Source organism: Parasteatoda tepidariorum, chromosome 11 (assembly GCF_982258835.1).
Source record: "Parasteatoda tepidariorum strain Cologne lab strain chromosome 11, Ptep-v5.0, whole genome shotgun sequence".
In the NCBI taxonomy this organism is placed as follows: Eukaryota; Metazoa; Arthropoda; class Arachnida; order Araneae; family Theridiidae; genus Parasteatoda; species Parasteatoda tepidariorum.
In genome coordinates, this window is record NC_141765.1 from 65,888,934 (window position 1) to 65,999,606 (window position 110,673).

Consider the following 110,673-nt stretch of genomic DNA (forward strand, 5'->3'; position numbering starts at 1 on the left):
AAAATTAAAAGTGATGCATGTTAAATATACTTATTTAGAATATTATACCTTTACTAAATAATAGTGACTATTTCTTATATTTAAATTCATTACATGCTGCACTTTTTAGTAATAAATTTTAAACTGCGAACTAAATAATTTTTAAACAAATAGAAAAGTGACATTTCTTTCAATAATAAATACTGAATTACTCTGATACTGTGCCTATATATACAATGTGCCTATATATACAATGTATGAAACAATAATAATCAAAATTATTGTTTGTTTATCGCCTGCAATAAAGCATTTGTGGAAGGAAAAAAGTTTAAATTAGTAAACTAACTTAGTAAAATAAGTAAGTCAAGCTGGTTTTAATTTTTATTTTCAATGTGCACTTTTGAAGTTTTTTCATAGGATAAATTTTAAAAAAATTTTGAAGAGAATAAAATTCTTTTTGTTTCTTATACACTAACTATCAAGCATCATACTCAAAACAAATTATTATGCCAATGAGTTAACTTAAATGAACATTATACAGTTAATTTTTGAATAATTGCAAATTTAGTATAGTAACTGCCATTAATAAATTGAGAACAAGAATTGTTTTATTCTTATTTTTTTGTACTTTATATGCTTGCTGCATTCTAAATTGCTATAATGGATAAATGAAGGACTGCTCAAAGAAATTTATGTAATGGTTAACTTTGAAAATTTTTAACGGTTAGTTAAATTTTTTCTCAAATTTAGCTTACCTCTTTCATTTATCACTTTTTAATTATACATGTATTCTTTTTATGAAGTTCTAAATTGTAGAACAAGTTGTGATGATCTTACATTACATTAAAATTTGTTTAATTGAAATATAAATTTAAAAGCTGTATGAAATCCAATGTTTTGAAAATTATAAGACCACTTGTTGCTTTACACAATTTTTATAAAAATATTGTTGATTGTTACACTTTATAATGACGTTGATTATTTTTTTCATCACAAAAAGTTTTTTTAAAGTGATTTTGAATTAAATTATCCTCACACAAGTTAATTTACTTTGTTTTATTGAATAAAGGAAAAAAGTTTTTTGTTTTTACATAGATTTAATCAGCAATTGTGCTTAACAAATTCACAATAACATTTTATATGAACTATCCATTTTTCTAATAAGTGATTCAGTTGCAAACTTCACTTTCGCAGAAAAAAATCAATAATATATCAATGTACAAAGTTTTTCTCATCTTCATCTACATTTTCTAATTACAATTTTTATTTGCATAATATTTAAGTGTTTTTTAAGTCACAATTAAAATACTTTATAACATGGTTTATTCTCACTTTTCCTTTTCTTCTCAATTTTTCTTTAAGAATCGCAGCAGATTTTGCAAATTCTGCGGATTTCTGGATTTATAACTGAAATCAATGGTTTACAATAAAATAGATATTATAGTTAATTTGTTATTGCCAAATAATCTATTATACTTTTAAAATACTTTTTCCTAAAATGTAAAATTTTTAACTCAGATTGTTGTTTTTGATGTTGATATATTTTAGTTTGTACATGTTAAATTTTTGAGTTGAAATTTAAGAACAAATGATTTGAAAATTTGTTGATTAAGAATATTATATTGTTGTAAACAATAATTTTTTGTTTCAATTTTTTGTAAAATGAAATTATTCTCAGCTATTACTCTGATCATTTTATTTTAAATAAAATATTAAATTTTAATTTTCTTCATTTGATTTTTCCCCTTGTAGTAACAAAAGCATTAACTTTTATGATTGATTGAATATTCTAATATTTAATATTTTGTTTATTTTCATATAAAAAAAAACTTAGATAAGCAAATAGTTATTATTTTTATCAAGTTGAAGTAACTTTTTTTTTTTAATTTAAACTTGCTTTCTCATCAGAAAATTTCCTTTTGTGTTTTTTTCATTTCTATTATTTCATTTCATTTCATTGACTATTGTGGTAAATAAAGGTAATGATAAAACAGGGACATTCTTATACTACTTTAACAAAATTTTAAATACATTTTTATGCACACTTTAAGAAAAGTTGAAAAAATATCCATATTTTTGTTTGACAAAAACACTTCTTACAAAATTATATATTAATCAATGTTGCTAGTAAAGAGAAATGTTTAAGTTCTGTTATGTCCTAATAAATATTTTGTTACATCATTGATATTTTATTTCGCAACAATTTTTGTTTGAGATGAATTCTTTGACTGAAATATTTTATAGAAGCTCCGTAAAATATGATTTATTATTTTATCCCATTTCTTGAAAAATAATAAATATTTCCAAAAGAATCTTTTTAGTATTTTTGTGCAGATCCAAAGTGTAGTTATTAAAAAATTATTATAAAAGCTCATGTTTTACTTTTGTTATTTTTTTAAGAATTTATTATATAATATTTAAATGTTATCATTGATTAATAATTTCTACTGAATATTTTGTTTTTCAATGAATTAGTGATTTCACATCCTGAGTTATTTATCTATTCTTTTTATTGCATTGTACAATGCCTGGTGAAAACTTAAGTAATTTTGATAATTTAATATAGTTCAATTTTTCTGAAAGATTATCAAGTTTTTCCATTAGAATTTGTTATTAGAATTCATGTGCTGATCTGAATATAAAAAATCTTTGTATTTTACTTTTTTATTTTGTGCCAAAAGTTTAAACAGGCTCTCTCTTAATTTAGTTTAGTGCCATTAATCTACTTAAAGAATATATTTGGATGTAATAATATTTCCTTCAAAATTAACATGATTTTCCTTTAAGCAGATACATTCTATTATATGAGGTTTCTTTCTCATACCACAACTATTCAAGTGAAATCTTTGTATTTATCAACTAAAATATTTTTTATTCTTTTGAAGTTTTTTTTTATGTTATTACCCATACTCCAAATATCATTGCTATAAATATTTTCATTGTTATAAATATTAGAAATCATATGCATTAAAAATGTGCCTATCTTTAACAAATATTTTTGCAAAAGCAAGTTGCATAAAAATTGAGTAATATAAGTGTTGTCAATCTCTTTCAAGTTAAACTTGAAAATTTTTGTAATTTTTTTTACTGCATTTTATGAATTTTTGTCTGAATGTTTAAAGAATTCATGAACTCTATCATGTTTTTGCAGTCTATCGGAGAAAGTTATAAATTCTAGCAAAATACAGTTGTTGCAAAATAAAATTGTGTTACAGTTTTTAATTTGCATTTAGCAGAACTAATATCTAATGTGTTTTTTTAATTATAATGGCCTCATGATTAAAAGGGTATTTTTACTGACTCTTATAAATCATCCATAGAAGAAAAATTTGGTACTCCAATAAAAACACCACATTAAATGCGTACACAAAAATCTTTTCAATTTGTGCCAGAATTTAGCACTCTCAGGATGTCTGCAAAAAAGAAGTACACATTCCTTATACTTACATTTTTTTCTTGATTGTTGCATTCCTGTTTGAAGATGAGCAACGTATTATTTTATATTCTAAATTAGAAATATGTTACTTAAAATTGCATATTTCATTGCAATAGTATTTTAATGTGTATTTATCCTTATAAAAATAGTAAAAAATGTTTATATTTCTTGTTTAGTGATCTATATGTGCAGTATTCAAAAAGTTATTGTTTTTAAGACTTCACTTTGAGTTGAATGTAAGAAAAGTATGCAAGGAATATGTAAAAGTTGCCTTTAATTTCTAAAATTATAACATTCCAGCTTATTAGATTTAAAATGTGATATTTTATGCTCATATTTGTAAGTGTCATTATATTATATGACTTGTAAATTTCATAATTTTGCTATTCCATATGATCATGTAAAATAAAATTTATTATTAAAAGATATATTTTTTAAGTGTTGTTTTTTTATTAATTTTTATGATTCTTATTTTTTAAGGTACTGAGTGAAAGTTATTTTTGTTATTGCTATAATTTTCAGCAAAACCAGCTTATTTTTCCCTAACTTACATATTTTTACATACTTGGAACTTTAAATTAGAGTTGTGTTATCTTAGCTGTAAGAAAGTATTAATGAGGAGTCAATAATATTGTACTTGTGTCAATGTTTGAGACTTAAAAGCATCACATGTCCTCCTGAAAGTCAATATTTTGCTGATGGCATAGTTTGTTCAAAAATTAATTATCTGGTAAGAGTAAATCAATTCAAGAAAACTTTTTTTTAAATAAAATAATTCAATATTTTCCTACAAAAATGGGTAACAAGTAAAATACATTATAAAAAAAGTCTATTTATTCCTATTCGATTATTTCATATGAGCATGTAACAAAAATGATCAGACAGTATAAATGAAGTGATCCATCTTATTTCCTAAAATTGAGTTGATTTTTTTCTATTTATTTATTTAGCATTTCTTTTTCTGACTTCAAAACTTAGATTTTGAGGAATTACGGATTACATAGAAAATTATTCCCAATTGTTTTGTAAAATGCACAGTGCCACACTTGTCACTATATCATACTTGTCAAGAAACCAAAAAAAAGTGTTATATTTCAAAATGCAATTATATAAGAGTTATTCAAAATAGCAAAATTTAGAAATGATAACAACGTGCACTTACTTTTTCTTCTATAGTTATTTTCACCTGCAATCTTTTGAGAATAAAAATTACTCTTTCCTAGGTAGTATAGGAGTAATCTCAATCCGGAAATTAATCTTCAGTTCAGGTGTCCTAATATGAAAATAATTTTTGCACCTTTACTTTGAATGAATTTCCAGAAAACACTATTCATTTGTTTTTAACTATAAAAAAAAAAACTAATGCTTTTCAGGAATTCTAAAGAATAGAAAAATTTTACTTGGTTAATTTAAATTTTCTGGAAGGATGAAAAAAAGGGGATATATCTGATAGAACATGTAGCTATAAAATTTCAATATTGTTTCATGTGTACTAAAACATTCATTGTGATGCATGGACTCTGGTGCTCTTCCAATATGCCTTTTGTTTAATCATGAACGAATTTTCTTTTGTATGTAGTTATTTTATTTAGTATAATTCTTTATGATATTGAAATCGACTGTGCATCAAATTTTTTGAATCGAAACATCTTTTTATTCACAGATTTTTAAATAGTGGCTATTTTTGAGAATGAGGAATTTTTTTTCTACATGTATTTAGAGATCTTATAATATATAAAAACGAATTTATTTTGACAATATGCATTTATTTTAATATTATTCAATATTTTTTAACCAAATTTAAATTACTAGTTAATTATATAAATTATTCAAAACAAAATGCTAGTACAGCAAATTATGGTTACTCTATTTTTTAGGTATTTGATCATGGCAGAATGATAACAAGCGTTAATGTAGTTTTTGTTGCATGTAGAGTCTTATTTTTAATCTTTTTATTATCTTTTATTAATATTTATCTTCTATTTAACATTTACTTAATTAAAAACTATGATTGTATTAACTAGAATACTATATAAAACAATTAATGCATGCAAAAAATCTTACAATTTGCTGAAAAATTACCAACTTATCCATTACCATTTGCAAAAACACAGTTTATATTTTATTTACATTTTTTTGTCAACTTTTATGATAATGTATGTATATATGCTTATTATTAATTTACGTAAAAATCAAAAATAATATTGTTATTCTAAAGTGTTATAAGTAAACTGGTCTATACATTGCAAGAAGAAAAATTTTAAATTTTTAACCTAATGGCTTGATCCCAGATAGGAAATAGAAAATTTTAAGATTTAAAACTTTAAGCTTTTTACAAGAGTTACAAATAATTTGTAACCCTTTATTTATTTTTTCGTTCTTAAATAACATCTACCCTGATTAAGTACAATTTTTTTTTCATTTGTAATAATTATTTCTATCTGCTATATTGAATTTATTTAGAGTAATAAACTGAACACTATTATTAGGTTAAATAAAATTGCAAGATGCATTTCTCAAAATAAAAAGGACACAATTTTTTTAAAAATATTAAATAAAACTATAAAATACAAGAACAAATTGTTTTTCTTTTTGTTTATACCTTATGTAGTTTAAGAATTTAAAGTGTGGCATAAATAAAGTCCAATACTTAAAGAATATAAATGCAATATGATCTTTAAATTTTTCTTTTTTGAAATTTAAATAATGCTAAAATAGCAAATTTTGATTTAAAATTTGCTGATTTAGTAACAATAAATAAATTATAGACAGTGATTTTTAAAAATTACTAAGAAAAATTTTAAACATGAATTCTAGGAAGATTATTTCTAACAAGTTTACGTCTCCGTTCTACTCGAAATTGTTTAAATATGTAATCTTTTTATTGATTCCAAATTTATTCTAGATATATTTTGGGATATTCTTTAGGCGAACTTCGCCAGAGTTCATTTTATCAATAAATTAAAGGAATAAGTTTAAATAATAGTTTAATTGCTCCTCTTTTTTAGCAATCAAGCAATAAAATGTTTCATTCAAACATATTTTAATTGGGGGAATAACAGAATTAGAGGTTGGTCATTAGAGCATTAGCATTCCTGTCTTCTTATAATAAAATGTAAGAAAAATATGCATTCATTATTTCTGTAAAAATTATGTTAACCCTCTGGTTGCGTAACTTTTTTTAAAAAAATTTTTATTAGAAATTTTATGTTTTTTAATTACATATTTCAAATATACAAATATTTTAGAGTTAAAATATTGAAAAAAAATTTCTGTAAAAAAAAAATTTTTTTTTCTTCAAAATATAGATTGTTGTTATAAAAATTACAAATGCTGAAGATGGAAAATGAAAAATGATCAAATAAAAGCAAAATTTTGAAAATTAATTTTCGTTAAATTAGGATTTATTATAAGAAATACAAAGGTAAAACTTATATACCGTCATTCGGGGCTACTTTGTGCAAATTCGAATTTGGCATTTTTCAAGTGCTGCTACTCAGTATTGTGTGTATTTCACATTAAAAATTTGTGGAATTTGAAGATAGAAGTCTCTTCTATAACTACAAACATTTTTTCGAATTTTAAAACAATCTCAGAGTGTGTTTCGTTCATCCAATGTCAACAACTTTCCGAGGACGTCGGATGTCGTAAAGTGTGCGTGGAAACTTTAGCTGTGAAATGCAAAGACGTTGATAAAACAATTGTCGTAAGTGCAAATTTTTTTATTTATATATTAATAAATAATTATATCATGTTAGCGTTAAAAAAATTTGAAAATTAATAAAAAGTAAACGGAAAATGAAAAAAAATGCACTTTGGGGCTACTTTGTGCAAAGTTTCATTCGTTTTTTTTTTCGACAGAAAAATGGTCAGACGTTATAAAAAAATACCTGGACCGAGAAACTACAGTGATTACACTTTAGAAAAGCTGCATTAATGTTTGCAAGCAGTTGCTGGTGGTATGTCGATTGCAGAAGCTTCTCGGAAGTACAAAATCCACAGAAATACTATCTCTAATAAAATTCACAAGAAACACGTGAAACTTCCTGGTAAACTATTATTTTTCTTCTACGAAGATTTTTCTAATGAATTAATCAAACGATTTGACACATAAAAATATATTTTATGGGACATCAGGTGATTTTGACAAAAACTGAAGAGCAAGTTCTGTCATGTTCATTCAAGGATGTTATGATCAAATTTAACAATATTATAAATGCTAATGAATATGTAATAATTATTATTTTTAAAATTTCACCCATTTTAATGTTTAAAAATATATATGGTTTCCTTTTGTTTAAACTCAAATGTTTTGAAATAAACATTCTTTTTAAGAAAAAATTCTTCAAAAAAAATGTTTTTTTAACGCTGAAAATTATTTTCAAACTAATATCTTTACATATCTTGATGTTTTTGTCTTTAAAAATGCCAACAATTAACTTTTTTAACAATTTTATATCAATATTTTACTAAAAACATGATTATTAAACTGAATTCGTATCGCTGCACAAAGTAGCCCCATTTGGGGGCTACTTTGTGCAAGGTATGTTTTGACTTATTATTCGTAAATATTACATACAAATAATGCCAATATTGATCAAATTCACTCGTCTGAGTCCAGTTATGAATATAATATCGATAAATTTTACTAAAGTTTGAATTAACATAGTTTTTTTACATGTCAAAGTTCAAAAACTGCGAAATCCTGCACAAAGTAGCCCCGAATGACGGTACTAATAAAAATAAGCAAAATACTTAAAAAACATCGATTACAAATAAAGGTTAGTGTGATAAACTTCGAAAAAGGCTTGAGACAAAGTCCTACCTTGCAATATTTGCGTCAAATGTGCATTTCTTGGCAAAGCAACAGCACGCTTCGCTTTGAAAAAGTGTGTAAAATATTGTTGTTCATTTACGTCACACTAGAGCTTAATATATCTTATTTTAGTCATAAATGAAGAAAACGAAAGTTAGAAAAAGAACAATTTTTGAGATGACGATTCTAAAATGATCACGCTACGGAATATATTTACAATTTTCTATTCTTGGTACTTGGTGTTTACAATATGAGGATCTTGGGACATTTTCTTGATAACAAATTATATTACAATAATATCCTGTGAATTGCGCTGAAGTTTGAATAATTTTTTAATAACTTTTTAGGTACATTTTTTCAATATCATCATCTTTTTTCAAAAGAGCAATTTTCTTAAAATTAGCAGTGGAATAAGTTTGAATATCAAAATGAAATTATAGTTCGGATTCATTCATTTGAAAATCAAAATAAACTGTAATAGTTTTTAGAGTAATACTTATATGTATTTTTAGTGACTCAAATAAATAAGAAACAATACAAGAATAAATAAATTATATGCTTGTTCATTCTTAGAAAAAAGAGTGAAATTTATGCCTCATAATTCAACATTTTTTAGTCCACTATTAAATTAAATAATAATAGAAAATAATTAAAAATTATTTGCATCAAATTATTTTTGAGTTAACAAGTTTCAACAGTGAGTGCATTTTTTTAAAAAATTACTCAATTAGTCTTTAAGATGTGACCAAAAACGCTTCTCCAGACTTTACTATAAGGGCCACAGTTTCTAGATTGCGAACACCCTATATATTTCAACGATCAAATATCTGAATATGTAAAAAAAATCATGTTTATTCGGAGAAAGTACCTTTCTGTGTCTGATTTCGTAACTTAATTAATAGTTGGAACTAATTAATTAGCATATTTGAAGTCAAATGTCAGGAATTATTAAGATTGACGCTAATTTCGAGAAAATCCGATCATTAGACCGAAAGTCATTCAGGGTTATATTCATTAATTTGCTTATTCATTTATTTTAATTCAATAAGTACCGCCCTAACTTTTGATTTAATGATTAGATTTTCTCATTCTATTATTAAATCTTAGTGGTTTAGAAAGTAAAATTTAAATTTCCTTTATGCAAACGGGACTTAAGTTAACGAACTCATCGGAACAGAGCTTTTTATTCGTCAAATTCAAATCAAATTATATTCGTTAAAGCTTAATAAATAGTTCAAATTTGTTTGCACTTTTCTTACAGAGTACTCAATGAGAAACTACACAAGTGTATCAACGATTAAAAATTTTATACCTTTATTAAGTAGCTAAAAATGCTGCTGATAATCACACTCTAGTTAATTTTAAAATTAAAAGTTCATTATTAGTACAGAATTACTTTAAAGTTAATTAGTAATTAATAAAGAAAAATTTGTTAAGTAGGGGTTTGTTAAATCAGGATCCGATTGTTCTGAGTTCTAACTTATGAATTAATTTACAAACTCAGACCTAAAATTGTGCACTTTTTATCAACTAATTTTTTTTATTAACGATTTTTTAATTAACGAATTCCAATTTTCAACCCTCAAAATCAAAAGAACACCCAAGAAATAGGAAATATGATCGCCTATAATTTAGTTAGGTGGAGGAGGGGATAAAAAGTTTGGATTTCTTAATGTTTTCTTATAATTTTTACTTACTTTACCATATGTCTGAAGCAGTTTACGCAAATCAAATTTTTACATACAATTGTAAATTTGTCTGTTCGTGGATAATTCCACGTGATAAAAAAATTGATAATTATTTTTTTTATTATTATTCCATTTAATAGTGACTGAAAAACAATGAACAGTAAATTATAAAATTTTTATACGTTATCTTAGTTAATGGGATTTGAAATCACAAAATTGGATGAAAAGTTCGCGAGAAATTAAGAATTCGAACGCATGACTCTTATTAAATTCTATTGCTCAATAACTGCTACTGATTTCATTCAAGTTATCATATTAGTCATTTGAAATTTCAGTTTTTGAGGATTTGAAAACTTATGAAACTTACATAACTTTAGACAAACAAGTTTTATAACTAAATTCAATATTTTTTTTATTCTGATCGTTATCATTATTTACAGATATAATTAATATAAAGAGATCTGATTTTTAAACCGGTCTTTTGACTAAACTATATAGATTATTAACTATTTGAAACCATCTAGGATAGTTGCTACCCCTATGCTTTCATCTTTGATCGTGAAACATTGATTCTTTCAAAAGAAAAAAGTATGTTTATTCAGAGAAAGTTGGCTTTTCTGTCCTTCGCATCTTGTCACTGATTTATTATATTTAAATTCCTACCTTCAAATCATTAAGAATGAATCTTATTGGGGAAAATTCTATGATTAAAGCAAAAAATATTGTATATTAGAGATTTTCTTGGCTCTCTGTACTTGTAGTTAAGTTGATTCATAGTAATTGAATTGGTTAAGTTTTGGTTAGTAGTTGAATTAAGTTACTCTAGTCTTATATATATACAGTGAAACCTGCGTATAACGATACTGTCTATAACGATAAACCTGTCTATAGCGATATTTCCTTGAGGTCCCGATAAAATTCCTATTTACTCAATGTATTTTTAACCTGTTTATAGCGATAACCACTTTTCAGTTAAACATGTCTACAACGATAATTTTTCCTCTTTTGATAGTTGATAGTTCTATTCCGATTTTTCTACCGTTGGAAAACGACTCGCCATCGAGCCTAAATGTGAGATAACAAAATGTTTTTTTTTTTTTTCCATCTCCTTTGTATGTAATATTCTTTCGTTGTTTCTGAGAAAAAAAGCCATTTTTAGGGGAAATTAGAGCAGTAGAAATGGGTGAAGGGGTATTGTAGGAGAGAGAGCATGTGTGGCAGGCTTAAATTCGATTGTCAGTGATTTCCAAAGATCATCTAATACATAATTTCTATTTAACGCAGATGAATTTTTAAATTTAGATAATGATGTGTTGGTTTTCAGTGGTGCAAGTGATGAAGAGATTTTAGCAGAAGTTATCCCGGGTGATCAAAGTGATGAGGAAGAAGCAGCTGACTGTTCTCAAAACAGGACTCAAATTTCACCCGAGAATGCCATATTGCTAATTAACACTTTGCAAGATTTTGTTGCAACATTACCAAATGTAACTGATGTTCATTTGAATTCATTAGATGGACTGAAATCTATGTGCATGGAAATGGCAATTGCTTCCAAAAATAAGCAAACAAAACTAACCGATTATTTTTCTAAATAATTTCTGTTTTGATTCATAAAATTGTAAGCAAATTTTTCTTGTGTGCTGTTTCATAATTCTAAATAAAATTTTCATTTCGAGCCTATAAAAGAAGTTTAATTTATCATTAGTTTTAAACGTATACTTTTAAATTTCAAACCTGTCTATAACGATAACCTGCCTATAGCAATATTTTATTTAGGTCCCTACAGTATCGTTATAGACAGGTTTTACTGTATATATATATATATATATATATATATATATATATATATATATATATATATATATATATATATATATATATATATATATATATATATATATATATATATATATATATATATATATATATATATAACATTTCTAGCAAAAGAGTTAGAGAGACGAAACATTTAAAACAAAGATTAATCTATCAATGTGACAAAAACCTTAACATATGAGGTGTTCTGTAATGATCTCTCTCAATGTGTATTTTTAGAATGGGTGTCAAAAAGGAATTTAAAAAGCAAAGGTTCTCTAATTAACATTTAAATTAAGGAAATAGTAATCGACATCTAACGACTTGTATCTATAGGGAGAAAGTGAAACATCAAAAGATAAAATGAGATTGCCGGAGAAGAGTTGAGAGGCAATTATTAGAGACACCTCCAAATTTTATCAGGCAATCATACTGGTTTTAATATCTTCACTACCGCTTTTCTTACAAGTGCTTCAAATGTGTTTTTATTTCTTCCTTGTATAAATATTTTATTTGCGATTCCAAATGTGAATACTTTTTTTCTTTATTTTTGTCAAGGATTCTAAAAACATATATGGGTTATTCTCACAAAAAGATGATTTTTTAAGTCCCTTAGTAATAAATATTAGGAAATACAGCAGATTTCTTAATATTTTTCTTCATCATTTTTCGTGAAGTTCTAACTAACAAATCATATGCATTTCTGCTAAATGTATTTAATATTTCACTCGTATTTTTTAATAAACATAACTTCAAAATCCCCTCCTTGGACGTCCCTACGTCTGTGACACAAAATAATTTTTAATGGCTGTTAAACAATTTAAATGTTATTTTAATGATTTTTGTAGTTTTAACTAGTTAAATGTTTATAGTAACTTTTTATTTAATATTCAATAACAAGAAGAAAGGAGAAAAAACAAAAACGTTATTTGTTGTTGTTGTTGTTCATTTACGTCACACTAGAGCTGCACAATGGGCTATTGGCGACGGTCTGGGAAACATCCCTGAGGATGATCCGAAGACATGCCATCAGAATTTTGATCCTCTGCAGAGGGGATGGCACCCCTGCTTCGGTAGCCCAACGACCTGCACGCGAAGGATTATTTGGATGACAGTATGTTTAACTTGCATAAAATGTTCATAAAAGAATACCCTCAACACTCAACTTTCATGTGGAGTCTGAATTTTTATTTCAATAATCTTTACATTTTAATTTATTAATATTCAGTAAGAGTTACTTAAAAAATTGTACACCTAGGTTAAAAATGGATGTTTCCTTTCATAGCAGCATGATTAATCGGAAGTAGCTCTATCTCTAATAATGAAATATTTTATCATTTACTTATTAATGTTAAACTCATATCAGTTGTACCCAATAATTAATGAATTAGTCTTCATTGACATTTTATATTTTATAACATGAAATGTCTCCTCCGTTGACTATTACATCTCCTCCGTGGACAAGGCAGAATTTAAAATATTTTAAATCTTGTAAAAAATAAAATAGAAAATTTGACCATTATTATAAGGACATATAACAAAAATAAATAAAGGCATTTATGTAATTTTTATCACTTTTTAATTACTTTAATTTAAGAAACTTTTTTAGTCTATTTATACCTTTTCAGTGAGAATGACCCATATCAAGGGTGGTAATTACAAAATACTCTGTAAGTACAAACAAAAAGATAAACAAATTTATATAAATTGGTAATAAAATTTTTATCTTTTCGGTATTTACCTTGAATTATGAAGACAATTATATCCATAATACAGGATGTTTCGTAAGTTGCATACATTATATGCGGAATACTTTGTGTAAGTATACAGAAAAATATACACATTGGGGTCTCAAATCAATATTCAACCTTGGAAAATACAAAAACGCTGTCAAAATCTAAAAAATTACAATGGAAAAAGGCAAAATGTAATAAACATTGGAGATTGAACTTGAAGGTGTTCCCAATAATCATCTTTCCTTCTCTGTTTCCTACCGTAATCAAACTTGCTTCATTGTTTATTAAATTCACTTTCGTGTACTGTGATTTGTCAGATTTCGGTAGCGCTTTTGTTGTTTCCTCTGTTAGATATTAATTTTCGACCCTCCCCCAATGTACAATTTGTTTCGTTTTCATTTTTGAATAGGATTCTAAAAATACACATCAATTGTGGTTCTTAAGAAATACCAAGCATATTTTATTCAAAACTCTTTATTTGAACTTAATGTACTGCAGCAATGATTTTTGTTTAAAACTGAAGTTATAAGAAATAGAAGAAATTATCTACATAATTTAACATAAAGGTAAAACCTCTTTTCTTTTAAGACATTTTTCTCATTTCTGAAAAACATAAAGCTGGGAATAAATTGGTTAAATAGTTTATTAAGTATTTATAATTTTTATTTTATACCATAAAGCACTTGGAATTATATTTCAGAGTTATAACTTGCTACCGCACGTGTATAGTTTGATACGTGTGTAGTTTGATAATTTGATACAAGTTTACTATTTTTGCAAAAGTATATTATTTGCATTTACAATTTCATTCATGACTTTCTCCATGGTTCTCCATTCCCCCCCCCCCCCCACACTTTTATTTTGAGCTAGATTATATTTACACTTACTTAAAAAATGTAATATCATTTACATTAGGCAAAGAATGACTCATATGGCCGATCTTTTGCCATTAAACTCTACTCTGAACTTAACTATGATTATATTTTTCTCTAATAAAATTTTCTCGCTATTCAATATATAGCATATTTGATGCAAAATCATTTATAAAAAAAGCACTGATACTTGTTTTATTTGAATAAGAAAGAATTTTATTGAATAAGGAATTTGAATATTAGAAGACAATAGCATCAATATTATGTCAAATTTCAATGATGACAGCCTTCAATTCGGCCAGAGACTGAAGCTGCTTCTTTTTTATCGATGCAGCCTTACTGAGGATAGCCTTTCACGTTATCTAGGGGATTAAGGTCATGAGAAAGCGCAGGCTATTCATGTCTTGCAACCTATTATCGAAAAACCATTACTTTGAAGATTTTGCAGGGTAAATGAAGGCATTCTCTTGTAGAAAATTGTGACTTGGGTCGACAATTCCCCCTTCAAAACCTGTAAATGAGACTGTAGCATTTTTTGGTAATCGGTAGCCTTTCTGTCGCCAAAGGGAAAGGCTACGTTAAGTTTACTGGAATAATCGAAGCCTTTCCATAGCATTTAAGATCCGCTACATTACTGTTCGTTTGGAGAATTTCACGTTTCGTTTTATATATACTACAAGAAATTTGAGATGGAAAAAAATTAGCAGCAGCTCATGTTGAAAGCTATCCCAAGCAAAGAAGAGTAGAAAATAAAAGAATTAAGATGACAGTTTTGTGTGTTTTTACACGGTAAAAGAAGTTTCTTCTTTGTTATTCAGCAAGATGGAGAATTGTGTGGGAAGGTTTTGGATATAGCCTCTCACTCAGGTTGTATGGAGGCGCCGATGGTCAAAAAATTCTAAAAATATATTTATCGCGATTTGCCGAGAAAATAGGAGTCTCAAGTCAGATTTTCGAACAGAGGAATGCCTCCATTTACATTGCAAATTCTTCAGGGTGTTGGTTTTTAGATAATAGGGTGCATGCCATGAATGGTCTGCCCTTTTACCTGATCTACATTCCTAAGAAAACGTGAGGGTTATCCTCAGAAGGACTAGATATACCAAAAAGTGAAAGTTTCCGTTTGCAGCAGAACAGAAGGCTGACATCATTGAAACCAGAGATAATATTGATGCTAATGTCCTCCAGCGTTTAGTAAATGGTACGCAACATCATATATTTCAAATCATATATAAATAAAACGAATATATTAGCTATAAATAGATGTGCCTTTATTTCAATGAGGCACTTTTATCCCTCTTTTTTTTACTTATTTGCTGTTGTTTTTTTCCTGTCTCCAAGTGAAGCGGAGAGGGAGTCACTCCTAGTAAATATATGTTTCGATATAGAATTTCTTAATATATATGTTTCGTTTGCATTCGTTTTCTTCACTTCTAGTAATGGCAAAAAAAATCAAGGAGGTTCTATTTAGTTGGGACACACTGTAACAGTAAGAACATCAAAAAGGATATTTAAATTTTTTTATTTTAATTCACCATTTATAGACAATATGGCCATTATGAAGAACATCTGTATGAACGAGACTAAATCTTTTTAATACATTTAATTGAATATTTAATAATTAGATTTGTAACGTGATTCAGATTGGAAGCAAGCAATATTTTTGGAGCATCACCAGTTCTTTTTAACTTGAGTTTGACCTGAAATACAAAAATATAATTTAACGCAAAATGGTTTGAAATGTTGTAAATCATTGAATAATAAAATTTTTAATTAAAATGCACAGGATACATTTATTCATTGATTTGCACTTCGACTATATTCACCAAGTTTCGTTTTTTTTAGAATATTTTTAACTCTGTAATTTTATGACGAAATTCAAATGGATCAAATAGTTGCTGAACAATTAAGTCTTTTTTAAATTTTTATTTCATAAATAGAACTATTCGATCGAGTGCATTCAAATTTTGCATGTACTGTGTTCAAAATAGTAACGATAACAATAATAATATTATAATAACATTAGTAATAATTATAATACAGGGTTGTTCATAATTCCCTCCTGGATTTCGAAGCATTATAGTAAAAAAACGGAGACGAATATGGCAAAAAAGAACATATGAAATTATTCCGAAAGTATTCAAGTTTTAATTTAAGCAGTTGTCGGTAGATGGCAGTAGCATGTACCACTGAAGCTAGTTGTAGTAAAGAAAAATGGCGTTTACAGGCGGAGGGAATTATGAATAACCCTGCATTACAGAATTCTTTCATAGCTTCAATGATGACGCACAAACCATCAAATGATCCGATTTCTACATATTACCTTAATGGTTCAAAGACTTTAACATTATTAACTGATAGCTTAATCAGCTAATCAATTTCTGCGCAAATTTTTCCGAAATTGAACACAAAAGCGTACCTTTCCTAAAAAGTCTTTTTTTTCCGACGGATGTGAACTCTGGATCGTCAAAATAGGAAGGGAGGTTGCCACAATCTACAAAATATCTTTTGATAGTTTAAATGCGAGAGATGTTGAAAGTTAAGTGCTAACTTCAACTTAACGTTAAATTCACTTTTTGCATAATTTCGTAGATTCATGAATGTTTTGACTCCTTAGTGATTAATTTGAAGGATATCGATCAAAACGTTTCTGAGCGATCAAATTTCAAAAAAGTCGTTGGCTTAATTTTTGATATCTAGGGAGGTTTTGGGACAAATTTCGTTAAAATTGCAGATTTTGTTATTTAACCTTTGAATATTGGTCTCACAGTTTGAAAATTTCGCACCATATTTTTTTATTATTCTAAGAAAATGCCATGCAAACTGTAATTTTGTAAGATTATTTATTATATGTTATTTAATTGTTGCAAACTTTTTGAACTGTAAAGTACACATTTTTATTTTATCTGATTTTAAGAGAAAAGTATAAAATTTGAACAAAACCTTCTGAAATTACAGAAAAAAATATAATAATACATATTTTTAAAAATTTTTTAAGACCAATCCTGTTCAAATGTTGGATTTCTTTTCATTTAAAACTACGGTTTAAAAATGAAATAAAAATTTGTGTACTTCAAAATGATTGCATTTCAAAATGATTTCGACCATCATTAAATTGAAAAAAGAATAATAATTAAAATATATTATTTAAACTGGACTATAATATAAAATGTTACAAATTGTACAACAATTGTGAGCAAAAATGTTTTGATTCGTTTAAATAAATCCAGAGATATGATGAAATACACTAAAAGTTAAATTTTAATTAAAAAAATTCAACATTTCGACCGCTTTTCTAAATAAACTATTGCGACTATATTTCCTAGATTGTAACTTTTCTCCCTTATTTTGAGGTTTTTGTGACTGATTTTACAACTTAAAATATCATTTAGTGCTATTAGATAGTTTTTTCGAATTATAAAATATCCTAATATTATTTTTTCGATATGACTTGCATTTTTCGAGATATTTCTATTTTAAACGATCTGTACCCAATTTTCATTTTGCAATTACAGCACTATCGGTAAACCAAAACGTAAAAACTTATAAGTTATATTGAGACATATTTTCTGGAGAATCCAAATTTGCAATTAAAACTTGGGTTCCTTTATATGATTTTTCTGTTTCTCCCGATCTATCTTCAGAGAGTGGGAGGTTGAGGGTCGAGTTTGGTATCATTAGACATCAAATCTTTAGAAAATATTTCACACGTGTATTTTCATATTTTTAAACCAATGCGTATTTTTCAAGAACAAATATTTTAGTGGGGGAAAAAGTTAAATAAAAATGTCAACACATTTTTTAATGAGTATAAAGTAAAATAAAACATCCAATTTTTTTTTTTCAGTTTAACTCAATTGAAATTTCCATCTAGATAAGTAAGTTATTAAATTCTATGTATTTTTTTTTAATCTAAATCGAATGAAATCAAAACAAAATCAATAGCGCTAATAGTAAAAGTTATCAAAGTTATTCATAAAAAGTACGATTTTGTTATACACCTGCTTCACGAACTACACTGCTATATCGACAAGTGAAGTATTGAATCCTAAACATTTTTAATCCTAAGCTAAGTTGAATAACACCAAAATCAAGTAGATAGGACTAATAATTTAATAGCTTTAAAAGTTTCATGCATAAAAAGTAAAATTTTTTTATTTATGCAAGCTAATGAGGCTGGCATTGCTAGCTAGACAAATAAGCCACCAGTTAAACAACTTCTTTACATTTAATTAAATAAAGTAGCAAAAAGTTGATAGAGCTAATAGCCTCAAATTCATAAGGGTTTAATGCGTAAAAACATCTTAGTGAAATACTATAATTTCAATACTTGAAACTCTCATAACTTCTAAACTATTAGTCCTATTTTTTTCACTGGAGCATGTAATCAACTCCTGACTTGGTTTTTGTCTTATTCTATTTGAAGTGCAACGCATAGGATCCAGTACGAACGGCAATACATAGGATCCCATATTCCTTTTTCTATATAATAACATAAGACACGTATGTAAGGATCAGTACAAAACTATACTTTTACATATGAAAACTTTACTAACTTTCGAACTAAAAATCCCATTAATTTTGCTTTGTGTCATTCAATTATGTATAAAATGAATAGAAAATAATATTTTACTAGTTAAAAAAGGAATTTAAATAACGTTAATAGATCAAATCAAAAATTGTACTTTTTTATACTTCATGATTATTAAATTCCTTATAAATCCTAGACTATTAATCCTGTCGACTTGATATTGGTGTCATTCAATTTCTGGTAAAAATACTTAGCAAAAACACCTAAGTTATTTCGATAATAATATTTAACTTTTCCACTTTTTCTCCCATCCCCCCAGTAAATTTTAGATGATGACTATAAAACTTATCCAGGTATCTATATTGGGCCAAAACTATAACTTTCAAAACAATTTCTACCCTTTCCTTTATTACGTCAGCATTTATTAACTTAGGAACTGGCTTAATAGTCGTTTCATAAGCATATTTGGTATTTTTATTTCTCTTACAATGCACTTTGGCTTGAATACATAGTAGAGGAAGAAAAATTCTACTTTCTAATAATACTTCGGATAAACGCGGATCAGAGATTCTATAGCCAAAGTCTTACCAAAAGATAAAAATCTGCAGGACAAGATATTAGTAATTCTTCTAGAACTTCAGCAAGCATCATTAATTTGTTAGCCCAGAAACATTTTTCAAAGGAATTACAAGCAATTGCTAAGCAGCGGTTAGGAAGAAATTTGCTACAAAGTTGCAAATGTGTTGCTGCGGAGTTCAGTCAAGCTACCTTATCGTATTAAAATAAGGAAATAAAATGTTAATGAAGGTGAACTCGCAAAGCATTTTTGAACCCAACATTTTCTACTTTTATTGTTAAATTTTTGTTGAAGTTTGTTCATGAAAATCCAAAGTTTGTCAGTTTATATAATTCCAAACGTTTCTTTAATGCTTTTGTTTAATGAAAATCTTTTAATTATTTGAACTTGGAAACAAAGTTTAATCATCTCATACAATTGTTTTGCACTTTAACTCCTTACTAAATTTCTTACAAGTAAATAAATAAATATATTTGTTCATTTAATGATAAGTAATTTTAGTATCTTTCAGCGGGATTCATTTTCTTGTATTGATTCTTATTGTTTCAATGAAGTAAAATCTGTCATTAAAAATCATAAATTTGGTATTTAAAAAAATAAAATGAAAATAAAGTGCTATAATCTATTTATTCAAACATCCATATTTTAGGAAATTTAATCAGTAAAATATTTGATTAAAAAACAAAAAAATACATACTCAGTTATTATTTTAAATTTATAACATTTAATACGTTAATTATGCAGAAGGTAAAACTTGCTTTTTTTTATTTTTTAAATATCGATTGCTCCCGTATTTGTGTAGAAAAGCAACTGATTTTAAGCTAAAGTAATTCAAATATAATTATGACAAATTTATTAGAAAAATAAAATTTTAAAAACTGCAAAGAATAAAAAATTAAAATTACTAAATTTCTTATCAATAAAACTTATAAACTGAAAAGTTATCGAAGAATTTAAATCAATGGCCAATTGAAAATATTTTTTAATGGAGTTGTTTTAATATTTATAACGATACTTTCAACTACAGATCTTAAATGAGTTACCTGATTCGTTAAATTCCCAATAATAATAATAAATATATAAATAATAAATATATAAATAATAAATATATAAATAAAAATCAAAAGTTGAGATTTCTGTACTACTATTACACAGGTAGGATAGAAGATGTTGGAGAAGACAATGGTGTTCAGTAATATAAATTTTTATAATCCTTGTTAAAAACCAGTTAGAAGACCCAATGAAATTTGTAAGACTTTCTCCTTCTCTCTATCTCCTCCAGTAATCAAACAAGTTAAGATGTTTTAAATCCTATCTTCCTCAGAAGTGATTCTTTAGATTTAGATAGCGTCTTAGCTTCTTCCTCGCTTACACATTAATTGGGGACCCTAAAGATGCATACTTTTTGACCTCATTTATGACAAGGATTATAAAATATATAATGAGAGTGATCATTATGGAATACCCTGCATACTAGCTCGGAAATCTCAACTTTCGATTTTTTTTAATTTTAAGTGTTTTGTTATCAGGTGACTCATCGAAGATCTGTGGTTGAAATCTGCAGTAATCAAACGGAAAATCAGAAGATCTGCAGCAATTAAACAGGTTAAGATGCTATAAATCCTATCTTCCTCAGCAGTGATTCCTTAGATTTAGGTAGCGTCTTAGCTTCTTCCTCGCTAACACATTAATTGCGGACCCTAAAGATGTACTTTCTGACCTCATTTATGACAAGGATTATTAAATATATAATGAGAGTGATCATTCTGGAACACCCTGCATACTGGCTCGGAAATCTCAACTTTCGATTTTTTTGAATTTTAATTGTTTTTTTTAATCAGGTGACTCATAGAAGATCTGCAGTTGAAATTTAGGTCATAAAACTAAGCAGCGTTGGCTCAATAGGTAATGAACTTTCATAGAGAAGAACTGACGTTCTATCTCCGGTGGCGAGCAAATCTTGACAGTAAAAGTGACTTGAGTGCAAGCTGTGCACATCGCTAACATCATGCTGTTAGTCACGAAATAGTGGGGTTTTAAGTTCCATGAACTCCATAGCAATATGTTGTTGCAGGTTGTTGCTTTAATTTTGTGATTTACTATTATAATAAGGAATTGTCATAACTGATCATCTTTTATTCACTTTATCTACTTTTATGGCACCATGAACTAGCAGTCGAAAAGCATTTTAAACTTCTGCAAGTCTCCAACGGTAAATGCTGCATTACTCATTAAATCTTTCTCTTTTTTTTTAAACATTAACAAATACTAATGTCGCTATATTTTCATTTTCATTGCTGCTTTTTTTCTACTTTTTTAATTTGCTTTCAGTGTCAGTATGTAAATTTAAATTATATATTTATTTTTCATTTTTTATTTTATTATAAATAACAGTTTGTTATTTTAATTTTGTCAGATAAACGCGAGTTAGGGAATAATGTTTCACTTCAAAATGTTACCAGTTAAAATTCATGACTGTAAAATTAAATTTGATGTATCTGTATAAACCAATTATTCAACTACAAGTTCATGATCATTTTTAAATTTGTTTATTTACGTATTTTTTTAATTAAATTAAATTAAATTAAATTAAATTAAATAACACTTTATTTTATTCATATTGATTTCTTCAAACATAAGTTATTTATGTATTTAAATAATAAATAAAATCAATAAATTTAAATTTCAATGATAATTTAGTTTAAACGTTTGTGATTTTAAGTCCTTTACACCCCCAAAACGCAATACATAATTTGCAAACTTAGTACTTGCAATAAATGTGGATTTTTCTTCTATAACTTAAAATAGTTACTATTTTGCATCTTAAATATAAAAACATCTATATAACAACACAGCGTTTTAAAGTTCCTATAACCTTGAAAAAAGTATTTCAAATTAATGGCATTCTGAAATTAATAAAAAAAAATTAGATAGTACGAAATACTTTGAGACTATTCTCTAAATTGTTAGAAAATATGTACAATGGAGCCTTGCTATTCCAACTATTGACTGTTCACGTTACAGAATATTTATAGATTATCCAAAATTCGGAAAGTGATAGATTTTTACGCAATTTTTTCTTTATATTCAAAAGTAAAACTTGTGCTTTTCAATACGTTAATCACGTTGTATCGAGATTTGGGTGATCATTTAAAAAGAAAAAAATCCATGAGATGAACAAATTTTAATTTAATTACAATATAACTGGCGGTGAACAGCCCACACTATTCTAAATTCACGTTTATAAATGTTCAACTCCGTTGCCTTGTAATTTTGAGCCCAACCATGAATACAAAGGAACTCCTGGATCAAGCATTGGGACAAACTAGAATTCATGGGGGACTTTTTGATAAAACTAAACCGTATTTGCGTTACATGGAGGAGAAAACCGCAAAACTTCTCATGAATTATAGTATATAGCAGATATATTATAATTCATGAGATGTACTCCAGATGCATTAATTTCGATAATATATAGCACCGCAAATCTGTGTAAATCTATATCACGCTTTTACGATTTTTAAACCATACATTTGAACATCTCAAGTACTCAAGGATATTATGTGAATTTATTTTATCGTCGGATTTTACATGATCCTCGCCTTATTTAAAATCTAAATTTTGCTTCATTTTGAATTATTCCCTGAATATTTCTTCTTGTAGTTCCTTTAGAATTTTTTTGCAAAAATGCTTTTCATTTATAATTTTTGAGAAATGATACAAATTTGAATTATCAGATAAATTTGAATTATATATCAGATATTTTGGAATACCGGGGTTTATAATACAATGTTATACTATAATAAACTAATTCCACACTAAAATACTTCGATTTTGTTTTATTTTTAACAAAATCTAGTGATTTAAAGTAGGATCTACCAACGATCTTTTACTAAATAAGCGATTTATAAATATACATATAATTTCTAGAGCTCTTACTAAACCTTTAATATCATCTTTGAAAGATTTAAATTTAAAAAAAAAGTCGTTTTATTGCCATGATAAAAAAATAAATCAGACAAACGATTTATAAACACAAAAATATTATTTATAGCTTTTAATAAATCTCGAATAATAATATTTTCCACAGATTTAAATTTTAAAAACTAATATTAAAGTCGCGTTCTTTAAATTTTAACTGAGTAGAAATGGACCATTAAGAACTTGGAAATATGTAGTTATAAAAAAAAAAGTTTTCTCTCCTTGCATCATTAATTTACGATAAGCAGCAGATTTTTTGTCCCTCTGAATAAATTAAAATATTAAAAAATATTACGGAATTCTCAGTTTTTTTTTGTTTTTATATTTAAAATACCATTTCCAAAATCATCTAATTTATCATCCAATGAGAATCCTCTCTTTTTTCGATCAACGAATAGCAACGAAGATCAATGGGACTGCAGTTGACGTCATCGCTGCGTCACAGCTGCAGCTCTGACGCCATCATCCGATTTCTAGCAGGAAAAATTGACACCCCCTCTTTAAAGTTTAAAAGTCGTCACAAGCAACGTAATTCTGATGCTATAAATCTTTTTTTTCCCCATCTATTCTTTAGTATAAATTTTCTGGAAGAAGACCTTCTGTGATCTATGAGGCACGTTGCTCCAAGCACTCACTTTCTTGGTTCAACAAAAGAACGAAATATGAGAAATATGAACAGGCAAAAACATACAAATAATAAACCTTGCGATGTTTATTCTACGAAAGATTAACGAACGCTGCAGGCTTTTAATCATAATTAGGAAAATGTAAGAGTAACTATAGCTCTCGAGGGATTTAACCTAATACTTAAGAACGCAGCTTCAAACTTTCGTGAATTGAATAGTTTTAAGTTTGTGTTGTCAAGATTAATTTGTAGAGAAATTTACATTAAGTGCTTAAAATAAATATTTTTATAGTTGGCTGGAAATTTGGCATATTATATTTGATATAAGATAAAATAACGCCAAGGGGCCGTTCAAATGTTACATAAGAACATAATAAAGGGAGAGAGTTTGTGAATTGGTTATTTTTGCTGACAAAGGGGGAGGAGAGGTATATGCAATGCTTACGTAAGATTACACCCCTCAATTTTCAAACTTTAAAAGCAAAACATGCAACAAAAAATTTGGTAAAAATTGAAATCGGAACGCTTTTAAATAAAAGTTAGTTTTGGGAAAAGAAAAAATTGGATAAAAATTTCTTCAACGAGTTTTTCAGAATGAATGGAAACATAAGTTTTGTTTCATGCGAAGTCACATCATTTATTTGAATTTAATCCTGAAATTCTCGAAATTAGATCACGGAGGAAGAAATTTTGGTAGAACTGCCGGTACTGTTTTTCAATGACATTTCTAGTAATAAAAAAAATTAATAATACTGAAATATATGATGCTTAAACCATTCATTTGATATTTTTTCTATTCATGTGGTAGCAGTTTGCCGGAAATCCTGGTTTTCAAAATTATAGTTCTTATTACCACATATTTTCCAAAAAATGCAGACCTGAAAAGTAAATTTAACTGAATAAATAGTTTTAATGCCATGTTCTAAGGTATCATAATAAAATATCCAAATTTTAGAACACATTGTTAAACCCTATTTTATTGTTAATTTTACCAAAATCATTACCACAGCGCTTAGGTAAAAATTACTGAGTTTTTTGATGTTCCCATAGAGCATGAAACACGAAAACTTCACCGTATTCTAAAAAATTTGATCTTACTCTTTTTCTCCGTGATTTTATTATTTTTGATGACAAGGGAGGCATCCAAAATGACCAAAAATGTGCTTACGTGATGTTTGAACGTCGCTTAAGGAGCATTTATGAGGATAAATATTTAAATGAATGAATTATATAATTGAAAAGATTAGTGAGAAAGTTAACAAATGACTTTAAAAGAAAGAGAAAATTTTTATTAAAAAAATGACGTTAAAAAAAAGTTTTTAATGCTGTGTATCTTCTAAATTTCTAATTTCTAAATTAAATAGTTTCTAAATTTACTTTAAATGTCGCTCAGAACCTTCTTCCATTAAGCTTCTCAAAGATTAATAATTTTTTATTCATTTAAAAGTAAATGTTTCAAAGCAGTCTTTTTCTTTAGGAAAAATTAGTTCTTTATAATAATCAAAAATAAAAACTTACTAGTTAAGAGTATAATGCAGACTTACAATTAAATTTAACCGTATAAGAATTTTACCGTTTTTTTTTTTAAATTTCGCGAAGATGATGAAAGAAATAATGAAGAGTTAATTTAATTTAATTTTTTTTGTATAAGTGTTTCAATGTTTAAAAGAAAAGTTCCTTGTGTTATTTATTAATCTAATTAAAACTCTTTGTTCATAAACAAATTAGTGACCTTTTGATTATTTTTTTGATTGAAAATATGATTGTTCGAAATACATGTTCACCTACTTGAGCCGATTCTGCATGGAATGTTCGATAAGTTCTTCCACAGAATTTGTATCATAACATACGCGTAAAACAAAAAGCATAAAGGCATATAGTTTTATGAAATACTTAAAACTAGTACTTTTCAAGCAAAGCTTTTAAGAAAAACGTAAGAAATATTGCATTTCTTAAAAATATTAATGACGAAGAAAGTGATAGCATTCTTTCATGGCCTCTTGGAGAAGGGTTAATCCATTTCTAAAAAAAATTATTTTGTTCCGGAACAAAGGGACCAATCCTCAAAATATTCAATTATGGACATGGTCAATATATATTAAATACATACCAAACTTTGAGAAATTGGTGTCTAAATTTGAAAACGCATCGATAACAATGTTTTGGGAATCTTTTTCAAAAAGAGTAAACTTCCTTTGAGTTTCATAGAAAAGTGTGTCATAATTAGTGTTGAAGTCTATGAAAAAGAGATTTTGGAAAGAGTTATTTTGCCCAATCTCAAAACTATGTACAGGAACTAATATTATTGTAATCAGGAAGATCGTGCCCCTTTGCATATTACACTGAGAGAAAAAATACGATCTAAATTACTAAAATGTGATAACATTTACCGTGTTTCTGGTTATATGGGAGTACTAAAAAGCTGGGTAATTCTTACCGAAGCGCTTTGATAAGGATTTTGGTAAAATTAACAATAATGTTTTATAATACGTGTTTTATAATACGCGTTTTATATACGTAACAGTAATGTTTTATAATACGTAATAAAATTTGATAAATGAGGCAAGATTTGATAATTTTATCATGATACCTTAGAGCATGACATAAAAACCATTTATTCGGTTAAATTTACTTTTACTTTTAGTATTTTTTATAAAATGTGTGGTAAAAAGAGCTATAATTTTGAAAACTGGAATTTTCGGTGAACCATTACCATATAAACTGAGAAATTATGATTTAAATACCGAATATTTTTGCCATACCATACAATACGGAAATTTTACCAGATTTTTTTCCCTGTTTAAAAAATAGCCCAATATTGCTGCCGAGACAATCTGGCTTTCTGCCTAAAGAAAATGACCCCTCAAGTTCTCCAGATCTTAATTCATTGCCTCATTTAAAGTAGGGTATATACTTTTGAAACTGAATGAAATTAAATTCACCAATTTCAATTAATTTCTGTGTTCTATAGAGAGAGTATAGGAGTAAATTCTTATAAATACTGTGTGTGCTGCTGAAATTAGTTTGGAGAAAAGATCAAAACTTGTAAAAATATTAAAATACTTGAATCATACCAATTCACTTCTTATAATGATCAATACGAATAAAAGACAATATCATGAACATTATTTTAAAAGGATTTATTAATAATGTTTGTCTTTTTCAAAGCTACAAATGGTGAATCGAAAAGAACAAAACACGAAATCATGCATAATTTTCAAAAAAAAAAAAAAAAGAAATAATATCGAAGATGGTTTTTCTCGTTATGTATGCATGCATATTTTAATACCAAAAAAGCTTTTTTCTTTTTATTTAATTTTTTGCAAGTCATGCCTACTTTGATCTCACAAGTGATAAAAATCCACCAGACAAAAAAAAGTATTATAAAATCTTGATATCTAATAAATATTAGTTTCGATTTTTAAGACTTGGAATTCAAATATGCAATTTATTTTGATGCCACTCAAATAGCTTCTACGATTTTTCCTCTCCAAAAATTATATGCTGCATGTCAGAAAAAAAAGATTGTAGTTACTGTGATGTTCTGATAGCGCAATAGGAAGAGGTTGTTCTATGTGTTAGTGATGATAGTACGACACATATTTCGTGTCTGTGAAGAATTTTATTTTCATAGGTTTTTTCTTTCCCTTTCTTTAAAAAATTTTTCTTTGGATTTCAGATTAAATTTGAGGAAATGAAAATATTAAATCCCATCAAGTTTCAATATTAGATGCAAAGTTTTTTGCTCTGTTAACGATACAAACTATAAAACATTTCATTACATGTCAAACTATTTAAGATTGACAAGATCTATCTTTGATTGATAGATTAGACCCTGTTACTGATAGACTATCAGTGGCTAAGAGTGTTTAATTAAAGAAAACTTCCCTTCGAATTGTAACAGTTTGAAGAACTCATTACACTCTCAGACAGCAGTTTTATGTTGAGCCATATTATATGAGCATTGTTGCATATTGAACCATAAATATGCTTAAAATTAGCTACAACCTTAGTTACGGAATTAAATTGAACTATTTTCCGTACAAATTAAAACAATTTTATTGTGTAATCAAATTTAAGAAATACATTTACATGGTTCCCTTTAGCACCGTATTATAATAAATGTGAACCTCATAATAGGTTTAACATGTTTAAAAATTTATAATATTGTATTGAGGATTCCTTAAATTGTTATGAAAAGATCTATAAATTTGTTACAACCCCTAAATATCTACTTTCTTTTTGGAAATGAAATTTGTAATGTGTAGAATCTATGAAAAAAAATAAAACTATGTTATTAAAAATCAACAAATACGAAAAGATGTTTTTTTTTCTAAAATTACTTCGTTTTAGCTAAATTATTTTCACCAGAAATGCTCAGAGACGCGATGAGATATGCCTTTAAGAAGTCTAGATATCATATGAATCATCCACACAAATTTCAAGAGACAATTCAAAAAATTTTATTTTCATTTCAAGCAGATTTTTACTTACGAAGGAATTAATATCAAAATTCAAAAGGATTAATATTTCTCTCTTTGTGTTAGAAGTCTGTATAATATCAACAGACAATCTATCAAAATTTATTTCAAATTGCAGAACAGCAGACATTTATATTCATAGAAACAACCTGTTTAATCACTAGCCATTCTATAGAATACATAAATTCGATATTTTTTCGAAAACACATATAACAAATTTAGAATAGTTTACATTGCTGTTATAAATTTACTAGTTGTTTAAAATTAGCAGCAATATGAATTAATTATTTGTTTCCAAAATAGTTATCGATTATATTTAACATCTTATAATTTTTAATTGTGATTTCAAAGCATCTTTGAAATAAAATAATTCATTTTATAAGTAATTCAAAACGTAAAATATCTCTAAAGCATAGCAGAAAAGGCTAACTGACACCCGAAGGAAAACTGGTGCAAAAAGTTTACATTGATGTTATAAATTTACTAGTTGCTTAAGATTAACAGCAATATGAATTAATACTTTGTTTCCAAAATAATTATCGATTCTATTCAACAGCTCTTAATTTTTAATTGTGATCTTAAAGCATTTTTGAAATAAAATCATTCATTTTATAAGTAATTCAAAATGTAAAATGACTCTAAAGCATAGCAGAAAAGGCTAACTGACACCCGAAGGGAAACTGGTGCAAAAAGTTTACATTGCTGTTATAAATTTACTAGCAGCAATATGAATTAATACTTTGTTTCCAAAATAGTTATCGATTATATTTAACATCTTATAATTTTTAATTGTGATTTCAAAGCATCTTTGAAATAAAATCATTCATTTTATAAGTAATTCAAAATGTAAAATGACACTAAAGCATAGCAGAAAAGGCTAACTGACACCCGAAGGGAGACTGGTGCAAAAAGAGGACTCATTGTTGGGAAGCGTGATTGCAAAGAAGCTTGGCCTAATATGCTTCGGATTACGGGAGCTGCCTCTGCCGATTACCCTCCGCATTCATTCGGGGATTTCACTTGTCTTTTCCCTACTCATTCCCCTATTCATCTAGACTGCTCGCTGTTCAGGCACAAAATTTAATGCTACACATTTTGAATCAAAGCTTCTTAGTTAATTATACAAGTACGTTACAAAACTGTCCGGTTGAAATGAGATTTCATAATTTGTTCGAAGAATAGAAATTAAATAAAAATGTATTAAATATCTCCGAGAGGTGAAGTCAGAATTTCATTTAGAATGGGATCTAGAAATTTTCAAATGCAAAGGAATGAAGGAAAATTTTGCAACGAAGCAAAAAAGTTTAATAAAAACTTTCGTCGCTATTTTAAAATGAAAAGTTAAAAAAATGTTAGGAAAAAACTATTTCTTAGATTTTAGATTGTAAAAAAACTATATTTTTTTCAATTTATATAACAAGAGGTCATATTTTTTAAATAATCTATTCAGGGTTATGTAGTTTTGCTTTTTCAGATAAAAATGATCCTACCAGAGATTGTTCAGTAATAATCAAGTTCTTATAGTATTATGGTACAGAAAAAGGTATAGCAATTCAAATAATCATTGTTTGAGTTTGCCAAAATCCGAGAACAAGAAAAAAAATCAGCTAGTTTAAAAAAATAAGGACCAACACATGCACAAATCATGAAAGAATTACTACAACTTCCTTGAAAAGCCATCTTAACCAAAGATATTGTAGGTTCGCATTCAAATGGGGATGAATAAACTTAAGATAGGATTCTAACTATGCTTTTACATACAAAAGACCATGAATCAAGAGGTGCTACAAAGCTATGATGCTTAAAAACAGTACCATTGCAAATTGCTTCAATCTCTGAGGCAAGAAACGGAAAACTAAGGAACCATTGTAGAATATTTTGAAAAGAATATTATTGTAAAGAATGCGGTATTCATTGGCATGTATTCAATGACTTGGTCATCATACATTTTTCATTTAAATATTTTTAATAATACTCGACACTTGGCCAATAAAATGTGAAGAAAAAAATGCGTATAAAAATGCAAGGAAATAAATGTAAATAAAAAAGGCCATTGACTTTTATCTAGCTTCCCAATATTTCTGAACGATAGAATTGAAAACTGTTAGTGCAGTACATTCGTCAATGCTCTGTGTCACTCCTAATTTTTCAAGAGTCCTACAGAGTACTGGTGGGAGATTTCTTAGACCAATTTTAAAAGTCGGGTATTTAAACAATCGCGTCCAGTGAAAAAACGTTATATAACGTTCAAATTTGCCGCAACCTTTATGCGGTGCTATGCTGAACCACATTATCGTACTTTTTACATGTAGTTTCATGATATTGTACTTTAACTTGAACAGAAGCAAGATTCAGTTTACCACCTTATTTAAGTTGCAGCACATTTCCTTGTTAATATGGTTCGAGATACCGCTATTATGGTAAAACATTGAACTGATGTTTTTTGAGAGTGTGGAAATTTTCTATTTTCAATTAAATATACAAAACTGAAATTTAAAAATTGTTTTATTTTTTTATTTTCTAAAACTTACGGTTTTGGCAATTCAAGTTCCTTAAAGTTCGTGGCAGTGAATCGTTTACCTCAAATTATCCATACTCTACAGTTTACAAACTATAACACACGCATATCTTTAAAAAGACTCAAAAGTATAGCGTGTTGAAAAAAAGAATAACTATAATCGGATTATGAATTTTGTGTACATTGTTTTTAAATATCATTCTTATATGCGTTCAGAATGTAGTAACAAAAATACTCTTAATGTATTGTAGGTGATTCCGTTAATAATACGTAGCTCTTTAAAAGAACTGTGTAAGGCTGCTAATTACAAGCTATATTTCAGAAAATTTATAAAACTGAATAAAAGAAAAAATAAATATAAAAAAAAATCTTGAATAATCAAGTTACAAATATTGCGTTCTCAAAATATATATTGCGTACTAAAAATGTACTAAGCATACTATACTTAGGTGTCTTCTACAGACAAAAAAGAATTCTACTTACTACTCCATAATAATCTATGGAGAACTATAAAAAACAATTTTTTTTATTAAGTAACTAATTTCTTAAGTAACAAATATTTTTTAATGTTTTTTTTCTTTCGAATATTTTTTACTTTAAATTTTAAGTTTATAAGTATTTTTTCTTTTACTCTTACGTTTTTTCAATGTAAAAGTTTAAAAATTACTTAAACTATGGTAACTAGGTTCAGTAGAGCGAATTTTAATTATTAAAATAAAACAAGTATATACTTGTATATACCTTTATATACAAGTATATAAAGGTAGTAATTAGAAACCTAATAAAAAAATTACGTTTGTATAATTTTCGATAGGTTAACAGGCAAAAAGTTGGTTTTTTAATGCTAGAATAGGACCCTTAACAGGTACATTAATTTTTATTAATGAAACAAATAATTTAGTTGTAAATACCAAACTGTAGCATTCTTAAAAATGTTCTAAAATATTTAATATTTTTTACCAGTAGTATTTATCATAAAAATGGTCTAATACTATCAATTATATTGTCTGCTGCTTTTTATTGTCTAGACTCGTGCTATGATTTTTTGAAAGATAAATCATGTGACATATTTAAACTATCATGTCACTTATCATAAGGTATAGCCACGTGATTTCTTTTACTTTCAATAACAAGGATTTGAATTTTCTTTATTTACCGATAGAAATATAATGTAAACAGACATCTGGCAAGAATATTAATCATTTACCTAGAAACAGCAGTGTGACATGTTTTCATGTTTATCATAACATTCTCTTTGTCATAAATATGTCACAGACGTTTCAAAGATTGAATCATTTCATACTCTTAAGATATTATGATGATAAAATCATAATTCATAAATTTTTACATTTTAAGGAGTTTGGAGGAATGTTTATTTATTATTTAATAAGTGCACACTAAACTAATAAAATGAGGTGTAACCATAATATTCTGTACAACTATTATGAAACAAGTAGCAATCAATAAAATTACAGTAAGTACTCTAAAAGCAGGTACCTTTTTCCATTTCACCTAATATGAAACAAACTAATACGAAACTTATTTTATCTGCATTTTATGTTATTTTCAAGTCTTTATATGTATCTTTCGCTTGTTTTACTATGCTTATTACCACTCATTTCAATACGCAAATTATTTCTCCAAACTTCAATTACAATCAAATTTTTTTACTCTTGTGGAGAAATAATGCAGGGTGTTCCGTAAAATCCACCTTTAATATGTACTCTTAGAATCCTCTGCAAAAATATTAATTCCCTAAATTTTATTGAAAGCAAATTCTTTAAATTTTATTGAAAACAAGATGGAATTCACATTGTTGGTCTTAAATTATTATTTAACTGAGGAAAGCATGTAAACGCTTTCGAAATCTGACAAATAACACTGCAGGAAGGTGGGTGTAATAAACAATAAGGTTTGATTGAGGGAGGAAACAGAAAGAAGAAAAAGATTATTTGAAACACGTTTAAGTTTCAACTACTAGTTACACTTGCTATGATGTTTATTACACCCTTCTTCCTCTGCTATAATTTGTCAAATTTTGATAACGTTTCCGCTTTCTCCTCGCTAAATATTAATTTGCGACCCTCAATGTGTATACTTCTTTCCATTTCATTTACGTTAAGGATTCTAAATTATCCATTAAACGCAGTCTTTTCTGCGCACCCTGTATATTTCCTTTCATAATTTATCAAAAACAAAGCACTTCTGTTCTAAATATTCCTTTAATCAAAATAACTTCTTTTTTGAAGTGATCCTCACCCTTAAGGGCGTTTTTTTTTTGGTTAGTTAGTACAAAATTTTGGATCTACTTTTACTCCTCAGGTATAACACCTAGCATCGATGATTTCGGTTTCTATTATTTAGATTTTTGGTGCACTTTTCCAAACGATTAAATCTAATGCCATGTTTATGTTGCATTATATTTTGCCGTGATCGAATCGAATAACACGCTAAAAAGATTTTTTTGCCACTATTTTGTTACTGTTTTATGCAGAAATGAATGAAAACCGTCATTAAAACAGAAGCTACATTAATAAAATTTTGAAAGCTTTTAAATAAAACTTTAAAGAAAAGAAAAGCAGATGTGCGTTGATATGAATGAGAGTTAGTGTACGAAGGCGAAAAATGAAAAAGCGGAATACCTGAATAATTTTTAACTAGCAATTGGAATATCGCGTACTATAATGTAATCTTAAAGGAAATGCATTCGGAAAAAAATCTAGATTCTTCGATATTATTTTCGAAGTAGGGAAAAATACATAAAAAATTTCCACTGTTTAATTGTAGTTTTAATACGAGTGGACAATTTTTGAATCTTAAGCACCCTTTTTACCGGTATTTTTTAAAAAGCTTTTTTCCAAACTACAACAATACTTTATACCTCTTAATAAAACTATAAATAAGAAGTTAAAATCGAATCATGTTTTTTATATTTACCCCCTAGCGTATATAATCTGTAACACAGACTACATATTCTTAGATTTCGCGGCTTAAAATACGCATCAATTTCCTTTTTAAATAAATCCTAATCAGCATCATTTACTTAAATTACTATTTCAAAGCATAATAATGGTTTATTATATTTTCCACAAAATAAGCACATTAATTTTACCTCTCAAAAACTGCTTCTTTTTTTAAAATCTTTTTTAAAATTGTTAATGCCTTTAAGGCCTTGTTAATGTTAAGGCCTTTAAGGCCTTAATTGTTAATGCCTAATTGTTAATGCATAAAAGCATTAAAATTGTTAATGCCTTTAATGGACTGAAGTTACTGCATTATATTCACCATCTCTTATTGTATTTCACTTTTCTTATTGTGCTGTAACTACTGTCCAATAAAGTTGCCATTGGAAATAAAATAAAAATTGCCTTTAAGGTTTTCACAATCATAATATAAAATATTATGCTAATAATGATATTATTTGCAAATACTTTCTGAGAATAATTTATTGGAAAGTTTTTCTACATATCTATTGTATGATAATAATTATGTGTATTCCACATTAAGATTAGAAATATCTATAAAATTCGATATCGATATAATTGCGATATCTGCATAATTCGGTAATTCGATATCTGTATAATATCTGCATAATATCTATATAATTGCCAGTGCGTACTACATATGAATTCTTTGAATTTTACAGTTAGGATCTTTGTTTCGTATAAGGAAGTTACCTAAAGCATCACTCACAAATTGCACTCAAAATTTGTATACAAATAGATTTCTAGGCTTGAAAATAATCTGCGAATTTTGTTTCATCTATTTCAAATTCTAATATAATAGGTTGCTTCAAACAGCAATTTTACTACAAATTTGACGCCAACATTTTCTAGACAGCAAGCGAAAAGCGATGTTGGCTGCATAAGGTTACTTTAACTTAAGTATATAAGTTTTCGCTCTTTCTGTAAAAAATAAGCTTCCAAAAGTTTTCATGAAATACAAACTATTGTTTTAACAAAATTTACAAGCCAAAATTGTCTTCACAGGCTATATTTTATTTTAAGTTAATAAAAATACTTCTGTTTTAAATTGAAAAAGAAACTATTTCTTAGCAAATGATTACAAATGCATTTTAGTAATTGTTTTCCACTAGTATTAAAAGAATACATTTTAAATTTGAATTAACTATGACTAAAGTTTGTGTTGAAAACAAATATTATTTAAAAATTACCATTTTGGTTGTTATGAAATGAAGATCATCTATCGATTCATTGGAATAGATAATTTCTCGGCGTTGATTACGTATTTTTAAATTTTCATTTTAAAATGAATTCTACAACTTATTCAGTAAAAACCTGATGATTTGTTTCAAACATTTTCTTCGAAGTTTAAACTTTAAAAGTTCATATTTCAAAACCAAAGAGTAATAGAAAAACAGCCTAATCTTAAAATCTCTGTAGACATGAAAATTTATATTGATCGGCATGTGACATTTGAGATATTTCCCTTATTAGGGCTGTATACATTCATGATTGGTATGAGAAACATATTAAAATTAGTTTCCAATTTTAAACAGCTAACAAATTATCGAAATTGAACTATTTATTCTTTAAATAAAAAAAAAACTTCACGTACCGTATTACTTATTTATAAATCGTTGAGCCGATTAAAAATGTACTATTTTTATCAAACAATTCGATAAATGGGTTATTATCAGAATATTTTTTGCAATATCAAGATAAGGCTTTTATTTTTTATTGAAATTTGTTACATCAAAAACATTTTTGGTATATAAATAGCCTTGAATAAGTGTATAAATCGTATACAAATAAATATAAGTTCAAAAAACTAATCTTAATATAATTCTTATTGGAACCTCTAAATCAAAACTTGTATTGATGTTTTTTAAATTTAGAAGTCTAAAGCCTTAAAAGGAAATTTAAGCTCTTTATACACAATAAAAAAGAGTTGTCACAATTTTCTGAACTATTTTATCCTTTTTTTTCTTCATCAAAACCTCACCCACGCAGTTCATTTCAAAACTGGGAAATCTAGAAATCATATTCAAAATTGAAAGAGGAAAGCCATACTTACTATAGGTATCCGCGGGATGCTGATGGAGAAAAGGATGAGGATGATAGAGCGAAGAAGCTCAAGAGCAAACTCCGCCTTTTTCCTTGGAAAGGCTTTCTAGACGACCAATGAACAGAAAGCGTGGGACGTTCCAATACATTTAGGGAACAAAATAGTGCGTAGGTGAATGCGTAGAATCCTCAATCTTAAATATCACATATATTAATATAGGGGGCAAAGGAGAGGGGGTAAAGGATGCTGCGACAAAATCCCAGCGCCCAGACGCAACTTAGCCTCCTAAAAGTTCGCAATCTCTTCCAACCATGGACAGGAAAATCACCAAAGATATTGGAACCTTAAAATTTACCGGTGAGTTTAGAATATTTCATTGGAAAACAATATAAAATTTGCTGCCGAAATGGAACTATTGCTCTAAAAAAAGGGAAACTAATTTAATTTGGTTTTAGAAACAACAAAATTAGTTTAGAATTTTCTTCTCTTGAAATAATTGTTTGTTAAAATTAATCAGTAGTCTGAAGTTTAATTTCCAAATTACGTGGTAATTTTTTCGTAATTTGTTAACATATAAATAAAGAAATATTGATACAACTATATTTTTTCAGTAGTTAAAAATTTATCAATTTGAAATAAAAACTAATTTTCTCAAAAAAAAAAAAAAAAAAAGAAATGAATAAATAAAACTGTTGTTAAAAATGAAATTGTTTTATGTGCTTTTTCTCTCTTAAATATTGATTATTTTTCAAGTTTTTGAATTTTTTACACTTAATAATCATGGAACTGATTTAATTGAATATCGAAATAAATTTTATAAATTCAAAATTTTAAAACTTTTCCCTTCAAAATCAAAAACGCTTAAACTAGTTTTACTAATTCATCTAATCTTAATAATGAATCTAAATTTCTCATAAGTAAGTTTAATCTAGGATGAGAATAGTAAAAAAAAGCAGTAACAAAAACTAATTTTTTTAAGTTACTACTAAATATTCACAACGAAAAATTAAGCCAAATAAAAATAATTAAAGTTTTTATCTTCCTCTAAGAAACTATAATTTTACTTTCAGCACTCTCTTGAAAATACTGACATTTTTATTTTTTGAAACTTCGTAGTCACGTGATCCTATAATTTTGTTCTTAACATACCTTAATACAGGATTTCTGTACTTTTAATTACTTGGAAATAATTTATTTTTGTAACATACAGTATCCATTGGTTTTAAAAGTTTAAAAGTTAAAAAAATTTCCAATTTTATCGGTTTCCAGGAAGGATGTCCTTCAAATAACCTTCAAATGGGTGGTAACGGTACCGAGAGTTTAGTTCAGTTTCCGAGAGTGAACTTATTGTTTCATTTGATTGAATTGAACTGATGAAAAAAACTTTTTATATTTTTCTTACTTTTTTGAAATGATTAAACAATCATTTTCAAATAAAAATAGCAAAAAAAATTAAGCACTAATGTACACACACCTAAATAAAAACAAAAAGATATTTTTAAAAAATAACAATGGGAAAAAAAGTACTTATAATATAATAGATAGAAATAATTCGCAATAATTTGATAGATGTTTGAAAAATCACTGATTTCTGAACAAATTAAATTTATGTGTAATTGTATTTGAAACTTTTAAAAATAATTTCATGTTGAAATTCCTAATTAAAAACATTTTCTAACATAATGAATTATCTAAAACTGTTGTATAACAAATGAAGTTTTTTTGTTTTATTCAAGTTAAATAACTCGTTCTCGTTTTTATTCCTCTTTGTAAATAAAAGATTTAAATAAGATATTAATATCATACAATTGAAAAAATAGTTATCAAAATTAATGAATAATTACCCTGTTCTTAAAATATGCTCTCTGTATGATAAATTCTCCTATTATAAATATAATAAAGTAATATTTCGTTCTTTTAAATTTTAAATATTTCGAAATATCATTCAATTTTTTTAGATATTTTGAAAAGGAAAAAGGCAGTCGATTAATGCTATTACAAGAAAAAAAAATTACATTTTTACTTTACTTACGAAAAAGAGTTGTACAGCGAAACTTTTTGTGATCTGTTTTTACATAAGAGCTTTTCTTCTTTTTTTTATTTAAACAATTAAAAACCGTTTGAATAAAAAAAATTAAAAATTAAAGAAAAGCTCTTATGTAAAAACAGATCACAAAAAGTACATAAGAGCTACCTAAGATTACATAAGATTGCATAGATTACATAACATAGATTACAAAGAGTACATAAGATTACATAAGAGCTTGCACTTCAATTTTTAATACACATTTATCTTGAGACTGTTTAAAAATGTTCTAGTTTCTAACTAATCTAATCAATTAATAAAACAAAAAATTTAATTTTTTTTAAAAATTAATATTGAAAAACAGATAAATATAGCAAATATGAATGTGAATATTTAAATAAATATTTTTTATTAATTATTGAAAGACATTAAAAAGTAATACCACTTAATATAGTGAAATCTTTTCTAATACAAATCCTATATCTATTAACCATATAATAAAAAAATTAATAAATAAATAAATGAAATGATCAATTTGTCATACTAGAAATTGCGGCCCACAAAGTGTTGTAATCCAGTCACAAATGAGCGCCTTAGTTAATCCTTAATTGTAAAGCCGATTAACGGCGAAGAGATTATTAATGCTTGAGAGAACATTTGAGATCGAAATCCTTTGTTTTCTTTTATCCTTCTCAAGTACTAGAAGTGATGATAGTTAATCTCTTTAAGCTATTTGCGCTTAATTTTAAGAATACAGTTAACTAAATAGTTTGATTAAAATGGCGACAAATTTATTAAATATTTACAATAAGGAAATTTTTGGTATTGCTTATGAAAATAAATCAGAACAAAAAATTTATTTTATTGAAATTTTTTTTAAAAGAGAACCTGCATTTGTAGAATTTATATTGAATAAATGAATTTAAGATTAAATCAAATTTATTTAACATAAGGCTTTTGACAAAATATAAAGTAAAAAATGAAAGATAAAATTATAAAGATATCTAGAGAATCAAGGTATAACTAAATTATCAAACCGTTTCATTTTTCTAAAAGCACATATATTTATGTAAAATACTAGTAAAAGATTATGCTGCAAAAGAGCTATTGTTGTGATTTTCAATGTAAAATGTTACTAGATTTAATTAAAAGAACTCAAAAATATTCTAATTGTTCAAAATACGTTCTTTTCCTTTTTACATTGGGTTCCTTAACCGAAAAATTATAAGATACTTGTTGGCAAATATATATATGACTTTTGCATAGCTCAACAGAACTAAAAATGTTTCTAGTCTGAAACTTCAGGTAAGAACTCACAGAATTAAAAATTTAAAATATCAAATAAATAAATTAATTTTTTATAAACTTTTTAATTAGTTAGACTTGACCTAAAAAATTTAAATTATCTTATTTACCCTACTTTTTCTCTTACAATGAATCATATTTCAACTAAGCCATAACTTTATATACTTAACTTTATTTAACAATTATCATAAATAAACTATTTAACAGTAACATTATTAACTATTAACATTGTAATATAAACTATTTAACATTTCACAGTGTTTCAAAGTACTTTTATAAACAAAATAAAATAATAGACTTACAGTGTTCTAAAATTCATATTGTTTACGTATTTTTAAATACAAATTTGATGTTAATAAATAATTATAGGCTTATAATAGGTTTCATATTTTTAAAAAGTTTTATTTTCATTATTAAGTCCGGTAAAATTAAGACAGACTTCAGAAAAAAAGAAATAATGAATAACTGCTTGTTTCTTTTTTGTTCAAAGTGTCTTACTTTAAGAAAAAGGAACTATTATTTTGCTTTCCTTGTAATTTTTATATTATTAGGCGCTTCTCAAAAAGTGGGAAAAATAACGTCAGCATCAGCTAATTCTGAACTTTGCACTGAAATAAAAAAGTGTGGTCAAAACTATTGGAATATAATATTTACAGTATTTCTGTCTCAATGAGAATACCAAAAAGCTGAGTAATTTTTACTGAAGAGCTCTTGTAATAATTTTACTAAATTAATAATAGAATATCGTTTCAGAATGTGGGATAAAATTTGGTAATTGTGATAAAACTTGGTACCTTAGAACATGGCATAAAATACATTTATTCGGTTACATTTATTTTTCAGTTTTGTATTTCTTTACTAAATATATGGTAATAAGATCTATAATTTCGAAAATCAGAACTTTCAGGTAAACCGTTACCATATAGACAGAAAAACTAGGAAATAAATAGTTTAAATATACTATATTTTTGCTTTTATTACCAGAATTACGTTTTTTTTAAACCAGAAATACCATACCATAGAGTACAGTAATTTTGCAAGAATTTTTTCGCCATGTATTAATATTTATATTATATCATTAAATATTCACTACAAAAGCAATTCACTACTTATTGAATTTTGAGACATCTGATAATCTAAAACTATAAATTTATGGATAAAACTATCGGCATTCTATAGGTTACACGATTTAAATAATCCTACATTTTAAGTGTAAGAAAGGATACTTTGGTGTAGAAATATATTATAAAAACATAAGAAAATACTTTTAAAATTATTTTAAAGATTGAAAAAAAGTGTAAATTACTTATTTCAATCTATTTTCGGTTAATAATGTGGTTTCTTAAGGATGCATCAAAGTACTTAATTGTTTTTTTCCAAAACTCTTTCACACAATACGTAATATAACTTATCTGTTGTATTTCTTTTTTGAGGATAATATCAAGTAACCGTTATTTTTAAATTTAACTCTTATTTTTATTTGTAAACACTATTCAGAAACTTTTTTTGCTGTTGTTGTTACATTGATTTAGAAAAGATCATAAATGTTCAAAATTGGCCTGTTTGGTTGAGAAAAAATACTTTCTTAAGATATTTATAACAAACTTTTGCAATAATTTATCTTAACTCCTGATAACAATTAAGTTTAAACTTAATTCATTGTAAAAAAGTTTGGAGTAAATTTATAATTATAAGGTTTGAAGTTTCTGCATTAAATCATACAGAAGTAAATTTACTGTTTAGGTTACTTCATAACATATTTTATTTTTATCAAAAAAAAATTAATATTGAAAAAATGGCCTAAAATATCTATATTTTTTTAAAACTTTTATTTTAAAAGCTTTTTTTTAACCAACAGCAATATTTCATCAATGATTGCATCAAAGAAATGCAACTATCAAAATTTTCATGTTGATTCTCCTAATACCCTCTAAAATTTGCATCTTACCATTTAAATTAAAACAGGTATGCTTAATTTAAATGGTAAAATGCAAATGAAAGTAGTTCAAGAAAAAACAAAATTTTTAATTCAACGAAATTTGTAATTGTTAAGTATTTGAAGTATTTGAAAAAGCTTCTTTTCTTAAAAATGTTTAAAGAATTATTATAATTTTATTATAATAGTTCTTTAAACATTTTTAAAATTACACAACTTTAATGCTTAAAATTTAGTCGTTATGTTTAAAGCTTATATGCAGAGAATAAAATGGAACAAAATATAAATCAATTACTTAATAAATGAATTAAAATAAAACCGTTTATATAATTCACTGTAGGTTAACATGCAAGGAATAGAGCCCTTCTCTAACTGAAGAGGAGCCTTAAAGGAAAAAAAAATTAAGTAAGACTTTTGTTTCTGAATGCTATAACAAAAGTATTTATGCATACTTGTTTTAAACTATGCAAAAAATTGAAAAGAATAAGAGTTCTGATCTCAGAAAAAAAACCTAAATGTTTTTTTCAACTCATTTAGCATTATTTATAAATTAATATTTCTTAAAAACACATTAAATTGTATTAAACTGAACTCTGCGCATTTAACTAAACTCTGTAGAAATTCATTAATTTTTTTAAACATTTCCTTAAATTACTAAATATGAGCGAATCAACTGTTCGGAATTCTTTAATCATTTAAAAATGAGATTCGACAGCTACAAAATATTAACCGTTGCCAAATAATACGTTTATATATATTGAAATTCGAAATTTAAATCGTAAAATTTAAACTTTTCTACAACCAAAATAGCAAAACTTTTAAATTTGAACTCAAGAATTTGAATAGTGAAATTCATACTTTTCTTAAACCATAATAGTAAACCCTTTTAAATTTATACAGAAAATTCTCATTTTTCAACAACCAAAATTTTTAATTAAAACTTTTAAACTTCTAAATTTAAGAAGTAAAACGATACTTTTTTATAATCAAAGTAGTAATACTTTTAAAATTGAACTGTAATACTTTAACTTATCTACAATCAAACAAGCACCATTACTTTTAAAATCAAACCTTCAAATTTGAACATTTAAAATCATACTTTTCTACAACCAAAACTGTAACTTTTAAATTTATACGAAAACTCATAATTTTTAATATGCAAAATGATAACGCATAAAACTAATATCTTCCAAGTAATATTCTATTCCGAATTCAATGTGAAAGATTTAGAGTATTTAGAGAATAATCTGTGTACTGAGAAAACATTCACCCTCTACTCGAACTTTATTGGAGGAACAAAATGGAGTATTTGCTGAGGCTATGTAATACGTAGGGGTGGCTCAAACAGCCCGGGGACTGATTTCCTGTATTAGAAAATGATCCACTGCTGTGGTTTTCCTTTCGACTGTTTTCGGTCGTAATAAATCAGGGGATTCCGTGAATATCCCTTTCAATCCCCCATTCCCTATGGTCTTTTCCCGCCAATCTCGGCTACTCATCTTAATTGAAGGTTACTTCGAAGGAGTTGTCCACTAGTCAAGGTATGGCTCAAGTCAGAAGGTCAAGTCGTCCTTCATCCGATTAAACGAGGTTGAAAGGTGAGACTTTCAGAGACTTAATCCTTTCGTCATTACTTTAAGCTTCTTACTGTATATCATTCACTCATACATTCGAATCTTTCTCCGTTTAATGGGCGAATAAAGGTGATGTTTTTTCGCCCCAAGAGCTCCTTAAGAAATATACAATATTTTTGTTAATAATATTTTGCTTTTATATAATCACATTAAAACAATTAGGAACAAATAATGTAAATATTTTCAGCAAAATCTATTGAATACAATACGATAAGATTAGACTTGCTTTATTTCAGCTTTTCGTACTACTGTTTTCTGCACTCTTAAAAAAATTGGTATAATTTTGGACCATAGTTTTGGTACCTTGAACCATTAGGTGGCGCAAATTTGCTATAACTTTAACTATGAACCATATTTTCTCTTAAGTTAAACTATAGTATGTGATAATCATGGTAGTGAAAATTATACCATCTTTACTTGATTTCTCGATATTAAGGTTCAACAAAGCCCCATATAATAATTGCATGAAATGTGAATGATATAGTGGCTCAGAACACTCCAATATTTCTTACATGGTAAGATAAATTTCATGCAGTAATGAAATGAATATTTTATTTTGTTAAATGTCATTTTAGTTTCAAAAGTGATAGTCTCAAGGTTTTCGGATGCAAATAAACATTTTTGCATCATGATGAACAAGAATATATAGTTCAATCTAGATAAATGCTAACTGCCAAATAATTGAGCTATCACATTTACCTTCATGAAAATGAAAAAAAAAACTTTTCAATAAACTATCATTATTGAATAATTTCCTGACTAGGTGATTGTCAATTCTCTCAGTCTACATTTCTTTATTCAAAGAACTGTTACAAAGAGAAGTTATAACTTTGCAATTATGTGATTTTCAATAAGTATAACGTATGTTACCAAAAAGTTTGATTATAGTATTCCTATAACCTAAACTCTAAAATGGCACGAGTGGAAATAAAGGTAGTAGTCATGATGGTAGAAGGTTTAGAACGTAATGAATACAATATCGTTCAAATTTGCTGCTACCTTCATAAAAGTTGAACCCTCATCGTACTTTTTAAACTTGATGCTTTGGTTACACTTAAAGCAAAATATGAATCGACTTTAAGGTTTCATCAAATTTTCATCATATTTTGGTACCAATATAAAGGTTCAGCGCTGAGCTGAGTGTATTTTGAAATTAAAAGAAGGCTGTATTGATAAGTTGAGCATTAAACCAAACATTGTAAAAAATTATGTTGTCAATCTTTATTATTGTTTATAAATGTGAACACAAATACATTTATTTATTTTGTGTATGTGTGAAGTAAAAGTTTACCGATGTACGCTCAAGATAATCCTGAAATCTAAACCTATTGCTGATTTAAGTATTCAGATAATATAATCTATCTATCAATCAATCTATCTGCTATCTAAGAGCTTTTAAAACAGACTAAGAGCAAGATTATCAATCACTAAATTACGAATAAATCACGAAATAAAGAATGAGATAATAATTCCACAAATAAAAAAAATAAAAAACTTGATTTATAAACTATATGAACTCTAGAAAAGAGATTTTAATCAAAGCCAAACTCACACTTACAATTTTTCTTTTTAGCCTGGTATTTCTAAATTCCTGATTAAAAAAATTAATTACTTTTTGTTTTGAAAAATCACTTGAGAGGTCAGCCTTTCACTTCCCATAAAGTTAAAACCTGCCTACGTTTTACATTTTCTTCACAAATAGAAGCATTTATTAGACAGGGTATTATGTAATATAGCTTAATGTGTGTTTTCTATTCTATAAGTAAAATAACTCCTGATTTCAGTTCAATTGAATTTATGGAACATTTTATAACAATATCACGTAATAATCCTTAAAACACAAAAGTCCAATAATGTATGCCAGTAATATTACTTTAAAATGTATGAAACCTAACAAAACAGGGTAAAAAAATTCTACAAATATTTTTACTTGCTTCCTAATGACAAAATATCCACTTTATTGAAACCTTTCTTGAGACTATTTTTGAAATGATAGAAATGATTAAACTTTTAATAAACCTTCCAATTGTTCAGAAACTCAAAATTCAGATCACTAGAAAATTTTCAATACCAATATTGTGATGTCAGAAATATTTAAAACTTTTACGGAATTTTATGCTCGTTCCTATCGTTATAAAGGCTTGTTTCAAAAACGGAAATACAAATTTTTTTATAATCATTGCAAAGAAAGAAAAAAAAACGGACATTTAAACATTTTATGGAATAAAAAAAAAAATTTCCGAGAGTAAAATCTTTTTTTTTTTTTGTGAAGTGGTTAACTTTTCAAAGAATATTCTAAAACATATAATGGACTTTGTGTCTTATGTGTAAGGACAGAAACTAAACTCCAATATATTACTCTGAATTAAAAAGGCACTTATAATCAACTTTGTACCAATTTTAAAAGTTACTATTAAAAGCATAATTAATTTCATGTATACCAAATTTATAAAAGTGTATGCCATATTAAGTTTTAACAAATACGCTTTGTGCAAATTGAACCTTTTGAAACTAAATTTCACGATGCTATGGTTCTACTCGATAGAAAACATGGTTCAATTTTTCACGATTTTATGCTATTATGATTTAAGTTATATTCCCAAAGAAAAAAATTGGTCTAACGAAAAATCATAATTTTGTTGCATTGAGCCATAATACGTTGAAAATTTGTTGCAACTTCATAAGGTGTCAAATTGAAATCTATTTCTTTTTTAGTAGAGCCATAGTATAACGTAATCAAATTAAAGAAATAAGATAATACGGTTCAACTTAGTACCATTTTAAGGTTGTAGCAAGTTTGAACGATATGATAGTTTAGCTCGCTGTACCATTATTATGATTAAATGTTTAACCAATTTCTCCGAGAATGTAACATAATTTTTCATTCTGAAAGCATTACTAATTAAAAAAAAAACTCAAGAATATTTGTATTTAAAATAAAGATCATAAAAACTTAAACATTCATCACAAATTTCCATCGTTTGATTTTTTTTTATACAGAATTTTACTAGTTTGAATATACTAAAATACACGGAATAACTAATCACTTTCTGAATCGAATAAATGGATGCAAATAACAAAAAACCTTTTAAAACCGACTTGCTCTGAAATATAAGAAAACTGTAAAGTTTACATTAACGATACAATTTCTCTCGTTTGATTTTTTTAATATTGAATTTTACCTGTTAGCATAGTTTAAATACACGAAACAACTAATAACTTTTTAAACCGAATAAATTGCCTGCGATGTTTGAAATGAAATTAATAATGAGATGTATTTACGCTATATCATTTGATTTTTAATTCTAAATTTTGCTAGTCTTCATACATTTAAAAACGAAAAATAACTAATAACTTTTTAAACTGAATAAATTGCATGCAATATTTGAAATAAAATGAACAATGAGGTTTACCTAAGCGATATCATTTAAGGATCATTCATCAGAAAGCAAAGGACGTCAAAAGCTTCTGAATGCCAGAGATACGTTCTCTGTCTAGAGCAAATATCCCAGGGGTTTCAAATAAGACTACAAGAAATAAAAAAACAGTAGCAAGGGGTACAAATCACTTGCTGCCTTGTGGATTAAAAGCCTCTTCTGTTATCTAAATACTCCCTCATAGCTCACGGCAGCTATCCTTTTCAATAGCCAGTGGAGGGGGATTATTAGACTTTTCATAACTGCGGGATTTTCCCAGTAGAGTCTGTAGCTTGCGATAACAGAATTGCTTATGGGGAGAGGGAAAGCATGGATATGGAATTCTATTTCCTCTTTTTTGTGGGTGCGTATTACCTACTGATGAGTTTTTCGCAAACTACTGGCCAAAATTTAGCCATACATGCATATTTTTACATGCTTTCTTTAATGTCAACTTTGGAACTTTATTTTCTATTTATTGCTGGTATATATAACAGATGACTCTACGCAAACCGCTGATCAAAATTTAATAGCATATGCATGTTTTTACAGATTTCTTCAATAGCAACTTTGGAATTCTATTTCCAATTTTTGCAGATGTACATGACCTACAGATGAGTGCTTTGTAAACTACTGGTTCAAAATTCAATTAAATATGTATTATCTCTGCATGTTTTCTTTGGGAATAATTTTGGAATTCCATTTCTAATTTTGTGTGGGTGTGTATAAGAAACCATTGAGCGTTTCGTAAACTACTAGTTCAAAATTCAGCCACATATGCATGTTTTTACACGTTTTCTTTTATGTCAATTTGGGAATTTTATTTCCTATTTTTTGTGGGTGTATATAACCTATAGACAAGTTTTACTACTGGTCAATATTAAGCCACATATGCATAGTTTTATATATTTTCATTGATGATAACTTAACTGTCAATTTTCATTCGTTATCTTTTCTGCGAAATAATCAATTGCTATTAAACGTAATTAGTAAGTAATGACATGAAAATATTATTAAATTAATGAAAGTAAAAAAAGGCATCAGAAAGAGTTTTAAAACGCTGTAAAAAAACGAGTATTTAGTCATTTTTCAATAATGAATTTTAAGGTAATTGTTTTTTTATTCACAGAGCAAACAGAAATGTGCACATGAGATTTAGTCAATCAGAATCAATAATAGAAATTCTTAAATGCCATCTGAAGTAGAATTGCATTGAGAAAATTATTTATCTTATTTTGTCTATTTTAATATTTTTATCTTCTTTTTCAAGACAGCCAACTACTATTAAATTCACTTAATGGATAAAAAAGAAGAATTAAAGTTGATTTAGTCGAAATTAACAGGAATAAAATTAGTAAGAAAATATTCCTCTAATAAAGTTCCTCCAATAAAGTTCCTCTAAGAGTTCCTTAATCCTCTAAGAGTTTTTTAGGCATTCCTGTATCAAAAACTTGATTGTGTTTATGTGCATAACAGAGATATTTCTTAATACTTGTAAATTTAAACAAATATGTATAAATATTGAAAATAACTTTCAGCCGTACTTATTTTGCCAATAACTGTATGTATTATATTAGAACGCTTAAAAAATTTATTTGAAATTTAACTATTGAAAATCAAAAGACTAGCTCATAGCTCAAATTATAGAAAACAATAAAAACTTAAACTGAATGCCACGACTAAAACAAGATATAAAAAAACAATTATTTAATGAGAATCGAATCGTCGCTTCATGAAAATGGCTAAGAAAATTTATGACAGCTTGAAATAAATTTTGGATAAGACTGCTGATTCTGAGTTTATCTCGTCAAAGAATGTCAAACTGCTAAAAATATGCACAAATGTTTAAAAGTGATTTAATTTGCCAATAATAAATATAGGAGATACTTATCATACGTTTATCAAAAATTTATATAAGGGAAATTTTTAAAATGACAGAATTTAAATGCAGGCGAAATTTACAAGTCAGCTGAAGAAATGAAGTCTGTTCTTTCATTAATCACAATATATTTTTTCAAATGTTTAGATTAAAAAGATTTTTGAAGAACAACAAGATTTTTCTTCCTTATGTTCTTACCTAAATAAAATTTCGGTAAACGAGCTGGCGGATATTTTCCGTTTTGTTCTAGAGATTAATATTTGTAGCACAAAATCTGTGGTTAAATTCGAATATTAAATTATCGGTCTTTACCAATGTTAGTATAGTATATTTTTAACGACAAGATACTGAATACAAATATATATACTGATACTTATACAAATGTATTTGCATTTGATTATGGGAAACGTCTCGAATAACAAAATATAACACCGATGAAACAGCCTGAATAAAGCTCAAAAAAGTATTGAAATGAACATACTATAGTTTCGGTTCTATAAACAAGAACCTTTTTCGGTGTCACCAAATGACGGTAGAAATCTTGTAGATTCTTGTTTATAGAACCAAGACCATAGTATTTCTGTTTCTGTACTTGTGTTCTACTCTGGTTGCTTTCTGCTTTATAATATGTAACACAAAGCATACTTTATCCTCCTTTTGAAATCGTATCTCTTTCAGCTTCTTACTGTCAGCATAGGATTGTGAGTACCCCAGACTTTTAACCACAAAATAATAGAAAGCACAATGTATTGACTTGTTAACATAAGAATCAAACAAAACTTTCTAATGATCTCAATATTTTTCCAGATCTATATCCGAACGGTAAAGGCGATGTCGACGAAAACACACGCAACTTTCTCTTGAAAGTTGTGGAAATTATGCTCGATTTCATTTCCAAAACTAATGACAGAAAAGCAAAGGTACTAGATTTTCATCAACCTGACCAGTTGAAGCAAATCCTTGATCTTGAGATACCAGATGAGCCATTGAATTTGGACCAGTTGCTTGTGGATTGCAAGGACACGTTAAAGTACCAAGTCAAAACAGGTATAAATTAAGATTTTATTTATGATTATATAAATAAATGTTTCGTTTTGGAATTAAATATGAGCAAAAAGTTGTTTCTCTAGAATAATTTCCAAGTTACAATGTTTTGAAAAGTGTAATATGCATGCAGAACAGCACTTACTTCTCTCTTGTAAAGCTCTTACAACTGTATCCAATGAAACACAAATACGATGGATTTGCATAAAAAATTTTTTTGGTTAAAAATAATTAGTTTTTAGTTAACAAGGAAACGTTTCTGTGAACTACCCTTTTTATTTTGTTTCTCGTACTTATTTGCTAATAAATGAATTGTTTTTGAGAAATGCGTCTTGCAGAGGTTAATCCGAGCATAAGAGGAAGGTAAGTCTTTTCTTACCTTTTTATTTAAGTAAAAATGAAAATTAAGTTAAAAATTGAAACTTTGTTTACTTATAAAATATAATGAATTAGAAAAATTATAAGAAAACTGCTTAAAAGAATAAAAAAAACAGATAATATTTTAAGTATCTTTTTTCAACACAGAAAAAGTATAGAAAAGAGTTTTTTTTATCTTAAAAATAGCTCATGTAAGAAAATATTGTTTTAAAACAGTTATTAAATTATTTATGCGTAATATTATATAAGACAGAACTAATTATTTTCACATTTTACTCAAAATAAGATAAATGTTTCATGTAGTAATTTAGGAAACTCAAATTGCCAAATTAAGTTTCAGTTAAAAACTAATAAGAAACATTAAGAATCAAGAAATATAATTTTACTTCGTATAGTTAATATGAATCTTAATAAACCTTTCAGGTAAAAAAGATACATTGTCATTTATTCTCTAGGTTTTTAAGTTCTTTCTGTATCAAGTAATTCATATATAAAATAAGACTTTGATAATTAACGTTTCGTTTCAAAAAGTTTAAGCTATACCTAATCAAACCACCGTAATTAAAATTCGTTACGTTAAAAGATTATAATCGTATAAAAAGAAAGTATAACAATATAACTTATTTTATAATATTCTGAGAAAACTGACACGACATATTCTGAGATGAATTTTACTGAAAAAATTATCTATTACACACTCACATTAAATTAATATTTATAACTTTTTACAGTATTTAGATTTAATTTCAAGACTCTATTAAAATGAGTAATAAATCAGCCTCATCTTCATATTCAAAAGAAAAAACTTGAAATATGTTTGAACTTATTAACTTTTCGTATTCATATCTCTTAAGTTCTGAAATTTGCTGTTGTTTTTAAAGACTAGATTCTTTCTAAATAAATTGGCTAAAAGAAGTTAAAACTTTTGTGTGTTTCAAAATCTTTGACATAAAAAACTTAAAAGTTAGAAATGGTTTTGTTTTTGCAACGTTTTTTTACTTTGTCTTGATATGTAACATGTTTATAAATTTGAAATAAAATTCAAGATATCCAAGTTTCTCAAAACATAGTGAAGACTCGTGTAAACTCTCTATGGAATTAAGAAACAAATAATTCAGCAGCAACAAATCAAATAAATATGCAGAGTGCTTTCTAAAACTTACCCTTGCTAAGTACTTCTGACATTTTTGTCAAAAATGAATTAATAATAACCTAAGTAGGGAGGTTTAAAAAGAATATTTATAGAGAAACCCCAAATTTAAGGTAATAAAGAATCCTCAAACTAAAATTAAATTTAAACCACTTAAAAATAACATTGAAACATTAAAAACACTTTTAATGATTCCCGCACCATCCCACTTAATTATCCAGATCGATAACCGTTAAAATAACTGCTTACCAATTTTATTTTAAAAGCATATTCTTTCAAATTTTTAATTACATTTACTATAATTATCCAGGATAATAAATATTCATATTTTAGGAACCTTATCTTATTTTTCACTTAAATATTGAGTTTTGACCCCTTTGTGTAAGTTCTGAAAGCAAAAAATAAAATGTAAGCAAAATAAAATCTACATTAAGAGCGGTGATAATAGAACATCTTGCAATTTTTTTTCTAATTTCTATAATTTTTAGAGTCATATATATTTTGAAGTGATATAAATATTTTACAAAAACTTTTTATCATAATTAAAATCATATCAGGTTGTTAACTTTTTTAACTAAAGTATTATATTTCAGATTTTTGTGATATTTAAATAACAAATCACAACTTCCATAGTCTAAGCATCTAAGCAAAAACAATTTAACACGCGACAGTTTCTTAAAAGCATATAGTTAAATTACATATCATTATTATCCCTAGAATTATTATGTTAAAAATCCCGTATTTCTTTTCGCAACTGATATGTTTTGAAAGGAATATTTAAGATAAATATGATATTATTGTTATAAATAAGGAGAAAAAACATTCGATGTATTATATTTTATCAACTACATTTTAATGACAATACTAAATTTTAAAGAACTAGCTCAAAGACGATAAACATTTTTCATACATATAGAAAACAATAAAACTGATCAACTTATGAATTGGGAAATATGTAGCAAATAAAATTATGACATGAAATGAATTGTAATTTAAAAAAATACAAAAATGCTTTCACTGTTGCTTTGATCACACATTGAATGTGTCATTTGCACACTGACTAGAAAATTATTGTAACGTTTCTAGCATGATAAAATCAATCAACAAAATATTGAAACCACGAATGAGTCACGATAAAATTGACAGCAATCACGTGTCTCATTGTTTGTTTTTTTAATGCTAACGAGAGATTTGGTACCTTGTTAAATGCTGAGCAACAGTTTTCCCCCATACACTAAGCTCCTCTTTCAACTAGCCAATTATTCCGAGAGGGGGCGCTCAGATTTAATAACGGTTTTGGACAGTCACTGGAAGTCCTGTTATTTATGGACCAATTAAGGACACTTCTTTGCTCCTCTTCACCCGCTTCAAGAGATTCTCCCTCTCAAAATCATTTTACACTCTCATTCTTTCGCTGATTTAAATGCTTCATATTTTAATCGATTAATTTGCGCAAGAAAAAAATACACAAAACGTGTTGAAAATTGTATTATTCTTAAAAAAATATTTTGAATCTATTGGATTGTAACTGAAGCACAGTATTGTGCAGATTTTCTGCAAGCTTAATTAATTGCCAAGCTGAAACTAAATATCGGTAAAACTAAAGTATCTTTAAATATATTAGACTGTAGTATGGTTCAACTTAAAGGGAAACAATATTCAATTTAACACTTTAGTTGCAGTAAATTTGATCTCTATTCTGGTTCAACACTTCAGAGTGTATGGAAATTTTAATCAAAAATTCTTCAATGACAGGATTTGCCAGGGGAAGTCATATTCTCTCTGATATGAAAGTGCTTTATTCCTGTAAGCAACAAACCAAAAAAGTAACATTTACTCTGGAACTGTGTTCTACTTTTCACTTCCTTAAAATTTTAAGTTTCTTTCATTTCATAACTACGTCTTTCAGCAGTTTGAAACATATCTATTTTTGAATTCAATATGAAGTATTTATCACCACATCAGAATTGTAAAATAGAATGAACTCATTAAACATAATTCAAAGTTATTAAATTTTTAATAAATATTTCAAAATATTTTATTAGATTTTAGCAAAAAAAAATTATTGAGTATATAAAAATATAGCATATTTGTCTGTAGTTGTTGAGAAAAGTATTGCATAAAAATTTTAAATGAAACTTTTTGTTTAAAAGTCAGTTTAATTTTTATACGGAATTTTATACGGAATCATACATTTCTTATAAGTGACTATTATTTCATTTACTTAAGCTATTTTTAAGCATTCTTCTTAAAGAAAATTTCTTTTTGCATTTTTTTTCCTCATACAAAATAAAGTTTTTTTTTTTTTTAACAAAAATAACCTACGGAAATTTGAAGTTGAAAGTAAAAATAAATAATTTTTAAATTTATTTATAAATTTTCATATCAAAAACTTCTAATAAACGCTTCATAAATTATTTATGTAACAGAGTAAAATAATTTAAAATAATCGAATTAAGTTGAACATTTTTAACATGCATTTCATTGCCTTAAAGTGTAGCTGCTTCTCGTATCAAAATGTGTTTTTCTTTCATTTCAATAAAATAAAAATTAGATACAATATCAAATCTTACGTGTTTAGTAAAATTAGGGAAAAAAATGCAAGCATAATCGAGTTTAGAGCAGCAATTTTTAAATCGTGATCGCTCTGTAGTTAAGGCTGTCATTATGAAGAACTAGGGTTCGATACCCACTGGCGGCTTGAATCTCGCCCATGGGTACCAATTTGTCTGAAAAGTAAAGGTGGCCTATGCTACGTTGCCGCATTCATGCTTTTGGCCACCAGATTTTGGAGCCTTAAAATCCAATCCATGACCCCAATAAAATTCGACGATTTAAAGAAAATAATAACATAAATTGTAAGCTTGTTTATGAATAAACCCTAAACCTGCTATATAATTGAGTGTTCTAAGTAATTAATTATGCAACTAATCTTGGATTGGACTGCTTAAATTTTCGGGTTTATTTAAAATTTCTGCTCTTTTTGAGTTATATCGTCATATAAATGAACTATTAAATTCTACTTTTTGAAACTCAAAAAATTCTGTTATCTACAAACTTTAAAATAAGTCAAATATAAAAATATGCTTAAAAAGAAAAAATAATAAGCAATTTTGTGGATCACAGAGAAGGAGGGATATAATATCTATCATTTGTTTCGCATAATAATAACGCCGATGTCGGAAAAATATTTCCAAAAAGGGGAAGCCAGTTGACTTAGGCAGTGCAGCGAAAGGAATCGTAGATCTAAAAAAATCACGGCTCGTTGACTACAGTAGATCCCAAAGGGATCTCTTTAACGGCCCCTGAACGCCCCGTTGGGCACTGCCAATTGATAGATGCTGGGAAAAGATGTGACGGTCGAAAATGGGAGATCGCTTGGTTATAAAGTAAGGGATTAGTGAAACCCAAGAACTTGTGATTTGTTCCTGGACTAGGAAGAAAAATGATGTCCAAGAATCGATCAAGTAAGTAGTCCAGACAGGAAAATCATGAAGCTAATCTAGAGGGGTTGCCTCCTGGGGTGGCCCTAATTGTCATAAAGAGCTGTACTTAGTTCTTTCTAATAAGGTGTATATTCTCAGATTTCGTTCGTAAAAGTAGATAGGGAAGGACTTTTATGTGAAAGATAATGCTTATTTTTTTCTGATTAATAGCAAAAATGTCTGATATAAAACGCATCAATTCTCATATAACAACACTCAATCCAACCCACATTACACATATTTTAAGAAATAAAACACATTGAGTCTTTATTATTATTATATTAAAATAAAATTTATCCTTCTCGAAATAAATTAATAAAATTTAATTTAATTAAAATTCTCAATTTTTCAAGAGATACTATTTAGAAGCTCAATGAAGAATACATTTTCATTGAAAAATTAATTAACTGGAATAAAAAAATTTTTAAAAAAAACCCCACTTACGCAAATGCGTATTAAAACTTACGTAAATGTACAATGCGGAAATTTAAAAAACGAACCACCATGAATAACATTTATCTAGTGATCGAATCCTCACGTTCTTGGGCACATTCTTAATAGTTTAAAGGGGTGACCTCAAATATGCTAATTAATCAGTTCAGACGATATTTTAAGTTACGAAATCAGACACAAAAACGTACTTTCTCTGAATAAACGGAACTTTTTTTTCAACGGATTCGGGTTTCTAACTTCCAAAATATGGTAAGTAGTCGTAATCTAGGGAATATGGTCCCAATAGTTTGGTCAGGAGAGCACTCCAAAGTTTGGACCCCTTAATATTGGTTTTATTTTTTGCGTATTTCACCACTCGAGAACGTTTTAAGCGAAGTGAAAGAATTTTGCACACAATTATAAAATTCGTTTATCCAAAAATAAGTCCATACAAAAAATTTATTTTAGTAAATATTTTTTTAATAATAGTCGAAAAACAATTTGAACTGCAAGGCATACAATTTTTTACATAATTTTAAAGTATTTAATTTTAAATGGAAAAATCCGAAATTTGAGCGAAATTGATTGAATAGTCTCTGAGAAATTGAATTTGTGACTTTTTTCAAATTCGATTTCTCAGAAACTATTCAACCGATTTCGCTCAAATTTTGTATTTTGCCATGTTAATTTTCATACTTTAAAATGATGTAAGAAGTTGCATATCTTGCAATTCAATTTTTTTCACTATTAATAAATAAAATAATAAATATTAACTAAAATTTATTTTTTGTAAGGAATTATGTTTGAATAAACGGATTTTATAATTATGTGCATTTTTTTTTAATTCGCTAAAAAAGTTTTCGAGGCATAACGAAATACTCAAAAAGTAAAATTAACGTCAAAGAGTTCAAATTTGGATCGCTCTCCTGGCCAAACTGGGAACTGGAGAAATCCGAATATGTTGAAAAAAAGGCATGTTTATTGAGAAAAAATGCGTTTTTGTGTCTGATTTCGTAACTTATAATATCTTCAGCACTAATTAATTAGCATATTTGAGGTCATCTCCTCGAACCATTAAGATTGAGTCCTAGAACGAGAAAACCCGATAATTAGATCAAAAGTCATTCAAGTTAGTCCACTTTTTTCGTGTACTGTACATAAAAGAATTTAAAAAGATTAAAGTTGAGTTCCGATTTTTATTCCATAACAAAATCTAACAGTAACAACTCAGATGAATTCTCATTGGAAAATATATTACATTGCATAATCCAATTTTCCCACATGAAGAGACAATTTCTTAGGTTCTCGTCAACATAAAATTAAAAAAAGTTTTGTTTATCTGGAAAAAATTTATTTATGACTAATTTAAAGATATTTTCCTATAATTTTTATTTATCGCCCCCATCAGTATTTTCTACTATTATTATATTTTTGAATTTACTATTATTTCAGATTAAAAGCTTAAAACTAAAAGCATTGTTTTCTTTTTCTAAACTAATCCTATATTATCTTATCGCTTAACATTTTACAATAAATATATTTAAATTGGTATAAAAACTTATTAACTGTTTTCGAATTATTGAAATTAAAAATCAGTTTGTAGTTCAAAATAAAAATGATTACGTAACAATCATGGATAGGTGATCGAAGCGAGCAGAGGTGAGACCCCTTATTACGTAATAAAAAACTATTGCTCTTGTCTTCAGCTCCATTCATTAATTTTACTGCATCGACTGAAATATTAAAATTATTTACAACTCTTAAACTCTTTCGACTAACTAAATAATTATTTGTTTAAAATATCAAACTACACCATTTAAAAATAAATTAAATAAAATGCATAATGCTTTAATTTGATATAAAAAAAATTTTAGAAATCATATTAAAAAATATCATATTATAAAATTTTAAAACATAAAAGATACATAGGTTCATTTACAACTAAAACATTTAAAACATTTAATATAATTTTACATTGTTATTACCAATTAACTCAGAATCCTAGTTCTACATAAGTCAAAGAAAATTTTAATGCAAAACATTTGCCTTTACTATTTCTTATAAATTTTTCGCTATACTGAAGGGCTGAAATGTTACAGAATAAGTTGGGTATGGCGTAATGTGTCAGCAACAGCTGCTACAAAAGGAGGATGTCAGTAGCAGCTTTCGTTGCGTTATTAATATACGGTGAAACCACGCCTGATTCTCATATTCGATAGAATAGGGTGTAATTTCATTTATTTTTTGAATTTTAGCTTCTAAATACTTTTATACCATAGAATAAATTTATTCATTTAACGTGAACAATCAAAATATTTAAATTCATACATCACATAAATGCCGATATCATAGGATGTTGTTTATTGTAAATTTAATTTAGAAACTTTTTCTTATTTCAAGTTGTTAACAAGAAGTTATAAATAAATTCATAAGTACATAATCTTTAGTAACTAATTTAAGTTTTAAAATGAGATAAGGAATGGAAAGGTAATCCAAATTTTTAAGTAGTATACATATTAAGTGGTAAAATTGTGCTTACGATTTAATTGAAAAAAAAAAAGTTCATTACGTGCAAAATATTGTTAGTTGATAAAACTGCATATTAATTTGAAATTAAAAATTTAATTCCAGTTCGATGAGCGACAGTTATTGTACATGCGATCTAAATGTTTCTGAATTCAAATTGCTATTAATTCTATATGTTTATGAATACCTGGGAAGTTAAGATTCATCTTGACAACACCCTTCCATAAAAGTTATAAGATAAAACATAAACGATCAAAAATGTTTCTCAATTTGTAGAGAATACTAATCTTGAGAATATACTAATCTTAAGAAAGCTTGAATCTTACTAAAAAAACGCACAAGCATCCAATGCTGCTTTAGCCAAAACAATTTTCTCACAGTAGCTCAATTTTTAATCACAAAAACTAGTCAGGTCTTTTAATGTTTATTTATATTAATGATTTTGTTATAAATCAATTTGAACTAAGTTTTAAAAGCTTTCTCAGCTTTAAGTCTGAGACATAACCATTAATATTTAATACATATTTCAATTCTTTCATTTTACATGAGTAATTTTAATTAATTAGCTCCTACTATTTTATTAGGAATAAAATATATATTTTCGATATCTCTCGTTTTCATTTACTTTTTATTTTATAAAATATTTAAAAGGAACTTGAGCTAAAAAATAGTGATGGTCCAATTTTTATTTATTATTTATTTGTCGATTTGTTTATTTATCGACTTATTTATTTATCTATTTATTTATTTATTTATTTTATTTAGTTATTAATTTACTTTTTTGCACGTTGCCTTTGTTCTTGAATGCTTTACTACGCATGCCTCAAAGAAAAACAGTGAAGAAATATCCCTGAAGTTATTAAATTTTTTCAAAAGAAAATATGTTATAAAAAATGTGAACTGTTGTTTGCTGAATTATGTATAAAAACATTGTTTCTAACGTAGAAATTTCTTGAGGAAATTTCAGTAATTTCAACTGAAATTTATTCTTATCAAAATTAAAATTTCGTTTCAATATCATTTTAACACATTGCGTGAGTTGTGATATTTATTCATGAAATCAAAAAAATAATTTGAAATACTTTTTCTCTGTTTTAAAATTTTTATTTAATATTTGTAATTTGAAAATACCAAAATGTTATTTTAGACACAACTGTAAATTTATGCATGTAAAAAATGAAACCGTTTTAACACCTGAGAAAAAAAGTAGAAAACCTTTTGAAATGTAACAGAATCGCTTTCCAAAAATTCTCCACCACATAAATAAAAACTTAAGCTTGTAATCGTACTCAGAGAAATTAACATTTACTTACTAATGAGTTTACTTGGAGGACATGTTTAAAAGACGCTTTAAAAATATTCAAACTATTTTAGCCATTTTCTTCTACATACGATTTTTTAATTTGTATAGAATTCAAATAATAATTTTAACACGTTCCTAAGCAATTGCAAGGTTTGCCTACATTTTGAAATCAATAGTCTAAGCGTTCAAATTATTCAACCATTTTGTCCCACGCAAAGTTTTTCAATTAGTGTGGAATTCTAGCAGTAATTGTAACATGTTCCTTAACAATTGTAAGGCGTGCTGACACTTTACAGCTATAGTCTAAATTTTTACACTATTCAACCATTTTCTCTTACATAGGAACTTTCAATTTGTCTAGAATTCTAATGATAATTTTAACATGCTCATTAACAATTGTAATGTGCTCCGATACTTTGAAATCAGTCTAAACATTCAAACTATTTTCTCTCACATAAAATTTTTCAATTTGTATGAAATTCTAATAATACTTTTAACACATGCCTTAAAAAATTGCAAGGTTTACCAACGCTTCGACATCAACTGCCATAAAATAGACTCAGTAGGAAAAGAAAAATTTGTGTAGGGAAAATGTCGAAAACCTTCTTACGAAGCATTGTAAAAGTATTTTCTCCTGTATAGTACTTTCCGCGTGGAGAAAAAAACACCCCTCTAACCTGGGTAGAAAAGACTGATAAAAATGTAAAGCAAATATTTGGCAAAGTATTTTGTAAAACAGTTTCTACTATCAAATGATTTAATTTTTTTTGAAAAAAAACTTTATCATTTATTAACCAATAAATCCATGTCAATTAATTTAGATATTTATTTGTTCAATATGGTCTCTTGTAATTTTTTTTTCGAATATTGAATATTAATTTTTTTTTACTATTAAAAAATTCTCAAGTTATATTTTATTTCTTTTTTTTTTATAACTATTGTCTTTTTATCAGACTTTTTCTATAAAAACTTTAAAAACTAAAGTGGTTTTAAAATATTTTTAGAACATTTAATTTAAAAGATTTAAGTTGTTTTCAAATACATTATAAGTATTCACTTTTTTTAACACAATTTTACGTTTAAATTTCTATTTATTTGAATTAGTGTTCTTTCTTTATTGCAAAGAATTTTCCTTTGGTTTTATTTAATAATATTAAGAGGCTTTTTTGAGGGATTTCTCCAGCTAGTATACAAAATTTGTACCAGAACTTTTGCAAAAAAGGGATCTTTTAAATAAAATTTAATCATAAACCCGATGCAAATGTTATACATTTGCATCATAAAAATTTTCCAAGTTTATATGGTCAAATAATACATATATATACGAAACTGATTTATTAAAATGCAATATAAAATTAATATATTAAGCATGTAATTGCATACGAGAGATAAAAGACTAAACCTAACTCAATTGTTTTTTCCCCTACAATCAAAACACATTTTCGGAAATAAAGCAACAGAATGTTTTCGGTAAAGAAAGCAAAAAACAAATTCCAGTAAGTATATTTTTTCACCATGAAGTGTGTTTTTCAAAATAAGGCATATCAAATCCAATTTTTGATGCATAGGTTACTTTATAGAAGTTTTGGATGTGATCGATCTCAAATATAAGCAATTTAATAGTTTGTTTCAAGTAATTATTAAAACTAATCCTTTTTTTACTACAAACGAAGCATCATAGCTTGATCTATCAAAATATAGTACTTTTAAAATACTTGGAAGCATTTTTTTAAGTTCATTTTTCCGCTGATCGAGAAATGCATTAAGAAAACAACTAATTACCCTGACCTAGCTCATATCAACCATTTAAATAAAACTGCCATTTTAAATAAAATATACTATTCTATTTGGTAAAAGGAAAAAATATCAAAAGGTTGAAATTACCAAATAAATGGTAAAATGAATGAAAGTTCTTAAGAACATTTTGGTAATTTTATAATACCTTACAGTATGGTATAAAAATGATTTATTCGGTTATATTTACTCTTCAGTTTTTTATTTTTACTAAATGGGTGGCAATAAGAACTATAATTTTGAAAACCAGAATTTCCGCTAATCCATTACCATAAGAACGGAGAAATTACCAAATGAATGGTACCGAAAATTTGGGTTTTATTACCAGAATTATATTTTATTTTACCAGAAATGTCATTACCATACAAATACAGTAATCTTACTCGAAATTTTTTCTTGTACAAACATAACAGTGACTACAAATTCTCATAGTGTTGGCTCTCAGTTTTAATCAAAATTTCAATAGTAGTAAAAGTACCTTTGCAAATAACTTTTATTTATTTAAAGTACTAAAACCTACTTTTATAATATAATTCAATCTTTGTCTTTACGACGCCTTAATTATTTATTGCAACTTTATTTAAATTCATTTCAATTTTGCGAAAAATATATCATAATATGTACTTTTTAACAGAACTGTTCCTATTCATATAATCCTAATTACAATTCCAAGAGAGCAAAGGAAAAACTTTTTTTTTTTGCCACCAGATTTTTTTTTTTTTTTTTTTTTTTTTTTTTTTTTTTGAAAAATGTTATGACGCTCACTATATTTTGCGGATAAATTCATTTGGTTTCATTTTTCATTCGATGAGTATTTCCAAAGGTATGTCCCCGTTTTGATATCTTTTGGACATTCTATATGATATTTGTAAGGCAATAATATTTTGTCAGAAACGAATTATTTTTGCATTATACTTTATGTTATAGTAAAAGAAAAACAAATGTAATCCCGTTTAACTTAATGATAAGGTATGGAGATAACAAATAAATAATTATTGCTAATAACCCTGTCAACAATTTATTGTAACCATGATTCAAGAATACTTTTAGCCTAGATTATATATATTCAATGCTCTTTATAATGGTTGACCACGATTACAATTCTAAATTAGGATAAATTATAAACATGATTACAATTGTAATCGTATTCTAATCCCTTACATTTCTCTCATCTTCATCATTAAGTAGGAATTTAAGTTCTTTCGTTCCCTCAAAAGTTACTTTATTTTGTATCCAATTTTTAAATGTTTCTTAAAGAAAATTTCAGCATAAATTTTGTCTAGACCTCTACACAAACAGGCAACATTCTTATGAATTTTACGACAAAAGCAGAAAAAAAAATATGAGCAATGAAAGCGATAACTTAACGAAACATTGTAAAACTACTTTTTCCTGCATAAGACTTACTGAGCGGAGAAAAAAAGAAAGAATAAACCGATTTTCACGACTAGAAAGAGGAAAAAAGAATGAATTTTTTTAAAAAAAGGCAATAATATTTTATAACGTTTTTTATTATGTTCTGAATATCAAAACAAAATAAAAGTCTTTTTCTTGTAGCCCAAAAAATCGGTATTTATGAATGGTTAAATTTTCGACAAAAAGATTCAGAAAGTTTTGTATTGAGTTTCACCTTACCTAGAACTTCGAGGGATTTCCAGCTATGCATTACTAAAAAAGCATTTTTTTTAAAATAATAACTGACATGTTTTATTGCAAAATCATGTTGAAATAATACTAATAAAAAAACATATATTTATGTCCCTTTTATAAGCGTTTTCAAAAATTGGATAATTTTATGTAATGAATGTTAGGCGAAACTAATTGAAAATAGTACAATAGAAACGAATCAGATGTGAATAACAAGATTAGTTATAGTGTTTTTATCTTTTTTATTTCTCACAAATGGTCGATTAAATCATGGTTGCTCGGGGGATAGAGCACTCACCCCCCCCCCAATAAGGTGGCTGGGTTCGATTCCCCGAAAAATGATGATGAGATGGACTTTTTTTTTTCAAATACAACTTTAAAATTCAAGCACAACATCTGAGCCGCGATGGCTCAGGGGATAGAGAATTCGTCTTCCGATGAGGTGAACTGGGTTTAAATCCCAGCAATGGCTGGTAGATACGAAATCCGCATCCGGCTTGCACCGTCCACAGTGCTGACGTGAAATATGCTCAGTGGCGAACGGGTCATAGGTTAGAGTCCCCTTGACCTCTGGCTAACCGTGAGAAGTTCTCGTAGTCTTCCTCTCCATGTAACGCAAATAAGGGTTAGTTCCATCAAAAAGTCCTCCACGAAGGCAAATTTCTCCCAATACTTAATCCAGGAGTTCCCTTGTTTTTCGGATTGGGTTCAAAATTACAAGGCTACGTAGTTGAACATTAGTAATCATAAACCCAAGAATTGGGTTGACTGTTCAACGACAGTTATAAAAACACAATATCTATAAATACTGAAAGAATTATCAAAAATATTTATAACTTAAAATTCCAATTATTTCTAAAGTTTTGAACAAAAAAAATAGTTATGTATCTTGTAACAAGAAAAAAGAATAAATTTAGTTGCGTAGATAAGTATATTGCTTTGCGTTTTCAGATTCATAATACCGCAACATTTTTTTGCGAAAATTGAAATACACCCAGCAAATGTATGCTATATCACCAAATCTGAGGGGTGTCGAGCATTTCAAAGCCAAACTAACGAATTGCGGTTTCTCCTACCGGAAAATGAGTACTTTTTCATCCTTATCTAGGCGATATCGAGGTGTCATCTGACTTTGTGTGCGAATAGGGGCATCGGTTGGCACTAAATTAGTTTCACAAATTTAATTTCCTCCACACAAGACCTCCTAATCAGGACCTGTCAAAGAACGATTCTTCTTTTGGATCGGAAACAGGGAAAAGTACCCAAGCTAAATGATGTCACTTTCTTTCAAGTTCACTTTTACAGTTCTTCTTTTAACAAGTTTATTAGTTACTAAAAGACAGAAACATTCTCCGATAATTTTTAAACAATGATTTCACGTTAAAAATTGAAAATAATATTTTCAATGTTATCATATTAGAAAGATAAATAAGTTAGTTATTAGAGAACAGAAAGCTTTGCTCAAAGTTTTTAGATAATGATTTCATGCTTGAAATTAAAAATAAAATGTTTAATGTTATCTTATTAGAGAGATAAATTAATTATTTATTAGAGAACAGAAACTTTCAAGGATTTTAGATAATGATTTCATGCTGGACACTGAAAATAATAGTTTCAATGTTATCATATTAGAAAGATAAACAAGTTAGATAGTAGAGAACAGATACTTTTAAATTTTCAGAGAATGGATGCCTATTTTTGAGCCCTTGAAACATCACGATTTTTTTTATCATCTTTGTATTGTTTTTTTTTTTTTTGAAGCAAATGATGTTTTTTATATAATAAAGTATAAAAATTATATTTGAAAACAGAAACTTGCTCTAAAAATTTTTGGAATTATAATTTAATGTTTGAAATTAAAAATAATTTTAATCTTATCATATTAAAACGTAATATACAAAATATATATAAATATAAGAATTTTTGAAACGCTGAAAGACGATAAAAAGTAGTTTAGTTATAACGAGACACAATTAAAACACTCAGATTGAATCTGCTTTAGTCATTTATTTTTAGTTTAATGCAAACTAAAGTAGTCTCCGGTGCATGTAAAAATTGTTTATGATGTTTATAACTTTTGATCAAATAAATTAAAGTTTTAGATTTTTCAAGAAAAGGCCTTAGAAACCTGAGTTTATTATTTAATTAATCAAAAAATCTGCATGTTATCAAAATTATCTTACATATGACGTAAGCAACATTACTTGTGTATATGCTGTTTGAATAAAGTAAACTGAAATAAAATTAAAGGTGTTAACCTGTCAACGAATAGGAAAGAATTATATAGAGATAATTCTATTAAAAATTTGTGACGCTTTTTTTATTCATACGTGTATCAAAAGTGCTGTATTATGCTCCTTTATACGTGTTTCAACTTAAACTTTTGAAAAATTTCTTCAACGTTAACTCTCAAATTATGTAAAAATTAAAAAGTCAATTCTTTAAATCTCACACTATTTTTTTAAACTCTCAACGATATAAACGAAGAACTTGTAGAAGAAGATACCAAGAGACATTCTAAAAAAACATGAAAGTTTAGTTCGAAAACATATTATAGCAGCATGAATGGAATTTAAATTTTTCTATCCTTAAATTTCAGTTAAATTGAAAAATGTATTTTATAAACAGCTGTTTTGACAATTGCTTGTTAATTCATTGAAATGTCATTTAGAACCTTTTTTCATTAAATTCTTTAAAAATCACTCTCTGTTTTGTTAACAAAATCACTTTCTAGGAGAGTTTCGTTAATAAAATCTCTCTCTAGGAGAGTTTTGTTAATAAAATTACTATCTAGGAGAGTTTTTTTAATAAAATCACTATCTTGGAAAGTTTTATTAATAAAATTACTATCTAGGAGAGTTTTGTTAATAAAATTAATATCTAGGAGAGTTCTGTTAATAAAATTAATATCTAGGAGAGTTTTGTTAATAAAATTACTATCTAGGATAGTTTCGTTAATAAAATTACTATCTAGGAGAGTTTTTTTTAAAAATAAAATCACAATCTAGGAGAATTGAATAAAAACTTCGAAAGCATCTCTATACGAATAGAAAATAAAAAAAAATTCTTCTTCTTCAATAATTTATTGTACTTTTTACATGAAAGAACAAAAAGGAAATGAGGAAAATAACTATGACTGCAAGAAAAAAAATAGACGAGAAACAGTAATAATGACTAGTTATTTATTTATTTAACAATCAAGGTATGAATATTTTTGAAATTAAATCTATTAAAAGTAACACGAGTTTTTCTTTATTCAATTCACAAGTTTTTCTTGCTATCTTTGCTTTAATCACAAAATAAAATTCCAAATTCTTCTTTGTGACATAAGTGCCCATCCCTCTCTTCAATGAAAATGCTTTCAGACCTCAAAATAGCATCTGAAGAACCATCGATTAAGCCAAGTATTGAGATTCTCAGGATTCCTGTATCAAACCCAGGAGAGAATCCATTTTCCGAAATCAATGATTCCCTCACTCCTTCGTGACGGATGACTCGTTTGTGATTACAGCTCCCACCCTCCCCCAAAAGGGGCTTTGTTACTTGACACCATCCCTCCCCCTCTGTAATTTTGTCCCGTTTTATGCCTAGTGAGGGTAGCAAGGCAGAAAGTCGAATCCAGGATTCCCTCAGCCGTTTTCAAGCAGACGTTTCACAAAACGGTGATAAAATCCTTCCTTCAAAATTTACGGCTCTCATGTTATTTTTTATGAATAGTAACCTCTCCCTTCCAAAGATACTTTTAATTTGAATTTTTTTGCTCCAGTTGAAAAGAAGTATTTTATTTATTTTTGGTATTTTCCAGGGAGGGGTAGCAGAGAATTATTTTTTTCTTTGTTTTTCAATTATTTCGTCAAACTTTCTTTTGCAGAAAACTCAAAATTTTCTTTCAAATTATCAAGTCATGCTCCAAATCAAATTATCATTCTTTACAAAAATTATCTTTCCTTAAAAAAGTTTTCACTACTAGATTTTATTAATGACCACAGTATTATAAGAAAATATACCCTGTAAGAAAGGAATCATTGATAAAAATCATTTTGTTGTCGAGCTAACCTTGTGAGGTTTCCCTCGCCCAATACCTGTTAATTTCATTCAAATGTATCAGTATTCAATCTACTACCAAATAATACTGCGTAATTTTATCTATAGAATATTTTTAGTTATGCCAATCTAGTAATTTTTTATTAGTTTGTTTGTTATGGTTTTATTATTTGTTTAAGGTTTGTAAGTTTTCTAAACTGTTTGCGGCATTATGAGAATGATATAATCACGTTGGTTAGTAATATCATAGATAAAAATTCAAACAAAATTCAATTTATGATGAATTTTTTGAAATTTTGAGGCATATAATACGAAAGCCTTATTTGATTAGTGGCTCAGCTTCATATTTGCTCATTTTGAGTTCCTCTGTTTGGCAGATGAAATAATCTAAAAGTTTAGTAATTTTAAAATAAGGTCAAAATAACTTGTATATACATGAAAACTCTAATTTTTTAAAAAGTGGAGTCTAACCACTATATTCAAATAAAATTATATTTTCTTAAACTGGTGAACATTTTTATCATACTTACGTGTTGCGACATGCAAAATTTTTCAGAATGATTTTTTTTTCTCATTATTGTTATTAAATAGGGCAAATTGAGATCAACATTTCACAAATTTGTTTATGCGCAGAATAAAATGATTTTTCAACATTTTTCTGAATACTTAATGTTTTATTTGTGTTATTATTTAAATTGTCATACAGTGCGTTATGCAGAGTTCTTAAAAAAATTTGTTTGTCTTTTTTTGCACTAATTGATTAATTTAGTATGCACTGGTTTTTATAGAAGAAAAAGCATATTCAAGAATGTTGACCTGCTCTCACTCTAACAGAATACATTTGAAAATTTTCAAAAAGGTTGCGAAATAAATTTTTTTTAATGAAAAAAAAGTCTATTTTCAAAATATCTTAAGTTCTTATAGTAATGTCACTCTAATGAATAAGATTCAAGTAATTCAGAAACTAATTTTCCACAGAGCTTTTTTGTACCATTTTTACAGCATTATAAGCATTTCTACAGATTCAAGAGATCGAAAGTTTAATTTCTTTTAATAAATTTAGGACTGTTCTCTAATATTTTGCGAATTTCTAATGAATTAGACAAAGAATCATACCAAAGTTATCACTTTTTCAATAAAAGTCATTAATAAAAAACAATTCATTAAAGAAAAATTATGAAACACATAGTAAGTATATTATAATGATAGCTATCAGCTGACAGTTCTTAACAATACTATCTCATAACATTTAAGATCATTATATGCACCTAAACTTACCCCAATAATCATCCTTTTAATGTTACGGCTGAGTTTAATAATAACTAAATATATTGATTTAAAAAACTATATTTTTAATGAAATATCTATCTTCTTATATTATCAAATACCACACTTAAATTTGATTATCGCTAAGTCGCAATAGTGTTGACACTTACAGAATTGTAAAATTTCGAAAATCAACTCAAGAACTCTGTTACATGAAGCTTCTTTTTAAACGCCTATTTAAATTACAAGAATCGTATCTTTAAACAAAGTGACTAACTTAACAATCATTCGCCGACATGATAAAATTAAACATTTCAACTAAAATTTTGCATTGTACAAATTTTCCAATTCTGGATATATATGAAAATGTGTATATTAAATTGCTCTTATAAATTGCTCTAATTTTCCAATGACAAGAATTAAAATCGCTGGTACAAAAAGTATGCACAAATTATTCAAATATGATAAACAAAAGCATTCTCTTAATCATTTGTAAAATTGAAATAAGCAAATAACCAGTAGTCGGAAGAACGCGCTACAAGTAGCGAAACTACTGTAGTCGTTACTTTTTTCCTTAGTTTATAGTGTTGTGCGCTACTATTTAAAGGAAATAGTGTAATGAGTAGTGCAATACAAAAAACACAGTAGTTTGTAGCGATTTCTAGAAACTACTTTTAATGTTTGTTAAATAAAGAAACAAAGCTCAAACGTTAAAAATTTTTCGAATTTGATTGGTGCGAATCCTTCGCGGGCCTGTCAATGTATGCAATGAGAAGGCCTCTATGGCCGATTGTTAATAAGATCTACGTCTGATGCTCAGAAAAATTGGTGCGAAATCAGCCAAATTGTTGCGGGAAATCAAATTTTAAATATTAGAAAAATTTGAAACTTTAGAAAAATTTGATTTGTTAATAATGAGTTCAACGAAAAGTTTTATTTCAACTAAATACTATTTTAATTTTAACCTTTTCTATGACTATACTCATTTCACTTACTTTACTTACTTACTTACTTACACTTGATTCTTATATATATATATATATATATATATATATATATATATATATATATATATATATATATATATATATATATATATATATATATATATATATATATATATATATATATATATATATATATATATATATATATATATATATATATATATATATATATATATATGTAAATATGGAAATGCATGAATAAAATGCAGGATTTTATTTTCCCTTCCAACATGTTAGTACCACCACAATGATTTTTCTAGGCAATAAATTTTCCGGTACATAGTTCTAAAATGCTTGTATAGGTGAAAGGCAATTATGTTACTCAGTCTCATGACTTAGGAATGTGGAGAATTCTTGTATAGGCATCGTCCCTCTCTCAGTCCAACATTACAGATTAGGTCTGATAGTCGGAAACAATTGGTTGTGGGAAGAGAACACATGCTTGGGAAATCGGGGGAAAGCCTTTCCTTGTTCACCGTTAAGAGCTTTAATCCGATTTCAATGCATCGACGGTCACTTTGTCAAAGGGATTAAAACTGGGTGGGATAATGTCAGTAAAATTCAGGGGATGCATATCAAACTGAAGGATAAATAACGCTTTCAAACAACAGCCTTTTTGTGGTCCTCTTTATATGAATAGAATGGCAAAAAAATATAGAGATGGTCTTCCTAAATTATCAATCTTAATCTATATTTTTCGAATCCTTGTTAAAAATGAAGTAGAAGATGTATAAAATATTATTAAAAGTAACATTAATACACGATCGTAAAAACCAGACAAATCATTAACGATGAGGTTAAAAATGTCTAAAAAAATTTTTTTTAATTGTCAGCGGAAGATGAGAGAAGATATGTAACTGCAGAAACACCTTTCAATTTTAAAAGGCAATCAAACGGGTTTTTTTATCCCTCTAAGCTTAGTAATGATTCGTTAGATTTTGATAATCTTAGTTACTTACATTATTTGTTTACATCACTATTTATGCGTTCTTTTTTCTGGTATCATTTATCTGGTTGTTATAGCAATTCACAGGTTACATCAGCGTAATTTCAAATCAATATTCGATTTAAAAATAAAATTTTAAAAAAAGACTGATTCTACTCAAAAACAAATTTCACAGAAGTAAATGAAATTTGGAGTTTTTAGTACCTTATCAATATATTTAAATAGTTTTAATGTGGGACACTTAGGTTTTGATATAAATTTAAGAAAAGAAGTCAAAAATAATTAGATTTTTTTTTCATAAAAATTTAATATTTGACTTGAACAATAATATATTACGTTATTGAAAAATCTACATGATTTTGTATGCACAAACGCTTTTTTTGCTACACATGACTTAATAATATCCATTAATATGAATTATATTTATTTATTGAAAAATACGTATGTTTTTATTAGCACAAAATCATTCTTGCGACACATGTTTCGAATAAATATGAATTATATACATTAGTTGGAAAATTTGCATGTTATCATATGCAAAGACTTATTTTTGCCATAAAAACTAAATATTATGGACGATTTTTATCAATTTTATGTTTTATTACAGTTTTTTGTAATCTCAAACTGCATATGCAGATGGTTAAGTGGAACATTCTTACACACCTCACAATTCCTTTAAACAAAAATTGAAAAAATAGTCTTTAAAATATTGACATGACAAATTGCTGATTTTAATTATCTTAAATGGATACGTTTCTTCAAACAAATGGGAAATATGCTAGAAATTTAAAAAATGCTCAAAATGAAACCTCCCTAAAGGGTTGTTTTTCTATTTCAATTTTTTTTATCAAATATTGAATTAAAATACTATTATGGTTTTGATCACAATATTAATTTAACGATTAATTTAATATAAAAATAACTTTACTGAATTTTTAGAATAAATAAAATTTTTCGATATATTACGAATTGTATTGAAATACATAGCTAGAGATAGACAGTATTTTATGTAAATTATTTTGTGTCGGTTTTAGAATCGAAATAACACGTATATTCCTAAAATGCTTGTCAAAAGGGAAAAGAACTTTTTGTTTTATTCAAATTTTTCTAAAGAAAGTTGTACTATGAATAAAATTCCTAAATTTTTTTATAATAAGTTCAGGAGTATTTAGTATTTATAAAGAAATTAATGAACTTTATTCATAGGACAAAAGTCTAAAGGGAAGTTGTAATGAATCCAGGAAATATCACAAAACAATTTCTGAATTTTATTCTTAGTTCGAAGTTCTAAATGACAGTTGTAATGAATTCAGAAGTTATTTGAAGAAGGAAAATTATTAATTTTCTCATGGTACGAATTTCTAAAGAATAAATGTAAGGAATGCAAGTGCTATTGCAAAATAATTTATGGATTTTATTTATAGTGCAAAATTCGAAAGTTGTAATTAACTTAGGAGATATATTCTAAAATGTATATTTACGTTTCATATCATTTGTACTGTTCCCTCTTTAATACTACTAAGCATGTTCAGTTTTTATTGAATAGTAACTAACAGCGAAAGAAGTGACTAAGTGGCATTTATTAAAACATTTTTATGTTCTCTGGGAGAAAAGCCTTAAGGCGTATTTAACTATAACTGCCACCTGATAGAAAAATCAACGTGAGCGACAAAGATCTCAAAATTGAGATTTTTTATACAGTTAGCCTTTTTGTAAGATCGTAATAGTGCGTCAGAATTTTTATTATAAATTTTCTGAAATTTTATTTTATTGTTGATAGTTAGCAAGGGAAAGAAAATAGGTGTAAAGTCAATTTTCTCAAAATATATCATGAAGAATTTGCTTTTTTTAATTACCCGGCAGTCTACAACATTGATTTAATTCGCCAAGTTTTAAATTTTTCAAATTTCAGTGCATGAAGATGCTAAGTTAAATTCGTAGAGTGATTTCGGTGTGGAAGAAAAAAGCAGACTGCAATTTTAAGTCTCTCTTACGACAGTTCGTTAAAACACTGAAAATACGAATTCTAAGATGCACGGTCAGTAAAAAAGTGTTAAGGATGGAACAACCCAAGTAACTATTTTACCCTGGCCTCAGTTGGGCTCATCATGGGTTCTACATTGGGATGTCTAGATTTTTCATTACTGATCCTAGAATGGCTTATATAGGGCCTAAATTGGCCAATATAGAAGCTATATTGGCTAAATAATGGATATAAAATATCGGGTGAATCTAACAATTCTATGTAGGATCGATATTGGTTGTAAAGTATCTGTAAGATAACGGGTGAATCGAAAAATTCAAAAAAGGGCCAATATCGGCCCTTTGAATCCTTATTGGGCCGAGATTCGTGAATATTGGCCCAATGAGGGCCAAGTTATTTTGTTGCTAGGGAAGAAATAATGCCAAGGCATAATTTTTATTACTCACCTATTCTGATTCTAAACAAAAATCAGACTTTTAAAAATATTTTGTACTTAGCCATGGAGGGAAAATCAGACGTCGTTAGAGGAAAAAATGCACGTGTCTGATATATTACTAAAAGCCGTTTTTAAGGGTTAGCTCTGCTAGCCTAGGCCAAGGAATATACCTTTCTATATTCTTTGCCCGGACCAGATAGCTGTGAATCTGATTACCCTTTTTTTTACCTTTTAATTTATAGCCTTATCAATCTGCTAAAAAATTGTGAGAGAGAATGACATAATATAATGAAAGAAAAATTGGTTTAGCAATATGCACAAATTTCGTATGTGTCTTCGATCATGACATATTACATAACTAGTTATGAATATTGGATATACTTATTCATACTTACTTAAATAATTATTCATTTTGGATTTAATTTAATAATTAAAGTTTAAAAAATGTTTATGGTTCATTTGAAAACTGATTTTTAATATGTTTTTGGTTAAATTTAGAGTAATTATGTTCGACAAATTTCTAGTATTTTCAGAAAAAATTTTAATTTTTGGAAGCATACCACTTTATTTTTGTTAAGAAAAAAAAGTATTTGGTGATTTTGCAATTTTTACTTTTTGCAAAATTTGTTTTGTTTCTCTTTCATTTTAGTGATTTATTTTGTAAATTGTTCAATAAAGGCTCTAAGACTTGAAAATGGTTATTAGTTAGCGTTAATAACTAGAACACCATTTTATATTTCCGATTTAAATGATAATTTTTGTAAGAAAACCTCTGAAAGAGAATTTTGTTCCTAGAATTTTAAATTCGAAAAATGAAGCGGTGATTCTAAAAGCAGAAAACTCTTACAGAAATTCTCGAACGGAAATTATTTTAATTAATTTTAAATTGGAAAGGTAAAAGGACGAGTTTTGAATTATGCTTTTAGGAGCCTAACTACCCGTTTTTCTAGCTCATCTAAGAACATTATAGTTTCTAAAAATATATTTAAGTTACTTTCTTTCTGATTCCTTTGATGATTTTCGACTCTTTGTGGTGAACACAAATAATGACTGCATTTAGAGAAAGAAAACTATTGAATATTATTTTGATAATAATTACTGCATTCAAATTTTTATTAAACGTGAAAAGTGAAGAACTTCAAACTTGACAACTTTTGATAACACGTATATATCGGTTCGGGCTTCACTTTTGAGATCGGTGAAAGCCCAAACTCGAGATAAAAACATATTTTTTAAATGACCTTTGGCCGAGATACGTGTATATATAGCATAAGTGCAATTACCTATTTTCGGAAATATGGCATTCAATATTATCAAATTGGTTCTACTTAATAACTGACCATATAATTTTTATTCATCTGATTAGTTTGAAAGAAATAGGAAAGTATATGAAAGCTTTATCTATCATTAGCAGAAGCCCATAAACTTCATTCGGTTAACGATCCCTCGTCAGGTTTGGCCTCAGGTTGAGCAGACAACTCATATGCTTCTTGCACTTCGAAAATTTTTAAATAGCAAGAAATCTTAAATAATAAACGGAGAAGTGAACAAATAAATACTTTTCTTGCCTAACTCATAAGATTCCCGTTCACGATAATGATCATAAAAATTCTTCAGTCCAGGATTTGGAAGGGGAAAAAAGGGAGAAAGTAACAGCTGGATGTGGGTGAGGGGGTAAAATGGTGACATATGGAGTTGGTATCAAAGACCTCACTCCCGTACGGTGTTTTCTCATGGGTGGCGACTAGCGAGAGTCTTTTTCGATCTTGCTCACTATGCTCTTGTTTCAATCAACACATACCACAATATGGAAACGATCCCCTTAAAAGAAATTACGCAAAAGCTGGGGTGTTAGGGGATCGGACAAAAGAAGCCGTGATGTGGCAAACGACACACTTATCCGCCTTATTAAAAGAGCACCTGAAACTAATTGTTTTCGCACTCTCCCATGTTCTTTTCTCCCCATGTTTCAATCAGGCACAGTATGCATGGCTAGCCACGTTTAGGGACTAAGAAAAGCTAAATGCTTTATTTACTTTTGTTTTCGTAAGGCGCGTTTAATTAAAAGTCGCATTTCGCTCGGCCTTAAGAATTTAGGACTTACGGTATTTATTAGTCATTAATCGATTTCAGCTGAAGACAGACAACTATTGAATTAATATATATATTGCACATTGACTTTAATATCAAAATGGTCATTAAAATAAAATATTTATCTTTAATGCATCCACATATTGTATATATATAATACACCTTTTCATTTAAAAAGTGAACTTCTACATAGAAGACGATAAAACAGTCAAAGTTAAATTTTTATTGCGGGGTGCTGTGTGTTTTTATCTCAAAAAGTGACACTCCTGAAATCTTTTTGGCAGTTACAGGTATGAGAGTTGGGACAAGAAAATACCTATCAGCTTAACGATAGAAAAATTAATGAAAAAGTGTAAGAAACTATTAAGCACAAAAAAAAAACTTTTTTTTTCACTACATGTGTACATTGACAGTCCAACAAACTATTAAGATGTATATGTAAATCATGATTACAGAGAATAAAATAATAAAAGTAAAACAAAATAATGTAAAAATATTAAGAAATGTTTTTTCGTAATTCAGCATTTTCTTTTTTTCATTTTCTCTCCCGAAGTCTATTTTTCAATTAGCGTTGTTTTAAAGACTAAAATAACTTAGAAATCATGTAAGTGTCCTCAAAATTAATAACATACAGTAAACATCTATATAGCAGAATTCTATAATGTACATTTCTCCATAAGCCACATTAACTTTTACAGTGAAAACAATGAAAATTGCAATTGAGAAATTTATGAAGCTAAGCAAACCAAAATTAACGAATGTCTGTTATTAGTTCTGATACTCTAGAACACTTAAATTTTTTTCTATTGATAATAAATAATTAGGTAAATTTTTGTGTTGTTAAATACAATATCTATAATTATTTTTTTAAAAATCTAAAAATAATTTTAAAGTATTTTTTTGAATCATTTGTTCCAAATATATATTAAAATGTTTAACATATAGTATAAGGCTGTATGTTTCAATTTTTTCATTATAAAAATTTTCTACTGTATTAGGATATAATGCCGAAAAATATGTTTATCAAGTTTTGCTTGGTGCCAATTCCTATATAGTGTTTAATTTATAAAACTCATTAAGTTCTATTATTTATATTAACTAGGAATATTTTACCGAAGATTATTTATCAAATATTATATAGTTAAATACATTACTGATACAAATAAATTACTTGTTATTTTAAGTTAATGTTTACAATTAAATATTTCAGGTCATCCACATTTTTTGAATCAGCTTTCAACAGGACTTGATATTGTTTGCTTAGCTGGAGAATGGTTAACAGCAACTGCAAATACTAATATTTAAGTATACTTTTTTTTAAACAATGGTTGATGTTTTTATTGTTTATTATTACTGTTCCACTTTTATTGTATTTTTTTTCTGTATTGCTTGTTTCTTGATAGTTCCTTTTGTATCTATGCGAGAGGCGTTATCACTTTAGAGAATGATATCCCATATGCTACTGATAAGAAGAAAAAAAATTGTCAATGCCCACCTGGAGAATGGCCTAGGTCATACAGGTATCTAAGGGGCAGATTTGTTGACCACTCTTTCAGGGGCACCATATTAGGTGGGTCAACGTTGCACCCACAGTAAGACAGATAGTACAGAGAAGGGAAAAACATCCATGCCTTGCTCGGGATTCGAACCCAGAACCTTTCTGATGCAAGGGCAGTTTCCTAACTCCTACACAGGCCGGTCGGCCTGATAAAAATATAAAAAACTATACTATAGAACTAACTTACCATTCTTGGTTGCAGATAAATATCAGTTATAAATTGTTTTTTAACTCATACTCATTTTTAACCCTTTGAGCATTGGTTACAGCTTTTTTCAAACTTAGCTACAAACTTTTTTGCATCCTAAAACTGGTTTCCCCACGTAGCCCATGTTATAATAATGTGGGAAACCAATTCAATGGGAAGTAGTGCATAGCAAGGGCTCAATGCTTTGAGGGTTAAAAAATATAGAGAGAGGGATAGGATGGGAAGACTACTTTTTACAAAATATTTCCAGCAATTTTATTGTTCAATATTGTTGTTTTAATAAAGTTTTTACGACAATATCGTAAAACACTTCATGAAATTAAAGTGTTTGAATTTCATGGCATTAAAATATTGTTTTATGAGTCACTTCAAAAAGCAAAAAAAAAAAAAAAAAAAAAAAATCCTGTTTCTTCCCACATACTTATGTAGGAGGAAACAGGATTTTTTGTGAGATATTTTTTTACATGTTAAAATTGAAATAAAATGTGAAAAAATATTCCAGAAGGAACACAGAAAATGAGAGACATATGCTTTATTAAGTTCAAACAAAATTAAATAAAAGTGAATGCACATAACTCGTTTGTCATTAGTTTTTATGAAGATACTTTAATATCGACAACTATTGGTGTAAACTAAATATGCCAAGCTTCTTGTACTTGAAATAAATTTACTTGCTTTGGGGTAGTTTTAAATTTTACCTTTTGAGTTTACCTCATTCAGCGATGTTTTACTATGCAATTGTTCTTGGGCCATAGATTCGCCAATATTTTTGGCACATATATTGATATGAAAATGTCACATCTTTTTACATATATTTCATATTTTATTAATAAATCAATCACTATTACAGGTTTACATATGAAATTGCGCCATGCTTTATTTTAATGGAGGAAGTGGTGTTAAGAAAAATGAGAGAAATTATTGGATGGCCCGAAGGCGACAGCATGTTGGCTCCTGGTAATAAGAAAACTTTATTAGGCATATAAACTTATCTAGAAATTAAAAGAATATTACAATATCTCCTCAGTTTAATGCTCTTTCATTTCAAGAAAAAACATTAATTTAGAAGTAGAGCCAGATTTTGGGGAAATTGGTTCAAGGCCAAAACTATGGTTTGTACCCTCATTGAAAATGCATAGTCTTTAAAATTAGTAAATCTTTATTAAAATCATTTAAAGTTATTAAAATCTGTTTTTTAAAATATTACATTGCTTTTAATTGAAAAAAAGCTAACAATAGTTTCTTAATATGTTTTGTACTGTTACCTCTAAAAATATTTTTCACTTAAAATTTAAACATTATTAAATTAAGAAGCTCAGGTAAGAATACCCAGGTTCTTATTGGAAATTATGAAATTAATTATAAATTAAGTATCAATAAAAAAGGTTTATTAGCAATTAGAAATTTCAGAAAAAATTATTAAACCATATTACAAATTATGTGATATGTGTATACCATTCATGTTGCAGATAAACAAGTGTATCTTAAAATCAGAAATAAAAATATTGAGTTTGAAATAATAAGGATGAAAATCTCATATGAAAAGTTTTACATAATCCATATCTAGAATTAATTAAATATTCCCCTTACCACGATTTTTCATAAAATTAGGACGCATTTTTTGTTTAAGAGTCTATTGTCAAATACTTAGTTCACACTTCAATCTCTGACCCAAAGGTACTGCATTGAAACATTATCATGCTTCCCCTTTACCCTTTTTCAATTTACTCGTCCAGAATAGAAGCAGAATTTTTAAACACTTCTTACTTTGGTATGGTGGTTCAATTGCTCAGCAAGAAAACTGGTTGCATATCCTTCTCTTAAACTTTCTTGCACAAAATAATCCCTGGTATTCCTTCTCGTACAGGTGGTCCCCGACATTACAATGTTTACACAGCGTGATGTGCAAAAAACAAATGAATCGATATTTTAGATTTAGATTTCTTTCATTTTATCAACAAAACAAAAAAAAACTCTTTTCGGTATTTATATTTTTTAAAATATTTCTACTGCAACTGCTATAATGGGGCAATTTTATTTGCGTTAATTAAAAATATCTATAATAAAGTCAGAACTATAAAAACGATAAAACATGGTTATATGAGTAAAAGTGACTGAAAGCTATAAATACTAGTACATACTAATAAAGCTATACGAGTATTACTCGGGAATAAATGACGCATAATCCACTCAAGCCAAACTTATGATCCAAACTGTTTAAAAAAATAAATAAAAATGGAAAAAAATGAGAAAAACTTAAAATGGAAAAAAAAAATTGTTCTGAAATATATTTCGTCTGCTGTGCCTGTCTCGGGAAAATTCCGGGCATAGATGCCCTACCTTTCCTCATTGGCAAAAAAGAAAGAAAAAGAAAAAATGCTCTGCTATAAGGAAGAAGCTTAGAACTTAAGGGCTAGGCGAAAAATTGTGCTAATTTCTGAATAATGAGAATTCAAAAGAAATTTTACAAGGTGAAAAATATTGATCTAAAAGTTTGAAGTAATAGCTGCTTTATTTTTAAAAACAACTATTTAAATTTTACTTCAACTGAAGTCTAAGTAAAATAAAAGTAATTTTCTAAAAATAAGGTAATTCGTTATAAAATTTATCATAAATAAAATTCAACAAAAAAAATTTGTGAATAACACTATAACCATACTATAGAAAGTTATTATAATTATTACCTTGCTTTTTCAACATCACGAAGGATATGAATTTTCATTTAAATTTATATAATTATATAGGAAATATATAAAATTTATATGCGAATTAAAATTAATATTAATTAAAACAATTATATTAATTAAAATTAATATGTAAAGTAAAATAAATAAGACTTATATATAAAATGCATATGACCCATAAACAAATTGCTTCCTTTTGCCTTCAAAGTTTAACAATATCAAGCAATAGTTTAAAATCATAAAAATCATCAAAAAAATTTCTTAATATTTCCTTCAAACAAAAAATTTATGAAATGCGTTCATAAGGTGCAACAAATTACAAACACTTACCTTTTTTTACGGATACTACAAACAACTCAGTAATAAGTTGCGTCATAGTGACGTAATATATAAAAAATTATCTTAAGAAGTTTAGGTGTTTGACGACATCTGACACAAGGGATAGTTAAAGGATATTTCGACAGGTCAGAAAAAAATGCTGACAGGTTCTGCAGTTCATTCCATTTATTTTTTAAAATACGTTTTTTTCACATTTCGACATAATAAGTGCTAAAAATAAAAGTGTTTCCCGTTCTTTAGGTGGTTCGATATCAAACTTATATGCTTGCCTGTGTGCCCGACATAAAATGTTTCCTGATTACAAGCAAAAAGGTCTAATCAGTCTTGGGCAACAATTGGTCATCTATACAAGCGAACACGTAAGCATTAAAAAATTGTCTCCTAACAGTTATTGTTGTCCTATTATCTCACCTAACAAATATAATGAAGAAATCGTGCTAAATTAGTTCCATTTGAAGATCTAGTTTTCGATTGAAGCGTAATTGTTTCCCTTTTTTCTTCTTTTTTTAGTCGCATTATTCTTTGAACGGTGCTGGAATGGTGATGGGGATTGGAACAGAATTTGTTCGTGAGGTGAAATGTGACAAAAGGTAAGTTTTTATTAAAAACTTTCCTAAAAAGTTTACATTTTTAAGCTTCAACATTAAAATATTTTTTGCAATTCAGGTCGGTCATAAGTTGCATAAATATTTATGAAATTTTCGAAATATTTTAGTGAGAACCTTTTTGTACAATTTTAAATATCTATGTAATTTGTCTATGATCTCTGTAATTAATCTATATTTCAAATTACTCTATAAAATAATCCATCAATGAAATTGTAATTAATCTATCAATGAAATTTATTTAATAACATTTCATTAGGAACTAAGTGTGTATCATAAACGCATTATTAAAAAGTATGACGTATGGTTAGGGTAACCAAAAGGCTTGCATATTTTTTGTATAAATATAGCTGATAAAATTCTTCTAATTTGCGTTTACATTAAACTCCCTGAGTTTTTGTCCCGGCTTTTTCCGAACATTAAAGGGAAGGCTTTTTTTACATAAAAAAAACCGTCCCCCCCCCTATATAATTTAATGGGAAAGTAGAGCAAAGAAATTTCTGTACCAATTTGCCCGGGATTCAATATTTGGCTTGTTAGCTTTTGTATAATAGTTTAAATGTTTTGAATTAAACTTTAAAAAATCACTATGTGGTAATATACTAAGTATTCCTTTAATAAAAATAAAATTATGCTACTATTTAAAATATTTGTCAACTATGTGCATTACAATTGTTTATGGCATCTGTTCTTAAAATTCAATTTTTTTTTGATAGAGTTAGCATTACTGACACGATGCATAGTATTACATTACTTTTTAAACCTCTATCTATATTTTATAGGGGCAGAATGATACCTGGTGAGCTTGAGCAGTACATTATTTCGGATAAAGCAAAAGGTTATACTCCTTTCTTTGTCTGTGCCACAGCTGGAACTACTGTTCTTGGTGAGTCATATCAACACATGAGTTTTGTTATTTTTATGACACGTAGATATAAAAATACAATGGGCAAAATAATAGCAGTTAATAAATAATAGTTTGGACAGATTCTTCTCAAGAAAAGATGAATTCACGGAGGGTTTTTTCTTTCACAATATGATCAAGTTTCTCCATCAAACATCACCCATCGTTCTCATATGTAAAGGTATTCTTTGAAAGAATTATAGCTTTCTGTGTGAGGCGAGTAGTTATCGACAATGCCGACCTTCATCTATCTAAAGGTACCCAGAGATGCCAACTTGCTCCCGACAGCAAATATATATTTTAAAGTGGTAGTTTATCAATTGTAATTCTTGGTTTAATAAATTCAATTTAGTAGACTTTTATTCACCACTATTTCTAAATAATTCGTAGGCTTATATAATTCACCACGTTCTTAAACTTACGTCATGCTATACCTTTTAAATAGCATGCAAAAATTTTCAAATATTTGAAAAATTTATTTAGGAGTTATTTACCGTTTTTTTAATTATTTAGACTTGTCCGGAGCAGTTGGCATCTCTGGGTACCTCGAATAGAATCGAGTTAGCACGTCTTATATACTAGTGAATTTATGTTTAATAATCGTAGTGGTAGTTACGCCACAATACTCCCCCACTAGAATTTCATCAGGGATAGAATTCGATGAACGGATACTACTAATTTCCGTAATTGTGAAACACCGGGTTGAGCTGTATTAAGTTCATCGGATTTTGAGCGCTTGTAGTGAGAGCTATATTAAGTTCACCGAGTTTGCACGATTGCTGTGAGAGCTGTATTAGGTTTACGATCGTGGTCGCTAATGTGTTGCTATTAGCAGTCGAGTGTGAAGAGGCTTACGTTGTGTATGATCGAGACTGAGTAGCAACAGCACGAGGACGTGGATAATGTCGCACTCACAAGTAGCAAATTAACTGTTCAATGTGGACCAGTCATCGAAGTAGGCGTGTTCAAATCGAAGTGGGAGTTTCTATCAAGATAGGCGTGTTCACATCACGTTTGAAGGTCACCAATTTGGGGAGAATGCATATCGACAATACATACATTCATCTGAAAAGGTACCACAACATAGAATCGAGTTGACATGCCCTATATACTAGTGAATTTACGTTTAATAATTGTAGTGGTAGTTACGCCATATTTTTTTTTTTCTAGGAGGCCCTCAAAATTTTTTGTAGTACTCATATCAGTTAAACATCTTGATCAAAAATCTCATTTCAAGTAGTCTAAAAAGATGATGGCCTAAAAGAAAAACTTCGTTATGAAATGTGTTTCGAATTTCCTTGTTTAATATTGGATATCCATATTATTGCAGAGCTCGAATTTAACGTTGGTTCATTGGTCCGATAAGACTAAAATTAGATTCGAACCACCGTAAAATAATTATCAATGATTCCCCGGACCAGGATGTAAAATAATGATATGCCTATTTTTCGGTTTCACGCTTTGTTCTGTGCTTTTGTCGCAAAATAGTATACTTAATCATATTTGTTACATCCTTCGTTTTCTGTGCTGTAATTTTTCACTTAAGTTCACTTCATCATTATTTTAAATCTAATATTGACGTGCAGACGGACAAAATAGTCTACAGCAAAATGTGACTATTAAAATATTACCCAACATTGTGCTTCACAACTTTGCTGATTTTTCTTTTTTTTTTTTTTGTTGAAACTCACCTTATTTTACACAATCTTTTAACTCCGCTTTAACATTTCGTATTTTAGAACATTAATTAAAAATGAATTTTAATATTCAAATCTCTTAAAGTAGTACTTATAAGTTTTAGTGATAGGAGAATGTTTATAACAAATCTCTGATAATAAAATTCAGAATAACTTTTTTCTTCAAAGAAAAGGGATAAATGATTTTAAGCTTTTAACATATTCTCTGTAAGCTTCAATATTCCAAAAGATAACACTTACGGTACAGTAAAATAATAGTTTTAGGCGTATTCGTTAAAAGGATAGTAGAATGAAACATACATTAAGTCTTATCAACCTTACATTTACTAACAAGGTTTTTCAAGCTACTTAAGCACTTAAAAACTAAATGTAACTTTCTAATTTTTTAATGCTTAAAAAATTTAAATAATTTTAATTATAATGACTAATAATAATAACTAGTTTTTTAACGCTTAAAAATTAGAAGAATGATGTTTAAAAAATAGAATTTATTAACAACGCTCATACATTTAACAGAATAATCTTTATATATCTTTAAAGTATGAAAAAAATTGTATAAATTAAAAGTGTTCGGTGTCTTCTGATCATGCAATGTATATGAGTTTCATAAGTATTAATAAATATTTTAATAACATTTTAGGTGCTTTTGATCCAATTAATGATATTGCTGATATCTGTGATAAGTACGGTATTTGGTTTCATATAGACGTAAGTATTTATTGAGTAAACAAGTTTTTTTTAATTTTATTTTCTTCCTACTGATATAGTTTCCCTTATTTTTTGAACTATGCAGTTCTTTAAAATTCATATAATAATTAAAATGATTAATATTTTTTTTTGATGATTAAAAATCTGTGGACTTGTGAACCACCATATTACATTCTTTAGAACAAAATACAGTGAAATTTGAAATAAATGTTCTTGGAAAATATTACGTACGTTATGTCCCTCGTTGAAAACTTTTGTTAACATGTTGTTAAAAAATATTAATTAAGGTAAAACTAAATTGTTCTGTATGGTTGAATTGAATCTTATAATGCGTCATAAGAATGCAATTCGGGAACTAAATATTGTTTCGTAGTATATTCATATATCCATCAATTTTTATTTATTTATTAAAGGGACCAGAAAGTAATGTAGTTTCGGCCCATAAAATATTCGTTAGTCTTAAAACCAATTAATTTTTTTCGATTCATTTTCGATCCACCATTGATAAAAGGTTGATTGAAAGATTGTTGCTAACGAGCGTGAATACATTATTGATTAAAAATAAAATATTGATTACAAATATTAAATGCATCGAAATGACATTACTTTCTGGTCCACCTAATACTTTTGAAAGTTAAAAGTTTTCTCTGAAATTCAACATAGCTACCAAGTACATTCAGACACTTGTCATTGTGTTTTGCTAACTTACCAATTTTTACCGCATAAAACAATCGCGTGTGATTTCAAACAACTAGTTACAGTGTTTCGAAGTTCAATCGTCAAAAAAGTGCTGAGCCCTAAGCAATTTCTTCTTTGCTGTAAATGAATAGATGATAAGCAGAAGGAGCCCAGTCCGCGCTGTAGGAGTGTTGATTATACTTGATCCATGAATTGGCGCAAACCAAGTCGTGTGAGATAGAGCATTATAAGCGTACTTATCCAAACCCAGATATCAGAAAGCTGAGACGCTGATTGTATATTTCCAGTTCCTTCAGAGTGTTTCAGTTTTCTGAAAATTACATTCATTAGAATAGCAGAAATCTTATAGAATCATTGATATCTTGATGTAACAATAGTTGCGTTCTACCCAATTCTACTAACATCAGCTCAAGTTAGTTCCCGAAACGAACTCTTATAATTTTATTTAATATGGTTTGTTTTTTCAATAAAATTTTTTTTATTATTATTTACATAACCACAAAACAAAGTTTTAAAGTTTATTAACATAAAAAGAGAAGAAATTGAGCTATCGAAATAAATAAACGGCACATTATAAAAGTTTAGTTAGCTATATCAAATAAAAGAATTCTCACCAAAATCGAATTACAACTTTCCAAGATATTTGTGTTAGAAATTTATGTCCTTCCCTAAGATCAGGGTAAAAATAAATGGAAATAATGCTACACTAAAAAAAATTTCCATTCAAAGGGAAGAATAATTAAAACATTTCGCTGATAAAAATAAATTAAAAAAAATAATAAATAAATTCACTAATGGTTTTTATCACAGGCAGCCTGGGGAGGTGGAGTGCTGTTGAGCCGAAAATACAGGTACAAGATGAGTGGAGTTGAAAGGTAAGGCACTCTAATGTAAATTGAAAGACTTCGAGCAATATAATTTTTAGCCACATTTTTAAAGTGTTTTTTGGTAAAAAAAAAACTACCAAATTTCCATATTGGATATTGGTCATAAGATGTATCTGTATTGTGCCATTATCAAATAAAAATTCGGGGAAAGTGTAGAGCACCTGTTAATTACTTGTAAAATATTCGTAAACAATATTAAGACTTCGTTAGAGGAAAAAATATCACCCTTAGAAAAGGTGGGTCTTATCTATTGTCCATAGCTCCTTCAATTTAATTCTGGTTTTTGTTGTAATTTTTAAATTAGGATACATCTTATTCTGGGACATACTGTAAAAAATATTGGATCAAATTGTTCTAAAAAGTACTGACATTCAGGGTGTCAGTACTTTTTACCGCAAATTACATTATTATATTAAATTTTTGCGGAACAAAAAATTTGACATACCGTAATTTTACAGTAATATTTACTGTGAAATCATTAAATCACTTAAATTTAGTGAATATTACCGTAATATGGATTTTACGGATGCTGCACTCATTATTCACTCCCGCAATATGATCCGGCATTGCGGGAAATGAAAAGGCTGACAACATTGCCAAGAAGGGATTTTTGGTTCCTCAGGAACCTTCTGGAAACTTCAGATTTCATTCAGCTCAGCTTTCTCAATGAAACGATTTTGCATTTTTAGCGGGAAAACCTTACAATGTACTATTGATTAAACTACAGCTTGTTTATGGCCTGCAGTTGCAACTATTAAACACCAAACTTGACATGATTGTCTTCGTGCCCATCTTTTATGTTTAAACATTGTTGACTCTCCTACTACCTCTTTGTATGACTATTCAGGATATGACTGCCTTGCATTTGGACCAGTGCGCCCTGCAGTATATTCCTTCTCCAGTCAAGTAGAGAAATATTAGAGAGCCAGTTGTTCAATGGCCTAGCTAACAAACGACTGGTATTTGACAATAATAACATTAAGATAAGCAATCACAATTGAATACTTTTCCTGATGACAATAATCACACTTTTCTGATTTTGATAAAAAATTACTGCCTTTCAAATTTTATCAGTCATAAAACATTTTTCTCAGGTCACATAAATTTATATATTGTACAATCGTGAGAAATAAGTCACATGAATTATTCATTATGTCATTAATAGTAACAATACATATTATTTTTAGTTTTCTTAATCTTACAATACAACAATAATGCTAAAAAAGTTGCAGAAACATAAAATATATCGCATGCTTATATGGAGAATATCTAATTAATTAAAAAAGAACAGCTTTAATCATATATTCTTATATAACTTAATAAATCTATTAAGACTGAAAATTTATTTCTACTATCTCAAAAATAATAGTAAACATTAAAATTGTGCGCATTAGCTAAGATTTGATTGTGCGTTGATGTAAAAATTTATTTCGAAGCTTCGTTATTTTTGCAAAATTATTTAATACTTAAATTTTTGCGAAATATTATTAAAAATGAGCAATAAATAATAAATCTATTTTAATTTTATGTATTCTAAAGTCTTGGTACTTATATATATTTTTTATGTCTTAGCTAATTGAATAAACTATATTTATTTGGTTATACTCAATTTTATTGTAAATATCCATTAAACAACATAACTTAGAAGGAAATTTTTTTTTTAATTTTGTTGATTTTGTTGAATTATTAATTAGGTCTTAAGGTAAATCTCTGTAGTTGTTAAAAATGTAATTGAAATATTGTTTAAGTAACATTTTTAAGAAAAATATTTGGTATGCAACAGTAAAATTATAAGCATATTATATTCTTATGAACCTATTAATAATTATGGCTCTATATAATTTTATTAACTGTTCATTACAGTTTATAAAATTACAATTTCCTAAACTGTATTTTCTCCATTTAACAAATTTTGAATAAAAATTATTCTTAATGCTTAAGTATTTGTGGGTTAAGTATATACAAAATAATATGTTAAGGTGATAAATAAAGCTTGCAGCTAATTGATTAAATGAACAATTATTCATTGTAATACGTGGAGTTTTATAATCTCTACCTTTAATATAAATTTTTAGTATCCTTGTTAAAAACAAAGTAAAAGAAGTACCCTCATTGGGAGTCGCAAATTAATAATAAACTAAAAAGCATATAAGAATGTGATGAAAATCTGACGAATCTTTTAAAAAGAAAGCGAATTTAAATTCATCGAACCTAGTAAGAGCAAGTCAAAAACGGATATTAAGAAAACCTTTTATGCGATTTTCAAACTAGTTTTAATGTCTTAAATCCCTCTTTTTGCATTAATAATTAGTCAGATTATGAAATTTCTTCGCTTAATTGCCCTTAATGTGCATATTTACAACTTCATTCTCGACAAGGATTCCATAAATATGTATTAGGATATATTATGTGATAATATACCCTCTATCTATACCCTCTATTTTTTTAACAAACAATGCAGATTTTTAAACTATCTTTTTATAAGATTTTGTGCTTATAGATTATTTATTTATTTATATATTTTGAAACGAAACATCGGGTATTTTTCGCTTGCGAAGGCCTGCTAGTTTACATTTAAATATCTTTTATAAAGTCGATTTCAGTTTTCATCACTATTCATATATTATTTAAAATAATTTTTGACATCTATTTTTATGAATTTTATTGCCATTGAGAACATAAGATGGGTATCAATTCTTTCAGGGCTAAATCAGTGACATGGAATCCTCATAAATTGCTAGGAACGTTGCTACAATGCAGTACGTGTCACTTTAAAGAAGAGGTGAGTACCATTTTTAAATATAAGTTATTTTAATTTTTAAGGAAACATGCGTTTATTTCAATCAGAATTCATTCTTTATAGAAATAGTTGTAATTTGGATAGATAAATCAATATGCACGAGAGACAAAAAGGGAAAAATTGCACATTCATTTAACAATCTTCATTAAATTTTCCGAAATAAATTCGTGATAGATTGTTACTGTATTGGGCAGCATCTTTTAAAACATAGAGGGTGTTCCAAAATTCGGCCAACAAACTCAGAGAGGTGATAAAAGGCCCCAAGAGGAGGACAATTTACCATACATCACGCAAACCACGTTTAGAGGGCGAAAATAACAAAATTGCCGGACCCATTCCATGGCCTCCGCGCTCACCGGATTGAGAAATCCGAGTGACTTTTTCGTATCGATAACCTTTAATCACTAGTTTATACATCAAAAACACACCTCGCATCATCGAGTGCATCCGGGAATCGATTTTACATCGTTGTAGTCTATGCAATGTCATTATCTAGTGCCACTACAAACAACTGCTGAAATAATTAATCAAATAAATTTTTTGCAGTTACTAAGTTTGCAGTATCTTTTGTTTTTAAAGCCTTACGTCGAAACCTGTATGTTAAGTTTTTGTTATTTCCCCCCCCCCCTCTTAACGTGATTTATAATTCCATGTTCTGTGTTAAATTTTTATCAGTTTAATGCTTTTATCAAATTTTAGAACACCTTTTTTAAAATACAATGTTATCTCTCAATTTAAACTTAAATAGTAGATAAATTGAAGTCCTTATTTTAGAATTGCATCTGTTTTTTTCATCATAAAATTAAACAAATGCATTATGAAATACATTTTTAATATTTTATTAAATAACATTTTTCGACTTAAAATTTTTCAAAGATATCTTTGATTTTGCGTAATTTACATTAAGAGAATTTTTTGTCATTATCTAAATCAATATTTATCAACTTAAATAATAATAAAAGAATTAAAAATTTAAAAACAATCAAATATCAATATCTAATTACCTATTCAAATTTACTATTCGAAAAAGATGGTCGTGTTTAAATTTTTGAAAAGAAATCCTTTGAGATTTTAAAATTACCATGCACTATTGCTCCTAATTTTGATAAAGCATTGCCTTTGTTTTCAATCATTTTAAAAAGTGTAGTGCTATCAAAAGATTCTCTATCTTCAGAAATTCGTTAGGAACTAAGAAAATAAAATGAAGAACAGGAAAACAGAAATTAAAACTTCTGTAACTAACAGAATTCTGCACGGAAACAAACGGAAAAAAAATTCCTTAATGAACCGTAATATATTTTTATTACCAATATTTTTTAAATTTTTGATTTTTAAAACCCTAGTCCTCTTTGAGACTTTTGTTCAGAATACTACGAAAAGCACTTATTTGATTTTTAAGTTTTTTAACAGAAGACTAAGGCAAAGGTATGATGTTTGATACAGTGTATTTCGTAATAACTGCCCATAATTTAGATTTCGACATATATATATATATATATATATATATATATATATATATATATATATATATATATATATATATATATATATATATATATATATATATATTGCATCGCTAATATACAGTGCGCAAAATAAAAAACGGACCACCCTCAATAACTTTTGATCTATTGATAGGATCTTCACGTTCTAGGACTCATTCTTAATGGTTCGAGGAGGGTAAGCTCAACTATGCTAATTAATTAGTACAGATGATATTTTAAGATACGAAATCAGACACAAAAACATACTTTCTCTAAATAAATCTACCTTTTGTTCGAGGGATTTGAATTTCTGATCCCCAAAATATTGGGTGTAGCGGTAATCTGGAGAATATGGTTCCAATAGTTTGATCAGTAGAGCGGTCCAAAGTTTGGACTCCTTAATGTTAAATTTACTCTTTGTGTATTTCGCTATATCTCGAGAACTTTTTAAGAGAATGTTAGCCAAAAAAATTTTGAATTGTAAGGTAAGGAATTTTTTACATCATTTTAAAGAATATAATTTTACATGGCAAAATTACAAAATTTCAGTGAAATCAGTCAAATAGTTTCTGAGAAATCAAATTTTAAAAAAGTTGTATTTTAAAAATTCGACTTCTCGGGAACTATTTGGCCGATTAAGCTAAAATTTTGCCCTGTAAAATCATGTTCTTTAAAAAGACGTAAAAAATTGCATACCTTACTATTTAAAATGTTTCGACTAATATTAAATAAAATAGTAAAAAATGAGAAATATTTATTAAAAGTTATTTTTTTTTCGTGGAATTATCTTCGGATAAATAAATTTTACAATCATGTGCAAAAACTTTTCAATTCGCTTAAAAAGTTCTCAAGATATAGGGAAATACGCAAACTATCCAAACCTAACCAAACCAAAATAACCTAAATAAGATAACCTAAATAACCTAACCAAACTATCGGGACCATATTTAACAGATCACGACTACTCCCTATATTTTTGAGGTCAGAAACCCGAATCCGTTGAAAAAAAAGTTTCGTTTATTCAGAGAAAGTACGTTTTTGTGTTTGATTTCGTAACTTAAAATATCGTCTGCAATAATTAATTAGCATATTTGAGGTTTCTCCCTCGAACCATTAAGAATAAGTCCTGGAACGTAAAGTTCCGATCATTAGAACAAAAGTTATTAAGTGTGGTCTATTTTATATTTTGCGCATTAAAAGAAGTAGGTGCTACTTCTTTTAATTAATTTTCAAAAAAGTCTCTCAGAATGCATATTAAGGGTGGTGATTACAAATCATCCTGTATAATAAATTTAATAAACAAGAAAATATTTAAAAAATATGATATTTCTTTATGCTTTCAGGGTCTTCTGTTAAGTTGCAACCAGCTATCAGCAGATTATCTTTTCCAACAGGATAAACATTACGACGTTCAGTACGATACAGGTGATAAAAATATAAAGTTATTTTATACTTTTATTCAAAATAAACCATTAAAAATCTGCACACTCCATTTTGAAACATTAGATCAAAACTGATGGTAAAAAAAAAGGAAAAGAAATAAAACTCTTACTGACGGAGCAATTCCCCAATGTGGAAAAAAAAAAGAAAGGAAAGAAAGAAACAGCAAATCTAAGAAAAAACTCTTCTATTTTAACTTTTTGTTCTTTCATATTTTAAACCGACAAATTTCTAATTTGCAATGTATACAGACATTCCCATCTTTTAAAACTTATAAACCCTAAATTTGAACAAAATCGATCGAATTTTTCACGAAGAAAAAGAATTGCCTTTTTGGAGCTTTATTTCTCGGAAACTATTCTTAGAATTTCATTCAAGCCTTGTATTTGTCATTTAAAATTACAGTCACAAGTGGCTTAATGATTTCAGAACTATTTCAAAAGGCGCAAAATATATAATTAACAATATATAGCTTGAACTTACAATTCATCTGACTAAATGAGTAAAACCATATTTTTCAGATTGCAGTATCTGCAGTTATTTGATGGTGAAAATTTTGAAATCCGATATAAAAAATGTTTATTAATTGAAAACACATTTGGTGTCTAATTTCGTATTTTGAAATATTGTCTTCATTTATAAATTTAGCACATTTGAAGTATAATTCTTAAACCATTAGATTTGCATTTTAGTACGTAAAAATTCAAAATTCAGAGTGTTCTGCTTTGCATTCTTCATGCTTGCAATGACGAAGCTTTAAGAAGTATTTCATGAGATCATGTTACATCTTACACAATTCATTTTTCTTATTTAGGAGATAAAGTCATTCAGTGTGGACGGCATAATGACGTATTTAAATTGTGGCTGCAATGGAGATCTAAAGTAAGCATGACTGCTTTTAAAACTCTATAATTAACAAAATGATTGATACGATATAAAAATTCTTAATTACACATTTTAATGATAATTGCGGGGCACACTACGACTCTGATTCAAAATATCAGTCATTTTTTTTTTCAAAAACATAATAATTTAAAAACTGTTATTAAATCTCAAAATATTATAATGTTAAGTTTAATTGATACAAATTATTCGAATATTATACGTTTTTAGAAATTTATTTTTAGTAGTTATACGAATAGCTCATGAGAATTTTAGATTTATTGCAGACGATTATTCTAAAAAGATTTCTTTAATGTATTTTATGTTTGGAATTTTTTTTTAAATGGATCGTTTGCGTGATATTCTAGAATCAATAAAACTACGAATTAATCACTTACATCGATATGGTAAAAATCAACAATATATAGTCAACTATTTTGCGTTGTTATCTAGTATTATATATCATTATTATAACGTATTGTATAAATGGCGTGTTTGAGGCAGTATGATAATAAGCCTTATTTTCAAATTGTTTAAGAAAATATTTTCAGTTAAACTCCACAATTTTCATGAAAGTGATAAAATATTTCTCAATATTGTGTTGTAATTCAGTGGAAATTCTGGACAGTTAAAGAAAAACATTTCGATGTAAAAATGACATCTTTTTTACAAGATGTATTTTATCACTATCCCTTGCCTCATCCCTTTAATACGTTTATGATATAAGAAACTGTTTAAAAAATATTATAAAAAGCATTTTAAAAAAGCAATGCTTGTAAGCAATATACTTCTTAAAATGTATTCATTTGAGAGCAGTTCTTATCTAGAATTTTATTTCTATTAAAACTTTTAACTTATTTCAAATAAGAAAAATAAGTAAATGAAAGTTCTTAATGCTCACACTTTTTCAGGTGTTTTAAAACGAAACCCTTTGAACTTACTACCTAGTCTGATTCTGCGAGACTAATTAAGACAGTTTCATGGCAAGCATAACTTTTTTTTTTTAATTTTGAGCTTTTAATTCCGCCCCAACTCGTTTTACTCTTCTTTACACCTTAGTGAAAAAGACAGGGAACGTTTCAAAGACTAATGTAATGTAAGATGACACATAAAATGATTTCAATATAAATCAAAAATATAATTCAAAAATCGAATAAATTACTTCTTTTTTAATTTTAGCAGTTATCGCATCTAAACGTGGATCAATTTATTTACTAGTTAATTTGTCTTGAAAGATAGTGTGATATAATAAAACATTATTTTTCCCCGATTGAGATAATTTGTTTTTAAGCATCAATATATGCACAGACTTGGAATCGTTTGAAATTCTCTAAAAAATAGATAAAATTTACGTCATTGTCATTTAAACAAAAGTGACTAAAAATGTTTGGACGTTTAAACCGATTTTGTTTATTTAGGAGAATTTTTTTCCTGTCATTTTTTTCTGAATTAATTATTCTCGAGCACCAAAACTAAAAATCAAAAAAATTTTTAATGGGTAATTAAAATAATTTAGCACACAATTTTATTAAGCATTTTAGCACTAATCTTGATACTCAAAATTCTGTCGTCCTAGTGTGCCCATATTATTACTAATACCATAAAAAGATTTAACTTATATTAAAATATATATTCATGGTATAAAAACTAAGAGAATTTTCAGATTGAGCCGGTCATCTCCAAAACTACGAGTAGATTTTAAGGAAATTCTGTTTCAATCTAGATTGATATAATACAAAATAAATAATAATTACAGTAGTAATAAGGATAATTCAGCAGTTATTATGCACACTAATTATCGAATCTAAAACTCAATGGAGTTGAACGATATGAAACACCAGTGTTCAGTACACCAGAGTTAACATAGTAATTTTGAAGCCTAGTGAATTCGTCCAATAATTTATCCGCAAATATCAGAATTTATTAGGCATATGGTTATTTAAAATGTTTGTGTTCTCTACTTCGTGACACATATCATCGAAAGTAATAAACAGAGTTGTTGAAATTCGCCATCATTCACAGAATATTTCTTAAGCTAATATAGAACAAGCAATAAATCATTACATTTTTTATTAAACTTTTAAACTAAATGTAAAATGCATAACTAACATATTTTCTTGACATATTTTTCGTCTGAATTTCATAGGGAGACAAAGGGTTCGAAGAACATATCGATCATCTTTTCAAAATGACAGAGTAAGTAATAAATTTACAATCGTTTTGTTCGATTTGTAAGTTACAAATTATTTCAAATATTATTTTGTGATATTGCTTTTGTAATAAAAGAGGGCGTCCAAACTGTATGAAAACGGTCAAATATCTAAAGAAATACGCATTGGATCACAAATTTAAAAATACTAATCTGATATATTTTCAAAAGATGCATTCAATGTTATCAAACTTGATTCCCCCCATCATCAGTCTTGGTGGTGAGGCTAAGGCCAATTGCAGGAATCTCATATAGGAACTCCACTTCTTTATTACAGATTTGGATTTTCAAGAAAAATACCTCAATTTGAATGACAAGTTATAGCATTTTGATTTATAGGCAGTACTGTAATCACATAATGAAGTTCGCGTTTGAGTAAAAACTATTTAAAATAGAAATATCTCAATAAATGTCAGATTGAAAAAATAAAAATAAACATGTTTGATATTTGGAAAAAACTATCTCATAGCACCAAACTCGATCCATTTCCTACCCACTAGGGCTAGGGTGAATTCCATGGAATTAGGGTTAAGTTTAGAGGAGGAGTCGAGCTTAGTGTAATCATATAGGTAATTCAATATTTCAATCAAAAATATTTTTATTTTATTTTATTTTATTTTATTTTATTTTATTTTATTTTATTTTATTTTATTTTATTTTATTTTATTTTATTTTATTTTATTTTATTTTATTTTATTCATTTATTTTTGATCTGGTGTGTAGTTTTCCAGATACAATTTTTACAGAAAGTTCATTTTAAAATTACAGTACCTTCCCTTGAACCAAAATGCCAGAACTTGAGGGAACCAAAATGTCTCAACTTTTTCTGTAGAATCTAAATCTGCAAGAAAAAAAAATTGAGATTCCTTGCTTTTCTGTGTTGTTTTCTCTAAAAAATATTACCGTATGATATTAAATAATTAATCCCAAGAAAATAAAAAAAGTAAATTACTATTTCATTGGCTTCAAAAATATGCAGATGGAAATAAAAGTTGATGTGTTCCAAGCGTTCGAAAATAGGCACCCATTCTCAAGACTTGTCAAACGGGAATGAGCAGAAACAAAAGTGATTTAAAATTTTAAAAAAAGTTAAGTTGCCAATGAAAAATGGAAAATGAAGGTGAGAAATAAAATTAGAAAAACCGCAGTAGCCGAGAGTCAAATGAAAAATAAAGATGAAAACACAGAACAAGAAAAACTACAGTGGCCGAGAATTGCAAATCAAGGTAAAATGCATTTTCACTTGTTATGGGGAGGTGGTGAGAAACTATAGTCTTTAACAAGGGAATCAGCATTCATATGAATGAAACAAGATTCCAGGGCATCAAGAGAAGCTAATGTGATTAGTGTGGAAATAATTTTTGCATTATCAAAATAGAATTTGCACCCAAGACTCCAACAATGTGAAGCAATTGATAATTTACCGTATTCTTGATAACGGTTATATCTATTGTGCTCCTTAATTCTGAGTTTTAAAGCACGCCTGGTTTATCCAATGTAGCCAAGGACGTAATATCTGGTGAATGACTCAGCGATTTTCAAATCGGTCCAACCACTCTTTCGACCAAACTAGGGACTATATTTCCTTGACTGCAGGTACCCCCGTTTATTTTGGGGTACAGAAATTCAAATCCGTCGAAAAAAGAATGTTTAACAATAATGGTTAGATGTGTACTAATTTTGATAAAAATAACAAATAATACTAATAAAAATATTTAATTTGCTGATTTTAAATGTTTTCCTTGTAACTATAAGGCATGATGTCACACTTCTTGGTAAGCCCTTTCTCCCTCTTGTCATAAACTCTCACAAATTTAAGAACCCCCTCTTGGCGTGATATCATTTATAGATTACCCCTCAATTTGATCCTTGTGCAAAAAAACACATTTCTATGTTTTACTCTCCCAGAGATTTTCTGAATTTCTCAAGACTTTTATGTAACGTTTTCTTAGGTATCAAGTGAAACAGATCAAGGAGAAGAAAGATAAATACCACCTTTTGTTTGAGCCGGAATGCACTAATGTATCCTTCTGGTATATCCCAAAACGGCTAAGAGGAGTCCCTCATACCCCTGAAAAGGAAAAGATTTTAGGAGAAGTAAGGTTTATTAATTTAGTTTTAAATTGGTAATAGACATAAAAGGAATCAAAGAAGGAGAATTTATGGTTTGCTGCGTTCTGTTTTGGAAACTACATATTTCTTATTCCTTATTTTTAAAATCTGTTGCAAAATTTGTCACTATATGATACTGTCTAATTTTTTTTTTTTTTCTAAACTGCAAAACAAATTTTTCAGAATAACCACAATTTATAGTTTGTAGATATTATTAACAGACACCCAAGCAAATATTTTAGTTGAAATAGTCTAACTTACAGTAAAAGAGTTGTTTGACCTTTTTTCAAGAAGCAGCGTTATCTGTCTGGGAGCTTTCTTACTAATTTTGAAATTGATGAGAATATCTTATGTTTCTTAAACACAACGCATAAAACAATGCTCTTCTATCATCTGTCGTTTTCCTTAATTGATTTTTTAAATTGATGATCATTTTTCAAACACTCAATATGATCACTTTTTTTTATAAATTCTTTCTTTTTCAGCTTACCGCAAAGTTGAAGTCAAAAATGATGAACGCGGGGACACTCATGATAGGTATGTCAGATATATTAATAATAAAGATAATTTTCTTTCATTTTTTTGATTCAGCTCATTAGTTTAAATACTTTTCTCGAAGTCATTTGAAGGGAGAAAAAGAGCATTCACTTTGACTTAAATTCTAATCATACTTTTAATTATATAGTCTGCTTATAAATTACAGTACCAGCATGCTGCAATACTATTTAATAAAATTCTTTTCTTAGGGAATACCGCTATGCTAATTTTATATAAACTATTTTTTATTTGATTACAGTATGCAATGTTTGCAAGGATAAATCAGTTCCTTATCTTTTTAATAATAATTTTTTTAATCTTAATCACCAGAAAATCAGTGCGTATTGGTCAAATCGATTCAAACGCACGAAGGTGAAACAATAGCATTTATTCCGCGTTTAAAAAAATTTTTAAAGGCACATTTTTCTTGGGAATTTTTAAAGGCAATTAAGTTAATAGTTAGTTAATAATAATTTAACAAAGTCAATAATAATAAATTATATTAAAATTTGTTTCTTTATGGATATACAGTAAGATTAATTATCTTAAGTGAATTCAGAAAATTAATAGTTTAAACTTTTTAAAAAAAACTCAAATGTGCTGACCAAATAAAACGAATGTATGACTACAATTTATATTTTTTTGTGAAACAATGGCTTCTATAAGAGACATATAAAAAAATTTTTAAATAATTAGTTAACTTCATGTCAGTCCATTTCGAAACGCAGATCCATGAAGTCAAAAAGGTGTATTGTTTTTCTTATCTGATTTGTGGTGCCCGCGGTTAGGTGGCATAAATAAGCTGGAAAGATATTAGTTTTGAAATAAGATTGAAATGACTTGATGTTGATCAGGAAAGTGAAGTTCCTTTTTCTGAATGTGCATCAAATTAGACCTTCAAATATCACATTTTCAAATTTGGCTTCACATGTTATACTTCTAAATTGGCACATGCAAGGTGTGTAAAAAAAAGTAATCAGAATGGAAGTGTTGCATTTAATCTAGGACTTCCTAACTAGGAGAAGATAGTGAATGACGTTGAATTTTGTTCTAGACTCAAATACAGAGGGACAAATCTGCAAATATTCGAAAAATCTTGGGGGGGGGGGATTTTAATCAAGGGCTTTTGTTTTCACTAGTATTCAAGTATTTTCCGATAATAAATACGACTGAAGATGATCTTCCCAGAAAAAAAGCCTGCTGTTGCAAGAATTGATTAAAACGTTCCCGATCCGAAATCTTGTCACTTAGAATAATTGAAGTAGGTTTAAGTGTATCACTATTCATCAGATTTTAACCAATGGGTGATGAGAAAATTGGGAACTGGGTACGTTTTGTGCCCAGTCCTAAAATTCATTCCTTTTTGTTTGCTTTTTTCTCTTTTTTCTAAAAAGAAAAAAAAAGACATCCAAAAGGGTACTTTTTTTGAACATTAGAAAACACTGAAATAGACGTAACTGGTACGCACTTAAAGGTTATTTCATAATTCAAATTCCAACCCTGCTATAAAGAGTGCAAATTCAGGCTTTAATTTAATGTATAATTACTTTGTTTACTCACCTTGTAAATAGTATTTGATAAACTTGGTTTTGAAATTTAGTGCCTTGACAAACTTGAAACTTAATGTCTCACATTAATTATATCTTGATCAATTAAAATGTCAACTTTTTTTACCACTGTAGGTTATCAACCTCTGGGGGATATTCCGAATTTCTTCAGAAGCATTATTTCAAGTGCAGCTGTTCAAGAAGCTGATGTAGATTATGCACTTGATGAATTAGACAGGCTTGGCCATGATTTGTAAAAGCACATAGTTTTGATTGAAATATTACGTGCTTGTTATTTAGATATGTGTCACGTATAAATTAGAAGGAAATTATACCTGGGCCCAACTACTTTATTTTACATACCTGACAATTTGCAAAATTCCAGTTTTCCGCAAATTGTTGGGCAATTTTACTTTTCTCCCCAATGCTTCAAAATTTTTCTTAAACTAAAATCAAAAAATTTCCTTTTCAACAATTTATAAAAATACATATATTGGGCCATTGTTAACTTGTCATCGGCTTCCTAATGAGGCTTATGAAATGTTAGATATGTTACATAAAGTGCGTGCTATTTGTTTGTATCGTCATTGTATTTGTGCAAGTAAAAAGATGATTATTCATCGACAAAAAATCCATGTCTTCCAAACTTAGATGTACTGAAGTGTAAGTGAACAAACCATGTTCCAACTTCAAGTATGAATAGAAATTTCATTTGTGTTTCATCACTTATGTGTATTCATTGTAGAGAGTTGCTAACACGTTTAGCCTGCTATTGATTGTAGTACACAACAACAAAAGCAGGCAAACAGTTACGTACAGACATGCTTGAGCATGTATAGAGATATTTTTAACGTAAAGCACTAATTATTCTAAGCAGTTTATTTTATGTGTCTCGAATTTAAAGTGTTAGTTCTTTAATTATGTGTACATAAGTGTATTTAGAAATTAATCGAAATATTTTAGGTTCAAAAATTATAAAATGTACATTTAACAAATCTATTTAAATGTTTTACATGATAAAAGAATATCTATTTAAGGCAGGGACGGTTGTTAGCAATATTAAGAATCATAGGTAGAGATCAAATGTTGCGAAGGCTACGTTCTCTGTTTATAATTTGTTATTTCAGTGCCTATTGCTGTGTTGTGATTTAAAAGTTTTTCCCTGTAACAAAACTATTCTGGACTCTATTTCGTTCAAATGTTCTGTTACCATGTTTATAACTTTAGTGGCTAAAACATTTATGAAAAAAATTTATTATATTTAGATGATATATTTGTACTTGAAAATATATTTCTTAATAATTGCGAAGAAAAAAGAAACAATTTTTAAATACCAGCATATTTTTGAAAGAAAAAATGAGAACTTTTTTATTAGAAAATGTCTTGTAATGAGAGATTGAAGTTTTTTTTACTTTTGATGCATGCTTCCTTTTTTACTCTTATGCAGAAACCCATCACCTTTTAATATTTTCTTTAGGTTAGGTTAGGAATATTTAAACATTTTCATTTCACGTTATAGTTTTAATGACCTGTTAATTGTTATATTACTTACATTCGTAGTGTTGTAAGTCCTAGAACGTCCAAATGTTAAATATTATTAAAATAATGTCTGTGTCACCTGTTGAATGTTTCAGAGATAATTGTCTATATCATAAATCTTCCCTCTCTAAAAAAATCTTTGAATGTTGTGGATTGTTGACAAGTTAATATAGCATGTATGCTTATTCAATATTATAAATGTTATAAAAACATATCCAATTTTAAGCTTGTCAGTTAAAATATTTTGTGTTTTCAATTTCTTAAAGCACTATAGAATAATTTCATAGTTTCTTGTAAAGTTGTGGTACAACGGGAATGTTCAAAAACGCAAGTGATACAAAGGTTACTAATATGTATTTATCTTTTGAAATTTTAATAAATACCTTCACTAGAAAATTAATCACAAATTTGATAAAGAGTTTTCCAGTTTTTTTCAGGTATAATAGTAAGGGGAGCATATAATAGTAATATAATAGTAAATTTACATAATAGTAAAGGGAGCATAATAAATTTCATTAGTTTCAAAATTTAAATACACTGTTAAATGTTTTAAGAAATAAAAGATATAAATAGAATACAAATGTTCATTAATGAATAAATCAAACATCAAAGTAATTACTCTTGAAACTTGCTTTAAGCTGATGAAAAAATGTTAAGAAAAAATATTAAGCAAAGAAATTAAATTTTAATGCTTACGTCATATCCTAATTTATTAATTGCTGTCATCACAATTCGTTATTAAAATAATTATTCATGAAACGAATACCTTAGATATACCTACAATAAATATTTAATTTCAAACATTTTTTGGTCAATAACTGAGTATTGTGAATTTCTATAATTCTTAACAGTTGCAGTCCATGCTATACCTAAAACTTACTTATTTATCTATTTTAAAATGTTCCAAATTTGTAGTTATAACAAATAGTAGCATTTATCAAATTAATTTAGCCGAAAACACACCTAGTTGAGCTTCGCGTTATTTCTTTTTTGTTATGTATGCTGATTCAGTTCAGAATTTATTCCATCTTTAATACGGATTGTTCAATTTTAATTTAACATTAATTTAAAGTGAAAAACGCCGCATTTGAGAGCTTTCTATTTTTTCTCTTCTACCTAAGTAGTTATATCTATTTCGAATTAATTCAGAAATACCGTAGCTGGACTTTGGTGGAACTACATAATACACTTTGAAAACCCATAAATAAGTTACAGATGTTTCTCACTGCCTTTAAAGCAAATAAATTCATTTTAAATAAAAGCTATGCATATAATGAAAATTTTTTTGCTTGCGTTATAATTTCAAGAAAAAGGTAAGAAATCGATTGCCATGTACAACAAACAACTTCATTTATACTTTTATTTCTAGTTCTAGGTTCTATAACTAGTTCTAGGTTCTATAACTAGTTCTAGGTACTATTAACTAAAGTTCTACAAAAAAATATTGGTGTGATATGTTTTTCATTATTTTAAGTAAACTCAGAAAAGGTTTTTTTTTTTTTTTTTTTTGTAAATTTTAGTCATTTTCGTAAAATTTATTTAAACTTTGATAAATGCTTTTTTAACAATTGAAGAAAATTGTCAAAAATTCTAAACTTTTACTATTAAAATTGTATTAGGTGAGTAAATACAATAAATTTGACAAAATATATCAAAACGCATTTAACGATCGATGAGTGTCCTCAAAACATTTTAAAACGCCAGAAAATATGTACTCAAATGGACCTCAAATGAATTAAATAGTTAAAGCACGATAACAATAAAAGTACAATTTTCATATCACTATCGAAATAAAATTTGACAACACATTACAATTAATCATTGTACTTTGAACTTTTTAAGCGCACTGCCATTATTCATTTTATTTTTGAACCAACATGCACGAACATATTTCTTGAAGCATTTAATAATTTGTATAGAAATAAAATGCCACCCTTGACACTTGTATAACTTCTTAATGTTGATCAATATACAATTCTCGACTCTTATAATCTTTTAGTATGATCATAACTAAATTTAGTGTGAATGGTGGTAAAAGAGTGGATGCTTATGTTTCCTTGCCTTTGACATATCATTCCTTAAAGGTTGCTTCAAATAAGTTAATCTATTTTATTATATGCATAATTAAGTATTTATTTTTTCCCGAATTTTTCCTCTGTTACTCTGAAATAAAATTTCGTTTTCAGTACCAGAGAATAATATGTGAGACTTAAAGAAGGATTATAATTGCTGTCATCTATTTCTAAAATCAATAACTTAAAATAAAAAAATGAATATGTTTTCTCCGATAACTAAGATTTATTGATTAATCATTAAGTGTGATTTTCTCAATGATTGTTGATACTTGGTTTAGCCCTAAATGTCGTGTGGTAACTTCAAATTGGTGTAGCTCTAGTACGATATTAAGAACGAGACCAACTATTACCAGTTATTGAAAAGTTTCACTTAATAATTAGGTAAACATATTATATTTTTTCTTCATTCGTTAACCGGTCGAAGTTCCAAATTTCATAATTATTTGACATCGGAGCACCCTCAATACTGCTCTTGATATCCAATGTCTTGAATCTGTGTCTTATCAATTGACTATCCACACTCAACAGCAAATAGCTCTTATTTCCAGAGCTAGGCCATATCACTCTCCGGTACTATCAATTATATTGTATAATGTTATTTTGTATTTTAAACCGCAGGCAGTCAACTCTATCCCTCTTGCGGTTGTGAAAACCAAGAGCTATTTGGCTCGCATTCTTGGCGACAAACAAATTACCGAAGACGAGATTCCCGAAGATCGTTCGATGCTTGCCATTTAGAATGTATGAATATTAAAGAGATTTCTAATCTTGGTAAAAAAAAGTGCCAGATAGCACGTGGCTCCGCAACTAGGAAAGGCTACTTGTTTTCGACTTTATTTTAAAGTCAGAATTTCTTAGGCCTGCTCCGCTACCAGAAAAGCTCTAGCTGCTGAAGCCGAGAGACATTATAATAATAGCCAAATGAAATACTTTGAAAGCAAATTCAAACGCAAGGCTTCTTGTTTATCAAGTGTTCATAAATCAATCAAATCTAATGACACTGTCCTTTAATTTTGGTTATGATCTTCTTTCTCCATCTTCTAGTAAGCACCATGTTAAAATTCGAACCCGACAGTTGCCCAGCCGAATGATTTGTACTAACACACTATAACTAATGAAACCTAATTGCAGCAGGGAAAGAGTTGAAGCGCAAGGCCTAAGAAGAACCACCATTGAATATCCTTGAACTTCATCGCTATATTTTCTTCCCTTTAATTTCTTTAAATATTTCACTCTTAGCAAAAGAAGGATTTTATGAGAAATATATTTTGCTTACTAAGTGATATTTAATCACAATGCCATTAATATTTTTACTAAGTACAGCTTAGTCACATTTCTCTATGTTTCATGTTTGATGGTTATATCTTTAATATTTACTATAACTGATAAGTTTATATGATTTTAATATAATATCCTATTTCTCTATGATTTTACATTCAATTCATTTAATCACTTATGTATATTTTTTTTAAAGAAAAAATTATCTTTTCCCTTTATCCAATGTAAACACTGTGGAATAGATTAAATAAAATACTGTTAATTGTGACTACGATAATTCATTTTGTATCTTAATTTAGTGCATAATTTCAAAAAATTAGAATTTCATTGTATATATGACTCATTTATTCCTAGATCATGTGCAGAGTGTTTTACATATAATTTCTTCAACAGCGGCACGAAAGCCCAAATATAATTACCATGTTAATGTATAATTTAAATCTTTAATAATTCTTTAAGAAAAATGAAAAACAAAATTAGCTAATAATTAGAATTTTCATTTACATAGGACAAGATAAACCACCCTGGGATTCGAACTCGCTTCATTGGGATAAGCAGTTCGGCGAATGGGGGACCATGGCCGCCTGACTGCTTACCAGAATCAAACTTCTAAGTCATTTACATAGATTTGCATAACGTGCACAATGGCACCGTATTATACCCATTTGAGCGTTACCCTATATCGTCTATAATTTTAAAGCTTTGTGTACGTTATAACAATGGTAATACGGTAGTGTGTAGGTTATAAAAATGTATCTGACCAAGCATAAAAATTTTAAATTAATATTAAGGGAATATCTAGGCCATTACGTATATTTAGAAGATGAGCTATATAGGGGGTTTACAAAATAATGGAAATACTTCTATACTAATACAAATTTTTTATATTTCTCGAAAAATACCTAGAGAATCATTTTATAAATTTAGAAGTGTTTAGGTTATGCGGTTTCTCATACTTATCAATGAAGTTTAATGCTTTTAGAGATTTGAGGTACCGGCAATAAATTACGAATGAAAAATAGTTTTTTTTGAATATCCTAGGAATAAATTACAAATGGAAAATAGATTACAAATAAATTAATAATTTACGAAAGGAATTTTCAATGAATTACAAATGGAAAATAGTGTCTTTGAATATCCTAGGCCAAAAAATGTAGCAAAACATTTGCAACTTGTAACAACTATTTTGGTTATTATATGCAATAATTACGCAATACTTCGTAAACCTAGTATAAATATTTATAGAGATATGGACATTTTTATTAAAAGAAAAAAAAATTATCTTACATTTTTTTGCTAAAACTTTAAAAATGTATTAGTATAGAAGTATATCCATTATTTTGTCACCAAATTTTTCAATTTTTTTAAATTTAAAAACACCTCATTTTTATGGTTCCTCCACTCTTTCTTTATAAGGAGAAATATTAAGAGCCATAATTTAAAATGTTTTATTAAAATTGACATATTGTAAAAAGAGACAAAAATTATTTTTAATTCGGTAATTAAAAGAAAAAATTATTTGCAAGCAATTAACCTTTTTATTTGCAAACTATACTACAGACAACCACGAGATTCGAACTCACGTTCTCGGGATTTATATCATACTGAGGGACCACGGTTATCTGGCTGGATAAAAAGAATCTATGTCTTTTTTTGAGGTTTTGAATATAGCGCAGAATCAAACGATATTATGTCTGAATGTGTCACTCATATATAATATGTCATTTGGCTGCTTGGTGTGATAGTTTAGTACATAATGACAATATATCAGCCCGATTATCTAAATTTTAGGAAAAAAATATCAGAAGAAATTGTCCTTTATATATATACTTAAAACATGCTCTATATTCTTCAATTCTAAAGGGAATATCGACATTGCAGTTAGGCACCCTTGCGACCGAACTAATTCATTTAAAACTTTGCAACTTGGCCTCATGTTTGCATATAATGAAATAATAAATGGGGTAAAGTTTGAAAATTATAGAATAATGTAAAAGCAAAATATGGGCCTTTATGTATAAGTAAAGAAAAAAGATATTGTTAATACAATTCGGCCCCCTTGAGCCGCAACTATTTCGTTTATAGTTTTTCAGCTTCGTCAGGCTGAGTTTAGGTATATTGGTTGATCGCATCTCAGGTTGATAAATAAATACCTCTACAAGTATAAAAATCTATACTTGAGGTTGAAAAATAATTAGCTGAGGTCGAACATATTACACCTCACGTTAGTAAAATATTACCTTTCCAACTGTTAAAAAATATACCTGAGGTAGATTTATAATAAGCTGAAGTGTAAAACGACACACCATAGGTCGACCTCTACAAGCATAAAATGAGATACTTGAGGTTAAAAAATAGTTACCTGAAGTCGAACATAATACACTTCATGTTGGTATAAAATTACCTCCCCAACTGTCAAAAAATACATCTGAGGTAGATTTATAATAATCTGAAGTGTTAAATGAAATACGTTAGGTTGTTGAATAAATACTTCCACGAGTGTTAAAAAAATATACTTCAGGTTGATAAGTTATAAGGTTGAAAATGAAGCACCTTAAAGTAGTAAATATCTACCTCGTTGCAGATGTAAAATTAAACACCTCAGGTTAATGCATTTATACCTCTGGAGGTACATTTTAGGTATATTTGAGGTTAATTTTGAGGTATTCATTTGTACCCTTTTCAACCTAACAACGTATTTAAATAACGACCTCCTTTATACCTTTGAAAAATACCTCATTTATACCTCGATTTTTTTCATAAGGATTGGGCTAAACATTTTGGGCATCTTTATATCCAATTACAAGAGGTACCCTCTTTATTCAAAGTAACCGTGTGACTGGTGTGGACGTAAAGCCCCTTCACTGGCCAGAAAAGGTTGCATCCTTGGTGAGGAATAAACCCAAAAATGCGAAAGTCATGGGGTGTTCCCTATCCCTAGCCCAGTATCGAGCTGTCTTCAGACTTACATGCTTGTTTAACTTCAATTTAATCAGTTGTAAAAATATCTTTGAAAAAACATTTTTATTTTAGATTTTATCTAGATTATTTAGATTAGATCTAGATTTTATCTCTATTGTGAATTGGCGAGAAATAATGAAAAAACACACATCATATTTACCACCGACGATAAGGAATCTTAAGAGCTGCATTGAATTCTAAAATTGGGGACACCTCTGCCGCACTTGACAACTATTTTAAGCAAATAAAATGAATAATCGTTAAACTGAATGCATTCCAACGCAATACATTCTTATACATCTAAGCAGAGAAGAAGAGACTGGGGTAGGCGTTAGACATGGAACCGATCTTCTCCCCAGATGAAGTATTCAAGGCTGGGATTCAACTGAAACAGTCTTAAGACACGCCACTCGACGTATGCGACGGTCTTAAGTTCGGGAAGTTACGCCTATCGTCTTAAATAGCTATTCAAGTGAAACACTTGCGTCGTATCTTAAATGTACCCTGGCTTAAGACGGGGATTTTGTTACCAGCTTCTCCCTACGATCAGCAGTGACGTCAAAATATTTTTGTCCAATCAGATTCTTTTGCACAGTGAATAAACAAGGAAAGAAAGCTACAAGCATATATCGCATATCGAGTAATAAAGCTTCTTTAAAAGCTCCATGATTAGTTTCCGTTTATTAATCGTTGATGTTTTAAATTTATTTGAAAATAAAAATATAAATTCGAAAAATGTTTACGAAAACAATAGTGATTGCAGAAATTTTCAATGTGATCCAACGAAAGAAAAACAATTAAGATTTAAATAAAATCATACACATATCTAATAACAATTGTTATTTTTATTATTAATAGTTTTAGTTCTAAGGTGAATATAAGGTCTAATAGTAAAGGTTCTATAAATTAAAAAGAACCTTTATTTTGTGCATTGAATTGATTTTTAGTTTCCTATTGGTTAATGCATAGTCTTATAAATGAAAAGTAACATATTTCAAATAATTATCAATATTAATATTAACTTCAAAAATTACTGATGCTTATTCTAAGGTAGAAAGGCTTTATAAAATATTTAACTATTTTGCTAGACATGAGAATAATAATTTCTCATAGCACATTTTATATGTATAAAAACAATATTTTTAAACAACTCAATTACAAATAATAATTTAATTATCTATGCGGTGCTGTTTGTTGTTGAGTGTACTTTTGAATTAATTGTTGTTAATCACTTTAAAAAAGAAAAACAATGAAGCTAATGACTATTAATATTTTAATAAATGCATTGTTGTATGCTACTTTTAATGAGATTAAATCGTAACACTGAATCCTACATTAGCCAAAAGTAAATATGAGATATATGTTAGTTGAGTGTGAAATTGTTTATTTGAACAAATTCTTACTCTTAAGAATGACATTCATGAGTATAAGCTTATCAGTATGCTTTAATTTATCTTGTGCCTTTTATATATCGATTTCTATCACATTAAGTTAACCTGTCCCTCTTTTAGCAGAAATGCACTTCAAGGGGAATAATTTTTGGAAGAAAAAAACTTATCTTTTAACATGATTCAAAGCACTTTATTCTCAAATGAATACCATTATAAATTGAACAAAAAAGCTGGAATTTAATTTAGTAAAATCCATATTATAGTTTATTTCTAAAGTTGCTATCAGTGCTTCTTGCTTCTTTTTAAATAAAAAACAAACTTTAGACCACTTTAACTTTTTAGATAATAAATTAAAAATAATTGAAAATAACTATGAAAATAAATATAAAATTGAAAAAGACTATATTGATATAAAATTGAAAAAGACTATAATTCAATACTACTAATCATTATTCAGAAAAGTAAAATTTCTAACTAATTAACTCTGACTTAATTTATGTTATTTTCTAAACTTGATTTTTGGTTTAGAATAAAACTGCATTTAACAGATATTTTGAAGTTAGTCAAACTTAGATTTAATCATATTATGATAGACTTTGAATCAGTAGGTCAGTACTCAATAGATTTTAAAATCGGTTAAATATTATTGATCTTTTTTGTGAGAAAAATGTATTTCGATAGCCTAAGTGCTATATACAAGTTATTTTATGTATCTAAACAAACTGACTTAACCATATTTGATAACTACTTTATGCTAATCTGCAAGAACTGAAAAATTTTAAAAATTATAAATTTCAATTTACTATTAACAAGTACCTAACAGTAAAGGATAGACTACTTCTGAATCTTATTTACGTAATATAACTTTATAATATAACTTTAAATTTTTTCTCAATTAGTGAAATTTTCATTACAAATATTAATACTAATAGTAATTTTAAATATTAATTAGGGTTTTCACCACTTGTCATTTTTTAAAAGAAAAAACAAAACATTTAGCAACAGAATTACAAGAGCTAATTTCTTAACCCAAATTTATTCAAGTAAAATCAAAGAGGAATAGCTATCAAAATATGGAAATAATTCTGTTAAAAATTTTCAAGTCTCATCTTTTAAATTAAATACCATGAAAAAGTAAATGTGCTTGAAAGTGCTCATTAAATTTTTCCATGATTTTGAGTTTAGAATATTAACGTTGTTTTTCGTTTTTAAAAATTTTGTGTTATTATTCAACATTAAGAGTTCAGCATTAGAGTTAAAATTCACCATTAAAAAATTATTAAGATTATTTTTATTTTATAATTTTACCAATAGGTAACATAAATAATGAAATCTGTATAAAAAAATATTTGTTGAGAAACGCCTCTGGTATATTATCCAAGATTTGTTTCAAGTACTCATACATAACAGCACTTATTTATGGAAATTAGTATGCTCTTCGTAACAGAGAATACAATACATATATTTTGCATACTAAATGTGATAAGGCAATTTAAAATTTGATCACAGTATTTTTAAAATTTTTGATACACATATAAAACAAGTCATCAACTAAATACTATTCATTTAATATAACCCAATAAAGAGACCTATAAATCCTAACTAATAAAAACTAATTACAAATCTGCAATTAGTTTTTATTAATTGGGATTTAATTAAATAATTGTTTGAATCAATTATAAGCACTCTTACCTAATAATAAAAGACAGTCTATTCAACTTCAGAAACAGGTAATAATTGTATCCTGATCTTCAATCACTCCTGGATGTTTTAAAACAAGCCAACAAATTTCTGCTAGAGTGTATGGCAATTTTTTATTACACCATCACAAAAGCATAAATTACCAAGCTTGTAAGCATTTCACTTCCTAATTTCTGTTAAGTTTACATCCATAAACAGCAGTTATGTCTGTAATAAAATAAGTTCACACAGCCAATATTTATTGGGAGATTTTCGGATCGTAATTTATTGCCAAGTCTCAGCAATTTCTGGGCAGCGGCCTACAAGAAACAAAAACATCACAAAAAGAATAACTCGTAGCCACCCCCGGGCAAACATCTACACGTTTTTTTTCTTACAAAAATTTGCAAGTTTAAAAGCTATTTGGGACTTGAGCAATTGTAGTTGGCACGACAAATCATGATACAGAAATAATCCCATATTTTTAATGAACATATAAGATTAAAAAATCAGTAATTGTATTTCTAAAATTGTTAAACATGTTTTATGATAGGATTTCAATAAATATATCTTTATACAAAAGCAACTTTTTTACAAAAATAAATAGTTTAAAAAAAAACAATGAAAAAAGTTATTCCTAGTTCAAAAGGTAAAAATTTAGTGCATTTTGTAGTATTAAATGTTAGCAACAGTTAAATCTAAAAAGATAAAGAGTTAAAAGTTATTAACAATTAAAATGAATAATAATTATTATAAACCAAGAATCATTAAAGGGTTTTAAATTTTATAAACCTAAGAACTCAAATAGATTATCCGTAAGCATATCAATAAAAAATAAGCATAATTTATAACTGTACAATAATAAAGATAACATAATGTGTATCGATACAATTTTAACTAAATTTCGTAAGATTACTCGCTTTGTAACCAAATAAATTACTTACGTATGAAACGTGTACTTTTAAGAAAAATTTATATTCGATAATAGTTTTAGTTCAAAACATACAGCAAACAACTTTGATGAAGATATAAAAAATAGTCAAATAAAATTTACATACAAAAGAGTTTAATATGCACACATTGAACAATAGAACTCTTACGTTTTACTTCAGTTCAGGAAAAATAAAATTAAACATACTTTTTTGTTTACAGGAATAAGAGTAAAAATAAGGTGTTAGGTTCGTACTTATTTATCTTTTTAAAACAAATTTTGCAGACATTATTACTAATAACAAGTGCAGACTGATAAATGAGAAGGATTAAATCAATAATATTTAAGAATTAACAAGAAAGTTTTGTTTCATGATCACCAACGGATCATCATAACAAAACAACACAAACGCCATATTGGATTAGAGCGTCTTAAGCATGGATTTAAGTCAGTCGAACCACCCGTCTTAAGACCGATTTGTCATTTTCAACGTAAGTGTTTCAGTTGAATTGAAACTTACGAGATTTCCCATCATGCATTGCGAAAGTTACGATTTCACCCGTCTTAAGACAGTCGATGTTGCAGTTGAATTCCACCCCAAGTGAGTGTTGTGATCGCGATATGTGGCAGAGTAGGCTGTTGCTTGGCTGACCGCCTTTTTAATAAATAGAGGCATTTGATTGGTCGATTACATCATCGTTTTCATCGTTATCGCTTAATCGTTTTGTCAGGTTTACTAGAATGGCGCTTTTAGCATTTTTGCTTGGCGGAATTTTAATAACGCGCATGCTCAGTTTGATAATTTATTTAAACCAATCGAAGTACTTCGTAGACAATGAATATAGATGCTTGTATCCTCTCCTTTGCTTGCGTATACTCAAACAAAGACATAAAGATGGAAAGATCAATCACTGTACCAAACAGATGTCAGGGTGAACGAAACATTGGACACATCACCGGTCTCTATTTTTTTTATTTGATTTTCATAAATTGTTATGATAAATAATAACATTCTGTCTCTGCCAGAAAAATCTGAACACATTTTTTTTAGAGATTTATAATTTGTAAATTTTAAATGAAAAAATTAATGTATTTTAAAAAATTGATTTTTATATTGTTCTGAAATTCAAATACTTGAAATAAATATTAAAAAAACAATTTAAGTGATTATTAAAAATATATAAAAAATATAAAAGTAACTAAAAAATAAATAAAATAATTAAAATAAAATAGAACAGTTTTATAAGCAATCTAAGCTGCCCAAAGCATTTAATTTCATGAAGAACAATAAATTGGAAAATGTTAATAATTGCTGAGATAGAGTCTCATAATTGCCTGTTAGCGTTCAGTTAGTTAGTTATTAAAACTTTTTCATGGTTTTCATTTGTGCGTAATCTAAATTCTAATTATTTTCATTCAAGAAGTCTTTCAAAATATAATTTCATTCCTGTATTTAAATTACAAGTAACTTTGATATCTGGGTGGCCTACAAAATTTCAAAAAAGTACAAAAAAAATTTAGAGCATTTCACAGCATTTACTATTTATCAAAGATGATAAAAAAAAAATTATTGATTATTAAAAAATAATTTTATTGCGATAATCAACATTAAGCTGGAAACCTATTACTATTAAGCAATTTAAAAGACTTTTTCGTGGTTTTCCTTCGCATGCAACACAAATTTGATTACTTTAATTTAATCTTCA

At 27.5% G+C, this 110,673-nt stretch overlaps 1 protein-coding gene and 1 long non-coding RNA gene across 2 annotated transcripts; one reads left to right on the forward strand and one right to left on the reverse strand.

The window, feature by feature from the left end:
* Nucleotides 1-15,848: 15,848 nt before the first annotated feature.
* LOC122269691 (uncharacterized) lies at nt 15,849-56,933 on the reverse strand. The gene is made up of 2 exons (XR_006225328.3): nt 56,754-56,933; nt 15,849-16,042 (listed from the first exon to the last, which is right to left on the reverse strand). It is a non-coding gene; the product is annotated as an uncharacterized LOC122269691 (long non-coding RNA).
* Nucleotides 36,292-102,272, forward strand: Gad1 (glutamate decarboxylase). The gene is made up of 16 exons (XM_016062948.5): nt 36,292-36,440; nt 49,087-49,326; nt 75,023-75,113; nt 76,429-76,535; nt 78,842-78,960; nt 79,112-79,191; nt 79,989-80,092; nt 82,448-82,515; nt 84,025-84,089; nt 86,805-86,883; nt 89,729-89,810; nt 90,640-90,707; nt 92,854-92,903; nt 94,869-95,013; nt 95,514-95,565; nt 97,248-102,272. The coding sequence occupies exons 1-16, from the start codon at nt 36,395-36,397 to the stop codon at nt 97,367-97,369; spliced, it is 1,518 nt and encodes a 505-aa protein (XP_015918434.1). The 5' UTR covers nt 36,292-36,394; the 3' UTR covers nt 97,370-102,272.
* The last annotated feature ends 8,401 nt before the right edge of the window (nt 102,273-110,673 follow it).

What these genes read in the sequence shown, in the direction of transcription:
- Gad1 (XM_016062948.5), top strand. Translation starts at nt 36,395, where the DNA reads ATGGACAGGAAAATCACCAAAGATATTGGAACCTTAAAATTTACCG. An exon ending in CGTGTCACTTTAAAGAAGAG is followed by an intron (nt 86,884 to 89,728) that starts GTGAGTACCATT and finishes TTATGCTTTCAG; the next exon opens with GGTCTTCTGTTAAGTTGCAA. An exon ending in CGACGTTCAGTACGATACAG is followed by an intron (nt 89,811 to 90,639) that starts GTGATAAAAATA and finishes TTTCTTATTTAG; the next exon opens with GAGATAAAGTCATTCAGTGT.